Here is a 144,179-nt window from a genome sequence, read left to right on the forward strand (position 1 = left end):
TCAGAGGTTCTGAGCAGGGCTTTGAACTGGTTCATTCCAGTTTGAACCACTTTTGAGAATTTGCATTTCTACCTCAGATATACTGAATGAGAAGAGTCACCTGGGGATCTTGTTAAATGTAGATTCTGTTTCAGTGTTCCGTATATCTGGGGTGGAAATGCAAATTCTCAGCCGGGTTCAAACTGGAATGAACGAGTTCAAAGCCCTGGTTCTGAGTGAACCTACTAGTTAGGACTTTGCCCAGGTGTAGGTTGTTAAAGAGGAATGGAGGCAAAGGGCATTGGAATCCAGGTGTTTGAGAAGTTGTGAATCATGGACATTGAAGTTACCAGAGATAATGGCATGGGTTTGGCAGCATTTGAGAGCCAGGTGCTGAAACTCTCAGTGAATCTGAGGGCGTGACCTAGAAGCTGGGAAACGATGGTGATTATGCTTCATGCTATAGCATGAGACTCAAAGAGGTAGAGGGCGGGAAGTTGCATGTACGTAGGAATGGAATCACCTGGAACTGACAGCAGTGAGGAGACTGCCAATACGGCTTCCGTATCTCTCTCAGCATGTTGGGAAGTGGGGAGAACATGCAGCTTTTGCCTGTCAAGGCCCAAGGGAAATGATGTCCTTGGGGGAAGCCAGGTGAGGAGGTGGAGAATAGAGGTTTGAGTGCTTACAATGAAATTATGGTTTTTATAGTGGAAAGACTTTCAAAGGACGTCACCTGTGGAAGAAAAGTTTGGGGAAAAGAAGCATAGGACAATTTCAGTACGAGTAAAGACAGAAATTTTTACTCTGAGGGAAACTAATTAGGACAAGGACAAGTGGTGTCCACCACAACTACCAGTTGCCATTGAATTGATTCTGACTCCTGGTGGCCCCATTTGGGTCAGAGCAGAACTATGCTCCATAAGGTTTTCAATGGCTGATTTTTCAGCATTAGATCGCCAGGCCTTTCTTTTGAGGTGCCACTAGATGGACTCCATCTAATCTTTCAGTTAGCAACTGAGCCTGTTAACCATTTGCACCACCCAGGAACTGATCAGTGGGTAGATGAGATTTATTGGTTTTGAGATGATGAAGGTATACGGGTGTGAATTTGAAGTGAAAACTTACAGTAACTTCAAGGTGTTGGAGATGTGCTGATTTACAAAGCAGCTGTTTTCCTTTGCTTTGGAGAAGACAGGAAGTGCTTCTGACCTTCAGGAGTCCAATATGTGTCAATCTAATATGTTGCTCCTGGTAAAGAATAGGATTTACTTTCAATGATTTGTTTGAGGACATGGCTTAGAAAGCATTATGGAAAAAAGCCTAATGGTCTGTATTATGCTCCATAGGCAAACAGAATAATTTCTCAAGGAAATAACAGGGATGGGGAAGTAATCACAAGAAGAGATTTTTTCTTTTGTTATTCTCTCTATAACTAAAGATTTACACAGTTTCCACTTAAGAACAATAGGTCAGGACTTACCTTAAAAAAAAAAAAAATCCCTTAAAGTCCTTTATAAAGCTGGCACAGCCATCTGCCAATATTTGTTCAAAGAGAGCACTAAGTAAGGCAGGTTAATAATCAGAAACTGTAAATTTCTCTCTTTTCCCACACACGAGTACTCCTCCCTCCCCTTCCTTTGCCCAGGCATTTCACAGGCATTCCAACAGACGGAAGCCAATATACATCCAATGTTTAGTGCCAGGCAATAGTCACTTTAACCTTTAGTATTTCCTTTCTATTCCCTTGTTTTTCTTAAGGAGGGAGAAACGTGTTCATGCTCATTTTTCTTTTTGGCCATCACAAAAATCTGATATTCTTGAGACACTGGCTTGTGAAATAGCAATGTTATTCCTACATACTAAATATAAGCCAAGGAAGGTCTTTGTACTCATCTTCAGGAAATTTCTATTTAGGAAGTGGAAAAGGCAGCGCCTCTTATAGAGATGATACTTTATCAGATTAGGACAAACTCACCAACACACTTTTCACATCTTCATTATAAAATGGAAAGAAACACCATACAGTATCAGACATGCTGTCATAAAGGCTCAATTGCCCACCTCTACCAGAAATCCACCTAAAATGCCCTGTATCCTTGACATGAGGGTTGAACAACTCAAAAATTTATGGTTTGAGGTTACTTATGAAGCAGGGAATTATTAAAGGAAATGCAATTCATCTAGAATCCTGAATTTTAAAAAATCTGTTAGAATGCTTTTCTTATGTAAAAGTAATATATTTTCATGGTTAAAATGTAAAATATTCAGATAAATGAAAAGAATGAAAAACATTAAGCTGTAATTTGTCTGTCTAGAGATTGTGCTGCTAACATGTTTGGTATACATGCTTTCAGGCATTTTCTTACAAGTTCATAAGTAGGTTTAACAAACATGGAATCATACTAGACATACTTGTAATCTACTGAATATATGCATGTGTCAAAGTGCTGGGTAAGAGCACAGGCTTTAGTCAGATCGCTTGAGTTTGCGGCCCAGCTTTGTCACAAACTAATGGGGTGACATCAGCCAAGTCATTTAATCACTGCTGATGGGAATGGAAGTTTTGAGCAGAAGAATGACAGGATCTAGAGCTGGAAAGATTACATTGCCATCAGCCAAGATCAGAAGTCTTTAATAGGGAGAGATAAGTAGTTCAGTCTATTTGGACATCCGAGTGGAAATATCAAATAGGCAGTTGGATTTTGATTTTGGAAGAAATGTATGAAGGGAATTAGAAATATGGGAGTCATGGGCATATAAATATTTAAAACTACATGATTGGATGAGGTCACCAAGGAAGTAGATGTAGACAGAGAAGAAGACCAAGGATTAAGCCCGGGGGTACTCCAACACTAAGAGTTTAGAGAGAATATAGAAAGAAAATGGAAAATAAGTTTAGGAAAGAGGAATATAATCAAGAGACTCCAGTGACCTGGAAAACAAATGAAGAAGGCCCATCAAGGAGGGAGGGAGTGAAAAAATGTGCCAAATGCTGCTAATAGGTCAGATAAGACAAGAACTAATTATTGGCCATTGAAATTGGCACTGTGGAGGTCAGTTGTCACCCAGACGAGCAGTCTGGATGAAGTGGTGGGATGAAAGCTTGAAAGAAAAATGGGTTTAGGGGAAAATCAGAGGAGAGACTTTACTAGGGATATTTTTTCAAGGAGATTTGCTGCAAAGAGCAACAAATAAATGGGGCAGGCCCTGGTGGGGAAAGTTGGCTCAAAAGAAAGTTTCTTCTTTTTTTTTTTTTTTAAAGGTAGGAGGAATTATAGCACTTTTAAAGGTGAATAGTAATGATTCAGTACAGAGAATAAAATTGACAATGTAGGAGATAACGAGCAAATTTCCGGAGCTGTGTTCTTGAGTGGGTAGGAGGGAACGGATCTAATGTACAAGAAGAATTTAGCTTTGAGATGAGTATAGTTTATCTTTGGTAACAGGAAGGCCAAGTATATGGGTAGTCATTTTAGAGGGAGTCTGTGGAAGTTCTTTTCTGATTGTTTCAATTTTCTTATTATGCACTTTATCCTTGTTCATATCAGTTATACAGAAAGGCCCAGAGTCCCAGGTCACCCCTTATTTCCAGCTCTTTAATCCTGAGAAAGCTCTGTATGACGTCACATAGCTGGTCTTCACCCATCCTTACTCCTAAAACAATTCCACTGTATCATCTGGAATGTTTTTTTTTCCCTGCACCCTGACAAAACTGAATGCTGTTTTGTAAAGGAATCTTTGCCAATTTGATAGTAAAAAATGCTATTTCGTTGTTTTTAACTTGAACGTCTTTGATTTCTAGTAAGGCTGAACCTTTTTTAGAAATATTTGTTAACTGTACTTTCTCTTTTAATAGATTGTTTTCATATCATTGCTTATTTTTATACTGGGGTCTTCAAATTTTTCTAATTGTTCTATAAGAATTCTTCTTATATTAGGATTATTAAGCCTATGATGCTCATGCTGCAAATATTTTTACCCAAATTGCCATTGGTATTTCAATCTGGCTTATGACATTTATAGATAGAAAAAAATGATAAAAAATTATAGATAGATAAAAAAAAACTCTACTTCAATCAGTCACTTGTTTTATGGATTCCATTTTGGGCACTTAGTAAAAGTCTTATCTCTCCACCTCAAGACAAAGTAAATGTTCATGTACATTTAAAATGTCTGTAATAGTCATTTGGAGCCCTGGCTGCACAGTGGTTAAGAGCTACAGCTGCTAACCAAAAGGTTGGCAGTTCAAATCCACCAGCTTCTCCTTGGAAACCCTATGGAGCAGTTCTACTCTCTCCTATACGGTTACTATGAGTCAGAATCAACTCAACAGCAACAGGTTTTTTTTTATACTAGTTATTTGGTTTCACTTTTACATTTAAATACTTAATTTCATTTGGGGTACACACAGGGACAAATTAGTCAGTAAGCAAGTTATGCACAGTTTTACAACAAGCAACATATGCACAGGCTTGCTTACTAATCTGTAGTGCATGATTACTAGTCTGCAGTGAAATTGTGCACTACAGATTAGTAAGTAAGCACAAGTAAGCCTGTACCTACCTTGCCTATTGGGTAATCTGTCTCTGGGTGCATGGCGTGAAGAAGAGAGCTAATTCCCTACGCCGCAATGGTGGCCAGTTGTTGCATCTCCTTTTATGAGCCAATCCTTTATACTAGACAGGTCCATTGTCTCCTTCTAAGAATACCACCCAGGCAGGAGCCTCCTGCTAAGAGAAGATGCTCTGGGATGCTCTTGAGAAAGAATTTGATTGTCAGTAGAGTTAGGCCTCTTACCCAAGGGCAGCCTCTGGGGTCTATGACATCTTTCCAGGAACAACGCTGTCTAGAAAAATGATATTGCTTATGTGGTATATGAAGCAGCAAATAAAAAGATAATTATTCATTTGGGATCAGGAAGAGAAATGAGAGCCCAAAAAAAGAGAAGTTGAGCTTGAAAGGACAATACTAGCAGCTATGCCATCAGTGGTACCATTAAGAACATGGGGATTTACTCTTATTTACTAATTTGTACATTCTATCCATCCATTAATTCACACAATTAATGTTTTTCTATCACCTAATGTATGCCAGATACTAGATACTAGATTGGATGTTACAGTAAAGAAGGCCCTATCCCACCCATCAAGAACTTGTATCCTAATTGGCGTAAGACCAGCAACATCCCAGACAAAGACTGTTTCCTCAGCCTGAGTCGTGAGATGAAGTCTGAAAATCCATAGCCAACATGCAATTGACATGAATATGAGCAAGAAATAAACTGCATGCAGTAGAAAAAATAGAGCAGGGTAAAGAGGATGAGAGTGTTGGTGGATGAGAGTAAGGGGTGGGTTTTAAGAGTGGCCAGAGTAGACTTCACTGAGAAAGAAATGTTTACGCAAAGACTTGGAGAAAAACGTAATCTGCGTGACTTGTAGTGGAGAGAGTATTCCAAGAAGAAACAGCCAGTGCAAAGGCCTGAACGTGGGAGCCCACATAAGTGAGCTACAAGAAAGAGCAAAGAGTCCAGTGTGGCTGGAACAGAGTAATTAATGGAAATATTGGTAGCAACTGGTGACAGAATGTTGTGGATTAGTCAGGTGACATACGAAGTAGGGACTTACAGACCCTTACAGGTAACTAGCTTTTACTCTCAGTGGGATGCGGAATTATGAAGGATGTTGAACAGAGGAGTGACACGATCAGACTTAATTTTAAAAGAATCAGTCTAGCTGCTGTGTTGAATCTAGATATTAACAGGTAAGATTGGAAGGGGGCCCAGTTAGGAGGTTACTGGAATAATGTGAGGTTATTGTGGCTCAGCCAAGAGTGATAGCAGTAATATTATTAGATTTTGGATATGCTTTGAAGAATTTCCTGATGGATTGAACATAAAGCATGATCTCAATCTTTTTGGCCTAAGCAACTGGCAGAATAAAGTTCCCCTCAATTAAGATGGTAGCAGGTGTTGGAAGAACTCTCTCCAAAACAGCTCAATTTCAGGCATGTTTATGACATTTGTTAGACGTTTATATGGGGTGGTTGAGTAGGCAGTTGTATATTTGTCTGGGATTCAAGGAAGAGGTCTCTACTAGAGATTTAGATTTGTGAGTCATCAGAATATACATGGAGTTTAAAGCCATGGGCTGAATGAGATCACCACAGGAGTAAGTGTAGCCATAAAGAGAAGATAGCCAAGGATCAAAGCTCTCCGATGATAACAGGTTTGGAAGAAGCAAAGGAAGCAGCAAAGAAAACTGAGAAGGAATGGTCAATTGAGTAGAACGAAAACTAAGAAAGTGTACTGTTCTAGAAACCAAAAGAAGAAAAATTTGTCAAGGAGGAGAAAATGATCAACTGAGAAGATAAGGACTGAGAAGTGACCATCAGATTAGGAAACATGAAGGTCATTGTTGACTCTGACAAGAGCAGTTGGATGCAATAATGAGAGGAAAAGATTGATCGGAGGCAATGTAAGAAAGAATGGGAGGAGAAGGTTTGGGAAGAGTATGGACAACTATTTTGAGGAATTTTGTTACAAAGGGGAGCAGAGAAACTGATCAGTAAGTACAGGGGAAAGCAAGGACAACTGTAGGTATCTTTTAGATACGACATTCAAAGTTGGCTCTGAATAAATGTTTGCTGTTGATAACAGTAAAGTGATTTACAACCATATCCTTGTTTTCATGCAAGGTGATAAAATTCTGACCTATCATTCTACATGCAACACAATTGTGATTTTTTCAAATCGTGATTTTAACCAAAAAAATTCCTAAAGAAATGAGAGTGACTATTAATACAACATAATTTCATCTAAAACCGTTATTGAATTCATAATAGGATTTGTCACTACATATTTTCTTAATCAACAAGTACCAAGTATACAACTACTATAATGAGCTAGTTCAGGAGATTTACCGGTGCGTTCTGTGCTCTAAAAAGTCTGGTGGGTTCTAGAGTTAGACAAACACTTATCTGAATTCTGGCATTATCAATAATTAGTTGTGTGATACTGGGCAAGTCTTTCAGAGTTTGCTACTTTATCTCTATAGTGAAGATTATAAAGCCAACTTTGCGTGACTGTTTTGACAGAGAAATACATGGCACATTTTAGGTGCTCAGCGAATGCTAAGTATTATAAACTTTTTCATTTTATAATGAAGTTGAGATCAGATGATAGACTTCACCTGGAATCCCAAGCTAAGAAATCGGTATTTTTTCTTCGGGCATAGGGAGTTACTGAAGGGTTTTTTAAATGAGTGGTGGGAGAATCAAAAGAAGGGAAACTAACTAGAAGTTTATTGCACTAGTAGAGGTGAGGCATGATGCACTGATAGTGAATTTCTGGAATATTTCCGACTATAAACTACAGGGCTCGGCACTTGCGTAAGAGAAATTTGAGACAAGAAACGCCACTATTTTGATCTAGGTGATGCCACTAACACAAAAAAGTAAACAGAAAAGACGTTAATTGGCCATTTTGCTTAAGCACCTAACATTATTGTGCCAGAAAGCGTACACACAAAGCACCAAAAATGACCTATATTGAAAACAAGGTTCTATAAATTGTTCATTCCCTTCATTTTAGTAAGTTCTAAAATATTTCTGTTTTAAAACAAGAGTGTAATAAACCGGGGAAGGTTATATTACGGGCTACGGAATATTTTAAAATAAGAGATAGTTCAGAACACCCAACAGTTTCGATTAATCTGGGCGCCAGAGTTGCCGGTGACGTTATTAACACGCGCGGCGCGTTTCTGCGTCACGGTCGACGTCGAGCATTTTTATCAAGAAGGCGCAGGGCGGCGGGACGACTCCCACCACCGCTGCCGGCTTCTCCTTGCAGCGCCTTTGCGCGCCCCCTAGTGGCTGCTGGCTTCGAGTCCCATCACCACGTCGCCCACCCTCTCGCGTCAGCCTAGATCGGCGCATGCGTCCACCTGCTTGCCCAGCCCAGCTCCCCGCGAGGGGCGACGCCTCGAGGTGAAACCGGGGAAGGTGTGGGAGGTTGACCCTTCGCGGGGCGCAGTGGTCCTAGAGAAGCCGCGGCTCTCCGCCGCCGGGAGCGGGTGCGATGGCGGAGGAGCAGGAGTGCTACAGTACTGAGCCAGACTCCAACCGTGAGCCAGCAACGAGTGCAGAACCGACAGTGTCCCCAACGCAGACCTCTGAGGTCGCTGCGGGGTCACCGGAGCCTGAGGACTACGACAGCAAGTGCGTGTTCTGTCGGATTGCGCGGGGGCAGGAACCGAACACCGAACTTCTGCCTTGTGAGGTGGGCTGCGTTGCGCTGCTGGGGTGGGTTCGGGTTCCGACCGCCACTCGGAGCTCCTCTAGGGAGGCCTCGCCAGTGTGACCGGGGGCGGGGGTCCTGGCCGTCCCTCAGAGTTCCCTGAGGGAGGCCTCGCCCGTGTGGACGGGAGCGGGAGTCCTGACAGCCCCTCAGAGCTTCCCGAGGGAGAGCCTGGCCTGTATGGACCGCGGTGAGGAGGGTCCCGATTTGCCCCCAGCGCAGGCGGAGGGAGTCCTCGGCAGTGTAGGCGGGGTGCGGAAACCTGCTCGCCAGCTCGGGGGTGGGAGGGGGATGTGCAGGGGGGAAGGCTCCCCGGTGTGGCTGGGAGGGAGGAGAAGCTGGATGCTCCTTTCTGCTGGGGTCCTAGTGTTAATGACAGGCAGGCTTCTCTCAGGGGGCGGGAAGTGTCTCCAGCGATATTTGTGCTGTTTGGAGGGGATATAACGTAGCGATAGAGCCAAATAACTGGGCCACTCTCTGAAGGGCTTGTAGGAAAATAGCATTTTTCGACTTCTGCTTTTATTAAAGTTTTTTTTTTTTCCCTTCTGCACATTCTAGTATCAATGCCTAAGAGAAAACTAGTAGAAAATAAACAGTGGTAATTGTGAAAAACTTTATTAGATTGTCTGAAAATAGGCTGGGAGGAGTGGGTCTTAGGTCCAACTAGTAACAGCCTCTGATTTCCACTAAAGGTTGCAGTTCATGGAAGTGTTACCACTTGGGATGTGTAGAAATTTTAAGGGCACTAAAACTTTGCCCAGATATTTTAAACAGGTATCTGTATACACATTGCTCTACTGGCCTACTTGTCTTTAAAAAGAAACCACCTTTTGATTCCGCTCCAGAGGTTCCCTTGGATGTTTACCCGTTGCCATCGAGTCCATTCCGACTCATAGTGACCCTGTGCATGTCGTTGTTGTTACGTGCCCTCCAGTCAGTTCCGACTCATAGCAACCCTCTGCACAACCCAACGAAACACTGCCCAGTCCTGCGCCATCCTTACAATCGTTGTTATGCTGGAGCTCATTGTTGCAGCCACTGTGTCAGTCCACCTCCTTGAGGGTCTTTCTCTTTTCCGTTGACCCTGTACTCTGACAAGCGTGATGTCCTTCTCCAGGGACTGATCCCTCCTGACAACATGTCCAAAGTATGTAAGATGCAGTCTTGCCATCCTTGCCTCTAAGGAGCATTCTGGCCACACTTCTTCCAAGACAGATTTGTTCGTTCTTTTGGCAATCCATGGTATATTCAATATTCTTTGCCAACACCACAATTCAAAGGCGTCATCTCTTCTTCGGTCTTCCTTATTCATTATCTAGCTTTCACATGCATATGATGTGATTGAAAATACCATGGCTTGGGTCAGGCACACCTTAGTCTTAAGGGTGATATCTTTGCTCTTCGACACTTTGAAGAGGTCCTTTGCAGCAGATTTGCCTAGTGCAATGGGTCTTTTGATTTCTTGACTGCTGTTCCATGGCTGTTGATTGTGGATCCAAGTAAAATGAAATCGTTGACAACTTCAGTCTTTTCTCTGTTTATCATGATGTTGCTCATTGGTCCAGTTGTGAGGATTTTTGTTTTCTTTATATTGAGGTGCAATCCATAGTGAAGGCTGTGGTCTTTGATCTTCATTAGTAAGTGCTTCAAGTCCTCTTCACTTCCAGCAAGCAAGGTTGTGTCATCTGCATAACGCAGATTGTTAATGAGTCTTCCTCTAATCCTCATGCCCCGTTCTTCTTCATATAGTCCAGCTTCTCATATTATTTGTTCAGCACACAGATTAAATAGGTATGGTGAAAGAATACAACCCTGACGCACACCTTTCCTGACTTTAAACCAATCAGTATCCCCTTGTTCTGTCCGAACAACTGCCTCTTGATTTATGTAAAGGTTCCTCAGGAGCACAATTAAGTGTTCTGGAATTCCCATTGTTCGTAATGTTATCCATAACTTGTTATGATCCACACAGTCGAATGCCTTTGCATAGTCAATAAAACACAGGTAAACATCCTTTTGGTAATCTCTGCTTTCAGCCAGGATCCATCTGACATCAGTAATGATATCCCTGGTTCCACGTCCTCTTCTGAAACCGGCCTGAATTTCTGGCAGTTCCCTGTCGTTATACTGCTGCAGCCATTTTTGAATGATCTTCAGCAAAATTTTGCTTGCGTGTGATATTAATGATATTGTCCTATAATTTCCACATTCGGTTGGATCACCTTTCTGGGGAATAGGCATAAATATGGATCTCTTCCAGTCAGTTGGCCAGGAAGCTGTCTTCCATGTTTCTTGGCATAGACGAGTGAGCACCTCCAGCGCTGCATCTGTTTGTTGAAACATCTCAATTGATATTCTATCAATTCCTGGAGCCTTGTTTTTCGCCAATGCCTTCAGAGTACTTGGATGTCTTCCTTTAGTACCATCGCTTCCTGATCATATGCCACCTCTTGAAATGGTTGAATATTGACTAATTCTTTTTGGTATAATGACTCTGTGTATTCCTTCCATCTTCTTTTGATGCTTCCTGTGGCGTTTAATATTTTCCCCATGGAATCCTTCACTATTGCAACTCGAGGCTTGAATTTCTTCTTCAGTTCTTTCAGCTTGAGAAACGCCGAGTGTTTTCTTCCCTTTTGTTTTTCCATCTCCAGCTCTTTGCACATGTCATTATAATACTTTACTTTGTCTTCTTGAGAGGCCCTTTGAAATCTTCTGTTCAGTTCTTTTACTTCATGAATTCTTCATTTTCCTTTAGCTGCTCGATGTTCAAGAGCAAGTTTCAGAGTCTCCTCTGACATCCACCTTGGTCTTTTCTTTCTTTCCTGTCTTTTCAGTGACCTCTTCCTTTCTTCATGGATGATGTCCTTGATGTCATTCCACAACTTGTCTGGTCTTCGGTCGCTAGTGTTCAATGCATCAAATCTATTCTTGAGATGGTCTGTAAATTCAGGTGGGATATACTCAAGGTCATATTTTGGCTCTTGTGGACTTGCTCTGATTTTCTTCAGTTTCAGCTTGAACTTGCATATGAGCAATTGATGGTTTGTTCCACAGTCGGCCCCTGGCCTTGTTCTGACTGATGATATTGAGCTTTTCCATCGTCTCTTTCCACAGATGTAGTCAATTTGATTTCTGTGTGTTCCATCTGGCGAGGTCCATGTGTATAGCCGCTGTTTATGTTGGTGAAGGAAGGTATTTGTAATGAAGAAGTCGTTGGTCTTGCAAGATTCTATTACTCGATCTCCGGCATTGTTTCTGTCACCAAGGCCATATTTTCCAACTACTGATCCTTCTTCTTTGTTTCCAACTTTCACATTCCTATCGCCAGTAATTATCAGTGCATCTTGATTTCATGTTCGATCAATTTCAGACTGCAGCAGCTGATAAAAATCTTCTATTTCTTCATCTTTGGCCCTAGTGGTTGGTGTGTAAATTTGAATAATAGTCATATTAACTGGTCTTCCTTGTAGGCGTGTGGATATTATCCTATCACTGACAGTGTTGTACTTCAGGATAGATCTTGAAACGTTCTTTTTGACGATGAATGCAACACTATTCCTCTTCAAGTTATCATTCCCAGCATAGTAGACTTTATGATTGTCCGATTCATAATGGCCAATACCAGTCCATTTCAGCTCACTAATGCCTAGGATATTGATATTTATGTATTCTATTTCATTTTTGACGATTTTCAGTTTTCCTAGGTTCATACTTCGTACATTCCAGGTTCTGATTATTAATGGATGTTTGTAGCTGTTTCTTCTCATTTTGAGTTGTGCCACATCAGCAAATGAAGGTCCTGAAAGCTTTACTCCATCCACGTCATTAAGGTCGACTCTACTTTGAGGAGGCAGCTCTTCCCCACTCATCTTTTGAGTGCCTTCCAACCTGGGGGGCTCATCTGCCAGCACTACATCAGACAATGTTCTGCTGCTATTCATAAGGTTTTCACTGGCTAATGCTTTTCAGAAGTATACTGCCAGGTCCTTCTTCCTAGTCTGTCTTAGTCTGGAAGTTCAGCTGAAACCTGTCCTCCATGGGTGACCCTGCTGGTGTCTGAATACCAGTGGCATAGCTTCCAGCATCACAGCAACACACAAGCCCCCACAGTAAGACAAACTGACAGACACGTGGGTGACCCTGTGGATAGTAATCATTAATTAATTTGTTAAAAATAAATTGAATTCTTTCTAAGTACTTTGTTATGGAGGTTCACTCGTGAACAAGATAAAGGATAGTCCCAGTCCAGATTTTATAGTCTAAAGGGAGAATGAATACAGACAGAGGAGTCAGCCAATTACAATTCCTTGCAAGGTGGTTTTACAGGCTGGAGGAAGGGGCACCTGACCCAGATTTGAGGGATTAGGGTAGGCTTTTCAGAGGAAGTGAGACCTGAATAAGTAAGTAGGCGTTAACCAGGTGAGGAGAAGAATATTCCTGGTAGAGACAACCTGCAGAGGTTTAGAAGACAGAGAGAACTTTGTGCCATAGAACTAAAAGAAATTCATTCTGACTGGAACATAGAGTTTGAGGGGATGGGAGGGGCTTGAGGAGTGACATGAAGGGATTTGCTCTTTGAAAGACTGTTCTGACACTGTTGTGGAGAATGATTTGGAGGGGGGCCGGTCTGGAGGCACAGAGATCTTTTAGGGTACTGGAGCCCGATGATAGCCTGAAATAAGAATATGGCAGTGGAGCTGAAGAAAAGTTGATCAATGTAAGACATATTTAGGATGTAAAACCCACCACGTTTCTGTCAGTTTGTTATAATTTGGAGCTTGCGTTTTAATACGATGCTGGAAGCCGTGCCACTGGTACTTCAGATACTAGCAGGGTTATCAATGGTGGACAAGTTTCAGCAGAGCTTCCAGACTATGATAGACTAGGAAAAAGGCCTAGTGATCTGTTTCTGAAAATTAGCCAATGAAAACCCTAAGGATCACAACAGAATATTGTCTGGTATAGTGCTGAAGGTAGTAGGTATAGTGCTGAAGGTGAACTTCACTCAAAATTGTTTTTTGTGAAATGGACTTTATAAAAAGTTTTTATTCTTTGGAATAAATGAGGATCTCATGAAGGAAGCTAAAGCTTGTCTTTATAGACTTAATACATAATCACGAAATATTTGAGTTTCCCAATGGTGCTTAGTTGCAACATAAATTGTTGTTCTTTTGTGGTATCAAGTCAATTCCAACTCATAGCAACCATACAGGACAGCGTAGAACCGCTCCATGGTTTCCTAGGCTATAATCTTTATGGGAGCAGATCACCAGGTCTTTTCTCTGGCAGAGCAGGTGGTAGGTTCGAACCATCCACCTTTCAGTTAGCAGCCAAGCGCTTTAACCATTGTACCACGAGGGCTCCTTGTAATATAAGTACCATTCCCATATCACTCTGGGATTTATGATGCTTAAGTCATGCCAGAACAACATTAGGAAATTCTTCTAAAAAACTCATTGAATAACAAATGCTATGTTTTTTCCTTTAGAACGAAGACCTAGTTTGCTTCAAAGATATCAAACCCGCAGCACCTTATCATTACCTTGTGGTGCCAAAGAAGCATGTTGGAAACTGCAGAGATCTAAAGAAAGATCAAGTAGAACTGGGTAAGATGACGGCAGTATTCTTTGTGGGTATATCATCTTGAATTGGCATCAGTGATAACAGGGAAGATAAAGTCTGTCCAGGTTTTTAATTATGAAAAAGGAGTATTATGACTTTTTAGAACTTTTATTATGAAAAATTTCAAATATACAGTCGGCCCTCCATATCCACAGATTCTGCATCCATGGATTCAAACAACCAAGGATAAAAAATATTCAACAAAAAGAAAGTTCTGAGCACTACGCTGAATCCATGTGAATGAAGTGATGTGTTGGCATACCCTGCTATAGCTTCCCACCGTTTCACAGATTCTCAGTCTCTCTCTCTAGCACTCGTTGCTTGAGCATTGTTTGCCTCTCGTTTTATCGGTATTTCCTAAACAATATGATATTACAACTATTTATGTAGCATTTATAATATATTAGGTATTATAGGTAATCCAGGGATGATTTAAAGTATATAGGAGGATGTGAGTAGGTTATATGCAAATACTATACTATTTATAAAGGAACTTGAGCATCCGTGGATTTTGGCATCTGAGGGGGAATTCTGGAACCAATCCCATGTGGATAACTGAGGGATGACTGTACACAAAAATAAAGGAAATAGTATAATCCCTATGTATTAATCACCCAACTTTAACATTTATTAACTAATGGCTGATCTTATTTCATATATTAGCCCTCTACAGGATTACTCTGAAGCAAATCCAAGACACCGTGTTATTTAATTTTTAAATAATATGTAGCTGTAAAAGATAATGCTTCATTATTACTTTTTAAATGATGGCTTTTTGTGACTTTGAAAGGTGCTATGAATAATTATGAACAAGTAAGATGTGGCATTGTCTGGTACTAAGGCCATGTTGTAGGTTCTTAACTGTGTTGATGAAGTTAATTAGCACCAAAACCTATTTAGGGGATTTTAGTGATGAAGTTTTAGCCTCTAAAAAGGAGATTCTGAATCCTGTCTCTTACAGGATTATCTCATATTTTCCTTTTCTTGCCTTCTGTGACTTGTCAGCTATCATTTCCTAAGACATTTCTAAGTTTGCTTCAAATCTACTTTGGTAGCCTTTTCACCAGAGTTTGGGATTAGTTTGTTCAGTATTCCAAGGCAGCCTATAGAATAGATAAACTGGGCCAGATTTTTTGAAGGTGAATAAAAAACCTCTTTGGTGGAAAATGTTGATGTGTAGTTTATTAGTGTTTAGGCTACTGAATTACCAGTTTTTAAATTGTTGTTTCTGGGTACTATAAAGCTCCTTAGTCATCTAAAGTTCTATGAGCACATTTCAGAACATATCTGATTCATAACTTGAGGGTAGCTTTTGAGCTTGTAAAAACTGGATCCAATTTAAATTTAACTGGCAGTGATTGAAACACTCTAGTATTTCTTCTTTCTTAAAAAAAGTTCCTGTTTTCCTTTTTGTAGTTATTTCTTAGAGGTCATCTTTTGGCTTCTTAGGAATTCTTAAACATTTATCTTCAAGGTAGAGTTGGATTTGTGGAAAATGGAGGCTGTTGATGTAACTAGTTTTTTTTTTTAAATCGTTGCAAATCAAATGTTAATAATTTTGAAGCAAACATGGTGGTTATATGGGATTTCATTATATTATTCTCTGTTTTGTGTATATTTGAATACCTCTATAATAAAAGCTTAAAAATTGTTGTAATTTATTGCTCAAAACAGGGAATCATTGAAGTCAATAAGTAAAAGATCACAATAATCAAAAAGGGGGACTAAATACAGGAGGCATAGAACTGCCATATGGAGAGGGAAACAAGGCCGTATAGGACAATACAAGTTAGGTTTTTACTTAGAAAATTGGGGTAAATATTAAGGTAACCGCAAAGAGGTATAACAACTCCATAACTCAAAATAAAAACCAAGAAAAACATAACAACTCAGCAAACATAAATTCAACTACTAAGAAAATGAGGAACACACAATTTACAATGAAAAAGTCTCAGCACAAAAAAGTAAGTGGAAAAATGAAATTGTCAACAACACACAAAAAGGCATCAAAATGACAGCACTAAACTCATAAAAAAAAAAAAAAAACTCATACTTATCTATAATTACGCTGAATGTAAATGGACTAAATGTACCAATAAAGAGACAGAGAGTCTCACACTGGATAAAGAAACACGATCTGTCTATATGCTGCCTACAAGAGACACACCTTAGACTTAGAGACACAAACAAATTAAAACTCAAAAGATGGAAAAAAATATATCAAGCAAACAACAAACAAAAAAGAGCAGGAGTAGCAATATTAATTTCTGACGAAATAGACTTTAAAGTTAAATCCACCACAAAGGATAAAGAAGGACACTACATAATGATTAAAGGGACAATAGACCAGGAAGATATAACCATATTGAATATTTATGCACCCAATGACAGGGCTGCAAAATACATAAAACAAACTTTAACAGAACTGAAAAGTGAGATAGACACCTCCACAATTATAGTAGGAGACTTCAACACACCGCTTTCGGAGAAGGACAGGACTTCCGGTAAGAAGCTCAACAGAGACACGAAAGACCTAATTGCTACAATCAACCAACTTGACCTCATAGATTTATACAGAACACTCCACCCAACAGCTGCAAATATACTTTTTTTTCTAGCGCACATGGGACATTCTCTAGAATAGACCACATATTAGGTCATAAAACAAACCTTTGCAGAATCCAAAACATCGAAATATTACAAAGCATCTTCTCAGACCACAAGGCCATAAAAGTGGAAATCAATAACAGAAAAATTAGGGAAAAGAAATCAAATACTTGGAAACTGAACAATACCCTGCTCAAAAAAGACTGGATTATAGAATACATTAAGGAGGGAATAAAGAAATTTATAGAATGCAACGAGAATGAAAACACTTCCTGTCAAAACCTCTGGGACACAGCAAAAGCAGTGCTCAGAGGTCAATTTGTATCGATAAATGCACACATACATAAAGAAGAAAGAGCCAAAATCAGAGAACTGTCCCTACAACTTGAACAAATAGAAAGCGAGCAACAAAAGAATCCATCAGGCACTAGAAGAAAACAAATAATAGAAGTTAGAGCTGAACTAAATGAATTAGAGAACAGAAAAACAATTGAAAGAATTAACAAAGCCAAAAGCTAGTTCTTTGAAAAAATTAACAAAATTGATAAACCATTGGCCAGACTGACTAAAGAAATACAGGAAAGGAAACAAATAACCCAAATAAGAAACGAGATGGGCCACATCACAACAGGCCCAACTGAAATTAAAAGAATCATCTCAGATTATTACGAAAAATTGTACTCTAACAAATCTGCAAACCTAGAAGAAATGAATGAATTCCTAGAAAAACACTACCTACCTAAACTAACACAATCAGAAGTAGAACAACTAAATAGACCCATAACAAAAAAAGAGATTGAAAAGGTAATCAGAAAACTCCCAAAAAAAAAAGCCCTGGCCCAGACGGCTTCACTGCAGAGTTCTACCAAACTTTCAGAGAAGAGTTAACACCACTACTACTAAAGGTATTTCAAAGCATAGAAAATGATGGAATACTACCTAACTCATTCTATGAAGCCACCATATCCCTGATACCAAAACCAGGTAAAGACACCACAAAAAAAGAAAATTACAGACCTATATCCCTCATGAACATAGACGCAAAAGTCCTCAACAAAATTCTAGCCAATAGAATTCAACAACGTATCAAAAAAATAATCCACCACGACCAAGTGGGATTTATACCAGGTATGCAAGGCTGGTTTAATATTAGAAAAATCATTAATGTAATCTACCATATAAATAAAACGAAAGACAAAAACCACATGATCTTATCAATAGATGCAGAAAAGGCATTTGACAAAGTCCAACACCGATTCATGATAAAAACTGTCAGCAAAATAGGAATTGAAGGAAAATTCCTCAACATAATAAAGGGCATCTATACAAAGCCAACAGCCAACATCACCCTAAAGGGAGAGAGCCTGAAAGCATTTCCCTTGAGAATGGGAACCAGACAAGAATGCCCTTTATCACCGCTCTTATTCAACATTGTGCTAGAGGTCCTAGCCTGAGCAATTAGGCTAGACAAAGAAATAAAGGGCATCTGGATTGGCAAGGAGGACGTAAAAGTATCTCTATTTGCAGATGACATGATCTTATACACAGAAAACCCTAAGGAATCCTCCAGAAAACTACTGAAACTAATAGAAGAGTTTGGCACAGTCTCAGGTGAAAAGATAAACATACAAAAATCACTTGGATTCCTCTACATCAATAAAAAGAACATCGAAGAGGAAATCACCAAATCAATACCATTCACAGTAGCCCCCAAGAAGATAAAATACTTAGGAATAAATCTTACCAAAGATGTAAAAGACCTATACAAGGAAAACTACAAAGTACTAGTGCAAGAAACTAAAAAGGACCTACGTAAGTGGAAAAACATACCTTGCTCATGGATAGGAAGACTTAACATAATAAAAATGCCTATTCTACCAAAAGCCATCTATACATACAATGCAGTTCCGATCCAAATTCCAATGACATTTTTTAATGTGCTGGAGAAACAAATCACCAACTTCATATGGAAGGGAAAGAATCCCCGGATAAGTAAAGCATTATTGAAAAAGAAGAAGAAAGTGGGAGGCCTCACTCTACCTGATTTTAGAACCTATTATGTAGCCACAGTAGTCAAAACAGCCTGGTACTGGTACAACAACAGGCACATAGACCGATGGAACAGAATTGAGAACCTAGATATAAATCCATCCACGTATGAGCAGCTGATATTTGACAAAGGCCCAGTGTCAGTTAATTGGGGAAAAGATAGTCTTTTTAACAAATGGTGCTGGCATAACTGGATATCTGTTTGCAAAAAAATGAAACAGGACCCATACCTCACACCATGCACAAAAACTAACTCCAAGTGGATAAAGACCTAAACATAAAGACTAAAACGATTAAGAAAAAATAGGGACAACGTTAGGAGCCCTAATACAAGGCATAAACAGAATACAAAACATTACCAAAAATGATGAAGAAAAACCAGATAACTGGGAGCTCCTAAAAATCAAACACTTATGCTCATCTAAAGACTTCACCAAAAGAGTAAAAAGACCACCTATAGATTGGGAAAAAATTTTCGGCTATGACATGTCCGACCAGCGCCTGATCTCCAAAATCTATATGATTCTGTTAAAACTCAACCACAAAAAGACAAACAACCCAATCAAAAAGTGGGCAAAGGATATGAACACGCACTTCACTAAAGAAGATAATTCAGGCAGCTAACAGATACATGAGAAAATGCTCTTGATCATTAGCCATTAGAGAAATGCAAATTAAAAGTATGATGAGATTCCATCTCACTCCAGCAAGGCTGGCATTAATGCAAAAAACACAACATAATAAATGTTGGAGAGGCTGCGGGAAGATTGGAACTCTTATACACTGCTGGTGGGAATGTAAAATGGTACAACCACTTTGGAAATCTGTCTGGTGTTTTCTTAGAAAGTTAGAAATAGAACTACCATACAACCCAGAAATCCCACTCCTTGGAATATACCCTAGAGAAATAAGAGCCTTTACACAAACAGATATGTGCACACCCATGTTTATTGTAGCTGTGTTTACAATAGCAAAAAGCTGGAAGCAACCAAGGTGTCCATCAATGGATGAATGATTAAATAAATTATGGTATATTCACTCAATGGAATACTACGCATCGATAAAGAACAGTGACGAATCCTTGAAACATTTCATAACATGGAGGAACCTGGAAGGTATTATGCTGAGTGAAATTAGTCAGAGGCAAAAGGACAAATATTGTATAAGACCACTATTATAAGATCTTGAGAAATAGTATAAACTGAGAAGAACACATACTTTTGTGGTTACGAGGTGGGGAAGGAGGGTGGGAGAGGGTTATTTACTGATTAGTTAGTAGATAAGAACTACTTTAGGTGAAGGGAAGGACAATACTCAACACAGGGAAGGTCAGCTCAACTGGACTGGACCAAAAGCAAAGAAGTTTCCGGGATAAACTGAATGCACAAAGGTCAGTGGAGCAAGGGCGGGGGTTTGGGGACTATGGCTTAAAGGGACTTCTAAGTCAATTGGCAAAATAATTCTATTATGGAAACATTCTGCATCCCACTTTGAAATGTGGCGTCTGGGGTCTTAAATGCTAACAAGCAGCCATCTAAGATGCATCAATTGGTCTCAACCCACCTGGATCAAAGGAGAATGAAGAACACCACGGTCACACGATAACTATGAGCCCAAGAGACAGAAAGGGCCACATGAACCAGAGACTTACATCATCCTGAGACCAGAAGAACTAGATGGTGCCCGGCCACAACCGATGACTGCCCTGGCAGGGAGCACAACAGAGAACCCCTGAGGGAGCAGGAGAACAGTGGGATGCAGACCCCAAATTCTCATAAAAAGAGCAGACTTAATGGTCTGACTGAGACTAGAAGAATCCCGGTGGTCATGATCCCCAAACCTTCTCTTGGCCCAGTACAGGAACCATTCCTGAAGACAACTCATCAGATATGGAAGGGACTGGACAATGGGTTGGAGAGAGATGCTAATGAAGAGTGAGCTACTTGTATCAGGTGGACACTTGAGACTGTGTTGGCTTCTTCTGTCTGGAGGGGAGATAGGGTAGAGAGGGTTAGAAACTGGCAAAATTGTCACGAAAGGAGAGACTGGAAGGAGGGAGCGGGCTGACTCATTAGGGTGAGAGTAAGTGGGAGTATGGAGTAAGGTGTATATAAGCTTATATGTGACAGACTGACTTGGTTTGTAAACTTTCACTTAAAGCACAATAAAAAGTATTAAAAAAATTGTAATTTATAACTTTTATACAGTCTATAAATTTGGAAAAATAATAAGTATATGGAGAAGCTCAATAACACTATCAACTACTGTCACTTAGTTGACTTTTATAGAATTCCACCTAACTACAGAATATACACCTTTTTAAGAGAATGGAATGCTCACCAAGATAGACCATATTCTGGACAAGAAAATAAGGCTTAATAAATTTCAAATGATTGAAATTTTAATATATGTTCTCTGATGACAGTGGAATTGAATCAGAAAAATAGCAACATCTAGGTAAACCTGTTGTTGTCTAGTTGATTCCAACTCATAGTGACCCTATGGGACAGAGTAGAACTGCCCCATAGGGTTTCTGAAACTGTAAATCTTTAGGGAAGCAGACTGCCACATCTTTCTCCCGTGGAGTGCATGGTGGGTTTGAACCTCTGACTTTTCAGTTAGCAGCTGAGCACTTAACAACACCAGCATCAGGGTAGCCCTAAATACATTAAAGTCAAACATCACACAGAAATAAGTCCTAAATAAATCACTCAAAAAACCAATCACAAGGGGAGCTAGAAAATATGAGTTAATTAGTAATAAAAATATAGTATATCAAAATTTGTGAGATGCAGATGAAGCAGTGCTTAGAGGAAAACTTATAGCTTTAAATGCTATAAATCCTATAAAAAGGAAGGTTTAAAGCCAAAGACTTAAGTTTACATATGAAGAAACTAGGAAAAGGCAAGCAGATCAAACAAAAATAAAAACCAAACCAAACCCATTGCCAAGGAGTTGATGCTGACTTATAGCATCCCTATAGGACAGAGTAGAACTGCTGCATATGGTTCCCAAGCCTGTAATTTTTACAGAGGGATTTGTTCTCCCATGGAGCACCTGGTGGATTTAATGGTGGGTTTTGAACCGCTGACCTTTGAGTTAGCAGCTGAGTGCTTCTCCACTGCATTACCCAGGCCCCTGAATACAAAAAAAAAAAAGAAAACAATCAGAGATTTCAGTGAGATCTAGAACAATCAAAAGTTTTTGCTCCGTGTGTGTGTGTGTGTGTTTTTAATTGTACTTTAGATAAAGGTTTACAGAACAAATTAACGTCTCATTAAACCATCGATACACATATTGTTTTGTGATATTGGTTGCCATTCCCATGACATGTCAACACTCTCCCCTTCCCGACCTTGGGTACCCCATTACCAGTTTTCCTGTCCCCTCCTGCCTTCTCATACTTGCCCCTGGGCTAGTGTGCCCATTTAGTCTCATTTTGTTTTATGGGCCTGTCTAATCTTTGGCTGAAGGGTGAACCTAAGCAGTGACTTCAGTACTGAGTTAAAAGGGTGTCTGGGGCCATACTCTAGGGGTTTCTCCAGTCTCTGTCAGACCAGTAAGTCTGGTCTTTTATTGCGAGTTAGAATTTTGTACTACATTTTTCTCCAGCTCTGTCTGGGGTCCTCTATTGTGATTCCTGTCAGAGCAGTCGGTGATGGTAGCTGGGCACCATCTAGATGTGCTGGACTCAGTCCGGTGGAGGCTGTGGTAGTTGTGGTGCGTTAGTCCTTTGGACTAATCTTTCCCTTTTGTCTTTGGTTTTCTTCATTTTCCCTTGCTCCAGATGGGGTGAGACCAGTGGAGTATCTTAGATGGCCATTCACAAGCTCTTAAGACCCCAGACGTTACTCACCAAAGTATAGTATAGAACATTTTCTTTATAAAGTGTTATGCCAATTGAGCTAGATGTCCTGTAAGACCATGGTCCCTAGCCCTCAGCTCGGTAGTATTGTGTACTACCCTGCTCTTCACCAAAGTTACCACTTATCTATTGTCTATTTAGTGTTTTCCTCTCCCTCATAAAAATCAAAGATTGTTTCTTTATATTTGTAAACCTTTTCATGAGTTTTTACAGTAGTGGTCTCATACAGTACTGGTTCTTTTGTGATTGGCTTATTTCACTCAGCATAATGCCCTCCAGATTCATCCATGTTGTGAGATGTTTAGCAAATTCATCATTGTTCTTTATTGTTGCCTAGTGTTTCATTGTGTGTGTGTACCATAGTTTGTTTATCCATTCATCTGTTGATGGGCACTTAGATCATTACCATCTTTTTGCTATTGTGAATAATGCTGCAGTGAACTTGGGTGTGCATATGTCCATTCATGTGACGGCTCTTATTTCTCTGGGATACATTCCTGGGAGTGGGATTGCTGGATCGTGTGGTATTTCTATTTCTAGCTTTTTAAGGAAGGCACGATCTTGTTTTCCAAAATGGTTGTACCATTTTACATTCCCATCAGCAGTACATAAGAGTTCCCAGCTACCCACAGCCTCTTCAAGATTTGTTATTTTCTGGTTTTTTTAAATTTGATTTGTGCCAGAAATATTGGGGTAAGATAGTATCTCACTGTAGATTTGATTTGCATTTCTCTAATGGCTGATGATTTCGAGCATTGCCTCATGTGTCTGCTAGCTGCCTGAATGTCTTCTTTGGTGAAGTGTCTGTTCATGCCCTTTGACCATTTTTAATTGGATTATTTGTCTTTTTGTTGTAGAAGTGTTAGATTTTCCTATAGATTTTAGAGATTGGACCTTTATCAGATTTGTCATAGCCAAAATTTTTTTCCCAGTCCATAGGCTTTCTTTTTACTCTTTTGATGAAGTCTTTTAATAAGCATAAGTGTTTAATTTTTAGAAGAGCATGAATGTTTAATTTTAGAAGATCCCAGTTATCTAACTTATCTTCTGGTGTTTGTGTATTGTTGTTATGGTTTGTATCCTATTTATCCTGTGTATTAGGGCCTCTAGTGTTGACTCTCTTTTTTTCTATGATCTTTGTAGTTTTTGGTTTTATGTTTAGGTCTTTGATCCGTTTTGAATTAGTTTTTTTTTTATGGTGTGACGTATGGGTCCTGTTTCTTTTTTTCAAGGTAGACATCCAATTTTGTCAGCACCCATTGTTAAAGGGTGTCTTTTCCTCATTTAATGGACTTTGGGCCTTTGTTGAAGATCAGGTGACCTTAGGTGGATGGATTTATATCTGGGTTCTCGATTCTGTTCCATTGGTCAATGTGTATGTTGTTGTACCAGTACCAGGATATTTTGACTACCACAGCTGTATAGTATGTTCTGAGGTCAGGTAATGCAAGCCCTCCTACTTTTTTCTTCTTCTTCAGTAGTGCATTACTTATCTCGGGCCTCTTTCCTTTCACTATAAAGTTATTGTTGTTGTTAGGTGCCATCAAGTTGGTTACGACTCATAGGTTTCTGTACACAACAGAACGAAACACTGCCTGGTCCTGCGCCATCCTCACAATCATTGTTATGCCTGAGCCCGTTGCAGCCACAGTGTCAATCTACCTCGTTGAGGGTCTTCCTCTTTTCCGCTGACCCTGTACTTTGCCAAGCATGATGTCCTTCTCCAGGGACTGATCTCTCCTGACAACATGTCCAAAGTATGTAAGATGCAGTCTCACAATCCTTCCTTCTAAGGAGCATTCTGGTGGTACTTCTTCCAAGACAGATTTGTTTGTTCTTTTGGCAGTCCATGGTATATTCAGTGTTTTTCACCAACACCACAATTCAAAGGTGTCAGTTCTTCTCTTGTCTTCCTTATTCATTGTCCATCTTTCACATGCATATAATGCGATTGGAAATACCGTGGCTTGAGTCAGGCACACCTTAGTCTATAAGGTGAAATCTTTTGCTTTTCAACACTTTGAAGAGGTCCTTTGGTGCAGATTTGCCCAATGCAATGCATCTTTTCATTTCTTGACTGCTGCTTCCTTGGGTATTGATTGTGGATCCAAGTAAAATGAAATCGTTGACAACTTCAATCTTTTCTCTGTTTGTCATGCTGCAGCTTATTGGTCCAGTTGTGAGGATTTTTGTTTACTTTATGTTTAGGTGCAATCCATAGTGAAGGCTGTGGTCTTTGATCTTCATTAGTAAGTGCTTCAAGTCCTCTTCACTTTCAGCAAGCAAGGTTGTGTCATCTGCATAACGCAGGTTTTCAGTGAGTCTTCCTCCAATCCTGATGCCCCGTTCTTCTTCATATAGTCCAGCTTCTCGTATTATTTGTTCAGCATACAGATTGAATAGGTATGGTGAAAGGATACAACCCTGACGCACACCTTTCCTGACTTGAAACCACTCAGTATCCCCTTGTTCTGGCGAACAACTGCCTCTTGATATATGTACAGATTCCTCATGAGCACAATTAAGTGTTCTGGAATTCCCATTGTTTGTAATGTTATCCATAACTTGTTATGATCCACACAGTCGAATGCCTTTGCATAGTCAATAAAACAGAGGTTGACATCCTTTTGGTATTCCCTGCTTTCATCCAGGATACATCTGTCATCAGCAATGATACCCCTGGTTGCATGTCCTCTTCTGAATGCAGCCTGAATTCTGGCGGTTCCCTGTCGATATACTGCTGCAGCTGCTTTTGAATGATCTTCAGCAAAATTTTGCTTGCGTGTGATATTAATGTTATTCTATAATTTCCGCATTCAGTTGGATCACCTTTCTTGGGAATAGGAATAAATATGGATCTCTTCTAGTCACTTGGCTGTCTTCCATATTTCTTGGCATAGATGAGTGAGTACTCCCAGCACTGTATCCATTTGTTGAAACATCTCAATTGATACTCCGTCAATTCCTGGAGCGTTGTTTTTCATGCATGCCTTCAGTGTAGCTCGGACTTCTTCCTTCACTACCATCGATTCCTGATCATATGCTACGTCTTGAAATGGTTGAACGTTGACTAATTCTTTTTGGTATAATGACTCTGTGTATTCCTTCCATCTTCTTTTGATGCTTCCTGTGGCGTTTAATATTTTCCCCATGGAATCCGTCACTATTGCAACTTGAGGCTTGAATTTCTTCTTCCGTTCTTTCAGCTTGAGAATCGCCGAGTGTGTTCTTCCCTTTTGGTTTTCCATCTCCAGCTCTTTGCGCATGTCATTATAATACTTCACTTTGTCTTCTTGAGAGGCCCTTTGAAATCTTCTATTCAGTTCTTTTACTTCATCATTTCTTCCTTTTGCTTTAGCTGCTTGATGTTTGAGAGCAAGTTTCAGAGTCTCCTCTGACGTCCATCTTGGTCTTTTCTTTCTTTCCTGTCTTTTCAGTGACCTCTTGTTTTCTTCATGTATGATGTCCTTGATGTCATTCCACAACTCGTCTGGTCTTCGGTCCCTAGTGTTCGATGCGTCAAATCTATTCTTGAGACGGTCTGTAAATTCAGGTGGGATATACTCAAGGTCATAATTTGGCTCTTGTGGAGCCAAATTTCTCCACAAGAGCTCTGATTTTCTTCAGTTTCAGCTTGAACTTACATATGAGTAGTTGATGGTCTGTTCCACAGTTGGCCCCTGGCCTTGTTCTGACTGATGATACTGAGCTTTTCCATCTGCTCTTTCCACAGATACAGTTGATTTGATTCCTCTGTGTTCCATCTTGCAAGGTCCATGTGTATAGTCACCATTTTTGTTGGTGAAAGAAGGTATTTGCAATGAAGAAGTTGTTGGTCTTGTAAAATTCTACTATTTGACCTCTGGCACTGTTTCTATCACCAAGGCTATATTTTCCAACTGCAGATCCTTCTTCTTTGTTTCCAACTTTCACATTCCAATCACCAGTAATTATCAACGCGCCCTGATTGCATGTTCGATCAATTTCAGACTTCAGAAGCTGATAAAAATCTTCAATTTGTTCATCTTTGGCCTTATTGGTTGGTGCTTAAATTTGAATAATAGTCGTGTTATCTGATCTTCCTTGTAGGCACATGGATATTATAACTGACAGCGTTGTACTTCAGGATAGATCTTGAAGTTAATAATTAGTTTTTCTGTCTTGTTAAAGAATTCTGTTGGTATTTGGATTGGGATTGCATTACATTTGTAGGTTACTTTGGGTAAAATTGCCACTTTCACAATGTTGAGTCTACCTATCCATGAGCATGGTATGTTTTTCTATTCATGTAGGTCTCGTATGGCTTGTTTCAGTAGTGTTTTGTGGTTTTCTTTGTATGAGTCTTTTACATCCCAGGTTAAATTTATTTCTAAGTTTTTTTTTTTTTTTTTTTAGTGGCTATTATGAATGGTATTGCTTTCCTGATTTCCTTTTCATGGTTCCCTTTATTGGTTTATAGGAATCCAGCTGATTTTTGTATGTTTTTCTTGTATCTTGCTACTCTGCTGAATCTTTCTATTAGTTCTCAGACAGGGAGCAAAGTCCCCGAGATTGAAGGGTGCCTGTTAGAGGAATAGCAAAGAAACAGGTGTGGTTAGAGGAGAAGTAACTAAAAGGGAGATAGGCTATACCATAAGGGAGGTAATAGGGGATTGGTTATGGAACCTAGGGACCTTTTAAGACAAGGAACAGAAGGGCCCCCAAAGCTGCAAACAAAGTAGCAAGAAATGGGCCAGGGCGCAGAAACAAAGCCATTCCCCAGAACAGTGTCAGCGAATCTAAAAGTAGCCCACAAACTTCTTTAAAGGTGCCTTTCAGAAACATCTGGAGAAAACCAGCCCCAGGGACATGCGCAGAACTTCTACCTGTGACCACTGTGTAACTTCCAACAGGGGCAGTGAGGGGCTGCAGCCCCAGCCAGGGAATTGAACCCGGGGAGTGAGAGACTGCGCATGCGTGACACCCCATAATAAGTACTGCTACCAATCCCAGAGCCCTCCGGGACAGGAGCCAGCTTTGAAAGCTGCTGTGCACGCGCCTTAGCTAACAAATCCCAGCCTGTGTCTATGAATAAACATGAATCTTTTCCCACCCCAAAACTTTTAAAAACTCAGTCCTGTCTTTTGTTCTGGGAGATGAGGGTAAGCGTTGCTCTGGGCTTTCCTCGTCTCCGCTTGCAGGCCTCGTCAATAAAGCTTTGCTCATGTGGAAAACTCTACGTGCCTTACCTGCTCATTCTTGACCAGTGAGAGACAAGAACCTTATTCTGGTAACAGTTCCACTAGCTTTCTTGTGGAATCCTTTGGATTCTGTATGTATAGTATCATGTCATCTGCAAATAAGGATATTTTTACTTCTTCCTTGCTAGTTTGGATGCCCTTTATTTCTTTTACTTGCCTTATTGGTCTAGCTGAGACTTCCAGCAGAGTGTTAAATAGCAGTGGTGATAAAGGGCATCCTTGTCTTGTTCCTGTTCTCAGGAGGAATGTTTTCAGCCTCTCTCTGTTACGAATGATGTTGGCTGTTGGTTTTGTATAAATGCCCTTTATTATGTTGAGGAATTTCCTTTCTATACCCATTTTATTGAGAGTTTTTATCAGGATTGGGTGTTGGACTTCATCAAATGCTTTTTATGTGTCAACTGAAATGATTATGTGATTTTTATTTATGTGGTGGATTATGTTGATTGATTTTCTATTGTTGAACCATCCTTGCATACCTGGTGTGAATCCCACTTGGTTGTGTGTATATGTATATATATATTTTTAATATGATGTTGAATTCTATTGGCTAGAATTTTTTTGAGAATTTGCATTTGTATTCATGAGAGATATGGGTCTGTAACTTTCTTTTTTTGTGGTGTTTTTGCCTGACTTTGATATTGAGATTATACTTGCTTCATAGAATGAATTTGGAAATATCCCCTCCATTCTGAAATAGTTTGAGAAGTACTGGTGTAAGCACTTCTGTGAATGTTTGGTAGAATTTTCTAGTAAAGCCATCTGGGCCAGGGCTTTTCTCTTGCTGGAAGTTTTTTAAATTACCTTTTCAATCTTCTCTCTTATTATGGTTCTGTTCAGATTTTTGACTCTGGCTTGTGTTAGCTTAGGTAGGTAGTATATTTCTAGAATTAGTCCATTTCCACTAGGTTTTCAAATTGGTTGGAGTATAGTTTTTCGTAGTACTCTGTTAAGATCCATTTTATGTCAGTTGGGTCTGTTGAAACGCCGCACTTCTCATTTCTTATTTGGGTTATTTGCTTCCCCTCCTGTTTTTCTTTTGTCAGTTTTACCAGTGGTTTGTTGATTTTGTTCATCTTTTCAAAGACCCAATTTTTGGTCTTGTTGATACTTTCTGTTGTTTTTCTGTTCTCTTATTTCATTTCTTTCTGCTCTAATCTTTATTATTTCTTTTCTTCTGGTACCTGTGGGCCTCTTTTGCAGTTCTCCTTCTATTTGTTTGAGTTATAGGGCCAACATTTTGATTTTGGCCCATTGTTTTTGATCTGTATGTTTATTGCTATAAATTGACCTCTGAGCACTGCCTTTGTTGTGTCTCAGTGGTTTTGGTATGATGTGTTTTCATTCTCATTTGACTCTAGGAATTTTCTTATTCCCTCTTGGATTTCTTCTGTTACCCAGTTGTTGTTAAGCAAGGTGTTATTCAGTTTCCATGTATTTGATTTTTTTTCTTTGTTTTTCCTGTTATTGATTTCTACTTTTATGGTATTGTGATCAGAGAGAATGCTTTTTATTATTTCTATGTTTTGGATTTTATGAGAGTTGCTTTGTGATGTGATCTGTCCTGGAGAACATTCCATGTGCGTTGGAAAAGAATGTACGCTTTGCTGCTGTTGGGTGGAGTGTTCTGTATATGTCTGTGAAGTCAGGTTGGTTGATTGTGGGCTTTGGATATTGTCTTTTTACTGAGTTTGTTTCTAGATGTTCTGTGCTTTACCGAAAGTGGTGTGTTGAAGTCTCATAGTATTATTGTGGAGCTATCAGTTTCTCTTTTCAGTGCTGTTAGAATTTGTTTTATGTATTTTGGAGCCCTGTCATTGGGTACATGGATATGTATTATGTTTATGTCCTCATGGTGGATTGTCCTTTTAATCGTTACATAATGTCCTTTCTTTTCTTTTATGGTGAATTTAGTATTAAAGTCTATTTTATCTGAGATAAGTATTGCCACTTCTGATCTTTTTTGGTTGCTGTTTGCTTGATATATTTTTTTCCATCCTTTGATTTTTAATATATTTATGTCTTTTTTGTTTCTGTGTGTCTCTTGTAGATAGCATATTGATGGTCCTTTTTTTTTTTTTAAATCAATTCTGTCACTCTCTTGTTATGGGTGCATTTAAGCCATTTACATTCAGTGTGGTTATTGATAGGAGTGAGTTTATTGCTGTCATTTTGTAGTGCTTTTTTTGGTGATGCTGATGTTTACTTTGTTCCCCTTATCCTTCTGTGCTGAATTCCTTTTGTTTATGGATTCTTTTTTCTTTTGTTTTTGTAGATTTTGTGTTTACTGAGAGCTTATATTTTTCTTCTTTATTTTGATGAGTAGGTGTGCTAACTTTCTTTGTGGTTACCTTGAAGTTTACCCCTATCTTCTTATGTTTGAACCAGTCTTTTATTACTTGATATTGCCTTGACTTCCTTTCAACTTGAAAGTCTGTACCTACAGTGTTTATTTCTCTTTTATTGTTCTAATGTTGTTGTCATTTACAGATTGACCTCTCTGGTTCCCTGTTGTAAATCTTTTAGTTTTGTTTTATCCTTATCATTACCTAGTTTGGTATCTGGCTGATGCCATCTTGTGTCCTAGATTCAGGTTGTAGTCCAGTGTTGTTGGTTCTCTAATGGACCTGCCTTTAATAATTTTTTTAAGTTTGGTTTGGTTTTTACATATTCCCTTAATTTCAATTTATCTGGAAATGCCCTAATTTTGCTGGCATATTTGAGTGAGAGTTTTGCAGGATATATTATTCTTGGTTGGCAGGTTTTTTTTACTTCAAGGTTTTATATATGTCATTGTATTGCCTTCTTACCTGTATTGTTTCTGCTGATTAATCAGAGTTTAGTCTTAGTGTTTCCCCTTTGTATGTGACTTTTGCTTTTTATTGGGCTGCTCTCAGAATTCTTTGTCTTTGGTTTTAGCAAATGTGATTATCATATGTCTTGGTGATTCTCTTTTGGGGTCTATCCTGTGTGGGGTTTGTTGAGCTTCTTGGATGGTCAGCTTTTCATCTTTCATGATATTAGGGAGGCTTTTTGGCAGCAAATCTTCAGTGATCCTCTCTGTGTTTTCTGTTTTCTCCCTCTGTTCTGGAACTCTGATCATGTGCAAATTTTTGCTTTTGATTTTATCCCATATCATTCTCAGGGTTTCTTTATTTTTCTTAATTCCTTTCTCTGGTTTTTCCTCAAACAAAGTGGTATCCAAGGATTTGTCCTCAATTTCACTGATCCTGTCTTTCATTGTTTCAAATTTGCTCCTAAAACCTTCATTGCACTGTCCATTTCTGAAATCTTTTTATCTCTTGGATTTCTAATTGCTGCTTTTGTATGATTTCTAGTTGTTTATCTTTATATTTTGTTCCTGTATTATTTTCCTGAATTCTTCCATTGCTTTGTCTGTGTTTTACCTGATTTCTTGTACATTTTTCCTTATTTTTGTTTCCATTTCCCTTTATCTGTTGGAGAGCCCTGAATATTACAGTTTTGAATTCTATATCAGGTAGTTCCAGTGTCTTTTTTTCTACTGCAGTGTCATCTGGGTTTTATTTTGGTCACTTTCTGGGGCCATCCTACCCAATTTTCTAAATATGTTTTGATATTGTTTGCTGTCTCTGGGATATTCAGGGATTATTTTTTTCATTTATTGATTATAGATTTGTTTGTTTCATCCAGCTTTTTTTCTGTTTTGTATTATTTGGTTATGTTTGGGCAGGCAAGCTGGACGTGTTTTGTTACTTGCTTCTCTGTGTGCGTGATACTTCTCACCACCTTGTCCAGGTGGGCAGAACCAGTCTCTCAGCTATGGTACAGCAGGGCAGGTCCAGTGAGGGGGGAGATATGGGGATAGGTACTTTGTGGCATGAACTGGGGCTTACAGGATGGGGCTGGGGGGTAGTGCAGGGCAGGGTCCAGGAACTGCATCAGTGCTGCTCAGGGGCATGGTGCTGAAAAGAAAAAAAAAAAGCCAAAAGAAAAAAATGAAGGAAAATGCTGGCATGGTAGGATTCAGCATGTGGGGGTGGGGCAGACCCAGTGAAGCCGTGTGTCAGTGGCTCTGTAGTCAAGTGGTGTGGCTTAGCCTGTTGAGAAGCGGCGTGGATGGTGCCTGATGCTAGGTGGATAGGAGAAAGGAAAGGGAAGAGGGGAAAGAGAGAGAAGAAACAAACAAAAAATAAAAGCTACAACAAATAAATAAATATGTTGGTTTAGGAGCTGGCCATTGGGGGCAGGGCAGAATTGGGGTGGTGGTGAACTGACATATCGCTCAAGGGCAGCATGGCACAGACCATCAGGAAAGGATGGAGGTAGTGCAGGGCCTAGGTGGAAGGGAGAAAGAAAAGAGAGAAGGGGAAAGGTAAAGAAAGATAAAAATATGGTGCTGAGGGAGCCAGCCTGTGGGGGTGGTGCAGACCCAGGGAGGCTGTGTGCCAGAGATTCTCCAGCCAAGCAGTACAGCACAGTCCACAAAGAGGAGTGAGGCGCATGGGACTAGGTGGGTGGGTGAAAGGAAGGAAGGGAGAGACAAGAAACAACAACAAAAAAGAAAACAAGCAAACAAACGATAAATGGTGCTTGAGGGAGGTTATGGCAGTACAAACCCAGGGAGGCTGTGTGCCAGTTAACTGTCCAGCCAAGCCGTGTAGCATGGCCCTTTAAGAAGTGGCAGGGGTGGTGCACAGGGCTAAGTGAGTGGGAGGAAGGGAAGGAAAGAAAAGAAACATAAAAGAAGAAAAAAGAAAAAAGAACAGAGCAAACAAACAAAAAATCATGGTGCTGAGTGAGCCAGTTCATGGGGTAGCACAGACCTGGGGAGCCATGTGCCAGTGGGCCCCTAGCTAAGTAGTACAGCAAAGCCAGTCAAGAAGGGGTAGAAATGCCACCCAGGGCCAGGTGGATAGGAGAAAGGAAAGTAAGGAAGGGATAAAGAGAGAAGAAACAAAGAAAAAAATATGGCGCCAAAGGAGCCAGTCATCGGGGTGGCCTGGACCTGGGGAAGCCCTTCATCAGTGGCTCTCTAGCTCAGTGGTGCAGTACTGCCCTTTGAGAAGGGGCAGGGGCAGCTCTTGGGGCTAGGTGGGGTGGAGAAAAGAAAGGAAGGAAGGGAGAGAGAGAGAGAGAAGAACCTGGAAAAAAAAAATGTGGCACTGAGGGAGCCTGCCAGCAGGGGCGGTGCGAACCTGAGGTGATTGTGTGGTAGTGGCTCTTTAGCTGAGCGGTGTGGCACAGCCTGTCAGGAAGGGGAGGGGATGGCATATGGGGCTAGCTGGAAAGGAGAAAGGAAGAAAGGGAGATGGAGAGGAGCAACAGAAAACAATAATAAAACACAAGCAAACGAAAATGGCACTGAAGGGGCAGCTGGTGGGGGCGGGGCGGACCCAGGCAGCAGTGAGCTGGTGTCTCTCTGGCCATGTGACTGTGGCCCATTGGAAAGTGGTGGGGCTGTGTAGAGGGAAGAAGGGTGTGTACATGGGGGGGAGTTAAGTGGCATCCCTGGTTACTGGGTGTTGTCCCCTGTTGGGAGCTCTGTGAAGTTGCCACCCCGTACTGCCTGTCCATGGTCCTTGGTGGCTGGGGTCCAACCTGGCGAATCCAGGTGACCATGAGCTGGTGTCTTTCCAGCTGAGCAACTGTGGCCCATTGGAAAGCAGTGGAATCCATGTACAGAGAAAAAGGGTGGAGGCTGGGAAAGCATGTATTCCTGGTTACTGGGTATTCTGCCTCTCATTGGGAGCTCTGTGAAGTTGCCTTCCTGTACTCCCTGTCTGCGTTTCTTGGTGGCTGTAGTCCAAGATGGTGAATCCATGCCAAGTTAGCTGGTAGGAGACCTCCACTCCCTGGCTCTCCTTGCTCTCTGTTCTGTCAGTTTCTTCTTCGCTTCAGTGCTTGATTGAGTTCTTTATTCCTTCATTTGATGCTTAGGGTTTTAGGACTGATATTTGTATCTGTTTTATTTAGTTTTTTGTTTTTGGGTCTTTGCTGCAGAGGGATCGGCATGGTGCTTCTGTCTATCGCACCATGTTGGCGCCACCTCCTGGCTCCATGTGTTTTGAATCTTCTATTAAGTGAATAATTTTGTTTGTCATGTCTTCTCAGTGACTTGGCTCTTTTTACCAATATGAAATGACCGTCTTTATATTTGCAGGTACTCCTTGAGTCTGTGTGATATTAATTTAGCTATCCCAGCTTTCTCATTGCTTATTTACATTGTGTATCTTTTTCTATCCTTTTGCTTTCAATCGAACAGAATATTTATATTTAAAGACTTGAAGCAGCACATTGTTGGGTCTTGGCTTTTTTTTTTTTTTAGTTGGATTTAGGTTTATAATCTTATTATTTGCTTTCTATTTGTTCCAATTTTTTTTTGCTTCCTTGTTTCTTCTTTCCTGCCTTTTTGTGGTTGATCAAATATATTTCTTAGTGTTCTATTTTAAATTATCTGTTGCATTTTTGGAGCCCTGGTAAGGCAGTGGTTAAGAGCTTGGCTGCTAATTAAAAGGTTGGCAGTTTGAATCCACCAGCCACTCCTTGGAAACCATATGGGGCAGTTCTACTCTGTCCTGTAGGGTCGTTATGAGTCAGAATTGACTCGACGGCAACAGGTTTACAGGTTGCATTTTTAGCTATTCCTTTTTGCATTTTTTTTTTTTTCTAGTGGTTGCGCTAGAGAGGTTACAATGAGCATCTTTTAATTTTCATGGTCTACTTAGAGTTAATATTGTACCAACTCATGTAAAATGTAAGAAACTTTACAACAAGCTTTGTGCTGCTCTTGTCATATATATTATACCTACCTACTTTGTAGTTCCTTAATAGTGTTGTAATTTTTGCTTTAAATAATTATGTGCCTTTTTTTTTTTTTTTTTTCCTTTTTTGAGGGCACTGGGTATGTCTTTTAAGGAAATTAGAAGGAAAAATTTAGACCTTTATACTTACCTACATATTTGGGATCTTGTGGGTATTTTAAAAGAAAACAAAATACAGTCCGGCATGCAGTAACTTGAGAGCGTTTTATTGACCTTATGGTATTGGCCTAGTCATTGCACTCTCCTAGCTCAAGCCTGACTTGGTGAAATAAACATTAGCAATGATTTTATATGCCTCGGTATAAAAATGGTCCTCTGTAGGTTCTTTCACTTCGGTCTCTTTTTAAACACATGATTATCCAATTAAAAAATAAAGGAGTCCTAAGATCTGACATTGTATGCTGAAGACCCAAGGTTACCAAAATTTTTCTAATGGGGATGATTATTCATCTGAAGGCTATAGAGCACCGAGACAAGAAAGATGCTGAGGTAGGTATAGTTTGGAAGCTATAGTCATTTTTTTTTTTAAATGTTTGGCTGATCGAGGCTGCGCTGACTGAAGGAATATCATATCCCTGCTTTGAACTCAAAGACAAATTCAAAGCTTTCCTGTCTTTTCTTCTTAACTCATACAATATGTTTAATTACTTGGTCTTCTTATGATTAGAATTAGTCCTTAGTAGGCTCAGGTGTCCTAGATAGTCCTTAACAGCTGGCCAAAGTCAGCCTATATGAAATATTTTCTGAGAGTGATGTTACAGCTGCGGCTTCATGTGAACGTTTGTTTCAGCTGTTGATAAGCAATCTTCTGAGTCACTTAGGGCTATTGAATGTGTCTTTAAATGTTTAGCTTTTTTATATGACTTTTTACTAGAACCCTAAACATTAAGATTAGTAATGACATTAGTGGTACAGCGGTTAAGAGCTACGGCTGCTAATGAAAAGGTTGGCAGTTCAGATCTACCAGCCACTCCTTGGAAGCCCTATAGGGCAGTTCTGTTCTGTTCCATAGGGTTGCTATGAGTTGGAATTGACTTGATGGCAGTGGTTTTTTTTTTTTTGGTTTAATGTCTCCTAGAGTACAAAAATTTTATAGTATAATGATAATTGTTGTTTTCTGTTTTGTAGTTGAGAACATGGTAGCTGTTGGAAAAACCATCGTTGAAAGGAATAATTTCACTGACTTCAAAAATGTGAGGTATGTTTACTTTGAGATAGAAATCAGTATTATACATTTGCATTAATTTTTTAATGAAAAATGGAAGCAAAGATGGCAGAGTTCATGGTTTAAATGCAGTTTTCCTAAAAGTGAGAATATAGTTCATTTGGTCTTAACATCTTTTAATAATCTCCACTTACTGTTTGGGCAGACAAGCATATACAACGGGTTGTTGTTGTTGTTGTGTGCCATCAAGTAGATTCCAACTTGTAGCAATCCTATAGAACAGAATAGAACTGCCCCAAAGGGCTTCCTAGGCTGTAATCTTTACAGAAGCAGACTGCCACATCTTTTTCCTGTGGAGGTCTGGTGGGTTTGAACCTTGACCTTCCAGTTAGCAGCCAAGCACTTAACCACTGCACCACCAGGGCTCCTTACACAATGGGTAGTAGGTAAAAATAGTAGTTACATGTCTACCTTGCCTTGTTTAATACACGTATTCCTATAAAATTGTGTGTAAATTGAATTTACTTAGAAAAACTTTTATGTGATTTTAAAATACATTATTATACTTCTAGCATAAAATTAGGAGCCCTGGTGGCGAAGTGGAGCCCTGGTGGTGCAGTGGTTAAGAGCTTGGCTGCTAACCAAAAGGTCAGCATTTCGAATCCACCAGCCACTCACTGGAAGCACTATGGGGCAGTTCTACTCTGTCCTATAGGGTCACTCTGAGTCGGAATTGACTTGACAGCAACAGGTTTTGTTTCTTTTTGGTGGCGAAGTGGCTCAGGCTGCTAACCAAAAGGTTGGCAGTTGGAATCCACCAGCTGCTCCTTGGAAGCCTATAGGCCAGTTTTACTGTGTCTTGTAGGGTTGATGTGAGTCAGAGTCGACTTGTTGGCACACAACAACAGCATGAAATTAATTTGAAGTCATTGTCTGCTGAGCTGATGATTGCCAGAGTTTGTACAAAAGCACACAATGTTCAATTTATCAACTGTTAATTAATCTGAGCAATGTTCTTTTTAAAAGATAATCTGACTTTGCTTTGTCAGTACAGGGTAGTGGAGATTACTTCTAGCATACAGTCAGAGGATCTGAATTCTAATACTGCCTGTGCTACTTGTTGTACTGGCTGTGTGACTTTAGACAAGCCGTTAAACTCTCCAGAATAATACCTACCCTGTCTACTTGTAGGCTCAAATGAGATGATATGTGCAGAAATCCTCTGAAAACTGTTAAGCACAATCCAATTATTGATAATGACAAGGAACAGATGGTATTGGAGACACTTTGGCCAGAAGCAGCACAGGTGTTCTCGCTCCACTCAGCATATGTGGACTTGTAAAACTGTGTATTAATTGAATTTTAAGTTTTTAAATCATGTTTTAATTTTTTAAAAAACTGTTTAAAGGAATTCTCTTTTAAATGCTTTGTAAAGAAAATATAACTCATCTAATTTATTTTAAGTATTAAATAAGAAACTTATGTGATGATGAAGTTTTTTTATGATTATATAATTAATCTCACTACTGAACTATTATTGTTGGTTGGTAAGGAAATGCCTGGCCAACTTTATTAGAGATAGAAGAAAGAGCGCCATCTACTGGCTATGTCTTGGAGTAAATTACTTGAGAGTTCAGTAATTTTTTAAAAGATTCATTGTAGAATCATATCTTAGAAGAATCAAAGCTTTATATGTTAAGAACTGAAGTGATAAGACAGAGTAGCAATTCAGACTTCATAAATGCTGTACTGAGGCATACTATGCTGTTAAGGCCTTCTTCGATACTTGAAGAGTTTTATGTTAATGTGAACATAACATGAAATGAAGAGGGAATTGTGAATACTCTGGTATACAAAGAAAAATAGTACTATTTTGGATGTCTTTAATGTGTTTCAACCTGAAAAACAGATTTAAACTATTGTAGAACAGATACATCAATTGTCACCAACCTTTCTGTTTTAGGATGGGTTTCCATATGCCACCATTCTGTTCCATTTCCCACTTACACCTTCATGTTCTAGCACCGGTGAATCAGCTTGGCTTCATATCAAAATTGATTTATAGAGCCAATTCCTACTGGTTTATAACAGTAAGTGTTATTGTTGTATCAACAGCATACAAATATATTTAAAATACTTGTCCTTTTTGTTGTAGTTTTTACTTGGCAACAGGAGGTACTTAGAGCTTTCATAGAATTGGTCAACTGTTTTAGCATATTACTTGCATATGTCCAAAATGATATTTTTAGTTTAGGGATTTTCCAGGTCATCAGATAGGTGGGAAGAGGTGCTGTGGCTAAGTTTCACTATTGCAAACGGGATATGATATAGAAGCCCTAGACTTTGGAGTCATATCTAGATTTAAATTCTGGTTCCAGTATTTAACTGAGGGACCAGGTCCAAGTTACTTAACCTTTTTAAGGCTCAAGTTCTTTATTTCCTGCAGATAGATAATGGTACGCACCTCATAGGGTAAATGAAGGGAATGATGAGGTAATTCATATGTATAACACAATACAGAACCTGGCACACAGTAAGTGCTGAATAAATATTACCTTCTGCCTTCATCATAATAGCCATCAACATCATCAGTGCGGAAGCTGACTTTTTATGACTTGTGTTAAACACCATAAAAAAGGGCTATAGTAGCAGCACCAACTGCCAGATCTGATATTAAAGCTCTGTGCCTTAAAAGATTGCAGAGTTTTGCTTTGCTGAGGCAAAAGTGAAATGGAATTCAGCTGTTTAGAGACCTGTGGTTCTGACAGTCAAGCCTTAGTTATTAAATGACTCTGGTCCTCGTAGAGCTTCTTGGACAGTAATTTACCAGGCTCTTATTTTACATCTCCATGATGATGAGGTGACTTATAGTTGCTATATCTCTGTAACCATCAAATAATACTTAGTTACCGTTAGTTAATGCATGGTATTATTCTAGTATAGTATAGAAGTTAAAAAGCATCTGATTTTCTGATTTCTAGAAATGTTATATTTCATACATATTGTCCCTCTTTTTAACCTGGTTATCCAGATGATTTTAACCAAAAAATGTATATTTAAAATATATGTGTACACATACACACATATATTTGAAATAAAAAAGTGGGACATTCTGTAGAACAGCTGGTGTAGTCTCTTTAAAAAGTGCAATATTTTCTACAAGATCCATGCTTTTGTAATAAAAAAGTAATCAAAATACATTTCTGTAATGTTTTTAACTGTATTTTCTCATACAAAAGGCTAACTTATTTTTTAATTGGAAAAAAAATGAAAAAAATTGTAAGATTTGCCAATGGTTCATCCTAGGAATCTGAACTCTTCTTAAATCTGGAACTTTGTCAGTATATGTTATGAGACTTTGAAGAAATTGATGTTTATGAGACTTTGAAGAAATTAAGATATTGGCGTTTATTCTAAAATCTTCTATATAATCTTCCAGATTACATGATTGAGAAAAGCTTTCTGAATTGATACAATGAAGATTTTAGTTTACTTTTTAAAACTTTAGTATTATATGTATTTTCCTTTCGAAATTTTTTAGTGAATATGCAAAATGAATAGGTAAAAATCTGCCTGGTTATATACAATATAGACTTCGCTATAGTTTATAAACTGTTATAGTTGCTATTTTTTTGGCAGAATGTTTTTAGGAACAAAATGTGTAGTATCCAGCTCTTACTATGTGGCTTATTATAATGGGAATGCCAGTAGAATTATTTGATACAGGTTATCATATATAGCATTAATTTATTTTTCCCTTTTAAATTACAGGCTGATTATTTGATTGAAAAACTAAGGACATGAAAATGTCAACAGTGGAAGATTTTCCTAATCTTGGCTTAACATAAACTAATATTTTGGTCTCCTTGAGGTCAAATTGCAGTTTTTAGGTTTGTTGGGTTTTATGAGAGGCTCTTACTGAGTAGCCTTAAGTTCTTTCTGAATGAGTGTGTTTCTCGAGATCAGTGATATAATTTACACGAATACTTTGTCATTGACCTTTTTGTTTCAGTGATTACTTACCTAGGCTATAAGATATTAAAGGTAAAATACCACTAAAACAAATTCCGTTGATAAAGAAGGGCTCTGTATTAAAAGACTCAAATTTTTCATTTCTCAGTAGATAATCAAATTGTAATAGCAATATTTATTTATGTGTATTCACTATGAAGAATAAACTAGAAAGTACTTTATTGGAACCTTTATTACTATGAAGGAGAAAAAGAACTACTTACTGACAATTCTATGGATTACATGTAAATTTTCAAAATACAGAATACCATAATACACAGCCAATTTGTGATTTTGTTGGTGGAAAGAATTGTGTATGTGTCACTTCTCACCTAAATTTCAGATGTTAGTTTTCACTTCCTGAAGCCTTGTATCTTTGTCATATATTGGTCCTGAAAGCTGAGAACATAATTTCTAATGGTGAATTTTCAAAAAAAATTAATTTGGCTATCCAACAGAATTCACTGTAATGGAATCTTACCTTTAAGAACATAAATGAGGAAGAAACATAAAATGGTTATAATTTATTAAAACTGGCTGAAACTGTTGCTTTATGGCTTGTTTTTTATATCAAAGGGAAATTAGAATAAAAAGTGGTGAGACAGCTTTTATCATAAAAAAGGTCTGATTTGAAAGTGGAGATAAGCTTAGATGAGAAAATTTATTTTAGTAACTATAATAATATTGATATATCATTTCATAAAATTTTAAGGCATACTTCTTATGAATTGTCTTTTGGTGCTGAACCATTTTAATACTTCTGTGTAATCAATCTACAGTAACAAGGGTGAATGTGAAGAGTAGGTGCTCAAAGCTAATCCTGCGTTTGCTAGTGTACATGAACATAAACAAACATAAAAATTCATGTATTGATGTTGGAAATAGGCTGTGATTACTAGTTTCCCTTCTCACTTTTTTGGGAGGGGGGCATTATTTTAAAAACATTGTTTTAAGTAATGAAATACGTATTGCAATATTTCGTTAAAACATCTGGAGTCAATATTGTTCATTCAGCAAACATTTGTTGAATATTTAACATGTACCAGACCCTGTGCTCAGGGAATATAGAAATGAGAAAAACAGTCTGCCTTCAATTGCTAACTCTGGGGTCAGACAAAATTAGTGAATAGAATTTAGTGTGCTAAGTGCTATAATGGTTTTATGGCCACAGAAGAGGCTGTGGAGGGGGAAACAGTTCTGAGAGCAAGTGGCAGGGGAACTAAGTATTGAAGACTCAACGTTAGGCAGGCAGACAGTGGCAGTGTAGGCCAAGATCTCCACATGTACTTTTCTTAAATTCTTTTGACAATGGAACTGAATGTCAAAATTTCATTTTAATCACTAGAGGCAGGTGGGAAAGGGGATTTGGAAGTAGGTGTTATGGGCTCTCAGAATTGCATTGCGATTTTTCAGCACTGCTTTGTGAAGTAGCTTATGGAGGACCTATTTAGGTTGACAATTACACGTTTCCATATATCAGTTAAAATCTGACCAGCTCCAGGAATTTCAACGTGTACAACCTTGCTTTCCAATGTGAACTTGCAATGATATAATTGACAATAGTGTGTGAGGTATTCAAGGTATTTAAAGCCTCATGGTTCTCTTCAAAAATGTGATGATCCCATTGATTTAATTTATATCCCCACTCATATAAATTTTTCTTCTTTATTGTAAAACCCTTGGAAACTCACATTTTTAGTTGATTCTCTGTTTTTGCTTGTAAAGATTAATTATCAAATTACAATTAAAATTCATTTAGCCTTTTCAGTAGTATCTGGTAACTTCCTAGCTATGTAATGACTAGCTAGGGAGTGGCTAATAACCTTTCTTAAAAATGCACATAGTAGTATTGAGAGCATTATTTGTGCATGTTATGATACTATTTGTAATTGCAGAATTATAAAATTATCAATAATAAGCTATTTCAAACTGTGCTTACTTAGCTAGGAGAAAGCTAAATAAAAATGGAAAAATACTGCATCAAATTTGCCTCTTGGGTTTTTTTTTAATAGTACTACAAACAGAATTTCAAATGACAGTCTTTAATAAATTGGCTAATTGTAATATGTGATTCACTGTCAGAGATATTGAAATATCTTCTTTTTTAATGTAAAGATTCCAAGGTCAAGAGCACAATCTATATTGTTGTAACACTCATACACTTCTAGATTTTGATGTCAAAAGATCACCTGCAAAAGTTGATGCCCACAATTTCATTAAGTGTGAGGTCACTGAAATGAAGCTGATACCTGTTAATTCATCTGTTCATCAATTAGTTTCTATTCTAGTAATATAAATACAAAACATCAGATCTCAAATTCATTAAATCAAATCAGATCCTCATTGTATGATTATTTAAAACCACATAGGTAGAGATGGATCCACAGTCAACAATTATGCATAAATTAAACTTATCCCTAAGCCAAATAAGCTTCCAAGTAAGTGTATTATATTTTCTGATATAAAACAGGCACCTCAAGCTTAAAATGTCCCACCTCCCCTTCCCAGCCTGCCCCTCTCACAGTCTTTTCCCATCATTAATGGCAACTGCCATCTCTCAGTTGCTCAGATCAAAAATCTTGGAGTCTTCGACTTGTCTCATACTCCATATCTAATACATTAGTAAACGCTGTTGGCAATATCTTCAAAATATATTCAGAATTTGACCTCTTTTCAACACTCCTACTGCTGTCACCTTGGCCAAATCATCATCTTTTGTCTAGATTTTTGGAATAACCTCCTCACTGATCTCCCTGCCTTTGACCTTGCCCACTCTACAGTCTGTTCTCAACACATCACCTAGAGTGATCCTATTCAAAGATAAGGCAGATCATGTCACTCCTCTGCTCAAAACTTTCCATTGATTTCCCTTCTTGTTCATCAAAAGCAAAGCTCTCAAAGTTGTTTTCAAAGCCCTACATGATCAGCCCTGCCCACTTAACTCTCTCACCTCATTTCCTATTATCTCTCTTGCTTGTTGCTGCAGTCACACTGTTCTTGCCATTCCACAAACATACCAGGCTTGGGTCCTGCCGTTACACTTGTAGTTCCCGCTATGCTTATCAAAAAATCATGCATATCCTAATTTTTTATACAATTAAACATATAACTATCCTGTAACTCAGCAATTCTACTGCAAAGCAAGAGAACTGAAAATACATATCTACAAAAAAGATGTATACAAGAATGTCGTAGCAACTTCATTCATACTAGGCCACAACTGGAAATAGAACCATCAGCAGGAAAATGGATGAGTGAACTGCAGTATTTTCACATGGTGCAGTACTATTCAGCCACAAAAATGGAACATTTATTCATGCAACAACATGGATGAATCTCAGAAACATGTTGGAAAAGCAGCTTTCACAACAGTATACTATATGGTTCCATTTATATGCAGTTCTGGGACAGGCAAAAATAAGGTAAAAAAATCAGAGCAGTGGGTGCTTTTGGGGGTGGTGTGAATGCAGAGATTGACTTGGAAGGGACATGAGGAAACTCTGGGGTGATGATAATCTATATCTTGATAGGGATTTGGGTTACACAGATATATGCACGGACAATTTGGACATTACCTATGACCTCTGCTGCTGGGACCTGTTAACTATTCATTTCTTTGCTCACTTTGTGTCGTACCAGTCTCAACACTGTAGTGGCATGTTTTAATGAGAACTCAAAATTATAACTTCTGCTGCTTACTTCCCAGGGATGGCTCTGGTTTTTGTAATCAGCAGCCTATGTTAGAGGCTCTAATGCTTGCACTATAGCAGTCTACAGGAGCCAAGCCTCCATTAGATCTGCCCTGGTAGATAGAGTATGGATGGAGCATAGATAGGATCAGTTCCCTGGAGACAGACCTTGCCCATTCCAGTACATAAAAACAAGTCTCTCTATGCTGGTTTGAACAGTAACTTTTAAAGTCCCTACTTTTCTGCAGCTCCTTAGTAATTCTAGTAAGCTCAAAATCATAGAACAGGTATGGCTGGCAGTCCCCTGAAGGCAGTTTAATTGACCTCAGAGTAGTTCCACACTAACCCTCATGGCCAGTGCAAGGTTAATCTCTACTTCCCCACATCATGCGTCTTAGTTACCTAGTGCTTTTTATAACAAAAAATAGCACAAATGGGTAGCTTTAAAGAACAGAAATTAATTTTCTTGTAGTCCTGGAGGCTAAAAGTCTAAATCAGGGTTTTGGGTGAGTCAATTCCTTCTATGGGCCTCTCTCCCAGTTTCTGGTGACTGCTGGCAATCCTTGGCATTTCTTTGTTGTAGATGGTCCTCACATGGTGTCCATCTTCCTTCTGTATCTCTGTCTATTCTGTTTTTTATAACTCAGAAGTAATTAGGTTAAAAAAAAAAGTAATTAGGTTTAAGGCCCACCCTACTCTGGTATGTTCCACTTAACAAAAGGAAACGCTTATTTCCAAACAGGGTCATATTTACAGGTACAGGGGTAAGGACTTTGACGCATGTTTTTGGGAGACACAATTCAATCCATAACACCATGATTCCAACAGTTTCAGATTCATGATGCAGATGCCCTCCTGGTAATTTCTGGAGTGGGGATTTAGCATAAGGTACAACTTGTTGAACCTTAGCTCAAAGGATCCCAGGTAAAAAACCAGTGTAATCTGATTCCATCTGGGTTCTCCTAGGCTATGCATTTTCATTTGCTACCTCTGCACAGCAGCATATTCAGTCATGAAAATTAACTCTTTTATATCTCCTAAAAAAGTGCCCTGTAAAATTTTGTTTGGAAATTTTACTGAAGATTTCACAATTTCTGAGAATGGGTCATATGAAGTACTGCACATCCTTTCCCTAATATTTCATTGGTTTTCTCTTCCACCTTGGCCTCTCCTTAAAGAGGAAACAACTTCCCTGTCTCATACAGAGCACTTTTATCGCCTTCTCTGGAGCCTTGGAGCAAGAAACTTCTATGTTCCTCAGAGATATACTTATCTCAAGTGGCCTTTGTTGTTGTCAGCTGCCGACTTGTGATCCCATATATGCAGAGTAGAACTGCTCCATAGGGTTTTCATGACTGTGACCTTTCAGAAGCAGATTGCCAGGCCTGTCTTCTGAGGCACCTTTGGGTGGGTTTGAACCACCAACCTTTTGTAGTGTTTGCACCACTCAGGGACTCCCCAAGTGGACTTATGAAGGCATCTTCCTAACTAAGGCAGATCACTTCCTAAGAGAAATTCTCATATGGCTTTGAAAAGAGAAAAGTCTCCATAAATACCATTTATTAACCCCATACACTATGCCAAGTATTATGTTAAACACTCTACTTAATCTTTGTTACAGTTCCTTGAAGGAAGCAGTATTATCCCAGTTTAGGTAAGAAAACTGAGGTTAAGAAATTTGCTCAAGAACATATAGGTGATAAATGGTGGGATTGAGAGGTCTGAACCTAGGACTGGCACCCACAGCCTACGTTCTTAATCACTACTAAGTTACTGGCGCATGGTGGTGGGGACAGAAAAAATATTCCTTTAGATCATATTCCAGGCCGAAGAACCGCTAGGACCTACACTGCCTGGTTGAAACCTGCTCGGGAAAACAGTGTTGCCCCTCACACCAACTATGTCCGGACTCTGATGTCCGTAGGCGTCTGGGCTTCGGGAGCTCCAGGGGAGAAGCTGAGACGCGGCCCACCGAGCCTCTCCCACAGCGACCCGCATTCTCCGTGCGCCCGCGAGGAACCACGGGACAGCGCCCGCCTCGCCCTGCTTCCGCTTCTGGTCGCTCAGGCCCCGCCTCGGCGGAAACACGGGGGGATGCTGTCCGCGCTGGCCGCGCAGGCGCATGGTGGGCGGCTGCAATGGCGCTGTCGTGCCCCTTAAACAGGTATCTGCTCCTCATGGCGCAAGAGCACCTGGAGTTCCGCCTGCCGGTGAGCCCGCAGCGCCCTTCGCAACTTTCGACCCGGAGAGGGCAGCGGGGTGGGGGTTGGTAGTGTGCGGAGGCGGCAGATGCAGGCTGGGTAGTCAGGGATTTGGAGGTCTGTGCTTGTTTTGGGGGATCACGCGTCCACCAATCCCTCGGCTCCTGGGGTAGGTCCTAGCGCAGCGAAGGGTGTGTGAAAAAGAGGTACGAAACAGACCACCTCATTGTGGCTAAGCATTTTCATTCATTCCTCTGCTCGTGTGCCAGGTACTGGAGCTATGAAGGGTCTTCTCCCTCCTAGACCCCTTCGTCTGGTGGAGGATGGAGACATCCGAACAGAGACAGTCAATGTAGTGTTTTAAGTGTCAGATATGCGGGCCAAGATTGATGGGGGAGGAGGTGTGTTGGGGAAGTTGGGAAAAGTGCTTTATTTATTCAACAAGCATTTTCAGAATACCTGCTATTGCATGTGCCAGGCATGTATACAGTGATGACAGAGACAGCCTCTGCCTTCAAGGAGAAGGAGACCTGATGGTGGAGTGGTTAATGCTAACCAAAAGGTCGGTGGTTATATCCCACTAGCCCTTCATGGTAGAAAGATGTGGCAATCTGCTTCTGTAAAAATTTACCACCTTGGAAACCCTACAGGGCAGTTCTGCTCCATCCTATAGGGTCGCTATGAGTTGAAAGGACTCCACAGCAGTGGTTGCACCTTCGAGGAACTTACTACTGTCTGGACAAAGGGCTGAGCAAAACAAACATAATAAAGTGGCAAGTGCAGTGATAGATACACAGAGTAATGTGAGAGCATATAGAGGGGGAATCAATTTTTCAAGAGCATATGTCCTGTAAACCAGTTAGAATGAACTCTTGAGGACCAAGACCATCTTTATGGTTTAGGGGCAGGTTGGCCTTTGGAGAAGGATTCCATTAGAATATGACATTTGAACTGTTACCTAAAGGATGAATTGGAGTTAGGCAGGCCAAATAGATGGCAGAGAATGGTAAGAAGAATGCAGGAGAAGTAAACTACAGAGTAGCAAAGCCTTGTATACCCTGGGGTTTGGAAGGGGAATTTATTGAAGTGTTTTAATCAAAGGAATGACAATTTGATTTTTTTTTTTTTTTAAATCTCGTTGGCTACAATATGGAGGGTGGGTTTGGGATTTGAGGGGAATAAGACTGGAGCTTAGAGATCAGTTAGGAGCTGCTGGAATAGTCTTATTAATAGACTAAGAAGGCAAGGGGTAAGAGGATTGGACAGACTGGGAAAATATTTAGGTGATAAAATCATCAGGGCTTGATGATTGATGGAATAGTGTGCAGTGGGAGAGGTACCAGTCAAGATGACTCCTGGGATGCACAGAGGTGCCTCCATTTAAGCTAGAAAACACAAGCAGACATAATACTTTAATTTTGGTTATGCTGAATTTGATGTGCTTGTGTGACATCCAAGTGGAGATGACCAGGAGACAGTGGATACGTAAGTATGCAAAGAGCATGATAAGAGTGATCTGGACTGTTGATAAATATTTGAGAATCTTCTGCATAGGAAAAGTAAAAAGCAAAAAAATCAGTTGTTGTGGACCTGATTCTGACTCATAGCGACCTTATAGGACATGGCAGAAACTGCCCCATAGGGTTTCCAAGGAGCGACTGGTGGATTCAAACTGCGACCTTTTGGTTAGCAGGCAAATGCTTAATCACTGCACCACCAGGGCTCCATATAGGAAAACTAAGAGGATGAAATTACTTAGAAAGTGTAGGGTCAAAAAAGTGACGGGCCTAGTGCAGATGCTTGGAAACATTGATATTAAGGGAGTTCAGAGAAGAGGAGGCAGTGTGAAAGGTAAGTGTCAGAACAGGAAGGATGTGAAGCCACAGAAATCAGGAAGGTAAAATTTTAGGAAACGGAGAAATTGGTAACGTTGAATGCAGCTGCTCTTTGGTTAAACAAGAATGAAAAAGTGTTCATTGACACTCTAAATTAGAAGAAAGTTGATCAGTTTTCTTAGAGCTGTTGTGGAGAGTTAAGTGGAAAAGTGGTTTACTAGTCACTGGAAAATGAGGAGGAGGAGATACAGGGTAGAGTGCTCTTAAGAGCATAAGAAGGGGAAATACGAGATTGGTTAAAGTTTGAGGGGGATTACAGTTGTACTCTGACACACATGGGGTCGCCCTGAGTTGACTCCCACTCAACAGCAACTCATTACGGTCAAGGTAGGAACCCCTCTCTCCCCGCAAGTATAGCAGTTGAGTATGGTAGGCTGAGGAGTGAAGGGGAGGATAGATATAAGGTCAGAGTGTCAGTTGATGGCCTTTCAGTAGAAGGGGAGATTGAGCAAAGGAGGGTTAGGATGGGGTGGGATGGGATGGCTGCCTGAGGCACTAACCTTGAATGAGCCAAGGTTATTTCTTGAAAGATGGGGAACAGCAATTGAATGTGACGCTTGGGAAAAATAGTGGGATTTGAAGTAGTCACTGAGAACAACATATATTAGAACAATGCTAAAAACTCAGCTGAGGGCGGAGATCATTTGTTTGTAATTGTGCCAAGATTCTATGATTTTCTTAAGTAGTGCTCGACCTTTTGGCTTTTAGACGTTATGAAGGAAGATTATGGCATTGATTCAGTGTTAATGTTTTGCTGGGCAGATGCCTTGGGAAGATAGAGGTGCAGAGGGCATAGAGTTTCAAAGAGGAGGTAATATTTTAATTGGGTTTTAATTGATAAGGAGATGTTCTTTGGGTGAAGAGGACTGGAAAGCCTACTTCAATGATTAACAAAAGCACGATCAAAGGCACTCAGTTTAGACTATTTTAGATGGAATGGAGAGTTGATGACGATTTTTTTTTTTTAAAGGCAGGAAGTGCCAAGATCATTTTTGTTTTAGAACGATAATGTTAGGGGATCAGATAAAGGAAAGCACTTAAAGGATACTGGAGTGGAACTAGAGAGAGGCCAAGAAGGATGAGTGCCTATATAGTAAGGAAATGCAATGGGAATAGAGTGCTTAGGCTATAGTCTCAAGAATAGCATCCCTAGTACCTGGTAATTTTATCTGTCTCTTCCCTCTTCAATTTTTTGTTATGTTTATGAAGCTGTACTAGAGTAGGATAGATCCTAAACCTAATTCCTTCTGAGTGGTGTCACTTAACACACACACACACATGCACACACAAGGAAGATGCCGTGTGAAAACATACACACGGCAGATACATCTACAAATCCAAGCATGCTAATGTGTTTGCTGGCTACTAGAGCTGAAAGTAACATAGCTCCTCTAGAGCTATGCTCTGAATTAGAACTTTTAGCCTTGAGAATTGTGCGACAATACATTTCTGTTCTTTAAAGCCACCCACTTATGGTATTTTTGGTTATGGAACCACTTGGAAATGAAAACAGCTTACTGTGGCTGTAACTGAAATTTTTCAGAGCCCTAAGTTTTGTTTGGTGTTGAAATTTAAATACCTCAGGTTGGTCATCACCCTGCCACTCTTTGTCATATGACCCATACCTGTCCCTCTTAGTAGACATTGAGTTGCCTGTGACAAGGTCCAAGGCTTATTCATCTTTGTGTTCTTGGACTTAACTCTGAACATGGGACATGGGCATTCCTTAAAATCTCATATTCTAGGCTACAGTTTCTTAACTACGAATGTTTTATCTTTTCTGATTTGACTGTCTTTCTGCAGATAGATGGAAACGATAGAAATTTGTGGTTCTCTTTTCTCTCTGTCATCTGTTAACATTACAGTTTTCCCTTCTAAAAAGCCCTCTAGACTTTACGGCTTTATACCTGCATATTTTGCACTTTGAGAAATCGGCTTTCCTGATGTCTGTGATACATGTCTGTGTTTTTCATTTATCTCCTGTGTATTTTTGATTCTGGGATGTCACACCTGTGTTGTCCCAAGGATCTTGTTACTTTCACATCTTCAGGCAGATTTCTGTTGTTAATGAGATGAAATTCAGTGTATCAAACTTTTCTTTTTCTCTGCTTCCTCAGAGGTGAATTTCAGTCAAGTAAAGAATTTATCAAATTTAATATGGGTCATATTTAACATGGGTCATTGAAGTTCCCCATAACTATCATTATCTTGCCTGCATTCCAATTTTGTCCAGGTAGCCTGCAGAGTACCCCAGAATCTCTGTTATTCCTCTTTTCTCTCCTTTTAGGCTTTTGCATGTGTTCTTTACTTATTGCAAACTTGTAGGTTTGTGAATTTTAATCAAGAATATACTTTTTGACTTCTAGTGGTACTGTTTCTATTTGATATATCTTTAACTATTATGTTCTTTCATTATACCATTTTTGACTTCATCCCAATTATCTTGATACCATTATCATTTTTTTCTCCTTGTGTCAAAATTTAAGTTTAATTGATTTATTATCTCCACTCTACTTTGTTTATTAAAATATACCTGAGACCCTCAAACTTCTTCCTGATCTTTTTATTGCCTTTTCCCCCAGTAATCGTTTCATAGATGATAAAACGAAAACAGAATTTAAGATCAAACACCCTGCGTGCCAGAGTTGGAATTTGACTTAAGTTTGTCAGGCTCCCTATTTCTACTGGAAGAAAATATAGGAATACTATCTGTACTTTCCGTACTAGTTATCTATTGCTGCATAACAAATTACTCCCAAACTTAGTGACTTAAAACAACAAAAATTATGCCACGGATTTTATGAGTCAGGAATTCAGGAACAGCTTAGCTGGGTGGTTCTGGCACAGGGTCTCTCCTGATGTTACAGTCAAGGTGTCAGCCAGAATGATAGTCATCTGAAGACTTGACTGGGATTGGAGGACCCACTTGCCCACTTGTAGTGCTGTCCACTGACATGGCTATGGCAGAAGGCTTCAGGTCCTTGCCTGCTCCTGAGCTGTCCTCACAATCGTTGCTGTGTTTTAGCCCATTGTTGCAGCCACTGTGTCAGTCCATCTCATTGAGGGCCTTCCTCTTTTTTGCTGACTCTCAGCTTTACCAAGCATGATATTCTTTCTCCAGGGACTGGTACCTCCTGATAACATGTCCAAAGTACGTGAGACGAAGTTTCATCATCCTCACTTCTAAGGAGAATTCTGGCTGTATTTCTTCCAAGACAGATTTGTTTGTTCTTCTGGCGGTCCATGGTATAGTCAGTATTCTTTGCAAACACCATAATTCAGAGACATCAGTTCCTCCGTCTCCCTTATTCATTGCTAGCTTTCACAAGCATATGAGGTGTTTGAAAATACCATGGCTTGGGTCAGGCGCACCTTAGTCCCCTCAAATGTCCTGACAACATGGAGATTGTTGTCCCCTCAAGGGAATAACCCACACTGAAGTCATAATGTCTTTTATGACTCAGCCTTGGAAGTCACAAACTATCTCTTCCTTCACGTTCTGTGCATGAATAGCGAGTCAGTAAGTACAGCTCAAGGAACCCTGGTAGCACAGTGATTAAGAGCTACAGCTGCTAACCAAAAGGTTGGCAGTTTGAATTCACCAGCCGCTCCTTAGAGTCCTACACTGTCCTATAGGGTCGCTATGAGTTGGCATAGACTCAGTGGCAATGGGTTTGGTTTGGTTTTGGTTTAAGTACAGCTTACACTCAAGAGAAGGGCAGTTAGGTTAGACCATTTGAAGGGAGAACTATCTAAGAATTTATGGGCGTAATTTAAAGCCACCACACCCTCAAAATCTGTTTCTATCTCAATTCTATAGTCACTGTACATTTCTTCTCTAGGTTTTTTCTGGCAATATAATTTTCACAGTTCACATTTGAAGCTGGGTAAAAGAGGGATGGATGCGTGCTGTCACGTTGGCTCTCTCTGATGTGAGTACATCAGAGCACACCTCACAACCACGTCAGTTTATGTTCTCTCGATAACAGTGATTCTCAAAGTGTTGTTCCCGGACCAGCAGGATCAGCATCACCTGGGAATTGTCAGAAATGCATATTCTTGAGCCGCCTCTCAGACTTACTGAATCAGACACTAGGGGTGAGGCCCAGCAATCTGGGTTTTAGCAAACCCTTCAGATGATTCTAATGCAGATGATGTTTAAGTACCATTACACTGTAGTGTTTCTTCCAGTGTTTTCCTGCCACACTTAGATAGAAATCATTTTGGTTTTAATTATAATCTCTGAAAGTGGGGCCCTGGAAAATTGTCTTTTTAACTAGTTCCCCAGGAGATTGTTCTGTGCTTTAGCTTTTGGGTACCACTGTTCTAGCAAGTAATCTCAGACTCACTATTTTTCTTATTTTTCAGGATTTGTTAATGTTATTCTTTGTACCTCTTATTGTCTAGATTCCTTAATGTTCTAAGAACGAATGCTCTTTTTTTCAGAAAGTATCTTTTGTGGCATCAGTTCTCCAACTTTTTGGTCCAGGGAACCCTTAATATCCTTTAAGGTTATTGAGGACCCCAAAATCTATCAATATTTACAGTAAAATTAAAAGCAAAGAATTTTAAAAAATTAAAAAAAAAAAAAAACAAACTCATTGCATGTTATCATGAATAAATTTTTTTTAATGAGAACTATTATTCACGACAAAAAATTTGATGAGAGGAGTGGCATTATTTTACATTTTTATGACTCTTTCATGTCTGGCTTAAGGAAAGACAGCTAGATTCTCATTTCTGGTTCTGCATTCAATCTTTGGCAATATATTGTTTTGGTTAAAGTATGAAGAAGATCTGGCCTCACAGGTAGTTGGAAAGAGAAAGGTATTTTAATAGAATTTTCAGATAATTGTAAATATTCTTTAATACTACACCAAATTCAATGAGTGACGGTTTTTTAAAGGTTAGTTGGCAAAATGCGATCTGAACCTTTGTCAGTGAACTGTTACGTTAAAACCCATTGGTCTTACCTTGCACTTTGAATGGTTTTTTTTTAACCCATATATGATTTTGTAACATGCGTTATCATTTGGAAAATATTGGTTCACTGAGTTATGCAGATGTTCCAAATGCTGACACATTTCTTGATGCATTATCAAAAAATCACATTTGTGAATATCATTGATTGCATGAGAAAACTCTCTTAAGTATTGGGAAGTTGTTAAGCTCGTGGTGGTCAGTGCAAGTTTTCTAAAATTCTAACTTTTACTTGAGAGCTCAATTTTATCATTGGCACTTTATGTGTCAGGTGTTTTCCTTGAAGTAACAGGCTCCCTTTATTCATTTATAAGAAAATGTCTGCCAAATACCCTAGTGTGAATAGTTTGTCTTACAGTCACTCTTTCAAGTAAAAAATGGTATCCCATAAAAATTCTGTCTCATTATGCTCAAAACTTTAACAGTTGCCCAACTGCTTTTCCTTGAAGCAGCTTTTCTACTTGGATACGCAACAGAAGTGGTTTTTGTATGTTACCCATTTGTCACACAGAAGACTCAAGGGCTGATATTTTATAATTTCCAAAAGGTTGATATTTAATAAAATCAGTAAGTTTTACTTCTTTATCAAGAATATTCTTAAGTGAAACTTGCTTTATTTTTTATTTTTTTATGTGAGCTCAAGGTGATGAATACACTGACTATTACGAGAGTTTGGTGCCACTAACTTGATTTGTGCTAAGGTACCACCGTTGCTTTTGCACTGTAACTGCAGATATCAACAGGAAACCAACAAATAGCACACTAATGTTGTTACGAAAATAATTTTGACCTTGGAGATTTTTCAGGGGTTTGTGTCTGTGGGGAAACCCCGGTGGCGTAGTGATTAAGTGCCACTAACCAAAGGGTCAGCAGTTCAGATCCGCCAGGTACTCCTTGGAAACTCTATGGGGCCATTCTACTCTGTCCTATAGGGTCGCTATGAGTTGGAATTGACTCGATGGCACTGGGTGTGGTTTGGTTGGGTTTGTGTCTGTGGAGCACACTTTTACAGCTGCTACTTTATGGGAAGAGCCACACACTTCTTTAGTTAAGTATTGTGAAGAATTTACTGTTCTTTATGTTGTATCAGATTTTTCCATTAACAGTATCTTAACTCAGGGTTTGACTCTTTTCTGACTCATTAGAATTTTTTAGTTCTAGCTTTCTTTGAGCATCTTTCCATCATTATTAAAACCCATTGCCATCGAGTTGCTTCTGACTCTTAGCGACCCTGTAGGACAGAGAACTGCCCCATATCATTTCCAAGGAGTGGCTGGTGGATTCGTACAGCAGACCTTTTGGTTAACAGCCAAGCTCTTAACCATTGCCCCACCCGGGCTCCATCTGTACTAAGAATTCTTAATTTTCTCTATTAAACTGTAAGGTAGAGCGTTTTCCTACAAACACTTTGAAACTAGGAACACAGGAAACCTGGTGGTACAGTGGTTAAGAACTTGGCTGCTGACCAAAAGGTTGGCAGTTCAAATCCACCAGCTGCTGGGTGGAAACCATGTGGGGCAGTTCTACTCTTGCCCAGTAGGGTTGCTATGAGTCAGAATCGACTCAGTGACAACGGGTTTGATTTTTTTTGGTTTTAACTAGGAACATAGCCAGCTTTGATTTATAGACTAGAAATTGCTGAGTAAGTACATTAGGCAAAGAGGTCATTCATTTATTCGTTCCTTTGGTAAATATTTATTAAATGCCTATTTTGTGCTAGCCCTTGTATTAAGCCCTGCAAGTTATTGAAATAGTTTTCCAACTTTCTGCTTATGTAGGAATTTCTTTTGGGACCACTACAGAAATTCTTGAAAACTTGCTTAAAAGCTGCCCGTCCTTGTTCCTGATCTCTACCAATTTGTTAGCACAGGCACTTTGACTAAAAACATTAGCACGTACTTTCACATGGTTCTTAATAGTAATTTCCCAAAATAACTTGTTTCCTGTTTTTCTAGCCAGTTTCATTGCAGTAAACAGTTTGAGAAATTGATTTGACTTAAGAAACCTGGGTTTCAATCTCTTAGTGTTCCCTTGAGTCTTTGCGCACATTAATTACTCTTAATGTTCCGTCTTTTGTTAGGAGAAATATGTGCTTAATGCTGAAAACTAGGAGCAACTAATTAATGGATTAATGATGGTTTTTCCCTCTGTAAAGTTACTGGCCGAAAGTTCTCTTTGCCTAATGTGAGATTGCCAAAATGCTTTAATTTTCTTACAAGTATTTATTGAGTGATTATTACTCTTTATACTTGCAACACTTCTTGTGAATTCTGAGGGACAGAAGGAATCTGAAAGATTGATCAGTAGCCCTTAACCAATATTTGAATCTCTTCTCTACAATGTCCTATAGCAGTTCTTTTTTTTCTTTGTGCAGAATGTGATATGTGTAACTGATATAAATGATATAAAACTTGGAGAACAATTTTCAAGTATTATAAATGCTGTTACTAAAATCTGAAACTGAATGAGTATAATGTTGAAATGTATTCTCTATAATATTTTTATTATAGGAAATAAAATCTTTGCTTTCACTTTTTGGAGGTCAATTCACTACCAGTCAGGAAACCTATGGAAAGGTAAGTTAAATTATATATTTTCATTAAACCTTATAGTATACTTACAAAAGGAAGCTTGGGATTTGAAGAGAAGAACTGAAAATCTTAAATTTATGTTTGTGAGGTTGCTTATATCTCTTTCTAGGGGTAATTGAATAAAAAGGATATTTTGAGAAATTGTAGTTATGGAAACTAATTTAGGTTTACTTCCAGTGTTTATTGATTTTATTAGTTTATAATTTTTAAAAACAGTTGTACCATAATTTGTATCTGTGTCCTTTCATTGGAAAAAAGGGCCGTCTTCTGTTGATGGGATAAATTTAGAATTAGAGTTTTTAATGTTAGAGTTTTTGAGCTTACATTGGGAATCATTTTAAACTTTGGAATTATGTATTATGTAAGATTGTGAGTTTATAAGATTTGTATTTTGTATATGATAATATATCAGTGTGTATTAGAAAAAGTTTGGGAAATAGAAAAAGAAAAAAACATTCACAATTCTTCCTCCTTGACCTGGCTTATAATTTGGTAGTACTACCTTCCAGTCTTTTTACATATGCTTTTTCTGTCTTAGTTGTAATCCCACTGGTCATGGGCTTCTGAGTTCTTTGATTTTCACAGGCAGTATTACCATAGGCACATGGTGCTACACAGCCTTCAGCACTAACATGGCTGGGTAATATTGTTCATTGACCAGCTCTATCATAATTACCTAACCATTTCATTTTCAGTCACGTTGATTTTAAAATTTTCCTAGTAAAAAGAATAAGATGACAGCCTTTTTTCCTGTTTGGGTTATTTTCTCTAGTGTAAATATTGGAAGAAGAAAGAATGGATGGACAGGGAGAATTTTTTTGCACGAGCTGAGAGAACTTAAGTTGAAAGTGCCCTGGGCTGGACTTGTATTCCTGAGTGACTTTCACTTGAGGGGAGGCCGAGGAGAAAAGGAGGGAGAGGGTGGGTCAGATTGGGTGAGGGTACTGAACTGAGAGTGTGGTATTCTGCTGGGTTTGCTGTGTTCTGGCAAGAGGTTATCTGAGTTGTGTGGGGCTTAAAAGTGCTCTCAATCTTGGCTTTTGAGACATGGGACTAGGGAAACTCCACTGATGTACCTGGAGCTTTTTGCCTTTAGAAGAAATGATAAAGCTCTGAAAATTAGTGATAATTTAAAAATGTATTCCTTGATTTTCTATCATAATTATTCCAAAGGGCACCTCCTCTACTTCTTGGGTGGCCACAAGTACCTAGAAAAAGAGAGATCATTTAGCAACAAATACATTACTTAGAAGTTAAAAATAAAATACCTGTATTTATAAGGAATGGTTAACAACAATAGAAAAAAATTTAGAGATTATACTTAGCATAAAATGCATTAGTTCTTTTAGTCAATCAACTTTACTAAAAGGGCAAATACAAAATTAATCTTAAATTTAAATAACCTTACATTTAATTTGCTAACATTTTCATTTATAGGGTCATTTATAAAAGTGTTTTTGCATTTATTATGTATTATCTATCTTAACAGGTCACCTATTTATTTCCTTTTTTACTGTTGGAGTGATTTTTGTTTTGGTTAGAGTCAGATCACGTATTTGTACATGAGATAGGAATCTCTCCTTTTTGATTTCTTGAATGAAAGCATATGAGGCCACATAACCACTTAGAAATAAATTGTTCATTGTCTTTCCTTTCAGTCTCCATTTTGGATACTTAGCATTCCCTCTGAAGATATTGCCAGAAACTTAATGAAACGGACAGTGTGTGCCAAGTAAGAGAAACTTAACAATGTTCTCCTGTATGAGTGTACACCATACTTCTCTTAACTACTCTACCTCCATTTTGCTGTATTGTCAGAAAGTAGAAGGTGGTGTGCGTGTTGCCGGGGAGGGGTCGGAGCCTCAATTTAGGTTGCAGTTACACGGCTTTGCCACCAGATGGTGGTGGTGGAATGGAGGAGAGCCATTCTACCAAAACACCGTGAGAGAATGAGTGGCGAAGTGTAGAAACACTTGTTTTAGAAGACTTCTTTGAAACTTGCATATTAAGCAGAAGTATAACATGAAACATAAATGCTTTGTTATTAATAAGGTAGATGCCACATTTAGTTATGTCCAAAGTATTGGAAATCAAAAAATGTTTTCTTACGTGTGATTTTTGGTTGGATGAGTAGATTTGTGAAGTGCAAGATGATAGAGTGAGGACTGTCAAGAAGTGCTTTTCTATTTTATTTGTTAGAGAAATGAATTCTGATTTTCATATCTTAGTATGAATTAATGTATTGGTGTTATTGTTTATACTACCTGTGTGTTTTTAGATTTTATTACTGGAATCCACTCCTTTTTCTGTGTTTTTATTTTTTTATACTGTTAAAATATTTTTTCTATTTTCAGCTTTGTAAATTAAGCTGAATTCTCAATTACCATCCTAAAAATTGGGCAGCTTGTGTAATCCTTGAGTTGCCTTTTTTTTCTGAATATTTTGGCAGATTGCTGGAAATTATCTTTTCTGTAGAAATGATAATGTTTAATAATACAATTCAAATAAGTACTTATACATAGATCTAATTTTATTAACATGGTTAGCAATACTTTAACGTTTGATATATAATTGCTCTATTATTGAATAGGCTACAACCCTGTGTTTAGTTAAAATCAATCTGTTGAATTCCCCAGTCCAAGATTTTATCTTTTAACTAAGTGTATAACTGAAATTTGTTAATGGGTCTTATTTATTAAGTAAAAATTACTAGAAAACTGAAACATAACTAAAAAAAAACCCAACCTTTTAAAAACTATCACTTTAGATTCCAAAAGAAAAAACCAAACCCATTGCCATTGAGTCATTTCCAACTCATAGTGACCCTATAGGACAGAGTAGAACTGCCCCATAGAGTTTCCAAGGAGCTCCTGGTGGATTCAAACTGCCTATCTTTTGGTTAGCAGCTGTAGCACTTAACCACTATGCCACCAGGGTTTCCTACTTTAGATTAGCATATTATAATTTATGATTGTAAGAGGTTATATGAATTCTAAAGATATAGTTTGTTGAATTTACAATAGTGTCTTGAGTATCAAGAACTTTTGTACTTACATCAAAGCCCTTATCTTCTGATGTGTATATTTGATTAATGGTACAGAATGAAGTAACTAAAATAGACTTTCATAGACAAAGATTCAATATTAACTTAAATTTTTGTGTTGTAGAACAGGGATTGAAAGTTAATTTTGTTTTAGTTATTTTTAGCTTGAAATATTTTCAGCATACCAAAAAAAAAGAAAAGAGTGAATACTGTAACAAAAATCTAGGCACTTACCTGGTTAGATCTCAACATGTGAAGATATTTACCACTGAGGTTTTTTTTTTAAAGAAATAAACTATAATGTAAACCACTGAAGCTGTCTGTGCACCTTTCTCAATTCCATTTCCCTCTTCCTTCAGAGGACTGTTTCTTAAAGCATTTTTATTTGCTAATAAGGTTTGATATTGCTTTTTAATAATAAAATATTTTAGTTCATTGTTGACTTTGTATTGTTGTAAGGTGATATCCATTGTTATTCATATAGATGAGGTACTTGGGAAATGTGGTATTCGTATGAGTGTTAGCTGTATAATCTCTAAACTGTATTATAATAGTGCAATTATATAGGAAAATTGTTTTCTCTGAAAAATTATAAATCATAAAAGGAATTAAAAATTAATGTTTCAGTATTACCAAAGCTTATGATGTTAAATGCCAAATCTTTTTATTTTGACCATTTTAAATATAATAAACCCAAAAAACCAAACCCAGTACTGTCGAGTCGATTCCGACTTATAGTGACTCTAGAGTAAGCTGCCCCATAGAGTTTCCAAGGAGCGCCTGGTGGATTCGAACTTTCAACCTTTTGTTAGCAGCTGTAGCACTTAACCACTATGCCACAAGGTTTATTAATATGTTGTATAATTTCCTTCAGAAAAAGAGGGATATAAAGCTGTTATTTCGTATTTTATTGACTCTACATTATCATTATAAGCATTAGTTGTTGTACTATACTGTTTAATAGTTCATTAGAGATTCTTGTGAGCTGTGAAGAATTTTCTCTTTCCTGAATGGCCTGGGATTCCTATGTTTTTTGCATTTTTATTTCTGAGAAGCAATATACCATAGCAGTATAGAGCATGGATTCCTGAACCAGACTGACTGGCTTTGAATCATGGTTCCAAAACTTATTGTGTGACTTGAGAGGGTTATTTAACCTCTTTGTTCCTTAGTTTTCTCATTGGTTAAATGGGTGATGATACTGGCATCTACCTCATAAGGTTGCCAGAAGGAATAAACGAGTTAATATTAAATGTCCTCAACAGTGTCTTGTACTTAGATTTGTAGCTGCCATCGAGTTGACTCTGTCTCATGGTGACCTTATTTACGACAGAATGAAATGTTGCCTGGTCCTGTCATGATCGACAGCATGCGTGAGCCCATCATTGTGACTGTGGTGCCAATCCATTTCACTGAGGGTCTCCCTCACCCTCCTTGGCCCTCCAGTTGACTAAACATAATGTCTTCCTATATTGATTGATCCCTCTTGATGGCGTGTCCAAAGCAAGAGGATCGGACAGTGTTCTGTTGTGATCCGTAAGGTTTTCATTGGTTAATTTTTGGGAATACATCACCAGGCTTTTCTTCCTAGTCTTTCTTAGTCTGGAAGCCCCACTGTGATGGTCCTGCTGGTATTTGAAATACCACTCGCGTAGCTTCCAGCATCATAGCAACATGCAAGGCATCAGATGGCTTGTGGCCCTTGTACTTAGAATTATATTATTAATGTTAGGCTCTTACTATTTTTTATTTTCTTTGCTTTTCAAAGTATTCCCTACCAAGAGCCTTCCTCACCCAGAATCATTCTCAGATTAAGGTTATCTATTCTACCATCAGTTTGTGCTTCCAGGAACCTTTCTTCTCTCTTAGAATATAAGTTTCCTGAAGGCAGTGAGTTTTGTTCTCTGTTCTGCCTCAGTGCCTAGAACAATTCTTGGCATATAGTAGTCTTTAATAAATATTTGTTGAATGAATGAATGAATATAACAAGCTTGTAATTTTTTTAAACAATGAGAATAAGAAAAAAAGCTGAATGTATAGTTTTTTGTTAATTTTTTGGCTGCGTTTTATTCTCTGTATGTTTTGCATAGTCGAAGTTAATCTTTAAGTGATAGTTAAATAAGGAGGGGGGGAAACGGTGGTTCTGTGGTAGAATTCTTTCATACGGGGGACCTGGATTTGAGTCTCAGCCAGTGCACTTCTGGAGCAGCCACCACCTGTCTCTCTGGGGAGGCTCGTGCATTGCTATGATGTGCAACAGGATTCAGTGGAGCTTCCATACTAAAATGGACTAGAAAAAAGGCTTTGGGATCTACTTCCAAAAGTGAGCCAGTGAAAACCCTGTCAGTCACAATGATCTGATCTGCAACCAGTCATGGGGGTGGTGCAGGACCAGGCAGGGTTTTGTTCCTGATGTGTATGGGGTCCACCGCAGCTCACAGCAACAAAGTAAGAGTAGTAGTATTATAGAAGCCCTCTCTTTCTAATTTAGAAGAAAGAAAAGGTGGAATTAGTTTTCAAATGATAACATTTACATTCCAGTTACAGCATTGGTTACAGTTATGAAGTAGTTGTTTGAACTTAGATGAGTTAAACTGCTGATACAGAGATCAAATTCCATTACAACCGACTTTAAGAGCTGTTTAATCTGATTGCAGTGAAATTTTGCTTGTAATTGTTTAAATGTTCTTTGACTTGGATGAGAGCTTGACAATTTTTTTATAGTAAGAATTTCGTTCTTGTAATAGTTATCGTAGCAACTATTAGTAACTAAATGTTACTAACTCATAGCTAAATATTAATCCAGTTGTGAAAAATTGGGAAAAAACCCGAGTTTGCATTGAATTTTCCCTCCTTCTGTGTTAAGTCCAACTCTGTGTGGTTTGGCTCTAAGCTGTATTTGCATCCAGGATTTCTCTTTTATAGCTTAGAGAGCATTAGCAATACTTGTTTTTAGAGGATTGGGCATAAAGAATTAATGAAATAGCTGTTAAGTGTTAGCGTGTGAACTAATTTCTTTACTGAGGTTAGTACTCCTCATTTATCCCCTAGGTCTATATTTGAACTGTGGGGTCATGGAAGATCTCCAGAGGAGCTGTACAGATCTCTTAAAAACTACCCTGTGGAGAAGATGGTGCGTAATAAAATACGGTTTTATATAGGCAGGTCTGCAGATACTGTAGAATTACTAAGCTTAAAAAGTTACCTGCTTTTATTTCAGATTCCATATCTACATTCAGACTCCACGTACAAAATAAAGATTCATACGTTTAATAAAACATTGACACAAGAAGAAAAAGTTAAACGGATAGATGTAAGTAAATTTAACACAAGTTCTGTAAGATTAATCTAGTTTAGCCACTACTGACGTATAGTAATACCTAACGTCAATGAAGTGCTTGTTTTATACCACATTTTATGGTAAGTACTTTTATGTTTTATCTTGTTTAATGCTGACAACAGACTTGTTAAAAAATTATTTTTCAGGCGCTTGAATTTCTGCCGTTTGAAGGAAAAGTGAATTTAAAAAAGCCACAGCATGTATTTTCTATTTTGGAAGATTATGGTTTGAACCCAAACTGCATCCCTGAGAATCCACATAATATTTATTTTGGTAGATGGGTAAGCAGATGTTCTTCCTATCCATCTCAGTTTGTTGTTAGCTTTAAAAGCTAAACTCGACCCCGTAACTGTAGAGCTTTAAAGTAGCTAAATGGTCAGGACTACTTTATGAATTAAAATCAGTGATGAGTATGTAGCTATGGTTTTTTTTGGCAAAGATTTCTATGAAGTTCAAGAGGCTTGTTAAATATAGAGCCCTGGGAGGAGGTGATGTACCTGGAAACATTTAAACAAGACTTATTAGAAAATCTGGGCTGCTTTTTTTAGTAAAGCAGAGATGTGATGGTTGAAGAATCTCGTTTGTGTAGCTTTTCAGATGTGGTTTTCCATTCTGAAAAGAAGTAGAATTCCTGCATAGCAGTTCTGCCCACTCCCCAAAGGCTTTAGGTGGGTAAGTGGAAACTGTGGCTTATGTTGCAGAATAATGTTATTTAGGATATGCCAGATTTATTCACCACCGACACCTGGAATAATTGCATTCAAATCCAATTCAAATTGGGTTTGAAAAGACACAGTAATTTGAAAGACATCAAGAAATAGGTGTTTATTCATAACTATTAAAGGAACAAGTTTAGAGCAGTAGAAAGTGTTGAGGTTCTCATCATTAAGAAACTGTGGTTTTACTGTGAATGATTATCTTAAATCTTTTCTGAATGGTTATACTTATTTGAAAAATACCTCCGATCTAGATTGCAGATGGACAGAGGGAGCTTATTGAGTCCTATAGTGTTAAAAAGAGACACTTTATTGGAAATACAAGCATGGATGCTGGTTTATCATTCATCATGGCCAACCATGGAAAAGTGAAAGAAAATGATATTGTCTTTGATCCATTTGTTGGAACAGGTATTTTTATTTAACTGTTAAGCCAATGTTAGAGATGCTACTTGTTTGTATTAGTCAAGGTCATAGTAATACTTTTGTTAAAAGATTAAATAGACAGAATAATCTCTTAATAATCATTCAGTAGTGACTGAGAGACAACCACACACATGTGTAATAGAAAGTATTTAACAATTTTGCCACTTTAAAGAAAATGTCAATAAAATTTTATGAATTTTTTCCCCAAATAAAACTATAGTATTAGGGTGGGAGTTTATAGCAGATAAACTAGCAATGCTATTTATTAATTATACATTGTAGAAATGTTAGAAAGTTTTATACCTTATTTAAACAGGAAAACTCTTGCAGGGTAAAAAGACTTTAAGTCACAAGGTCAAAAAATGTATCTTTTAAAATTGATGACCATATATTTACCAAAAGAAAACCAAACTTGTTGCTGTCAAGTTGATTCCGACTCATAGCAACCCTGTAGGACAGAGTAGAATTGACTCATAGGGTTTCCAAGGAGCAGATGATGGATTCAAACTTCTGACATTTTGTTTAGCAGCCAGGCTCTTAACCAACCAGGGCTCTACACCATAGTGACATCATTTCTTTTGAACACTTTAAAGAGGTCTTTTGCAGCAGATTTGCCCAATGCAATAAATACATCGTATGATTTCTTGACTGCTGTTCCATGGGTGTTAATAGTGGATCCAAATAAAATGAAATCCTTGACAACTCCGATGTTTTCTCCATTTATCATAATGTTGCTCAGTGGTCCAGTTATGAGGATTTTTGTTTTCTTGATGTTGAGGTGCAATCCATACTAAAGTCTGGAGTCTTTGATCTTCATTAGTAAGTTCCAGTGAGTGTTTCAAGTGCTCTTCACTTCCAGCAAGCAAGGTTGTGTCATCTGCATATCGCAGGTTGTTAATGAGTCTTCCTCCAATCCTCTTGCCCTGTTCTTCATATAGTCTGCCTTCTCGGTATCTTTGCTTCTAGGTTTTTTCAGTGGACAATGCTAGGATATATATGTTTGTTTATACACAATATAGGAGCCCTGGTGGTACAGTGGTTTAGAGCTTGGCTGCTGATCAAAAGGTTGGCAGTTCGAATCCACCAGCCACTCCTTAGAAACCTTATGGGTTGGTTCTATTCTGTCCTGTAGGGTAGCTGTGAGTCGGGATCAACTCCGTGGCAATGGGTTTGGTTTTTAGTGGTGCAGTGGTTAAGCACTTGGTGGCTAACCAGTAGGTGAGCAGTTTGAACCCACAGCTGCTCCATGGGAGAAAGATGTGGGGCAGTTCTGCTCTGTCCTGTACAGTAGCTATGAGTCAGAATCAACTTGACGGCAATGGGTTTGGTTTTTGGTTTGGGTACACTATATGTACATGCATGTCCATATGCACATACTCCTACATAAGTATGTGCGAGTATGTGTATATTCACCTAGAAATGCTTGTGTGTGTACATATTTTAGGAATCTTGAATTTTCATCTATACTACAAATTCCAGTCCATTTTCCAGGGGTTCTTTTTGCCTACCACTGTTCATATTTATGGAAACCCTGGTTGCGTAGTGGTTAAGTGCTACAGCTGCTAACCAAAAGGTCAGCAGTTCGAATCCACCAGGTGCTCCTTGGAAACCATATGAGGCAGTTCTGCTCTGTCCTATAGGGTCACTATGAGTTGGAATTGACTCAACGGCAGCGAGTTTTTTTTTTTTTTGCTTTTTTATTCATGTTTATATGCACCTTCTTCCACAGTGAGAACTGAGAAAGCTTTAATTACGATTTCTAGTATTAAGTTAAATTTCTTTCCCTGGACATAGATGAAGTCAAGTGTATTCTGAAATGCTAACTTCCTCAGCAGTCAAGGTGCTGGCTGTCTTCGGTGTGGTGAGGAGCAAGGAGACTTTTCCTTAATTTACTTTAGAGTAGCTCCTTATAAATGGAAGCTTATTTGATTCTTCATATAGGATAATTAGTGGAAAATGTGATGAAGATCTTTGCAAAGATGCTGCTAAAATACATTTTTGTAATTTATATTTGTGCTTTAAGCATAGCTTTCAGATTTTAGCCAGTTTCTGGTGCTTTGGTTTTAGAACTGGTAATAGCCAATGACTGTGAGTAGCACAGTTCCTAAGCGCAAGTTGATCTCTTTCTTGGACCTTTTGCCTATTTGTTGGGTAGTACCTTCTGAAGGACTGGAGAAATAAGTAGTCACATGCTCTCCTCCATGGCCATAGTTTTTCACAAAGTATTAGATGGTATTTTCCTTCTTTTTTTAAAATTTTTTAGTGTGTATAATCCCTTTTACAATTTAAAGGTGAAATTGAAATCTGTGTAGTTTCCCGAATGCATTACCCACTGACTACCTATGACCTGTGATTTTCTCAAGGTTACAGAGTGGGTTAGAAAGCTAAGAAACTGAAAGGAGAGATACCATCTTTTTCGGCATAAATAACCTTTCCATGTTCTTTCAGACAGTCTGCTACTGCTGTCTAGAAAGACACTGAGTTGCAGAAGCACACTTTCCTTTCCATTTTAGCAAATTTACTGATTCTCACTTTAGTAAATTTTTTTTTTTTTAAGTTGTATATTTCCATTTTGCAAAGGGGAAGATTCATGCCACTGGGTCGGATCTCAGTTGTTAGGAAGTAGTAGCAGCCCCTGGGTGGTGCAAACTGTTAAGTGCTCAACTTCTAGCCAGCAGGTTGGCAGTTCAAACCCACCCAGAGGACCCTCAGAAGACAGGCCTGGTAATTTGCTTCCGAAAGGTCACAGCCTTGAAAACTATGTAGCAGTTCTACTCTGCACACGTGGAGTCTCCATTAGTCGGAATCTACTCAATGGCAACGGATAACAACAGCAGCAATAACTGTTCTAGTTATGAGCGTGTCTAAAGGAATGATCAGCATAAGTATATTGAATGCCTATAATGACACAGCCCTACCTGTATTGTAGCAAAAGACTCTGAATAGTATACAGCTCATATTAACTGAGTGTGCAGTATTACTTTATTTAATAACAAATTTTGCTTTTGTATATAAATGGGTAAACTGATACATATATATTTGCTTCAGCCGTTGCTGATCCTCAACGGTGGCAATATAGTGTAGAGAAAAGAGTACATAGAACGAGGCTTAAATCCTTTACCAATTATGGTGTGACTTTGGACAAGATTCTTAACTTGTCTGGGCCTCAGTTCTATTATTCGTAAAGTGGAAGTAGGAATATATCGTGAGGATTAAGTGAAGTAATATACTATATTAAGTGAGGTAATGTTTCTAGGAAGTTGCCTAACACGTGATAGACAATCAACTGCAGTAGTTATCATTACTTTTTAATTATTGTTAAGAATGTAGATGCTTTTTTTGGTGAAAACTATTAGATAGTTAATATTGAATGGTGATGAAGAATAGTTTGGCCATGCACTCATTTTCTACTTCCCTCTGTGGCTAATTTCCAGGATGGGGTGGGGGGGATATATAATTTGCAACTGTTGGCAAATTACGGCTGCAGACAAAGAAGTTGAGGCTTAAAATTGTAAACTTCTAATTCTTTGTTTGTATCTAAAATAGTTGGTTCAAGTGTTTGCTGAATGCTGTAGGTATCTGTGGTGTGGTTCTGTGACAGAGCTCTGTAACCATAGCTCAGATTTCTTCTCCCTTTCCCTTCTCTCAGGTGAGCCAGCTCCTCTGGTAATTCAGGATGCACTCTGGAAACTCATGTATACTCTTTGACCTCTTGTCCTTCAGATAGGTGTAAGGAAAGGAGCGTGGCATCTTTTGAAATTGTATCATGGCAGAGTACAGAGGCACAGGAGCCAGGTGTTGGGAAAGTGTCCTAGGTCTGGGAGGAAACGATGGGAGGGAAAAGAGAAAGTTAGGAGCATGAGATAATGGATATTTGTAGATCTGTGTAATTATTTTCTGTATGCATTTTGTCTCCAACTCTTCGTAGTCCCCCTTAGTCCCATGGTTTGTGTAGTAGCGTTTCTATTTTCTAGCAGTATTCTTTAGCATAGGCTGCTAGTTTACTTAATTAGAACTTTTTTTTTAAAGGATAAAATAGAAGTAGTAATATCACTATTCTTCTTTCTTTTTTCCGTTTCCTTCAGCCAAACCAAAGCCCAGACTCTCCACACATTTATGAACATTTTCACTTAAATCTCTAAAGATGGAAATCATGAATTTTTCTGTATAGAATATACATACCATAGAGAAAAATTCATTGACTGTTGTATTCTTTTGCCTGGAGGATATTACCCTTAAACATAAAACCCCAAAAAACCAAACCTACTGCCGTTGAGTCGATTCTGACTCACAGCGACCCCGCAGAGTTTCTGAGGCTGTGACTCTCTACCGAAGCAGACTGCCACATCTCTCTCCTGCAGAGCCACTGGTAGTTTCGAACCGGGGACCTATCAGTTAGCAGTTGATTGCTTTAACCACTGCACCTCCACGGCTCTTTACCCTTAAACATAAAGTGGGTACTATTTAAGTAAGGAGAAATTATAAACATTGATTTGCTTGTTTAGATCACATGTGTGGTATCTTACGTTTAGTAGCATAATAGAAATGAGTGAGTCAACACTTCACCCCTCCTGTTTTGTACCCTTCTTGCACTAAAACAGCTTCCAAGAAGACTCCAGCTGAGGTATGACTAAATGCAAAAAATGCTTCAATTTAACTGAAAAACAACTAGAGGATTAACAGTGATTGCCCAGCAGTCAGTTCAGAGTAGCTAATTTATCATGATTTTATTTTTAAAAATTAAAAGCTTAAAAAAAAGTTAACAGATACAGTCTAACAGAATATTCATCTCCTTTCAGCAGTGTACTGTAAATTGAGTCTTCTCAATACTCACTGTAACCAAATGGATAAGGTTCTGTTTAAGGAAGCACAGGAAAGCTTTTCTGTTCCCCTTGACAACTAGTTCTTCTAGGTGAGTATCTGCCTAAGTTGGCAGAATCGTAGTAATTCCTCATAATTTGGGTGAAGTGATTTTGTGAGTATTCCCAGTCCTCACATATAGTCCCTGCCCTAAATATGGACTGTCCCACTTACAAAGTAAGAATTGTGAGGTCTTATTTACTCTACCTTTCACACAAGTGATTTTTATAGTTGGTATGAGGGGACCTAGGTTTTGGTTTCTGCTGTACTTTCAGTCCTGCGTTTCCCTCTTCAGTAGGAAGCAGTCAGCTACAATATTTTTCATGAACAAAGTATTTTTAAGGACAAGTTACCAGATGATGTTTTAAATGGCTATGGAAGGGACACCACTACTTTATAGATCTTGACCCTTTGGAGGCACTACCCATCTTAGTTTTAGAACTTATGTTTGGGAAAGATATAAGAGAAAGAACCCTAGTTTCTTCCCTTGTCAGTGTCTGTTTTGTAGTCTAAGAATATATTTCTGATTTCAGTTTGACAGGTCTTTCTGCATTTTAAATATTAAGGCTTAGCCCAGCCACTAAGAACATTTTGATTTGGATGATAAAAAAAGAGCAAAATTTAGAAAAAGTACAATTTAATAAACATTTATCAATAAATAAATTAATAAAATTTATTTAATTTTATGACATTCTTTTCTTAAAAATTAAAAAAATACTACCACATTTTATTTTAAAGGATTTTATTATTTTTTTTAAATGTCTCTTAGGGCTTTTCTTCGTATGTGAGTGATCATGCCTACTGAATAACTTAATCTAGCCAAAGTGTATTGGGATATTTATTCTTACTTTGGTCACAGAATTACACAGACAAGTATTTGTATAAATTATTTTTACCTGTGTTTGATAATAGTTATTCTTAAATTTGTATTTACAGTTATTAAAGGAGGGACAATTACTTGGCTGATTGTAGGAATAACTATATCTCGTCCTAATCTTTTAATTTTTGTAAAAATTAATGCCTCATGTATTAATTATGCCCTTTTTAAATATTCGAAACCCTTCGGGTTAAGGTGGAGTTGAGCCTAGTTGTTGGTTTTGTTTGTTGCTAGTTGTTTGTATAGCAGCCTTATGTGCCACGTGTAAGAGAGGAGCAAGGTGCTTTTGTATTGACCCCTCAAAATGAAATGAAAACGTATAAATATACATTATTTTCATCAAAACAGATAACAATTTTTAAAGTATTCATGCTAGGGCATACATTAATTTCCTGTTTCGTGACCATTTCGGTGATCATAGTTTAGGTGTTTATCTCTTCAATTCTGAGGCCTACTACCTGTGGCCAAGACTAGTGTCATTCCAGGGTACTCTGTCTGCAGCTAGTTTTTAAGATTCTGGATCAGATTAAATAGGGACAAAATAAGAGTCTGAGATTTTCTGGTAATGGATCACACTTGTGTGATCTTTCAGGTGGCTTGCTGATAGCATCTGCCCATTTTGGTGCGTATGTATACGGGACAGACATAGACTACAACACAGTTCATGGCGTGGGTGAGTACATGTTCCAGACAATGTTACAGTCTTCACTGTTGTAACAAATGTGCCTTTAAAATAGTAAAAGCAGTTTTATGTGGTATTATACATCTAGTTTTAATGTTAGAATACAAAGTTATGATATAATTTTGCTTATTTTGGCAACATTAAAACTTCATTGGGTATCTATTTTTTATGAAGAGATCCAGTGTGTCCAAGTGATCTCCTGGGGGAACACAAAGATGAGTAAAATAAAGCCCTCCCCCTCAGAGGTATTTGCAGTCTTAGTAAGAGAGAGAGAAATGTGGAAAACTATATTTAAGATTGTGAAGTTCAGGGTTGGGAGAGAAGAGGTAGGTGATAGGGACTAGCCATTTTGTAATCAGGATGTACATGTTAGTAAAACATGCACAGTTTGTGTTTAAAGATTATCGCCATTCGTTTATTCAGTGACTATACATTGTGCATATACTATTTTGATTTTGAGTCCTTCAAGTACCATATACATTTTTAATTTCATAATTGACCAAAACATCTTAAAAATACTTACAGTAGTAGTAACTTTAAAGATTCTGCTTTACTTAGATTGAGGGTAGTCTGAGATAAGGATCTGCTTTGCTTTTGAGGCAATTTTGGAAAATATTCTCAATTTTTGAAGCTTCTGTAATGGTGTGTGACGAAATGGAGTTGAATCAAACTGAAAAAGTATTTCCTTATAGCTGAACATTATTAAAAATGGCTGTTTTTCTCAATAAATTTGGAACAGTATTTATGCTGGCATTTCATTATTGTAACTTGAATCATCCCTAAAACACTTCCCTTTTCCTGTCTCTCACCCAGTGTAAATTATTGCATAGTTGAGAGTTTATTATAGTTTATTTTCATTTGCCAAAGCAATTTGATGTATTGTACTTGATGACCTGTCTTTTCCCTGTCTTGGCTGTATGGAATTTAGTAATGTTTTTCATGAGGAAAAATGAGTTATATTTTATCAAGTTTATATAAATGAGCTAACTGGAAAAGAATATTCTTTGTCTGCAGTTTATGTGAGAGTAGACAAAGCGCTAAGAGTTACTCCAGTTGGCTTTTAGTACAGGCAATATGTTTGCTTTAAATAAATTGCTGTATATAATTTATTTAAATTTCTATTTACTAAAGCTGTGATTAAAAGTTATGTCCTAACCTTTCAGTCTACTTGGGTAGAATTCTGTTTGAGGCAGATTTTCCTCAGAGCTTAGGCAAGATGCTTTCATGTAGGTCCTCTGTTCCCTATGCTTCTAACCTCACCTGTGCTCTGAAATAGTCCTGAGTTTCTCCTAAAACTACAAACACCTTTTCTGTCAATCCTATAGGGCCACTTTGTGTTCTTCTTCTTGTTGTCCAAGTGCTACATGAAAAACTAGTATTTACTTGCAGTTCTCCTCTTCATCATCTCTCACTCACTCTTCTGCCCATTACCTTCCAGCTTGTGTGCCTGTCACTCTGCTCAAAACTCCTACTAAGGCTGCAGGTCTACAGCATTTGGCAGTGTTGACCTTCATAAAACCCCCTTTGGTTTCCTCGTCAGTGATCTCGTTGGGTACTTCTTTTATTTCTTTGTCTGTTCCACCTCAGTCTCCCTAAGGCCTCTGCAATTTTCTTTGACTCTTAGACGAATAATTTCTTTTGTAAGGATCAGCACAAAGGTGGTTCCTATGAGGTGCAGGTCAAAGATGTCCCAAATGTCCAACTTATCCAAGCTGCTATAGCACTCCATCCTCTATAACATAAGCTACTCCCTCTCCCCTCAGTACTCTTCCACCTCTCTTTTAGTTCCCTAATTTGCTGCAACGTCTCACAGAACTCCCTGTTTAAAGGAAATGGCTCACGTGGTTGTAGAGGCTGGCAATTCCCAAATGCATGGGGCAGGCATAGGCTTCTTTCTCCCTGGCCCTCAGGCTCTGCCCAAAGGCGCTTAGCTTTCTTGCTCTGTGGGCCGGGAAGCCCACTGCACTGTCTCCTGTGGGTCTCTCTTGCCAGTCCCTCTTGCTGGTTTCTCCCTTGGTGATGGTGGGTTCTCCTTTCTGCTCTGGAACTGGCTCTCTTTTAAAGCAAAAGTGACCAGGCCTCTTCGTGAGCTACAATTATCTTATTTGCACAGTCCCACCCAATCACCTGGATGGGAGTTACAAGACCAAGGTGAGGAAGGCCATATTAAGTAATTCATCACACCCTGCTTAAATGTTGATTTTCTCCAGGCATCTGTCTGTCTTTGGACTCCTCCTTCTATCATACTACATGTCATTCAGTTGTGTCATTCTTCCTTTGAATTTTAAGTCTGGTTTTTATTGTGAAGAGTAGAACTACCCCATAGAGTTTCCAAGGAGCATCTGGTGGACTTGAACTGCTGACCTTTTGGTTAGCAGCCATAGGACTTAACCACCATGCCACCAGGGTTTCCTTTTACTGTGAATTAGATCATAATACAGAAGAGCGTGTAAAAATAGAAGAATGATTTTACAGCAAACAGGAGTCCTGGGTGGCACAAATGTTTAAGCACTGGACTACTAACTGAAAGGTTGGTGGTTCTAACCCACCCAGAGGTGCTTTGGAAGTAAGGCCGGGTGATCTGCTCCCGAAAGGTCGGCCTTGAAAACCCTGTGGAGTGCAGCTCTACCCTGCACACGTGGGGCTGCCATGAGTCGGAATCGATTTGAGAGCAACTTTTTTTAACAACAACAACATAGAGTAAACACTATATAACTGGCACCTAAGTTGAAGTACAAAATGCAGCTGCTGCATTTCCCAAGTTAGCTCCCTTAATTTATGTTTGGTTTATCTGTTTCATCAATAATTTCTACATAGGACTGTTTGCTATTAGAGTAATGGATCCATGTTCTGTTCAACTTTGTATCTTACTAGAATATAATTGGTACTCAATAAGTATTGAATAAGTGTTTTAAGGCAGTTTTACTTGAAAGGTGACAGAACGACATGGGCTCAGATCAGTTAGATATCAACACATTTTATTGTGCAAAATACATTTTTCTAATAACTTGAAATCAAAATAATTATTTATATAAATAAAATTAAAACTTTAAATAAAAGCAAATTTTGTTTGAGTAAATGTAGGTTTAGATAAGTTAAATTATTACTTTTAGCTCATTGACAGAAAATAAGAATGTTTAGTGTAGTACTTTCTACCTTCCTTTTTCTTCTTCTCCAGGAAAGGCTAGTAGGAAAAACCAGAAATGGAGAGGACCAGATGAAAACATTAGGGCAAATCTTCGTCAATATGGTTTAGAGAAGTACTACCTTGATGTCTTGGTTTCAGATGCATCTAAACCTTGTTGGAGGAAGGGCACATATTTTGATGCAGTCATCACTGATCGTAAGTCTGGTTTTATACGGAAGTAAGAGTAGTGTTAGTTTCCTAAAGCGTTTACATTTAAAGAACAAAATTAATCAGCACACACACACAAATACTAACTTGTACTAGTATTCCTCCCATCCCCAACTTCTTCACATAGTGAGAAAGAAAAAATTATGACTGTAGGACAGGAAAGTAATTTAATTGAGTAGTTAAGTAAGATGTATCTATTGTGGCCCTTCACCCATAAACTTCAGTGTGTGTTTCCAAAGAAAAGGGTAGTCAAAGTATAGTTACCAGTTTCAGTCTATCGGTACAATATTTTAATCTATAGTCTGTCATCCAGTTTTGTCAGGTGACCCAGTAATATCCTTTATAGCATATTTTCCTTTTTTTTATTACAGGGTCCAGTCTAGGGTCAGATATTGCATTTAATAATCATATCTTTTAGACCTCCTTTGTCTGTTATGATGTTGACAATTTTAAAGAACATAGTTACCCCTTAAAAAAAAAAAATCGAATGTTCCTTGTGTTATTCATTCTTAGCTCTCTCATTGCCTAGATGGTGTTGTGTCCTCAGGTGTCATATCTGGAGGCACAAGGTGTGCTTCTGCCCTTCTTGTGACTTGTGACTCTCCATGTTACCTCCATGTCCTGTCTAGCCCCGTATGGTATCAGAGAAGCTACCAGGAGAACAGGTTCGCAGAAGGAAATACCAAAGGGAATAGACAAATGGTAAGTCTGAAATTTAAATATGAAGACTTTCTACTTTGAGAAGCGTTTTGCTACTTTTTAGTTAATTTAACAGTCTTAACATTTTTTTTACTGATTTTTAATTTCTGTTTTCTTTGTTTAGTCCAGAAAGCCATGTTCCTGTTTCCTTGAGCTACCATCTGAGTGATATGTTTTTCGACCTATTAAACTTTGCTGCTGAGACCCTTGTATTAGGTGGAAGACTAGTCTACTGGTTACCAGTGTACACACCAGAGTATGTAGTCTTACATAATTTTATATATAACACCATTTTTCTTGTGTTATTTGTAAATTGGACATAATTTTTTTCCTTATCTCTGATTGTATTCAGAGGAGCCCTGGTGGTACAGTGATTAAAGTACTTGGCTGCTAACCAGAAGGTCAGCAGTTTGAAGCTACCACCCGCTCCACGGGAGAAAGATGTGGCAGTCTGCTTCCGGAAAGATTTACAGCCTTGGAAACCCTATGGGGCAGTTCTACTCTATCCTGTAGAGTTGCTATGAGTCAGAATCAGATCCATGGCAGTAGGTTTGGTTTGTTTTTTTAATTATATTCAGAGTAAGTATCTTTGAATTTAATGTGTATTGATAACCTTTGTTTACATACTTTTACATATAAAACAATCCCCTTCTTTATTGGTTGAATTATTTTGATCTTTTTATTTTACATCAGTGGTTGCAAAGCACAACCTGTGGGCTAAGTCTGGTCTTTAGCCTGTTTTCGTAAGGACCTTCAGATGAGATTGGCTTTTACATTTTTAAAAAACAAAGAAGAGTATGTGTCAGAGACATGTGGCCTACAAAGCCTAAAATACGTACCATCTGGCCCTTTACAGAAAAAATGTGCAAACTCCTGTTTTATACCACACTTAGCTCAGTGCCTGATATGTCATAGCTGTTTTGCCAGGCCACCAACATAGGTATTTCCTTAATCATTTTACTTATTTGGTCAATGTAACCAGTCTCCCAACCATGCCTGCTGCCTTCTCTACCCACTTACCTTTGTACCTCCTCACCCTACAAGCACCTGGATCCTTGGATGTTAGTAGGCTAGATTCTTCTGTCCTTCCCTGCACTGGGAAGCAAAAGGAATGGAACATGGCAAGGGCAGGCCTGCAGGGCTGAGTTTTAACTGAAGATATCTGATCCTCCACTGTTGTGTCATTCATTATTTATAGTTGAAATTATATATGGTTAAGAATTTCTTTTGGTGTTCTCTGATTTATTCTTCATCTTTACACAAGTAAAGTTGGAGGTGCTTTTAACCACTTTCAGTATTTCTGAAGATGTTAAAAAGTAGCCACTGGATATTTCTTCAGTGACTTTTCTGTTTTTAGGGGAATTTCCAAATGCATATAACCCAAGGGACATTTTTAAAAGTAGAAAAGTGCGATGAGATGGATTGTTTTTGGGTGGCCTTTTCAGCAATGGTCTTGTAACTCCCACCCAAGTGATTGGGTGGGACTGTACAGATAGGGCAATTGTAGCCTACCAGGGAATTTGTCGGTTTAGCCTTAAAAAAGAGCCAATTTTAGAGCAGACAGAGGATCCCACCACCACCAAGGAAGAAGAGTTGGTGTGTCTTTTGGACCTGGGATCCCTGGGCCGCCGAGAACCTCCCGGAACCAGGAGACTGAGAGAAAGCGCTGTAGCATAACAGATGGTGAGAAGCTGTGGCAGAGAAACTATGGCAGGAGAGACTGGCAGGAGATGGTTATCCTGCCCACATTGCGTGACATAGCCTTTCCTCAGCTAGTGAAATTCTAGTTGTCTTTTAAGGCCTGACTTAAATGTTGTGACAATTTTCCAGACCCTTTTCAGCAAAATAAATCAGTTCCTCATCCGTGTTCTTACAGTTGTTTGTTCTTACCACACATAGAAAACTTACCACATAGAGTTACTCTAGACTGTTGATATTTGTGAGCTTATCATTCACAGTTTCAGTTTGGAAATGATCTGAAGACCTGTGATATATTCATTTGGACAGTGCATAAATTCAACTCATATGTGTTTGATACTTTGTCACTAAGGTACTGAGTGAATGTAGCTGTTTGCCTAGGTTCCACATATCCTCATAACCTTTGTTATCTAATTGTCATCACACACAGATAACTCTGTGATGTGATGAAAAACTTTGTTTCTTTGTGAGGGATGACCTTTAATAGAAGTCCACCTACTGGTGCTAGTGATAAAAATGATGACAAAGTGAAGAATCCTAGTAAAGTCCCCCAAAATAGGATTTGGGGATAAATTTTAATTGTAAGGTGAATTTTGTGGTGACTCAGACCAGTGAAGAGAACACGTTTTTCATCTCTCTCTAGGAAACAGGGAAAGGTGATTCCACAAACTTCAGTAAGTGCTTCAGTCAGCGGAAAGTCTTCTTCGCAAATGGGAAATAAAACTGTAGTGACATTTGGAAAGTAGTTAACTTGAAGCATGAGGATATTCACGGGAAAACGAGTGACTGTCACATAAAATTGATGCATGAGAAAGCCAGGAGCCTAGATACTTTTTTTTTTTTTAAAGAAAAACTGCCGTATGATTTATATGCCTTTTAAAACATATAATTAGTGGTTTTTAATATATTCACAAAATTGTGCATCCCCAATATTTAATTCCAGAATATTTTCACCACCCGGACAAGAAACCCCATACCTCTTAGCAGTTGTCACTCCCTGCCTGTACCCCTGGCAGCCATCAGACTGCTTTTTCTCTCTGTGGATTTGCCTGTTTGGCTGATTTAGGTTTTAAATAGACCACTTGGATTGTAGGAGGATAGGGATAAAAACAGGGAATTGAGATAGGATACTATACTGTCATAATAGTCCATTTGTTGTACGAATTTGTATCTTCTAATTAACAATCTGCATGCAGTCCATTGGTATGAAATATACTAATAGATATGCAGTGAATAATTTTTGTTAAATATTTTTTATACTTTAGTATGCTATTTTGGGACTATACTGTTAGTTTGATTGACTCATTAAAATAATAGATTACTAACCCAAATGATATTCCTTCATGCTTAAAACCAAAAGAATAAAGTTGAAAAAAAATAAAACGTGTACATATGTTTTTCTGCTGTCAGGCCAAACACTGACAATTTTGTGTCAGAAGTTTATCATTCAGTCAAATATTAATTCAAATTGTATTGGCATTGTACTTTTGAATTTGATTTATAAATTTGTTTTACTTTTATGGTTGTGTAAGAGATACAGATATAAGGAGTTTATGTCTAATTTATGTTTGTACATACTGAAGTAACATTTTAATAAAAGTACTTTGTTAGTCCAGCCAGGAAATTAAAGGAGTGTTTTTTTTTTTTTTTTACCTTTAAGTGGGTGCGTTACTATTTTGAAAAACACTGTTGCAGGCAACCACAAACCTTGCTGTTAGCAAGCTTAAGGCCAAGGCTGTTCTTTCTCTCTGTTATACTTTTTTTTTTTTTTAAATCTCTCAACCAGGGCGTAGAATGTATTCATTCTTATAACTGCTTTGTATGAAGATTCCAATTTGATGTCAGCTGATGTTACAAAAGTACAACATTTCCTAGTGCGAAGTGAATATTAAGGAATTATTAGATGAGGCGAAACCTGAAATGGGCATTACTTCTTGGATAGCCTTAGGGAAGGAGGCAGAATTCCTTCCACTGATAATAAAGTGAAATGCACTATGAATGTTGCTTGGTAAGTGGGTGATGATGGTTTTGAGCATGTGGTAAAGGTAATGAAGGATTGCTTGTTGAAGGTCAGAGAGACCTGGAAAAGTTGGTAACTTTTGTGGTGGTGAAGTGGTGGTGAAGACAACGCTGATGCCTTAGAATGGTCTAGCTGAGATGGCAGTGGCTCTTTGCATGAGATAGTAATAAGCACCTTTCCCATTTTGGATCAGAGCTTTAAGATTACTGATGTAATAATGCTTGCACAGACTATCCAAAAATGTATAAAGATGTGCAAAAGACAAATAGAAACTGGCAATCGCAGTGTACACAAAGTTACGCACAAAGGGATTCATAGCTAGTGGGCTCTTTCCCCTGCTGTTCTTCCATATTCTGCTCTATAGATGAATGCTGTGTTTTCCCACATCTGTCATCTGTTTCTGCTGCCAGGATTGATGCCAATAACCTGTCGGGAGGCAGGTCCTGATCTGCTGCAGCCTGACTCTGGCCTGCGGTACCGGTGTCATCATCTCCGTCCATGTAGGACATGTACTCTGCAGCAGCAGTCGCCACCACTCAGCAGCCTGGCTTCTGTTGTGTTTCGTGGTTAATGTGACCACAGTACTGATGTAATCTGTAGTGTTTTTTTCAGTGGCAGTTTATTTGAATCACTTTATAAATAACCTCAGTGCTGTATTTAAAAAATCATTTGAGGTTTTAAGATGTCATTAAAATTTTGCAGGGGCTCTTGGCTTTATTTTCTAGGGAAGAGATATGCTGAAGCGGATTGTATACTTTGGGAATTTATAAAAATCTCCAGATAAATCAGTCCCTTGTGAATGTGAAGGGGATGTTGTAGAGTGTATTTCTCTCTGTCATATCTGCGCTTGTGGGATCCTTGAAGTGGAATCATCTTGTATTTTTTATAGTTTAAATCTTTGGCATTCTTCAATAAAAGATACAGGTAAAAAAAATTAAACTGCTTTTGCTGGGATGTGGGCAGTTTTAAACTATTGTACTTTTTGAAAGTACAGGTAGGTTGTTTAGGCAGTATGTGGACAGTTAGCATTTACAAAATATGTACAATGTGTACGAGAAAGATGTTCCATTCCACACTGGGTAACCCCATGATAATTCTGTGTGGGGCGCACATTCAAGTGTTCATAACAATCAACTGTTCTTTCATCAGATACACCGAAGAAATGGTACCCTGGCACCCTTGCCTGCAGCTTATTAGCAACTGTGAGCAGAAGCTTTCCAGTCACACATCAAGGCGCTTGATAACAATGGAAAAGGTGAAGACATTTGAGGTAAATTATCCTGGCGTTTTTAGGATAAATTCTGGAAAATTCAGAAATCCTTTTTTTTCTAAATAGGTTTCCCATAATGGATTTGGAAATTGTCTTAGTCATCTAGTGCTGCTGTAACAGAAAAACAACAAGTGGATGGCTTTAACAAGAGTTTATTCTCTCACAATCCAGTAGGTGAGAAGTCCGAATTCAGGGTGCCAGCTCTAGGGGAAGGCTTTCTCTGTCAGCCCTGGAGCAAGGTCCTTGTCATCAGTCTTCTCTTGGTCTGGGAGCATCTCAGTGCAGGAACCTCAGGTCCAAAGGATGCATTCTGCTCCCAGCGCTGCTTCTTGATGGTATGAGGTTCCCAACTCTCTCCTTGCTTCCTTTTCCTTCTGTCTCTTGAGAGATAAGAGGTGGTACAGGCCACAACCCAGGGAAAATCCCTTTACATCGGATCAGGGATGTGGCCTGAGTAAGGGTGTTACATCCTACCCTGTGTTAACCACAGGCAGAAATTATAATTTATAACACATGAAAATCACAAAATGGAGGACAACCACACATGACCTAACCAAGTTGACATTGTTGGGGGACACAATTCAGTCCATTACAGAAATATTAGCCTTATATTTTTTAATGACAATGACGGGTGAATTCAGGAATAGACAGAATTCGAAGAGGTTTATGGTGTGTGGTTTGGGGTGGAGGGTAGGATTAGGATATGGAAGTTGAATAGAAGACTAGAACTAGAAGCTAATCTTAACTTCTCAGACTTTACTTGACATCCTTATTACTAACTCAGAAAACAGAGCACTCTTAGTTAAACAACTATTGTTTAATTAGCAATCTCTAGTTATGATTTTTCTCCAAAAGCAGAACTTAACTTGGTTACAGACTGTAATGAAGAGAAAATGTTGGTTTGTAAGGGAGAAAGTAATTTCTTCCGCATCTGTTGGGGTAGAACACATGTGTTCTCCTCTCTCTCTCTCTCTCACACACACACACACATATCCTCATTTAAGTTTGAGAAGGAAGAGTAAAACATCTTTCATTTCATGTCCAGATCAGAATTGATCAGCGTAGTGTCTAATAATGGAGCTTAATTAAATCTACAGAGTGCTCTTTGGGCTGAACGTAACCTGAATTGACAACCACAGCTTTTCCAAATTCACTGGGAACTTGGACAAGCCCCATCTTTGCTTTGGATCTATAGGGCAAGGCAGAAGAATATGGTGTTCTTGCCTGAAGATTTTGTGATGCCCATGACTACACAGCATTTGGATTGTTGTCATCTAATTTACATCTTATAAATTCTTTCACAGTAATGAAAACTAACATTTGTATAGCACTTTCTGCTTGTATTATTTCATATAATTTAATTTTTATTGCCATTTGCTGTCTCTAATTCAAAACCTTATTATCATATACCTGGTTTGTATTGGTAGTCTCCTAAAGGATCTCTCTTCTTTCATTTTTCACACCTCTAGTTCTTACCTATTAAACAAATCTCAGCAATACATTATGTCACTTCCTTATGCAAAAACTTTTAGTGACTCATTTTTATTTCTGAATAAAGTTGAAATTTCTCAGCATGACAAACTTTTCTCAGTAATCAGGCTCAAGTATTAGAGCATTTCAGAAAGCTAAGCTGTACATGTAGATAAGTAATTGATTGGTATCTATTATATATATGTGTATGTGTGTGTATAATATATACACACATATAGACATATATATGTATTCATTCTATTTATTTCATAGTTTTTCAGCATGTTTTTGAAACTTTATCTTTTAGGTTTACCTTTAAAGAAGTCTGTTATTCATGTTAAACAGTCCTTTTGCTTTATAGTAACACCTTGTTTTCAATTCAAATGGCATTGCTGGACTTTGCTGCTCACATTTCACACCAGACATATCACTTATTAAATTAAAGTTAATTTTGGAAATTAAGTCCTGTCCCAAGGAGGATGACATAGTGTTGAACACTTAAAATGCTGTGTAGATGCAGATTTTGAAAGGAATTTTCAGGTTGTTTGACACAGGGAAAACCTTTCAGAGTGGCATTTTGAATGACCAACATTTATTTGAATGTACATCTCCATTTCAGACTCAGTTGATTAACCAATAGTGTCCGTTCCTGCTCTGAAACACATTGCCTGCTGCCTATAACTTGTTGAAAGCTTTCAGCCATTTAGCTGCTTGCCCGCTGCTGTATCTGTGATTCTGCATCTACCAGCTGAACTGTATACCAAGAGTCAGTTGTGTTTGTTGCCAAAGCTATTTATCCTCATTACATTTGCTATAGTAATTGTGTAATCTGATTAAATGGTTGCTAAACCAGTAAAATGTGAGTATGAAAATAAAGTTGTCATTTCTATGAAAACTAAGTTGAATGCTTTAGAAAGACAGGATAAACTGAGTTGTGAAAAAAGATTCTAATTGGGAATGGGTGAGATAACTATAAAAGATTGGGAAAAGTTATCAGAATCTAGGTTTCTGTACCCAGATTGCATTGTGTCTTAGTTACCTTATGCTGCTACAACAGAAATACTATAAATGGGTGGTTTTAATGAACAGAAATTTATTTTCTCACAGTGTAGGAGGCTAGAAGTCCAAATTTAGGGTGCTATCTCTAGGGAAGTCTCTCTCCACTTTAGGGGAAGGTCCTTGTCTCTTTTCAATATCTATTCCTTGGCTCTTGGTTATCTTTATGTGGCATTGCCTCTGTCTTCCCCCATCTCTGCTTCACCCTTTGAAACCCAGGAAGCTGTGACTCCAGCCTTTGAAACCTAGGAGGCTGTGGCCCCAGCCTTTGAAACACAGGAGACGTTGGCTCCACCCCTTGAAACAGAGTCAGCCCTACTTCCCATGTTCCTTCCAACAGCTCTGCTGGTCTTTGAGCTACTCCAGGGATGGTCCTTCTCTTTTCTTGGAGGTCAACAGATGTAGCGCCTTTGGCCTGTTTCCTGCCTATAGAATTCCAAGAGGCAGACAGCTTTTCTCTCTTTCCTCCTGTCCCTGTCCCCTCAGTCTAAGCTGATAGGTTTTCTGATGTGGTATTTGGTTAGATCCATCAGTCACAGGCTTAATCTCTTTAACAAAGGATTGTGTAGCCACATCCTTGGTGAACATTCTAGACTGTGTGTCCTGAGTTTGTACAACAGAATTTTCCAAGTCTTTTAAGTTTTGTTTTCATTTTGTGCAGTTCATTTTTAAGTCCTTCTCTTTCCTCTCTCATTTTGCTGTAAGTGGCAAGGAGAACCATGTAGCTTTCCCCCGAGTTTAATTTGTTTAAGAAAGTATAGTATTTTTTTCTCAGATTTATAATTTTTCTCTAAGGAAATTTATTTGAGACTCAGAAGAAGAGCTGATGGAGTGATCTAAGGATGCTTCTGAGAAATTTTCTCCTTCATAAAAATGATAAATGAGGGCACTTGGGTATTTTTAAACTAATAAAGACAGTTAATTTTTGTTTGGTTGCCTTTTATCATTTTATTTTTGTCATTTTCAAATTGATTAAAAGAAACAAAGAAAAGCCTAATAATGTTTAACTAATTTTTTAAAAAAACTTTTTTATAAGATCACATTTAATCAGTGAGTTGCAACTAGTATGGAGTTAAATAGGTTGTCATGTTAAATTAATCATGTTTGGTTTTTAATTAATTACTTCATTTCTACCTTCTGTTTGTATGGAGAGGAGTGTATATAATTGCAGCAAGATCCCAGTGCTTTATAATGCAAGTGATGACATAAAATTGTCAAACAGTTCTCATGTGTATCTAACAGATTAGTCTCAGGCTTGTAAAGCATTGTTGATTTTGGCAATAGAAGACTATTAATTTTAGATTTTTACGCTTTTGTATGCTGTCTGTGTTCATTTCTGATCGGTCACTTACTAGGTTTAACTTCAGCATAACTTTTGGCCCACTCATTAGTTGGTTATAAAATGTCCTTCCTCACCTCCTTTTTTAGAATATAAGCTATAAATGCAAAAACTGTCTAAAACTATAGGTATTTTATAAAATTTTCTCTCTTTACATTATTGGCTATAGTTTTTAGACCTGCTTATTGAGTATCACTAGTAAAGAATTTGATAACCATGTTAGAATTATGAAGATGATGGATAAAAAGGGCCATTTTGGGGGTCATTTTTCCTGTTTATATATTTTGAAAAACCACGTAAATGATAAGTAACACTTTTTTAATGCTTCATTGTTTATAAAACTTTTAAATCCTTATTATTTTTCCCATTTTAGAGATGAAGAAGTGGCTTAGGCCTACTACAAACCAAACTAAAAACCAAACCCATTGCTATCGAGTTGATTTTGACTCATAGTGACCCTATGGGGCAGAGTAGAACTGCCCCATAGGGTTTCCAAGGAACAGCCGATGGATTCGAACTGCCGGCCTTTTGGTTAGCAGCCTGAGCTCTTAGCCACTTCACCACCAAAAAGAAACAAAACCCATTGAAACCCATTGCCATCAAGTTGATTCCAACTCATAGTGACTCTATAGGATGCAGTAGAGCTGCCCCATAGCTTTCCAAGGAGTAGCTGAAGGATTTGACCTCTTGGTTAGCAGCCAGGCTCTTAAGCCCTGCGATACCAGGGCTCCCAGGCCTATTACAGGTCACTTAAATAATTTAGTAAGTGGCAGAGTTGAGACCAGAACTTTGTACTTGAAATTCTGTGTCTTTTTTCTGTAACGTATTACCTCTCTACCAAAGCATATTTTTTAACCATTAGAATATTCTGGGATTAAAAGGGAAATATTCTTGAGTGGTATATAAAGCTAGTTTCTTTTAAAAATAGCCTTTTGTTCCCCTATTGTGTTTAGCTGGTGTTGCTCAATGGGCCGTGATAGACTGTGATTTGTTTTATTAGAACTCATCTCCCCTGTTGAAACAGGAAGTAATTGATGCTGGTATATATAGTTGAAATCACATTGGTTACTCCTGAAAAAGCATTTTTCTCATATAAAATTCGAAAGATTAAGATGCTGATCTCCAGGGTTGTCCAGAAAATATCAGAATATAATAGTTAGGTCTGAAATGAGAGTCACCTGAGCAGCATTCCTCTCAGCCTTTTCTACCAGAGTGTACTTGTACAGACAAAAGGGTATTCAAAGTAGCCCTCTTCAAGCTCCAAGGTTTCCTTGAAATTGTTTTCAAAAACTCACGTAACTTTTATATTCTACTCTATATTAGAGATGTGCTTTAATATAAAAAAAATTATTTAAGTTACCATTGCATTGAGTCAACATGTGTCCTATTTGCTCTGTGGTTTGTTTACCTAAAGTATAGATAAGATGTTATATGTAGATTAATATTATACCAAAGTTAAAAGTATTGTGTAAATATGTTATATTATTTATAGCTACCAGGTATAGCTCAGATGATTTAAAATAGGGAATATTGGGAGATCATAGAGGTAGGTGACGAAAGTTAATCTAATTTTTTATTTTGGATTGAATGTAAGAGACCAGTAACATGAAGCTGATGAATGCAGTAATCAGAATGGAAGGTAGCCAGAATTTAGGGATATGACTAAAGGGACTGAAAGATTGTGAGCGTGCGGAGAGATAACCATTAACATTGTAACAATATTGTTTAAATGAGAAAAGGGGAAAAGGCACAGAGGTTACTTTGTTGAGAAAATGACTTACGAATGGCTTGAAGTAGAAGAAATTAGTCTTTATGACAAGTAATTTACATATTAGGATGATAGTAAAGTAGGATTGCTAATCATATAATACGGTGTTTTGCTGACTTCATGCTTCTATAAGCCTATTTCCATTACACGTTGTCATTTCTAAGGATTAATGTTATGTATTTCTTTGGGAAACAAACCAAACCCACTGCCATCGAGTCGATTCCGACTCATAGCGACCCTATAGGATAGAGTAGAACTGTCCCATAGTTTCCAAGGAGCGCCTGGCAGATTTGAACTGCATCCTCTTGGTTAGCAGCCGTAGCACTTAACCACTACGCCACCAGTTTGGAACCTATTTGAGTTAAAGGTAGTTCCTTCTGGTTGACTTTTCCTTTTGAACTACTTTGTGTTTTACCCATCTTTTGTCAAGACTGTTGATATTTTCCTTTTAATTAGAGCTATGAAAGATTAGAAATCAGGCATGAGATATTTAAATCATATAAAGCCTCTGGTGGCATAGTGGTTAAGAGCTCGGCTGCTAACCAAAAGGTCAGCAGTTCAAATCCACTGGCAACTCCTTGGCAACCCTGTAGGGCAGTTGTACTCTGTCCTGTAGGGTTGCTGTGAGCTGGAATTGACTGGTTGGATATAGATACTTCACTTACAGGTGAGAAAACTAAGTGACACAAAGTAAGAATGTGGCCAAAAAAAAAAAAAAAATCCTGTTGCCATCAAGTCTGTTCTGACTCATAGCGACCCTGTAGGACAGAGTAGAACTGCCCTGTAGTGTTGCCAAGGAGTGCCTGGTGGATTTGAACTTCCGACCTTTTAGTTAGCAGCCATAGCACTTAAGCACTACACCACCAGGGTTTCCAAGAATGTGCACTAGGACATGAATTCAGTCTAGGTCTTATGTAGTACAGTAGTCATTACTGTCAAAATGTTGTATCTGTGTGTGCATAAGACAGCCTTTTTTTTTTTTATTAACTTTTATTGAGCTTCAAGTGAACGTTTACAAATCAAGTCAGACTGTCACATATAAGTTTATATACACCTTACTCCGTACTCCCACTTGCTCTCCCCCTGAGTCAGCCCTTCCAGTGTCTCCTTTCGTGACAATTTTGCCAGCTTCCAACTCTCTCTATCCTCCCATCTCCCCTCCAGACAGGAGATGCCAACACAGTCTCAGGTGTCCACCTGATATAATTAGCTCACTCTTCATCAGCATCTCTCTCCTACCCACTGTCCAGTCCCTTCCATGTCTGATGAGTTGTCTTCGGGAATGGTTCCTGTCCTGTGCCAACAGAAGGTTTGGGGGCCGTGACCACCGGGATTCCTCTAGTCTCAGTCAGACCGTTAAGTATGGTCTTTTTATGAGAATCTGGGGTCTGCATCCCACTGATCTCCTGGTCCCTCAGGGGTTCTCTGTTGTGCTCCCTGTCAGGGCAGTCATCGATTGTGGCCAGGCACCAGCTAGTTCTTCTGGTCTCAGGATGATGTAGGTCTCTGGTTCATGTGGCCCTTTCTGTCTCTTGGGCTCTTAGTTATCGTGTGACCTTTGTGTTCTTCATTCTCCTTTGCTCCAGGTGTGTTGAGACCAATTGATGCATCTTAGATGGCCGCTTGTTAGCATTTAAGACCCCAGACGCCACATTTCACAGTGGGATGCAGAATGTTTTCATAATAGAATTATTTTGCCAATTGACTTAGAAGTCCCCTTAAACCATGGTCCCCAAACCCCCGCCATTGCTCCGCTGACCTTTGAAGCATTCATTTTATCCCGGAAACTGCTTTTGGTCCAGTCCAGTTGAGCTGACCTTCCATGTATTGAGTATTGTCCTTCCCTTCACCTAAAGCAGTTCTTAGCTACTAATTAATCAGTAAAAAACCCTCTCCCACCCGCCCTCCCTCCCCACCTCGTAACCACAAAAGTATGTGTTCTTCTCAGTTTATACTATTTCTCAAGATCTTATAATAGTGGTAAGACAGCCTTTTTCAAAATTATTTTGCATAGCAATTCAGAAGGAAGCAAATTTGCATTATCTTTACATTCTGTTTTAACTTAAAATATTTGAAGAAGACTTATAAAAGCTGCCAGTACCGCCTATCATGTTGCATGAATTCAGTTTTAAGGGTCGTGTGACCTATTTAGTTCTGAATGAATTGCTTTTGCTGTTAATGTTACTTTTCCTGGAATTTCAGTTTTTGAGAGTCATCATTTGACTTTTATACTTCTACAACTAAATGATTTTGCTAAACAAATTGGATTTCTGTTAATGCTACCTGTAACTAGTTTTAAATTATTGTTTCCGTTAAACCTAGAGCAAGCAAAAATCAACTTCTCCCCAGGCACGGAAGGCAGTGGTTTAAGATGTCTGGATCCTGCTACAGATAGTGCTATGTGGATGTAACTTTTTGCAGAAGACAAGCAGTTCTTTGAAGGCAGAGAGATTATCTTTCTTTGTGCTCCAGCTCTAAAGCTCATGTTTTCCAGCTATGATAGTAAAACCGCCTTTACTGTATTAGTGTTACAGAATCTCAGGCATGGGTCAATTGCATATATGTCACGTATGATCCAGGGAATCCAAGGTAAGAATGGTTTAGGCAAATAGGTTAATGTGTGCAGTCAGCATAATCTTGTAGAGCTTCTTTTATAATTCTTGTGTGACTGACACATTTCTTCATTTTTTGTATTTTTCTTTATTCTTTATGTGAATATTTAACATATAAACATTAGTATATAGTTATATAATGTGTAATATTATATATGGTTATATATAATATATAATATTAACATAGAATTCTCTTCCTTGTGTTTTTCAAAATCAGATGTGAACTTGTGTCCTTCTCCCACTCCATGACCCACCAGGAGTCTAACACTGAAATTTTAACATGTATTTTTTTTTTTTAATTTAATTTTTATTGTGCTTTAAGCAGAAGTTTACAAAATCAAGTAAGTCTCTCACACAAAAACTTATATACACCTTGCTACATATCCCCAATTGCTCTCCCCCTAATGAGGTAGCCCGTCCCCTCCCTCCACTCTCTCTTTTCATGTCCATTTCACCAACTTCTAACCACCTCAACCCTCTCATCTCCCCTTCAGGGAGGAGATGCCAACATAGTCACAAGTGCCCACCTGATCCAGGAAGCTCACTTCTCACCAGCATCCCTCTCCATCCCACTGTCTAGTCCAACCCCTGTCCGAAGAGTTGGCTTTGGGAATGGTTTCTGTCCTGGGCCAACAGAAGGTCTAGGGGCCATGACCACTGGGGTCCTTCTAGTCTCAGACCATTGAGTGTTTTTATGAGAATTTGGGGTCAGCATCCCACTGCTCTCTTGCTCCCTCAGGGGTTCTCTGCTGAGTTCCCTGTCAGAGCAGTCATCGGTTGTAGCTGGATACCATCTAGCTCTTCTGGTCTCAGGCTGAGGTAGTCTCTGGTTTACGTGGCCCTTTCTGTCTCTTGGGCTCATAATCTTGTCCTTGGTATTCTTCATTCTCATTTGATCCAGGTGGGTTGAGACCAATTGATGCATCTTAGATGGCTGCATGCTAGCATTTAAGACCCCAGATGCCACTCTTCAAAGTGGTATGCAGAATGTTTTCTTAATAGATTTCGTAATGCCAATTGACTTAGAAGTCCCCTGAAACCATGGTCCCCAAACCCCGCCCCTGCTACACTGGCCTTCGAAGCATTCAGTTTATTCTGGAAACTTCTTTGCTTTTGGTTTAGTCCAGTTGTGCTCACCTCACCTGCATTGTGTGTTATCTTTTCCTTCACCTAAAGTAGTTCTTATCTACTGTCTAATTAGTGAATGCCCCATCCCACTCCCCCTTCCCCCTCTCGTAACCATCAAAGAATATTTTCTTCTCTGTTTGAACTATTTCTTGAGTTCTTATAATAGTGGTCTTATACAATATTTGTCCTTTTGCAACTGACTAATTTCACTCACCATAATGCCTTCCAGGTTCCTCCATATTATGAAATGTTTCACAGATTCATCACTGTTCTTTATCAAAGCGTAGTATTCCATTGTGTGACTATACTATAACTTATTTATCCATTCATCCGTTGATGGGCACATTGGTTGCTTCCGTTTTTTTGCTATTATAAACAGTGCTGCAGTGAACATGGGTATGCATATATCTGTTTGCGTAAAGGCTTTTATTTCTCTAGGATATATTCCAAGGAGTGGGATTGCTGGATTGTATGGTAGTTCTATTTCTAGCTTTTTAAGGAAGCGCCAAATCGATTTCCAAAGTGGTTGTACCATTTTATATTCCCACAAGCAGTGTATTAAGTGTTCCTGTCTCTCCACAGCCTCTCCAACATTTCTTATTTTGTGTTCTTTGGATTAATGCCAGCCTTGTTGGCGTGAGATGGAATCTCATTGTAGTTTTGATTTGCATTTCTCTAATGGCTAATGATCCTGAGCCTTTCCTCATGTAGCTGTTACCTGAATGTCTTCTTTAGTGAAGTGTCTGTTCATATTTTTGCCCATTTTTTAATTGGGTTATTTGTCTTTTTGCAGTTGAGTTTTTGCAGTATCATGTAGATCAGGCACTGATCAGAAATGTCATAGCTAAAAACTTTTTCCCAGTCTGTAGGTAATCTTTTTACGCTTTTGGTTAAGTCTTTGGATGAGCTTAGGTGTTTGATTTTTAGGAGCTCCCAGGTATCTACTTTTTCTCCTGCATTTTTAGTAATATTTTGTATACTGTTCATGCCATGTATTAGGGCTCCTAACATTGTCCCTATTTTTTCTTCCACGACCTTTATTGTTTTAGATTTTATATTTAGGTCCTTGATCCATTTTGAGCTCGTTTGTGTGCATGGAGTGAGGTATGGGTCTCGTTTCATTTTCTTGCAGATGGATATCCAGTTATGCCAAAATCATTTGTTAAAAAGACTGTCTTTTCCCCATTTAACTGTTTTGGGGCCTTTGTCAAATATCAGCTGCTCATATGTGGATGGATTTATGTCTGGATTCTCAATTCTGTTCCATTGGTCTATGTATCTGTTGTTGTACCAGTACCAGGCTGTTTTGGCTACTGTGGCGGTATAATAGGTTCTAAAATCAGGTAGAGTAAGGCCTCCCACTTTGTTCTTCTTTTTCAGTAATGCTTTACTTATCCAGGGCCACTTTCCCTTCCATATGAAGTTGGTGATCTGTTTCTCCATCTCATTAAAGAATGTTGTTGGAATTTGGATCGGAATTGCATTAAATGTATAGATTGTTTTTGGTAGAATAGACATTTTTATAATGTTAAGTCTTCCTGTCCATCAGCAAGGTATGTTTTTCCACCTGTGTAGGTCTCTTTTGGGTTTCTTACAGAAATGTATTGTAGTTTTCTTTGTATAAGTCTTTTACATCTCTGGTAAGATTTATTCCTAAGTATTTTATCTTCTTGGGGGCTACTGTAAATTGTATTGATTTGGTGATTTCGTTTTTGATGGAATAGAGGAATCCAACTGATTTTTGTATGTTTATCTTGTATCCCGATACTCTGCTAAGCTCTTAGTTTCAGTAGTTTTCTTGAGGATTCCTTAGGGTTTTCTGTGTATAAGATCGTGTCATCTGCAAATAGAGATAATTTTACTTCTTCCTTGCCAATCTGGATGCCCTTTATTTATCTAGCCTAATTGCTCTGGCTAGGCCCTCCAGCAAAACGTTGAATAAAAGTGGTGATAAAGGGCATCCTTGTCTGGTTCCCGATCTCAAGGGGAATGCTTTCAGACTCTCTCCATTTAGGCTGATGTTGGCTGTTGGCTTTGTATAAATGCCCTTTATTATGTTGAGGAATTTTCCTTCTATTTCTATTTTGCTGAGAGTTTTTATCATGAATGGGTGTTGAACTTTGTCAAATGCCTTTTCTACATCAATTGATAAAATCATGTGATTCTTGTCTTTTGTTTTATTTATGTGATGGATTACATTAATTGTTTTTCTAATGTTGAACCATCCCTTCATACCTGGTATGAATCCCACTTGGTCATGGTGAATTTTTTTTTTGATATGTTGTTGAATTCTATTGGCTAGAATTTTGTTGAGGATTTTTGCATCTAAGTTCATGAGGGATATAGGTTTGTAATTTTCTTTTGTGGTATCTTTACCTGGTTTTGGTATCAGGGATATGGTGGCTTCATAGAATGAGTATGGTAGTATTCCATCCTTTTCTATGCTCTGAAATACCTTAGTAGTGGTGTTAACCCTTCTCTGAAAGCTTAGTAGAACTCTGCAGTAAAGCCATCCAGGCCAGGGCTTTTTTTTTGTTGGGAGTTTTTTGATTACCTTTTCAGTCTCTTCTTTTGTTACGGGTTTATTTAGTTGTTCTACCTCTGATTGTGTTAGTTTAGGTAGGTAGTGTGTTTCTAGGAATTCATCCATTTCTTCTAGGTTTTTGAATTTATTAGAGCACAATTTTTCGTAGTAATCTGATAAGATTCTTTTCATTTCACTTGGGTCTGTTGTAATATCGCTCATCTCATTTCTTATTCAGGTTATTTGCTTCCTCTCCTGTTTTCTTTTGTCAGTTTGGCCAGTGGTTTATCAATTTTGTTGAATTTTTCAAAGAATCAGCTTTTAGTCTTGTTAATTCTTTTCATTTTTTTTTCAGTTTTCTATTTCGTTTAGTTCTGCTTTAATTTTTATTATTTGTTTTCTTCTGGTGCCTGATGGTTTCTTTTGTTGCTCTCTTTCTATTTGTTCAAGTTGTAGGGATAATTCTTTGATTTGGGCCCTTTCTTCTTTTTGTATGTGTGCATTTATTGATATAAATTTACCTCTGAGCACTGCTTTTGCTGTGTCCCAAGGGTTCTGATAGGAAGTGTTTTCATTCTCATTGGATTCTATGCATATCTTTATTCCATCCTTAATGTCTTCTATAATCCAGTCTTTTTTGAGCAGGGTATTGTTCAGTTTCCAAGTGTTTGATTTCTTTTCCCTGCTTTTTCTGTTTTTGATTTCCACCTTTATAGCCTTCTGGTTAGAGAAGATGCTTTGTAATATTTCAGTGTTTTGGATTCTGCTAAGGCTTGCTTTATGACTTAATACGTGGTCTAAAAAAAAAAAAAATGTGGTCTACTCTAGAGAATATTCCATGTGCACTAGAAAAGAAAGTATACTTGGTTGTTGTTGGGTTGAGTGTTCTGTATATGTTTAAGAGGACAAGTTGATTGTGACATTTAGATCTTTGTGTCTTTATTGAGCTTCTTTCTGGATGTCCTGTCCTTCTCCGAAAGTGGTGTGCTGAAGCCTCCTACTATTATTGTGGAGCTGTGTATCTCACTTTTCAATGTAGATATAGAGTTTGTTTTATGTATCTTGCAACCCTGTCATTGGGTGCATAAATATTTAATATGGTTATATCTTTTTGGCATATTGTCCCTTTAATCATATAATGTCCTTCCTTATCCTTTCTGATGGATTTAACTTTAAAGTCTTATTTCGTCAGAAATTAATATTGCCACTCCTGCTCTTTTTTTGATTGTCGTTTGCTTGATATATTTTTTTCCATCCTTTGAGTTTTTGTTTGTTTGTGTCTCTAAGTCTAAGATGTGTCTCTTGTAGGCAGCATGTAGACAGATCATGTTTTTTAATCCATTCTGCCACTCTCTCTTTGTTGGTGCATTTAGTCTATTTACATTCACCGTAATTACAGATAGGTATAAATATTTAGTGCAATCATTTTGATGTCCTTTTTTGTGTGTTGTTGACAGTTTCTTTCCCACTTAATTTTATGTGCTGAGTAGATTATATATTGTCCTTTCCTCATATTCATTGTTGTTGATTTTGTTTCTGCTGAATCTCTATTTTTTTCTTATATTTTATTTTGATGAGTAGCATAGTTTGTCTCCTTTGTGGTTATGTTATTATTTACCCCTATTTTTGTAAATTTAAACCTAACTTTTTTTTCTTTGTATAGCCGTATCTTGCTCTCCATATGGAAGGCCTATGATTACATTTTTTAGTCCCTCTTTATTGTTTTAATGTTATCTTCTTTTTTTTCTTTCTTTTATATAATAACATCGCTGTTTCCCTGTTTTGAGCTTTTTTTTGTTTTTTTAATCTTGCTTTGTTTTTTTTGATTTCCCTGTCTGGGTTGCCTTCTGATTGCTCTGCCCAGTGTTCTAGTCTTGGGTTGATACCTCATATTATTGATTTTCTAACCAATTTCTAACTATTTCTTGTAGTTTTGGTTTGGTTTTTCCAAATTCCCTAAACTTCTGTTTATCTGGAATTGCCCTAATTTCACTTTCATATTTTAGAGACAGTTTTGCTGGATATATGATTCTTGGTTGGCAGTTTTTTTTCTTCAATTTTTTAAATAAGTCATCCCATTGCCTTCTTGCCTGCGTGGTTTCTACCGAGTAGTCTGAGCTTATTCTTATTGGCTCTCCTTTGTAGGTGACTTTTCATTTATCCCTAGCTGCTCTTAAAATTCTCTTTTTATCTTTGGTTTTAGCAAGTTTGATTATAATATGTGTTGGTGACTCAACTTCTACCTTATGTGGAGTTTGATTAGCATCTTGGATAGACACCTTCTCATCTTTCATGGTATCAGGGAAGCTTTCTGCCAAGAAATCTTCAACAATTCTCTCTTTGTTTTCTGTTATCCCTCCCTGTTCTGGTACTCCAATCACTTGAGCTTATTTCTCTTGATACAGTCCCACATGATTCTTAAGGTTTCTTCGTTTTTTTATATTCTTTTATGATTTTTCTTCAAATACGTTAGTGCCAAGTGATTTATCTTCAAGTTCAGAAATTCTGGCTTATACTTGCCCAGTTCTGCTCCTGTGACTTTCTGTTGAGTTGTCTACTTCTGTAATTTTATTGTTGATCTTCTGAATTTCTGATTGCTGACTCTCTCTGGATTATTCAGGCTTATTGAATTTTTCATTATGTTCCTGAATAATCTTTCTAATTTCTTCCGTTGCTTTGTCTGTGTGTTCCTTGGCTTATTCTGCGTATTGCCTCATTTCCTTCCTGATGTCTTGAAGGGTTTTGTATATTAATCTTTTGTATTCTGCCCTTGGTAATTCCAGGAATGCACTTGCACCTAGAAGATCCCTGGATTCTTTATTTTGAGAGCTTGTTGAGGTGATCATGGCCTGTTTCATTATGTGACTTGATACAGACTATTGTCTCCAGGCCATCTATAAGTTATTGTATTAGTTTATCCTTGCTTACTGTGTCGTTCCTTCTTGCTTTGTTTTGTTTTGATATGCCCAAATGGGTTGCTTGAGTGAGCTAGCTTGATTATTTTCACCTTTGGATCTCTGACGTCCTGTCCTCAGATGGCTAGAGCTGTTATCCAGTTTATCAGTCTAGGAGTCCATTTACTTTTCTTGTATGAATTCAGCTCAGGTGTCCAGGTAGCTGATCATCAAGTGTGTGGTACAGGGTCTGTCGTACAGTCTTAGAGGTGCAGATGTGATTGGTGTAGTTACCAGTATCTGAATGCAGCAGAGGGTCACGCTCTGAACAAGGCAGGGGGCTGAGAATCGACCCCCAAGTGTCTCTGAGGAAAGCACGTCCCTGTTCCCTAGAGCATGCAGGAGGGTGGGTTCTGCAGACAGACCATGGGCACCCAATGATTTCGGTTGTAAGGACTGGGAGGTACAAGTTATCCTTGGACCCCTGTCATGGGTGGCTGGGTGACCTGAGTGGAGCTACCAGTCCTTAGGCGCCTGATGTGGGTAGGTGAGAACCCTGTTTAATAGGCAAAGCAATGTCAAAATCAAACACCCACCTCTCTATTGCACAGCTGAAATGGTTAGAGTGTGCCAACAGGGGCCTGTTCTCCTGAAAGAGGCCTGTTCTCCTGAAAGAGGCCTACACAGGTCCATGCAGAGGGGAATGGTGCTCAAAGTCCACGGACCATTTATTCCTGGACAGGAGCCGATTCTGTCCTGAGCTCCCCAGTTAGTGGAGCTGGCAAATTATCTTTTCCCCAATTGCAAATTTTTTCCTTCTCCAAGGTGCTCAACAGTGCCTATCTCAGGCCCAGGGAATTCAGCCACGAAAGCTGGCTTGGTGGTGGCGGGGTGTTGTAAAATATACGCAAGTACTTAGTTTTGCCGAGAGCACCATTCTTCTTGGTTCCGGAGGTGTGAGTAGGCTGCATGGCTGGCTGCTTCTCCCTGAAGAAACTGTAGCCGAACACTAGTACCAGCCCACTGCTGCTGCTGCTACAGGAATGGTGCCTGAGGGCTCCCTGCGATTCAGGTCCGGTAACTCCTCTCTGCTTCTGAACTGTCTCTTCCTCCCCCTGCCCCTCTGTTTGTTTTCTAAGCTTACCTTTGGTGCTGAGGCCTCCTAGCTTGTCATACATACACTTGTTTCACTTGTTTTTTTGGGTCTTTGTTGTAAAGAGGGCTCGCCAGATGCATCTGTCTTTTCTGGCATCTTGGCTCTGCTTCATGTGCTTATTTTTTGCCCGAAACATAAATGTACAATTAACGAATAAAGTGAGCATATGTGTTGTCACCACCAAGGTCAAGATACAGAGTAATGCAGCATCCCAGAGCCACTGGCTTTTGTGTCTTTTTCTAATCATAACATCCCACCTCCCCCAGCCCCTGGTGGATGTAGCCAGTGTCCTGGCTTTCATGGTTGCCATTTTCTTGCTTTTTTTATTTGGTAATATTATCACTATTGACTTCATCTCTAAGGAGAATAGTTTTACCTTTGTATTAGTGTATATGAATTTTTATTTTTCTTTTAATGGATTGTGAATATTAAAAAAGTCACTCAGGTGATGAATAGTCTCCATATTACAGCGAGAGAGTATGTATGTGAGTGCTTGTGCAAGTTTTTGTTGCTCATCCTTTGCTGTCTGAGAGAGGAAGCAACATTCTTCTCAGTTTTAGTTAAATATTGGAAACAAAAACTTACACACATATTCCTCACTTATCCACATGGTTAGGTTCCAAAGATCAGGTCATTTTGTGAAAACTTGCATTACTAGAGAGTCGGCAGCATCCAGTCTTTGTTGCCGGTATCTCCCCCTCCCCCCGCTGATTTTTTCACTGTCTGTTGGGCACCTAGGGGTGTCTTAGGATGTGCTTGGTGCAGCAGGCCACCTTCCCCACCACACCTTCCCCACCACCGTGGAGCCTGCAGGGGTTGGTGGGGTTGGTGGGGGTGATCAAGGGTTGCCTGCCTTGTCTGGAGCAGCTGGGGCCTCCCATCACCTGGCCACACTCCAGGCCTCTGCAAGGACCCCCACTCCTCACATCTTCACCTTCTTGCTCTGAAGGCCCCAGAGACGGACCTCAGTGATGACCGGCTCCCAGACCTGTGGGCAGGTGTGGCCTGGCTGCCGGGCCTGGTGGAGGCTGAGGAGGTGGCAGAGAGGCCCCTCTGCAAGAAGAGATTTCTGACCCCCCTGCCTGGCTCCTGCAGCCCTAGCTCCTAGCTGTCTGCCCACTGGGCACATTCTATGGGCCCACCTGGCTCTTCTTCGTGACCCGGCCTGACTCGGCCCCCTCCCTCTCACAACCCTCAACTTCCTCCTCTTCCTTCACCCCCTTAATGCCTTCCTCCTTAATAGGCAAAATAGTTGGAGAGTATATTTTTTACTATTGTAAATGTGAAATGTTGGATAATGAGATAGTCCATAAGTGAGGAGTAGGTGTGTATTGTCATTAAATTGTTGTCTGATGTTGTTGACTCTGTGTTCTTTTAGTATTTGAGGTTAAGTTTTGAATTTTATGAAAAGTTAGAGAATTTAGTAGACAGCTTGTAGAAAGTGCTAATAATTTTTTATCATCATGACAGCATGAAGATCTACAATGCTCTTTTTATAGTTAGGAAGAAATTATGTGCTAAGGGTTAGATGTCAAAGTTCAGTCATTAAATTTCATTCATGTTTCAGAACTTTAGACAGGAAGATTAACATATGTGATTTTCATAGAGCTTAGGTAATTTAATATCTTGCAGAGTAATGATATTTTTTAAAAGTACTGATTATATGTAAACCCCTCAGTTAAGGATGAAGATTTCCAACCTTACCTTGTTCCCATTAAGAATAATGCTAGGGTTCCTCTTAGTAGTATTAGATGCTGGACTTTTGACCTGCTTGACCTTGGTTTAGAAATGGCCTAGTGCTGTTTATAGTTGTATAACTTTAGCACAAGTGGTTTCTATAGCTACTGTCCAGCACCGAATGTAGAACAGTGGGAAGCTTTGATAAGGGGAGCAAGATTTTTAAACAAAAGCCGGACATGGGTAATTACCCTGAAGCTGAACTGAGGCCCATTCTATTCAGCTCTGTCATTTACGTTTCATTTCATTCTGTGCTAATTAAAAAAAGAAAATCTACCCACTGCCTTCCTCTCTCACCTTACTTAAGAATGTATAGCGTAACTTTAGCTTGTTCCATGGTCCAAAAGTCCTTCCTGACCAAATTCGATGAGCAGTGCCAGATTGGTGGCTTACCTATGGTGATAGCATCATTGGTTTTCATTTATCACAGAATAAGTCTCAGAAGCCATTTGTATTCAAACGTTTGCAGTGAAACTGCTGTTTTGTATAAACTGCTGTTGCTTTGAGAATACAAATGACTTAAGGTTAATATGAGTGAGATTGTTATGTCATTATCAGGAACTGTTAGTGAGTAAAAGGACAACTTAAACCTGACCTATAATTAAAATAGAAGCCATTCGATTTTCTGTTGAACAGTTATAAAAAAAAAACCCACTGCCATTGAGTTGATTCCGACTAACAGCGACCCTATAGGACAGAGTAGAACTGCCCCATAGAGTTTTCATGGAGCGCCTGGTGGATTTGAACTGCTGACCTTTTGGTTAGCAGCCATAGCACTTAACCACTACACCACCACGGTTTCCTGAATGATTATAGAGTCCTGCAATTTCATCTCCCAAATGACACCTTTCTAGGGAAGATCTCTTGGTTTTATAAAGATCAGTAATTTTATAATTTGATAGTTTTCCTTAAATATTGTCACTGAAGTTTTTGGTCAGTAAAGGGACACTGCAAGAGAGAATTTTGGCCTCACACAGAGTGCGGGTGGGGGAGCCGTGTGAGAGACAAGGCTATTAGGAGGATCCTACGTGATGGCAAAGGAGGAGTTTGTGCTGAGAGTAAATAAACAGATAATTAATGTAAGGACTTGAGGATAGGTGGAATTTAAAAAAAACTGCTATGTGAAACAAGAAAGAAAGCTATGTTTTTATTTTTTATCTTTATGTACTTTTTATATTTTTGTACATTTTGTTTCCCCAACCTGATTACATGTTCCTTGAAGGGAAAGCCATGGCTTTCTTCACTTAACATATAGTCCTTATCCTTGGAGAACTTGTTCAGTGGGAGAAGCTGTCCCACAAATATTCCAGCATAATGAGTTGTTGCTGTAGTGATCTGTAAAATATAGCAGTGACCTGAGGAGATGATGCTTGAGGTGACCAAAAAAAAACACTCCAGAAAAACAAAAAAACCAAACTTGTTGCCACTGAGTCGATTCCAACTCATAGTGACCCTATAGGACAGAACAGAACTGCCCCGTAGGGTTTCCAGGGTGTGGCTGTTTGATGTGAACTGCTGACCTTTTGGTTAGCAGCCAAACACTTAAGCACTGCACCAGGTGGGTAAATTGGTAAGGTCCAGAGACATAGGAAGGGTTGTGGTACATTCAAGGAACTATAGATGTTTCAGCATGACTGAAATACTGAGTATTTGTGGGGCAATGGCTGGAGATAAACTAAAGGTGTTAAAACAATGCTCAATATTGATGGATCTTATATACCAAAGAGTTTCAAGTGATGGTGTTCCCATGAGGGTCATTAGTTTGGAGAGTGACAGAAGTTAATGTTTTATGCAGGTCACTCTGACTTCAATGTGCAGGTGAGTTTGAGGTATGGAAAGAGACCAGTGATACCAGTGAGGAGGATGCTGGTATGGTCAGGCACAGATGTTGAGGCCATAAACTAAGAAAGGTAGAGTTGGAGGTTGTAGGGGAGATGGTGGAATCGAGTTTTTTTGGAAAGGTAGATAGAGGAGAGCTTAGTGAATGATTACGTAACTGGCATAAGGGAGACAGGAGTTAAGTATGACTTTCAGAAATCTGGCTTGGCGTAACTGAGTGGGTAGGAATTTTCTTGGATATATTTTTATCGCCCCACAGAAAGTACCACTGTGCAAAACTGCTTTTCTTGGGCTACTACGGTAGTCTCAACTGGTTTCCCTGCTTCTACAATTGCTGCCTCCATTTCTTACCCAGTAGCCAGTCCTCATCTGTCAAAATGTAAATAGATAATGAAACTCTGCTTAAAACTCATCAGTGACTTTCTGTGGAATTGAGAATAAGGTCTAAAATTCTTCACATAATCTTCACGGACCAGCCTGATCTGGTCCTGGCCCTTCTATCCAGTTTCATTTTGTGCCACCTTCCTTTTCGCAAGCCTTAGCCCACTTTCTTTCAGTTCCCAAAATGTACTTAACTCTTTCCAATCTCAGGTCTTCTTACATTGTATTCCCTCGGCCTAGAATGTTTTCTTTACCACTCTTTGTATGAGTACGTTTAAGTCATTCTTTAGATCTCAGATAAAGTCATTCCCTTAGCCCATCCTCTTCACTCCACCTGAATACCCACCCACCCACTGCCGTCAAGTCGATTCCGACTCATAGCGACCCTATGTATATAAGGAGACCACCTAAATAGGTGTCTCCTTGTATTCTTACGGTACTCTTTTCCCAGTCTTTAATCACAGTTTGGAAGTGTATGTTGAGTGTATATTGTTTAATTTGTCTCTCTCACTCGCATATAAGCTCTGTGAATTCATAAATCTTGGCTGTTTTGTTTACCACTCAGTACATATTTATGGGATGAATAGTAACTGCTCAGTGATTATTTTGGTCCCCTGTAAAATAAAAACAATTGAATTTAATAGTTCTTCAATCATCCTTTTGAAGAAAGAGTAGAACCACATAATCATGAGTAGTCAAATGTTTTCTCTTTGAAAGTATGCTGAATTTTACTGTGACGATACTCTTCAAAAATCAGAGGTACGGAAACATTGTAATGCCATGGTACTTCTTGTTATTAGGTGCCGTTGAGTTGGTTCTGACTCATAGCAACCCTGTGTACCACAGAACAAAACACTGCCCAGTCCTGCACCATCCTTACAATCGTTATGCTTGCGCCCATTGTTGCAGCCACTATGTCAATCCATCATGTTGAGAGTCTTCCTCTTTTCCTCTGACCCTGTACTTTATCAGGCATGATGTTCTTCTCCAGGGACTGATCCCTCCTGACAATATGTTCGAAGTATGTAACATGCAGTCTCGCCATCCTTGCTTCTAAGGAGCACTCTGGTTGTACTTCTTCCAAGACAGAGTTGTTCATTCTTTTGGATGCCCATGGTATTTTCAGTATTCTTCCAACACCCATGGTGCTTAGACCTCACTTTTTGCCGAGAAGCAAATAAAAAAAAGCAGCTGGATCACCATACTGTAGAAAATCCTAACACCTTCCCTTTAGTTGTTTAAGGAGGAGATGGTAAAAGAGAATGGCAAATGTCTGGGAAAAGGCAGTAATTAGAAAAGAATAGCTTTATGTAAGTGGAGTTCTCAATCCAGAATCTTTAGTTCCTTGAATGTCTGAGTGGTTTATGATTCTCAGCTTGAGAAACACTTGTATATGTATATTCTCACAGTGATAACCCAAAATATCAAATAGATCCATTTCAATTGTCAGTTTCAAATGTTACTTACAGAACACAGTTTTATTTCTTGTGAATTTGTTCTCTTTGAGATTAAAATTAATTATTAAATTTTGAAGTGTCATTTTTTGTTATTTTTGGCACTCTATTTTTGATGTGCAGTTAGTTGTGAAAATAGTTAAGAATTAACTTGAGTAAGGTCTGGTCCATATACTACTTCTTTCTTGTTCTAAAGAATATTTTGCAATTGTAGGTTGGACATAGATGACAGTTACGCATCTTGGATTCACCAAAGTGAATATGTATTTGTGTATTTCCACATCATTCTTTAAAAAATAACATGGTGTGAATAAATAATTCTTCCTGAAGGAAAAAAAGCTGTCCTGGTCATGTTGGGGCTGTGTGACAACATGGATGTTTACAGCTATCAGGACTCGCAAACAACTAGGGAAACAGCACTCCTGAATGCCAGAGGCATGGTTGGCATTGCTTTAAACTATTTTAATCCACATTGGGAAATACTGTGAAGGATTTGTCTGCTCCAGCCAGCAGAGGGCAGTGTACTCATAGAAGTATACTACCAATTGTAAGGCTTTGGTTTCTTTGGCAAGTGTCTTAAAATTCCTTGAGTGGTTTATGTTTAGAATTAACAGTACTGATAGGACAGGAAATTAGTTGGGTGGGATAGTGGTTAACAGGGTTCTGTCTAAAAGTTTAGATCTGAAACCTGTGCTACCATAATGTTGCTGTTCAGTGAGGAGTGTTTTCTAAATGTCAAACTCCATTTTGAAAGACCCACTAATCTACCATATGGAAATTAACTCTTCAGCTGTTGTTTTGATATAATTTCTACTAAAAAAAAGTGTAGTGGAAAAAGCATGAACTTTGAAGTCTGATATATGCTACAATCCTTACAGTGCTGCTTACTGGATGTGTTACCTTTGGCAGAATATTTAAACTCTTTCAGCCTCAGTTTCCTTACCTTCAAAATAGATAATAATCTACCATGAAAAGATGCAGAAAATTAAATAATTGACTTATATAAAGAATTCAGCATAGTTGGTACTAACTATATATTAGTTCCTTCTGGACTCAGAGCTTGTATGTTTCTTATAGTTTTTTTTAGGCGTATATATTGAGTCCTATTGTACTGGCTCTTAAGTGGTGCAAACAGTTAAGCACTCAGCTACTAACTGAAAGGTTGGCAGTTTTAGCCTGCCTGACATCCTGCTTCTGAAAGGTCATAGCCATGAAAACCGTAGGGAGTGCAGTTCTACTCTGCAACACATGGGGTTGCCATGAGTTGGACTCAACTCCACAGTAACTGGTTTTTATTGTATTGACTCCATAGGATTTTCAGTGGCTGTGAACTTTTGGAAGTATATCACCAGGCTTCTCTTTGAAGGCACTACTGGGTAGACCCAAAGCACCAGCCTTTTGGTTAGTAGCCAAGCACTATTTGTGCCACCCAGGCACTCCTATTTCTTGTAATATTTTTAATAACTGATCATCTTATAAGGTTAAGTGATAGGTCTGAAAGCTATATATTTCCATTGTATAGCTATTTGTGATAGCAGAAATTTTTCTACAGAAAGTCTTAGTTCTTGGTTATAACAAAATGATAAAAACAGTGTAACCAGTGGTCTCAATATAATATTTTATTCATATCTTGTTAGTATAACCATATTCCAAATTTAAACAGTAGTTATGAAATTTGGGAAAGGTAGTCTAATCTTTCATCACCAGTTTTATCTCTTGGCATTTCATAATTCTTTGTGTGTTTTTATTTTCCATCAAGTATTTCTTGCTCAACAAAAATGGGCAGACCTCAGGTTTTATGATATGTAGATGTTATCATGGATGATGTAGATTTGGAAATAGAGAAATAAAAATTCAAACAGCAGGACAAGCTGGAGTTTAATGAGGGAGATAGAAGGTTGGTGGTGTGAGGATGCTCTTTTCCTTTTAAGTAAACACTGTGGCCTTTGAGATACTGAGTTGAAAAAAAGTCTGAAGGTATTCTTAGTTGAGCTGGGTAGGGAATGTGCATAAAGAAGAGACATGAAAAGGTGGTGAAAAATATGTCAAGTTGAACATCATCGTCTCAAGTGGTAGCTCTGGTAAACTGAACTATAGATAGGATGAGAGAGAGCTACAGAGAAAAAAGAAAACAAAAATTGAGTTTGTTGTTTTCTTAACATTGAGGCAACATAAATTCTGAATGGTATGAATAGTATATTTCACATGGACCAAGATGTCTTCAGTCACCTCATATGCATGTGAAAGCTGAACAGTGAATAAGGAAGACCGAAGAAGAATTGAGGCCTTTGAATTGTGATGTTGGCAAAGAATATTGAATATACCCTGGGCTGCCAGAAGAATAAACAAATTTGTCTTGGAAGAAGTACAACCAGAATGCTCCTTGGAAGCAAGAAGAGCAAGACTACATCTCACATACTCTGGACGTGTTATCAGGAGGGATCAGTCCCTGGGGAAGGGCATCATGCTTGGTAAAGTAGAGGGTCAACGAAAATGAGGAAGACCTTCAATGAGATGGATTGACACAGTGGCTGCAAAAATGGGCTAAAGCATAACAACAATTTTGAGGATGGCTCAGGACTGGGCAGTGTTTCGTTCTGTTTTACATGGGGTAGCTATGAGTTGGAGCTGACTCAGTGGCACCTAACAACAACAACAAAGGTTATTTTTTAAGTGTATATTGTTCATAGGTATACGGGCTTTTTACCTGAGACTATGTACGTAATGATGTGTGTTAGACCATAGACATATGTCACACAGATTGAATCTTGTGGCACAGTTTGTGAGCCATATCTTTTCCACATAGGTGAAAATGTAGCCAAATCCTTGAATACCTTGAAGCAGGATTTATGCTGTTAGGTAATAGAATGGCTGCACAAAGAATTTGGAGCTTTTGGGTTCTACAGGAATTTTTGTTATGAAAGTTCTGTTTCACAGGGTGCAAGTGCAAGCAGTCCTATAGCACTAGGCATTTCAGCATAAGACCCAAACCCACACTTCACATGGATTCTTCTTTACTGCTGGGGCGATAAAGAAAATAGGAATTTTTTTTTTTCCTCCAGAGGTTGCTTTTCTAAGGTTGATGGTCTTTCCCAACTTTTCCGGTAGTATGTATGTCATTTCCACTAAACACCCAGTCTGTTAAGGACTTATTTGATTTTTACTTTGTTCTGAGGAAATCTTGGAATCTAAACTATTCAGAAGAATGCTGAAGTACACGTTTTCTTGAAAATATTGGTTAGCACAGATTTTAATCATTACTTTTAGGTTTTCCAGGCTTCTTCTATTCATTCCTTGATTCTGACTCTGATCTTTATATTCTCTGTTCTTTATCATCAGTTTGCCTCCTTTATATCCTTCAGTCAAAAAGAAGCTGTTTCATTAAGTTCTCTCTCAGGTCAGTGAAGGAAACCCATCTTCCATTGTGCTTCTGCATTTGTCCTCTGTTTCCCCTGATAGCTACATAAGGGCAGCTGAGGTCTCTTAGGCACACTAGCAACTGAGCCTTGAGTCAGCCCTCCAGCCCGTCCTCAGCTGTCCTACCATGATTCTCCCTCCAATATTGCACACTATAATCACCCATGTCCATCCGACCTTACCCTCCTCACTATTCCTGCTCCAGGATATTCCAAGAAGTAGTCCACAGTGTGTGGGGGTAGAGGTGATCTTGCGTGATCTAGAGGAGCCACAGGGAGAATAAAGGACAGGAGGGCAGAGCCGCGAAGGACTTTATTGCCCATCTGTGTTCTGATTCTTCCTGTACAGGCAAAGAATGTGAGGAGACGTCATCCAGCAAACTGATGTGTCATTGAATCTTAACTCCCAAACGTCAAGGAATAAACCTCAGAACTGGGGAAAATTTGCTCATTTGTATTTTAGCCAGGAGACTGGCGTATTAGATTTATGTTTTAATAAGTTGAGTTTGGTCTCAGTATGGAGAATATGACCAGAAAGGGAGCCACTGAAGGCAGGACAACTGGCCACTTAGGGAAAAAAGTAGAGATGAGGAAGGCCTAAAGTAAATGACCGGAATTATAGGTGAAGAGCAGCAGATGATTTAAGATGTTTAGGATGTAGAATCTTTAAGATTTGTTGACTGATCAAATGTGAGAAGAGAGAGAGGTTAGCACCAGGTTTCTCATTTTGATGACTGGTGGAGAATGATGCAAAGAACTGTAAGGGGACGCATAGGAGCAGGAAAGAGAACATTATCTAGAATAGCCTTAAAATACTATAACCAAGTGAAAACATTTCTGCCAGGATTAAGCTAATGTAGTTCAGGAAGTCGGCAGGCTTCCTAGTAACCTTTCTTGGCATAAGGACAGAGTGAAAATACCTGGAGGAGTAGACGGGTGATAGCATGTCCCTTTCTTTCTTACGACCCTTCAGGCAAACTTTTGATAAAAGTTTAAATGAAAAAGTCAAGGTTAAATCTGAAACGTTTTTGTTCTGTCTTGCTGCTGTCCCAGGTTCACCCTCCTGTGAAGTCGACTGTACTGCTAGGGTTATGGTATCCCTCAAACATGGCTCCTTATTTCTCCCCTGTGTATGAAAACTTTGTGTCATTGAAATGTACCCTCTTAGGGAGTAGAAGTATGGTTGTACTTCTCACCCAGTTCTGTTCTATTCGTGGTATGCAGCCCTGCTATCCAAGCCTTGAGTCCATCACCTGTTTATTCCCAGAGCTCCTTCTACTTTGTTGAGTCTCTGGGGTCAAATAGACCTGAGTTCAAATCCTGGTTCTGCTGCTTACCAACTGTGTTATCTTGAGCCTGTACTTTTAAATAATTCCCCATCTGTAAAATGGTGCTAATAGTATACTAACTTCTTAAAGCTGATGTGAATTTTTATTAGATGATACATGTAAAGCATTTAGCATAGTTCTGGGTATTTTTTAATTGTATACTTACAGGCTGACTAGATAAAATTTATCTTTTGGGTATTGTATATAGCTAGAAGTTAGTAACCATTGGCTGGTTTTCCTGTGCGTGTAAGAATTTGGAACTGTAATAAACTTAGTACCATAAAATTTAAGTAGCCACCTATTTTTGATGAAGTAGGAAATAATTTTTAGTATATATTGTGTGTGTGTGTTTTTAAGGTATGTAGCAAAATAATTTGTGAATAATCAAATGAGCCAATATAATTTTATTTTAGCTGAACTCAGGTTTTTATTAATGTTAGAGATGAGGGAAAGGATGAAGATAATTCATTTCACACAGGAATAAGCAAAAATACAAAAATATTTTGAGGATTGATATAATCCAGATATATTAGTACCTGACAATGAATGAGGAAGACCAAAGAATTGATGCCTTCGAATTATGATGTTGGTAAAGAATATTGAATATATTGTGAACTGCCAGAAGAATGAGCAAATCTATCTTGGAAGAAGTACAGCCAGAAAGCTCCTTAGAAGCAAGGATTGTGAGACTTCATCTCACATACTTTGGACATGTTATCAGGAAGGACCAGTCCCAGGAGAAGGACACCTTGCTTGGTAAAGTAGAGGGCCAGTGAAAAAGAGGAGGACCCTCATGGAGATGGATTGACACAGTGGCTGCAACAAAGGGCTCAAGCGTAACAATTGTGAGGATGGTGCAGGACTGGGCACTGTTCCCTTCTGTTGTACTTAGGGTCGCTATGAGTCTGAACCGACTCGATGGCACCTAACAACAACAACAAGTTCGTGTTACTGAAATCAGGATAAAAAATTAGGCTTCATGTTGTCTGGTTGATTTTCCTTACCTGTTTTCAAATCACATTGATCAATGTGTAATTGAGTATGAATTTACAGAAGTGCATGAAAAACAAAATTTTTATTTCTAATGTCTTCTCACCATTTGGATGGTTAGTGAAATCAGATGAGAAACTGGTGTTTCAGTGTTTCCTGCCAGTCTTACTGTTACTCAGTTTTGTAAGCCTAAATGTGTTTTGCAGTCTAACCTGGATGAATATTTTAAGTGTCCAGATGTCAGCTTGTCTCTGAAGTCTACCAGTGTGGAATCACTTGTTTGACCTGTATACTCATCTACTGTGTTTACTTAAAGTTGCTAGGAATTGTTTATTTCATATGTGAATTTGGGTATATCCCCAAACAGTTTTACTCATCTGTGTGATGTCATTCACACGCAGTGATTTGTTGTTACATACCTTCATCTGGAGTAGAAGCTTCCTTCTTTGATGATGCTTAGTCATAGTCACAGGTGATTTGAGTTTGTGCTGAACTAGGGATCAGAAGATGCAGGTGTAGTTCTGTGCTACCTGAGATGATCTCTTTAGCGGAACTCTCTGGGCCTGTTTTCTCAGTCAGAGTTTTTGTCCTCTCTGTTGCAGAGGATTATTGTATCACGAGGTGGAGTGAAAACTTTGGATACTCAAGCATGATACAAAAGTAAAGTGTGGTATTTTTCTGATTTAGGCAATAAAAAAAACACAAATGTACAACAGAAAATGAAATTTTGTTTCTAGTAATGACTGCTTTGGTTGCAAGCTAACTAAGGAAATAAACATCTTTATTTTATTTTCCAACCAACCAGGACCGGGACCAGTATTCACACCTGTTGAGTGACCAGATTCTGCCGTACCAAGGTCATAATTCCTTTCGTGAGAAATATTTCAGTGGGGTAACAAAAAGAATTGCCAAGGAAGAAAAGTCCAGCCAGGAGTGAAAATTAAGATTTTTGACAATGAAGAAAGAATAAAGATTTCATAGAAAAGACATCTGGATGTGAACTTTAATGTATGATCCAGAAAACATAGTTTTAAAAATGAGTTTGCTAAAAAAAAAAACTACAAAGTAAATTGAGCAATCCTTTTACAATTAGCTTTGTTTTAGAGAATATTTTATTGTGTTTTTTTGAACTTTAATTTATATTTGTACTTTCAAGTATTAATGGACATTGACTCAACACAGTTATATTTTTGACCCTTAATTTACAAAGGGAATAATTATTGTTGGTTTTTAAACAGGTATTGATAGATGTGTTATAGGCAGTTACTAGTAGTTGAGAATTACTCATTAGGTAGACTTGTTTAATTTGGTTTTTAATTGTAATTGATTTACCTTGCCACTAATAAAGGATACTGAGAATTCTTAAAATCATATGGTATTCAAGTGCTTTCTGGGGGGGTGCAATGAAGTAAAATGAATTCTTATTATAAATTCCAGACAAGTTAGTAATAACACTGATAATGGTGGTGATGAGAAAAAGTTAGGACCTGACAACGTAAAAAGTTTCCAGACTCCTCGAGGCCTGTCTACGTCTGAAGCTAGTCTGCACCTTGGATTTGCTCTTGCATTCCTAAACCTTGACTGTCGGTCACGTTAACTACCCACAATTTTTGGTTTAGAAAGTAACTGATAGTTAAAACAGTAACAACAACACAAATCCTTGATGGTTCCCTAATGGTATGAAGCCTAATCAGTGCTCTTTGAAATAGAAGCTATATTTTTCTTGAAGGAGAAACTTTGCTGAGTCTACATTGTATCCATCATGAAAGTATCTCATTTGAAAACCATCTACCCATTAATTCAGGATGCTAATAGCTTTCCTGTCTTCAGTGGTCAAATGTACCTCAGCAGAGCAGCGGTAAATGGATCCTGTGCCTCTAACCAGAGCCTATTTTTATTTATTATTATTTTAGTTTCTGCTGGCTTTTATGGACTCACGATATTAACGTGCATGGGTTAAAAAAAAAACCTCCAAAAGACCAGTGTTGCCTGAGCAGAGGGCAGGCCCTCTGCTTCGTTCTCTCCTTTTGTTGTCCTGCAGCCCTGGGTTTCACAGCAGATCTCAAACATGTCAGGGATTTTGTTTGGGTTTCTGGATGTGATTTGTGGTGCACTGGGGAAAATCAAAGTATTCAAGGATGATTTATTTTCAGTATTTCTGTTATAAACCATCTTATTTAAAATTTGAGATTTATGAGGGGGTGAGTTTGAAACTTCGTAGCCGACTAAATTTGTAATGCGAGATTTTAGCTTAGTCCTTTTTTTGTTGTCACAAAAATTAGCCTGAGTAGTTCTGGAAAAAAAGGCAACATTGGTTTTAGTCACTTTGTTTTTAAAAATTATCTTGACATTTAAAAAAAAAATTAGACTATTTTGTGTTACTTCTAGTTGAATCTTCTGGTCTTTAGTTTGTCTAGTAATTATGAGGCTTATTTTCATATAGATAAGTTCAGTTTCCCATTCCTAGAATGTCACTAGGTTCAGAGAGTGAATTTGTGTAGTCATTTTAAAGTTGGTATTCAGAAGTGAAAATGAAACCTGATCACTTTCAGCCAGTTTTGATTATAGGTCTCAAGGTCTCAAACCCTCTTTTTCTAAAAAGAGAGACATTATTATCTGGCATCAGGGTTCTATTACTTTTTACATAAGTTATTAGGAGATCATTTCCAGGATTAATTTTGCATGTGACCACTGTATTCCTCATGTACTCAGCAGCAAGAATATCACCTAGCAAAATGCTAGCATTTCAAATAGCCCTGTAGTTTGAATTTACAGAATAATCTGCGAGGGAACCCTAGGTGGTCTGTGGGCTAGTCTCTTCAGTGTTTATAATACGACAAAGTCTGAAATTTGGTTTCTGGCATACATTAAATATCCATAAACTTCGGATGGTTACCTTGGTGGTGTTTCATCAGAAGTAACCTACTTCCTATTCATTCTGGTAAGTATTTTTTTTGCTATAATAGCTGGGAGGGAATAGTGGAGTAGGTGGTCTTTGGTGTGTTTAGTCAAAGTGACCAGCAGATGAAAAAAGTTTAAAATCTACTGCTACAGATTTCTCGGCCACTTCCTGCCCAGGGTGACCCAGCTTTCAGCTCACTCACCATTAACTTCCTTATGTCTAATTCTTTAAATGCAAGAATTAAGCAATAAAACATTTTCAAACTGTCTAAGCTTTGGGAGATAAGCCCATATGACCACTATTTCCATGTTTAAAAACACTCAAATTTTGACATTTCCTATATATATAAAGATGGTGATTAAAAAGACTCTTATTTCTAGTTTGGTGGAGGAAAATAGGGTATGAGTTAACATCAGCAGATGCACTATAGTGAATAAAGCCAAAAACCAACCCATTGAGTGGATTCTGACTCATAGGGACCCTATAGAACTGCTCCATATGGTTTCCAAGATGTGCCTGCTGGGTTTGAACTGCTGGCTTTTTGGTTAGCACCCTTAGCTCTTAACTACAACGCCACCAGAGTTTCCCTATAGTATGTTTATATTATTGGATGAAAAATGTGCTTTAAAAGCAGGGCTTCAAAAGTTTCACTCAGGTTTTCACCCCTGCTGAGAATTTGCGTTTCTAACAAGTTCCCAGGTAATACTAATGATGCTGGTTAGGGAAATCAAAAAACCAAACCAGTTGCTGTCGAGTTGATTCTGACTCAGAGCCACCCTATGTGAAAGAGACACCTGGGGATCAGACTGACTCAGAATCTTCAGTTTAACAAGATGCCCAGGTGATTCTTCCGTATAATAAATTTTGAGAATCGCTGCTGCACTGGAGCCCTGGTGGCGCAGTGGCTAAGAGCTCAGCTGCTAACCAAAAGGTCAGCAGTTCAAATCCATCACTGCTCCTTGGAAACCCTATAGGGCAGTTCTGCTCTGTCTTATAGGGTCACTATGAGTTGGAATCCACTCGATGGCAACGGGTTTGGGTTTTTTTGGAAACCCTTTGGGGCTGTTCTACTAGTGGTTCTCACAACTGGTCCCTAACTAGCAGTATTAGCATTGCCTGGGAGCTTGTTAGAAATGCAAATTCTCAGCAGGGGTTTGAACCCGAATGAACTGGTTTTGAAGCCCTACTTAAAAGTTTGAGATGTGGAAATGGATTTTTAGGTAATATGCTTTATACAATGTAAATTTTAAAAGCAGGGATTTGACTTTGTTTTTAACATCAGGAAATTAATTTGATATTAAGATCGTGCTATTTAAATGCCAGTGTGAGCAAATCTGGCTCTTGAATCAAAGGCCTTAGTCGTTCTGGGTTGGAAGGACTACTGACATCCTATTCTGGAAGAATTATCAAATATTGCTAATCAGAGGGAGATGGAATAAAATGTAAAATTTGCGTGTTGAAAATTGACTTCTTTTAAAAAAAAATTTTCTTTACTGTTTTAATAAATCTCCCTTAAAAAGCACAATGGAACTAAGCTGATGTTAGTAGTTCTAATAGAAAAGAAATCCTTTGAGGTAAAACAGGGTATAAGTAAATAAATTCATTAATGGCGCCTAGGTGTGGAAATGGAATTGGGTGTTGCTGAGGGAACTGGTGACCTTGTTGTTGATCTTCCTGTTTTACGAAAAGGGAATAAATTATACCAGAGTATGGGCCTTGGATCTTTTTTGCAAGAGTGTGATTTTGCTCCATTTATAACGTTATTTAGAAAACTAAACTCTTGTGAGAATCCTTTTTTCTTAGAAAGTTGTATTCATAGAATAAGTGGAGTCTACTTTTCCTTCCAACTCACGCAGTCCCATTTTTCTCAGATATTTATCAAGTAATGTGGCTTGTAATCCAAACAAACAAAAAAAGTGCCTCATTCCAGAACATATACATGGACACAGTAACACTAGACTGATGATGTTTGCACTTTACTAAAATATTGAGATATTCTGTAAAACAGAGTGGTTTGAGAACATAAGGTCTAGAGTGTAAAGAATTATAATGGAATGATAAAACATATCTGTGATTCTATCTAGCCATGGAATCATAGAGGCAGCACATTCCTGTCTATCCTTTGAGGTGAAAAAGCTTACTGGAGAACCTGACCCTATTCCCTTAACAGAGCCCTGCCTCAGGATGTTCGTATGTTTCACTGTGTGGGATAAGCAACTTGACATTTAGACATAACTGAGGCCAACCTGGAATTTGGCTCTTATTCCTTCCTTCATAAGCCGTTGTAGATGGGATCTTTGCGGGGTAGAGGTTAAATTGTCATGGCAGTTTCTTAAGACGCGTGGGTCATGGACCAAAATGGTGCTTAAGAGATGAATGTTAGGATAAGCCAACTGCCCTTATGTAACTGCTAGCCCTATTTCTTGGAATATCAGGATGTGCTCAGTAAATTTTTGTTCTAGAATTTGTATGTTCTTACTAAAGATAATCATGTTGTAGTAGGAATCGGCTTTAACCTCCTTGACTTTAAAACCTCTCCTTTAATCAAGCTTCTCTGACTCTCCTGAGGGCTTAGTTGAAGTACTCTATTTCGGCTGACATCCAGCAGTGAAGATTAGCTGGGCTTATGTGCGACATCAGTCAAATTTACCAGGAAAAAAAAAAAAAAAAGACTGAGGAGAAAATTAAAATAGAAACGGAAATGTTGCTTATGATACTGGGAGTTGTGCTTTGCTGGACTTGCAGGGTAATTTATCTAACGTGTTGTAAGTTTGTGAAGTGGGTCAAGATGGTCAAAGCTGGTATTGGTGAGCTTTAAAAATCTGAGTCCCTTCATATTTGTTTATAAATTGTAAAGTGGAGTATCTCACCACAAGTCTGAGCACTTCCAGAACAAACAGTAAAATGTGTTTTTGCTTTTGCATTATTTTCCTGCAGTTTATACGTATTGGAGACAATTCTCCATGGATCTTTTGCATTTCTGTATGTCTTGGTAAATGAGGCACCGATTCCCTGTGTCCTGGACTCTTGTCGAGGATGTTTGCAAACAGCCTTGGAAGCTAGAGATAGTGTCTCTCCTTCTCCTGCCCTCCCCACAGCTGGACAAAGAAAAAGTTTGTATACAGCCTTGGAAGATAATGTCTTCTCTCCAGAGTTAAGGGTGGGCGTGCTTACTGCCCATTATAAAAGGTTTGTATTCCTTAAGCTCAGGGTTCCTCGCCTATAATGGAACCCACTGCAGGTGCAGGCACCCATCTGACCCTATCCAGATCACCCCTGTAGGACTTGAGGATGAAGAAGAATCGATTCAAATATGAAGATTGCCGTGCTACTTACTATGCCATGGGTAATAAAGTTCAAGAGATCTGTGAAACAGAAGGTCCTTGGGGGCAAAGGCATAGAAAGAGTGTGCTGTGTAGAGGAACTACATGCACTTCAGGATTGCTGAACGTGAAGTGTGAGCTAGCTATCAACAAAGTAAGGCTAGGCAGTATGGCAGGGAGGGCTCTGAATGCTTACTTGAGTACCATGGGCTTTCTCCTCTTTGAGAGATGGGAGCTATCTCAGGGATTCTCAGTGAGAAGTTATGGTCAGAGTTGGTTTTGGTTATCACTCTGGCAGTGGTGGTTTGGAGCGGAGGGAGGTAAGACTAAGACTAGAAGCTGGAATGCTAGTCAGAAGATGCATCATTCAGGTGACAGATGTAAGAGTTACGACTGGGGCAGTGATAGTAGAACAAGGAACAGACTGGAGAAATATGAAGGAGGTAAAATAAGCAGGTCCTGGTGCTTGGTTGGGTATGGGATGAGGAGTCACGGGCGTCTGGGTGGGTGGTGTGACACAAACTGAAATTAAAGATGGTGGGAAAAGGAGGAGTTTAGATTTGGACCTCCTGAACATGAGGAACATATGGAACAGGCACCAAGAACTGCCCAGCAGGCGATTGACCATGCAAAACCAAAGCCAGACAATGATTACATATGTGGGAGTGGAAGAGCCCAGTATGGGACAAGTAACCACCGAGTTAAGATGCACTGTACAGCTCTAAGATTTATTTTGTATATTTTTTCCTTTTCTTGGATGATATGTGTCTTTGGCAAAGAGAATTGGCATAGCACAATACTTATGAAACTGGATCAAGCAATTCCAAGTTTATTACAAGCAATTTATACTCAAAATGCTAATAAGATGAAGCTGCCAAGAACAACACTAGCTTTGGGTTGACTTGCTCCTACCTGAGCTGCATGGGTGGATGTGCTGTGCTCCATTTGTTCTGTAAGTTCTATAGCTGCTATGTCACACAGTCAGGAGCTGGAGGAACTGATAAGCTGTTGTTAGTTGCCTCTAAGAAAAACCAGCCAAAGATATGCAGAGGCCACCACTGTTGGGATGTGGAAAAGAAAAACTAAGCATTTTTCCTCTCCTCTTCTTATCCTTTAAAATTAAAAATACTTCCTCTTCCTTTCTCCTGTTTAAGTAACTACATAATAGCTTTTGGACAGCGACGTAAAAATCGCAGAGTAGGCCAGAGTGTGGGGAACATTTTAATTAAATCTGGGGTTTCAGTTGTTTTTTCATTTATTAAAAAATGTGCCAAAAATCTGAATTTCCCCCAACCCTCTTTTTATATATCCTTATGCATTTGGCAGAGTTCATGACAAAATCTCCTTCCAGCTGTGGACCAGCCAAAAGCCTTTTCTAAAAAAAAAAAAAAAGCTCCTACTAATTTGGATTAAACTGACTGGTTAAAAGCTTCACACACAAATTCTGCCAGGAAATGTTATGAGGTCCCTTGACATTTTAATTCTACAAACAATCTTATCTTTTGGAGCAAAATAAACGAATAAAAATTTATTTTTTTGATCTTGGATTTGTTAGCATGTTTTCTTTCTTAGTTTTGGAGAAAGAGATCAAGAGCCTGAAAACAGTAGAACCTTGTTTTTGCTTCTAGTTTGACTTTCTGAACCCAATAGAGACCCCTTTATGATTCTAAGTGAGTTTCTAAGTAAAGAAGAGTAAGACTGGTGTGTAATGATCAGTCTTCTCAGGGAAGTTGTGTTACACATTTTCACTTGAGTGTAAGTTTGGACAGATTGGTCCAGGAGACTCCATTCTATGGCAAGGGAATGTCAGCCATTATATTGGAAGCTGCAGCTAGACCCTGAAGCCAGTCAAGCTGATCTGCATACACTGTGCTGCCATTCTCAACAATGAGTAAGACAGAGCCCCTGTCCTCAATGAATTTACAGTCTGAGGCTGCTGGAGGAGGAACGGGGGAAACAAAGAGATAAGTTGTTGTTAGTTGCCATTGAGTTGGCTCCAACTCATGGCAACCTTATGTTTAACAGAACAAAACATTGCCTAGTCTTGCACTGTCTTCATGATCATTGGTATATTTGAGTCCATTGTCGTGGCTATCATGTCAATCCATCTCATTGAGGGTTTCCCTCTTTTTCGCTGACCCTATACCAAACATGATGTCCTTTTCTAGAGATTGGTCTTTCCTGATGACGTGTCCAAAGTAAGCGGGCCAAGTAGTCATCCTTGCTTCTAAGAGATGTGTAAAACCCATTGCTGTCTAGTTGTGACTCATAGTGACCATATACGACAGAGTAGAACTGACCATAGGGTTTTCAAGGCTATAACCTTTACGGAAGCAGACTGCCATATCTTCCTCCCGTGGAGTAGCTTTTTTGTTTGAACTGCCAACTTTTCAGTTAGCAGCTGAGCGCTTAACCACTGTGCCACCAGGGCAATTAAAATACAGTGTGGTCAGTCACAAGATGAAGTTGAGTGGTAAGAGCAGGGAGGATTCCAGGTAGAGGGAACAGCGTGTGAAAAGCACATTTGGATAATAATTCAAGTAGTTGGTACACTGGAGCGAAATGTGTTAGATGAAGAGGAGAAATGAAGCTGGAGAGGTCATGAGGGTCAGCTCATAAAGGAGTTTTATGCCTTGCTAAGAATTTGATCCTGGGAGAAGTCACTCCCTATTAGTTGGTCCCCCTGTGGTGATGTCAAGGCTTGACAAAGTTTTAACTTCTTACAAAATGGTGCCCTGGGGCCGAGGCACTTCACTTGCTTGACAAATGGGGTCTGTGGAAAGGGGGTTTTTGCCTTTACTCTAGAGTCTGTTTCTCCCTTGGTTCTGAGTTTCAGTTAATGACTTCTGAATTGGGCCTATGGTGGGACAGAAGTAAAACTACCTTATGTATTTTTTAACTGTGTTCAAGAGCCCAGCTTGAGGCAAACCATATCCTTCAGGCTGCCTGAAGCAATGCATCACCACCTGAGGACCGAAGTTTTCTGTCTATAGCACCCCCTTAGGTTCCTGGTTAAAAAAAAAAAAAAAAACTTGTAAAAGATTTCCCAGATAAATGCAGCAGAAACCTCCCTGACCCTGACTGACAGACACTTGCTCCAAAGCCAAGAAACAGTCTCAAGTTGGCCTCTTGCAACGAGAGAGATTATTTTTATTGATTTCACTCTTCACAGTGCTGACGGTGTAGGCCTGCAGAAGAGCAAGCTGATGAAAATAATGATTGCGGATTGCCAGCCTGTGTTTGTCCTTATCTGCAAGGACAAACACAAACACTGTTTCAGGGAGCTTCTTCCCTACTCCAAGACAAATGAGCAGTTGAAGTGTCATGATTTTGAAATCCTAGCAATATACATAAAGGATATTTAACTGATCAACCTCAAGGAACCTGACATAAGTAAAAAATGCTTCATGACTCAAATGCTGTTGCTTATTTCAGAACTTTGCCTTGAGGTCTGTTGTGCTGTCTTCTGAGACAGAGTGCTCCCTGAAAGAAAATGGCTCAGAAATTCCAGCACTTCTCTTTTCCATCTCATTGAAAGAGCCTACTGAGAGCATCCAGCCTTTTTTAGAGTCAGCATATTCTGATGATCTTTTAACAAGCAGGGAATAATGAGGACTAGAGGGAGGACAGGGTGGAACCCTTTAGCCCTTGTTTGACATCCTTCTTTCCTCTCTGCCTTCCTCCATCTCTCCCTGCCTACTTCTCCTTCAACATTTACATCATGCCTGATACGTGCCAACCACCAACCACTGGGCTAAGATCTATGAACACAAAGATGAATAGAATGTGTTTCTTAGGCCAAAAGTTATACATAGTTTTTGATTTAATTAATTTTTGTTCAAAATATTAGTAATTATTCTGAGTCCCAAACTCTGGTACTTGAAAAAACAAACAAAAAAATAAGACTATGTTACTTTCAATACTCTGTTCTCTGGAAGGGGTATTAAGTGTGGTCGGGAATGGTAGGAGAGGAAGGGTGGGGCAGTGTGGTCAATTTTAGAGGGACTGAAAATTTTCCTACTTTACAGTATGTTCTTTCTTTTAATGTCTAAGCCATTTTCTTTGTATGTTCATGCCCCATAGAATTTCCAAGAAGTGCCTGGTGGATTTGAAGTGCCAACCTTTTGGTTAGCAGCCGTAGCGCTTAACCACTAGGCTGCCAGGGTTTCCCTATTAAAGTCTACAGCCGTCTTTCTCATGCTTCCTCAGTGTTCTATAAAGTTCTACAATCTTTTCTAAAAAATTTAAATTTTTTGAAGAGACAATGAATTTACATGGTTTCAAATTTGAAACAGTTTAAAAGGGTATACCCAGTGAAAAGTATCTCTCTCTTCCTCTTTTCTTCCCAGTGGCTCTCTCAGTCACCCAGTTACCTGCCCTGGAAACAACCACGGTCACAGATGGTTTAGTTCAGTGCTTTTCACACAGAATTGACCTATATAAAAGAAAAAAAATTGCAACACCAATGTGAACAATGGCAAGAACAAAGGACCAGGAGTTAGAGGGTCCTCCCCTGCCCTACCATGTCAACTCTTAATTCATCTGTGTCTTATTTCTCACCCTTAATCTAAGACTAGTAATATTTCCTTAGCTCTCTCTCTCCGTATGAGAATCCATTGAGATGATATACATGAACATATTTTATATAATTTTAATTACAAAAGCGTTATAAAGACTAGGGAAGAAAAAAAGCCAGAGCCTCAAGCTAAATTCAATCAGGCATTTTTATCGTGGGAAGGAGATGAATTTTCCAGCGTGTTACCCAAGAAACCCTTTCATTTGATTTCAAAGCTTCCAATGCTGAGATGTGGAGAGGCTATTGGGCCCAATAGGGAAGGATAAAAGGTGGATTTATTTCCTGTCAGTTTTCAAATCCTCTCTTCAGTTTTCCCATCACCTAGCTAGAAACCATTGACTCTTCTAGGTGCATACCTAAGCAAACAATGTGACTCCTTTTGTAGCTGCCTGATCCACCACCTTTGGGGTCAGCTGAGGCTTATTTCCTGGGCTGCTTGATTCCTTTCTGGTTTGTAGTTTCCAATCACATGTAACTATGGTCAAGGCTACTTTTAAAAATGTGTAAGTTGGGAGAAAATGCATACTGCTATAGGACTGTTACAATGGAGCCCTGGTGGCACAGTGGTTAAGAGCTCGGCTGTTAACCAAAAGTTCGAATCTACCGGCTGCTCCTTGGAAACCCTATGGGGCAGTTCTGTGCTGTCCTATAGGGTCACTATGAGTTGGAATTAATTTGATGGCAAAGGGTTTATAGGGCTATTAAGGTCCTTGGATGGTGCAGATGGTTTGCACTCATCCACTAACATAAATGTTTGGGGTTCTGAATCCACCCAGTGGCACCAGGGAAAAAGGCCTGGCAATCTGTTTCTGTAAAGATTACAGCCAAGAAACCCTATAGAGCAGTTCTACATGGGGTCACCATGAATCGAAAATGAGTTGATAGTGATGGGTTTTTTTTTTTTTTTTTTTTTTTTGGTGTAGGGCTGATACTTCAGGACTGATGTCACTGCCCTCCCTGAGGCAAACCTTGCCATTTACTTCAGAGGAAATTATGCTTCAGGAAGGAATGCAGACTCCAATGTATAGTTTAACTTGCATGTGTGAGGGGAATTGGCCTGATATCCAGGGGCCGGAGCCCTTGTTTATCCACAGAAGATAGGAAGCAAAAAGCAGAGATAATGCGAGCTTTCACTTGTGTGCCTGCACGTGGCCCTGGAGAAGCCCTGTCCAGTGCAGATAGGAGCTCTGGTCCAGACCATTGAGTCTTGTGGGGTGCCAAATAGAGTCCTGCAGTAATTGTGGAAGGGACCAGTGTCCTTCCTGTCAGTTACTCTGGTGCAATTTTATCAAAGTGATCCTAGGCTTATGCCCTTTGAAGGCTCTTTTTTCAAGAGACAGTTATTTATTTGCAGAGACTTGATAAATCATAAACTTGAACATTGTTTTCCTTCACAGAGCAGCCTAAGCAAAGCCCTGGATGCCTGGGAGAGTATCCAAGTTTGGCTCTCTTCTCTCCCTCACTCCTTTCCCCTAATCCTCTGTGCAAGAAGTAAAGGTTACTCTGCAGGTAATATCTGATGGTGTCTGGTTGTCTTGACTTTCTGATGCTGGGAGTGGATTATCTTTAAATTTACTTCTGTGTATCAGGGAAAAGTCAGATACTTTTCTAAGAGTCTCTGTTGGTAAATTATGTCTGGATGGAGACACTGATTCTGTTCACTGCTCTAGTAGGGGATCTCTGGAGAAGTGTGTAGTGCCTGCTTCTGACTGGAAGGGGTTAGCGGCTTATTGGCCAGAGTTGAATACAAAGCAGAGCTATGAATACAGTAATTCTAGAAGAAATCGTATTGATCAATGAACCAGAACTGGCTCAGTTAAACAAATTGCTTAAAATTGGTTGACACCAAGAGCTTTATAATGGGTTTGGTAACAGTTAAAATAGCTAAAATGCTTCTGCCCAGAGAGCAATTAGTTTCATGGAAACACAGAAAATGTGTCATCTACACCATTGCCTTCACTCAGTCAAACCCACCACCTGGATGTGAAGTAGTTTAAGCATTTTGACATTGGTGGAACTAGGCAACCTAGGTCAAGACCTGGGGGCCTAAGAGATTACCTCCTTATTGCCTTGGTTGTCTTCAAAGTCTTTCTACCAGAGCATCTTTGCTAGAGGGCAAGCAAGGATTGAGGGATTTAGCAAGGCACTCCACCTCCTCAGTGGTATTTCAAAAGGCCAGGGCCAATGTCTACGGCTAAGTTGGCTGGCTTTTGTTACTGTTTTGTTACCTCAGACCAGCCTAGGAGCCTGCCTCAAGTCTTCTAGTTATTCTCTTAGACTTCTCTGGAGAATGAGGTGAAGAATGAGTCAGCTCCTTGCAGCTCTGCTCCCTTTATCAACACCAGTGTCTCTCTATTCATGGCTGTCATGGATTGAATTGTGTCCCCAAAAAATATGTGTATCAATTTGGTGAGGCCATGATTCCCAGTATTGTGTGATTGTCCATCATTTTGTCATCTGATGTGATTTTTCTATGTGTTGTAAATCCTACTTCTATGCTGTTAATGAGGTGGGATAGGCAGCAGTTATGTTAATGAGGCAGGACTCAACCTACAAGACTGGATTGTGTCTTGAGCCAATCTCTTTTGAGATATAAAAGAGAGAATTGAGCAGAGACAGGAGAACCTTATACCACCAAGAAAGCAGTGCTGGGAGCAGAACGTGTCTTTTGGACCCAGGCTTCCTGTGTGGAGAAGCTTCTAGCCCAGGGGAACATGGGTGACAAGGACCTTCCCCCAGAGCTGACAGAGAAAGCCTTCCCCTGGAACTGATGCCCTGAATTTGGACTTCTAGCCTACTAGACTGTGAAAGCATAAACTTCTGTTTGTTAAGGACATCCAGTTGTGGTATTTCTGTTATAACAGCACTAGATGACTAAGACAATGGCCAAAGGTGGAGCAGATAATAGCTCTACTATAAAATGGGTTAGTTATTAGATTTCTACATTTCTATTCACTTCTAAGATTCTGGTTCCAGAAAGATACCAGAGATGGAGCAAGTCAAGAGCAAATCCCAGTATTTAGGGTGCTCCTCTTCACTCTCAATATATTTTAGATGAGGAAGCCCGCGGCTAATGTGAGTATTCATGACAACCTTCATCAACAGAGCCAGAACATGAATACTGGGAAATGCAGTTAGGGGGTAGAAGGCAGGGACTGGAGTGGGGGATTCAGTGAGCAACAATACTGATGGTAAGTGTCTAAACCCAAAACCTGTTGGTGTCAAGTTGATTTCAACTTATAGTGACCCTGTAGGGCAGAGTAGAACTGCCTCATAGGGTTTCCAAGGCTGTAATCTTTATGGAAGCAGACTGCCACATCTTTCTCCTGCAGAGCGGCTGGTGGGTTCGAACCGCTGACCTTTTGGTTAGCAGCTGAGCGCTTAACCACTGTGCAACCAGTGGTTATATAGTGTCTACTATATACTAAATATTTAATGGGCTGACATTGCATTAAGTGCATTTTCATGCAACATTTAATCTTCATTACCATTCTATGACCTAAAAAAATTATTATATCCATTTTACAAATGAGGAAACTAAAATTCACAGAGGTTAAGCAATTTGAGTTGTTTAATAGTGGGTAATTTTGGAGGTGGGATTTGAACCTACATCTTCCTGACAAGATCTGTACTTCTAACCATTATACTCTACTACCAGTAGCTACTAGCTACTGTCTCCCATAAGCTATAAGTTTCTCCAGGATAAAGCCTCTGACCATTCATCTTAGTGTTCTCAATACCTAACCATAGGGCGTTTTATGGAATTAAATCCTCCTCTCACAAAACTATTAGGCCTCCATTGACATGGAACTGTATGTTACCATGTCCGAAGACAGCTCTGAGAAATATTTAGAACATTTATCTGGAGGAAAGGGAGGAAAGCAAATTATGGTCAATGGAAATATGGGTAAGAACTGTTTCTGTTGACCTTGATGTTTTCCCAAGTCCTCCACTCCCCAGCATTCTAGTGAAAATGAACTGACAGGGACCACCAAGAACCAGAGAAAGAATATATACACCCTATGGATTTTTTTTTTTTTATGGATTATTTCAAGTGTATTGAAACAGACTCTTCCTGAACAGGTTCTGTTTTCTTCTTTCTTCTTGCTATAGTCCCAACCTAGCCTCCATTGAAGAATTTTTATTAACCCAACCCCCCCAATTTTTAGTATACTTCTTAAATTCAGAACTGTAAATTGAGAACTTAAATTTAAAAATGGAGAAATAGTTTTTTTTTTTTTTTTTCTGAAGGGTACCTACAAACCCAAACCCAACAGGCTCTAAAAATAATGCTTCACCTCAGAATCTGACATTGCCGTTTCTTTTTTGCTTTTATCTTATCATTAGCTCTCCAGCTCAAGCTGCCCACCAAGAGAAGTGAAATGCCAGAGCGGGTGTGCGGGCCTCCCTCCTCTCTTCCGGGCAAGTTAGGCCAAGTGCAGTACAAGAAGGCTGTTGACTCTGCATCTCTGCCTAGAGAATAGGCCATTCACCAGCTGCTCCGTCACTCAGTGCATCTGTGACAAGGTGCAGATAAAAGAACATCACAGCGCCCAGAAAGTCTGGGTTGGCCCTGCTCACAGGATGTGGCTAGTCACTGCTGGAGGTGAGGACAAGGCCTGGGTTCTGTCCAGCCCGCACACAATAGATTAGTTTCAAAGCTTCTCCCTTTTTCTTTTGGTTGAGAAATGAATCCCCCAACTCTGATGACCGACAATGTCTCATTTTAAGAGCTAGATCTAAGTCAGTGTATCAGATTTCTGTGTTTAACAGTATTTTGTGAAGGCAACATAGACTGCTTGTTGGCTACCTTCGAATCAGAGGACAAATTTGTCATTTATGCATTTTCTGTGCTCAGGGAAGTGGGATCATTTCTCACAAAACACATTTTAGGTCCCCACCAGCGTTTTCTAAGAGCTGCCAAAAAGTAAGTGGCCTCTGGTTTTTGGAAGTGCTAGTGAGAAGTCATGCGGCTGAATGGGGGACTGCACAATGTAAAAGGAGAATCACGGGCCACAGGTGATCCATAAAGGAGGGGGAGGCCCAGTCCTCCAGTGCTTTACTGTCCAAAGTGTCCCCAGTGGACCAGCATCAGCAGCATCACCTGGGAGCCTATTAGAAATGCAGCGTCCCAGGCTCCAACCCAGACTTACCGAATCAGACTCTGCATTTTAACAAGATCCCCAGGTGATTTGTATGCACATTAGAACTTGAGAAGCACTGGTCTAAACTCAAAACAAGACACTAAGAACACCACATATGTTGCTACCAGGGTTTCAAACTGGTTCTTTCCGATTTAACCCCCTGCTGAGAATTTGCTTTTCTAACAAGTTCCCAGGCCATGCTAATGCTACTGGTTAGGGACCAGTTCTGAGAGCCACTAGTAAAGCAATGGGTCTCAAAATTTATGATACATAAGAATCACCTGGGAATATCGTTAAAACGTACATCCTGATTCAGTATATCTGAGGTAGAAATGCAAATTCTCAGGAGGGGTTTGAACTGGAATGAACGAGTTCGAGCCCTGGCTACCAGAAAAGAAAGATGAAGAAAATCATTAACATAATTCTTAAACTTTTGGTGTCAAGGCTCATCATTTGCTTATTTAAACTAAAATCACCTGCTCTCCTTGAAACCATTTATTGTGCCTATCAGTAAATAACCTGTGATATGCAGATGACACAACCTTGCCTGCTGAAAGCTAAGAGGACTTAAAGCACTTACTGATGAAGGTCAAAGACTACAGCTTTCATTATGAATTATACCTCAAGATAAAGAAAACAAAAATCTTCACAACTTGACCAATAAGGATTATCATGCTAAATGGAGAAAAGATTTATGTCATTAAGGATTTAATTTTACTTGGATCCACAATCAACACACATGGAAGCAGCAGTCAGGAAATAAACGACATTGCATTTGGGCACATCTGTTGCAAAAGATCTCTTTTAAGTGTTAAAAAGCAAAGATGTCACTTTGAGGACTAAGGTGCACCTGACCCAAGCCATAATATTTTCAGTCGCCCCATATGCATACAAAAGCTGGACAATGAATAAGGAAGAAGAATTGATGGCTTTGAATTATGGTGTTGGTCAAGAATATTGAATACCCCATGGACTGCTAGAAGAAAGAACAAATGTTTCTTGGAAGAAATACAGCTAGGGTGCTCCTTGGAAGCAAGGATGACAAGACTTCGTCTTGTGTACTTTGGATATGTTATCAGGAGGGACCGTTCCCCGGAGAAGGGCATCATGCTTGATAAAGCAGAGGTCAACAAAAAAGAGGAAGACCATCAATGAGATGGATAGTCACAGTGGCCGCAACACGGGCTCAAACACAGCAACAATTGTGAGGATGGTGTAGGACAGGGCAGTGTTTCGTTCTGTGGTACATAGGGTCACTGTAAGCCAAAACTGATTGAATGGCATCTAACAACAACAGCAACAATTGGTAATCATTATATTTTAAATTCATGGGCTTGCTTATTTCCTTCATGCTTCACAATTCTCAGAATAAACTAAGGATCAGTCAGAGTTTTTAGTTTATGATACCTGTAATCAGTTCAATCTGACATTTGAGTATATTGGCTTCCTTCTTGCTGCCATTAGCCAGTATTAAGTCACAAGACTGTTAGAAAATAATGGCTGTTGAGTGCCTGCCCAGACACTTGTTTCTCCTTCATTTGGTAACAGCACCTTCCTTTTTTGAGGCCTGCAGGTTGGTGGGGCTGTCAATCAAGGTCCTCTCCCCTTCTTTGGCCAGGTTTGTCATGTTATTATGAGCCTGAAACTTGTTATATTCTATCATAATAGCTGAAAAGACTGCTCCCTAGAGCCCCAAACTTCCCAGATTACTGTGGGGTCTGAGGCCTAGCTGTCCAGCTTTTCCTTCTGTGGCTATTCCATAGTCCATATCCTTGAAATACGGTCCGTTTTTATTTACCTAAGATAGCCAGAGTCCCTTTCTGTTGATTTAAACCGAAGTACCCCAACTGAGCAAAGGAATCTGAATGCCATTTATGTTTTGGAAAAATAGCCATCTGGCTCTTAATGAGGACAACAGGCATGCTTACCAATCACTACAACTTCACACCCGTTTCCTTGATTGGATGGTATTCCACAGCCAGCTACAAAAGATTTTAGGGTTGTTCAAACTTTCTCCCTTAACTTGCTGTAGTTTATTATATTTGTCTGCATCTGTGAATGGAACCCTGGTGGTATACTGGTTAAGAGCTGCGCTGCTAACCAGAAGGTCGGCAGTGCAAATCCACCAGTTCAAAGCCTTGAAAACCCTGTGAAGCAGTTCTACTTTGTCCTACAGGGTTGCTATGTGTCAGAATCAACTCGAGGGCAACTGGTTTGATTTTGGTTTATATATGTGAACAGGTAATATTGATTAATAATCACCAGGATATAGGTCATTTTGTCACCTTAACCTCAGTGTGTTTTTGTTTTAAAACTTATGACTTTGGTCTTCAGATATTTTTAGAATTTTTGAGTTAAAAATTAGCCCTAGGACAAAAAAAAAAAAAAAACAAGAATTCATGTAATGTATAACTTATCAATCTACCATACGGAAAACATTAATGTTAGCACAGGCCAAACCATTTAATGACCATCAATCAAAAGATATTACTTAGTTGACAGATTTTAGTTGCTTTATCTATCCAAATAGCTACATAAAAATTCACACACTTTTCCAACAAATGTAGTTTTTATCAGTGAACACGAGAGATTGAAGGTCATAGAGATTAATCAAATGAATAAATAATTGTTGTTAGTTGCTGTTGATTTGGTTTCTACTCATGGTGATCTCATGCCTGCAAAGTAGAACTGCTCCATAGGGTTTTCAGGGCTGTGGCAATTTGGAAGCAGTTTACCAAGCCTGTCTTCTGAGGCACCTCTGGGTAAGTTCAAACCACCAACCTTTTGGCTAGGAGTGGAGCACTTAACTGTTTGTGTCACCCAGGGACACACGAATAAATAACACTGTCTTATAAAAAATAAATTGACTGAAGCCTGTTGTTGTTAGCTACTGTGGAGTTTGCTCTGACTCATGGCAACCCCGTGTACAACATTGCCTGGTCCCGAACCATCTTCCTGATCCTTGGTAGGTTTGAGTCCATTGTTGCAGCTGTTGTAATGCCTTTCAACACAGGAGGCTTATCCTCCAGCACTATATTGGGCCATATTCTCTTGTGGCCCGTAGGGTTTTCATTGGCTAATTTTTGGAAGTAGATTTCCAATTCTTTTTCCTAGTCTGGAAGCTCCACTGAAACCTGTCCACCATGGTGACCCTACTGGCATTTGAAATGCTAGAGGCATAGCTTCCAGCATCATAGCAACGTGCAAGCCACCACAGTGTGAAAAACTGACAGACAAGTGGTGGGAATCAAGCCTAGGGGATGGCTTACAGCAGACGATTCTTATTTTAAAAATGTCTTTGGAAAAAATGGAAGTTGATCCTGGTGAAACATTGGTTGATTTGATGTTCTAAATATAATCAATACTCTTCAGCCATTAAACAATATTGTAGATAAATATTGATTGGACATGTGTTCATAATAGATTAAGTGAAAAAAAAAAGTATGTGCCATGTGATCCCATTTTAAAACCTGTTTTTATCATAATATTGCATATACATGGAGGTATTCCAATGTCTTATAGTGGTTATCTTTGGGCAGTTTTATTTTATTTCATTGATTTGTTTTATTTTCATTCTAACTGTATATTTCCTGATTTTTCTCTAAAAACATGCTTTTATAACATGAAACAAGCAAAAAGCAATTTTTAGTTAAAAATAAATTAGCTTAATTTGGGCATAAATTAATATGGGGGATATGTTAAGGATTAGTCTAGCTATCTGGATGTAGTAAATGTCAGTTATATTTAAAAAAAACAAACCATTGCCATCGAGGTAATTCCGAATTATAGCAACCCTATAGAACAGAGAAGAACTGCCCCATAGGGTTTCCAAGGAGTGGGTGGTGGATTTGAACTGTTGACCTTTGTAGCTCTTAACCACTATGCCACCAGGGTTATGTAGAAATACTAATTTTCCTTGAGAATGTTGGAAAAGTCTTAATAGTTTTTTTTTAAATTAACCAAATTCAATGGAAGTTAAATTAATAAAATATTTCTGAAACAGTTGTGTTTGATTTCGTAAAGAAGTCCTAGAGTTGAGGATTAAGAAAACAATAAATTAAACTTTCTGTTACAACAGACGTTTCTGTCTTCTAGCTTCTCAAATTTTATTGTGCAGATGAATTTTCTGGGCATCTTGTGAAAACGCAGATGGGTCTGGGATGGGGCCTGAGATTCTGCCTTTCCATCCTGCCTCCAGGTGGTGCCGGGCCACACTTTGAATGGTGAGGGTCTCTAGACAAATGTTGTTGATTTTAATGACGTTGGAAATCACAAGCCAAAGGCTAATAAACCATTTGGTGAGCCAAATCTTTTTGAAGCCCAGGACAGAGAGTTGGAAGAATTTGGGCCTTCTGGTTCTAGGATTTGAATGTTTCATAATAGTGGAACTGAGGTCAGGATCTAGGAGTAAGAATGAAGATGGGATGTTGGATCAAAATTTTTGAATGTGGGCCAAGGGGAGCCCATGGGAGGAGTGAAACCATCCACCAGTGTGGCTATTTCTTACAATGCTGTTTAATATAATCCTCCTGATGATACCATAGCTAGTCTCCTTCACTCAGTGGATTAGAAAGAACTAGAGATTGGCAACTTTTGGAGAGGATAAATGGGAGAGGGGTGGTGGCTTGTGAGCATGGGGGGGGTTCTTGTAGTTGTTGTGTGCCATCAGGTAAATTTTCAATGCATAACAACTGCATATGACAGAGTAGAACTGTGGAGGGGAGGGAAAATTTAAATGGTGAGGTCTACACATTGATGCTGACTCCTGAGCGTAGCTAGGGATGGGATGGAGGGAGGAACAGACGATGCAACAATTTAGGGCCCTCGACCTCTGGTGTATCTGAGGACAGCCCCAGCAGCCAGCTGCTACTGGCACCCTGGGTTAAGCCAGAGCTCTTGACCCTTTTAAGAATGCAATGGGAATCAGAGTAAATTTACTACATAGTTGCCAGGGCAGCCCAGAGCCGTGGGTCTCTGGATAGAGGTTATATGGGAGAAAATGAGGTAGGCAGCTTTGAAATCAAACTTTGCTGCCTGTTTTTTTTTTTTTAGCTCAGTACCAGGCAGGCCTGTGATGGTGGCTGCTGAGGTCCCCCTGAACAGCCAGGTGTGGGGAGGCGGGGAGGGGAAGGGGTCAGGGGGTGGATGATCTGCTTGAGGCTCACAAGTCATTCAGTTCAAACTGCAGGCTTGTCCCATACACCTCACTGGGGGAAATAAGAGTGATTGTTACTATCTCAGGAGAAGTGTTTTCTCTAAAGCTGTTATGTACGAATGATGATCCTGTGATGCACCGTTCCTGCACTTTCTAATTCAGCTACATGTATAGAGCAGTCAGAGCCAGTGATTGTGTTGGGCATGTCCTCATGTTACCCCTTTAAATCATGACAGCAGCTTCGTCTGTGGAGTAAGATGTGCAATCATGTCTCATGGATGAGGAGACTGGGGCTCAGAGAGGCTAAGTAACTTGGCCAAGGCACACACAGCAGGGCAGTAGAGGAGCAGAATTTAAACTTTTTATCTCGCTACCCGTCCTGCACTGATTGCTGTCTTTTCCTTCTTGACTGGTTTCACTGCTTCATCATGAACTTGACAGTGAGGGGAAAATGGGCCAGCAGTGTGTTAAGGGAAGAGCTTCTTTCAGGCACTCACAATGTTTTTTGAAAACAGGAGATGAATTAGGAAATTGCAAGTCCCTTTCCATAATCCCTCTGTATTAGTTTCCTAGAACTGCTGTGACAAGTTATCACAAACTGGGCAGCTTAACACAACAGAAGTTTATTCTCTCATAGTTCTGGAGGCTAGAATTCTGAATTTAGAATTTTGACAGGGCTGGGCCCTCTCTGAAGATTCTGAGGAAGACCCTGCCTTGCCTATTGCAGCTTCTGGTCTTCCTCTGTCATCACATGTACGTCTTTCCTCTGTGTCTCATCTCCTCTTATAAGGACACCAGTCTCGTTGGATTAGGGCCCAGGATTCTCCAGTATGACCTTATGCTAACTTAACTAATATCATTTGCCAAGATGCTGTTTCCAAATAAGGTCACATTTACAGGTACAGGATAGGGGAAGTAGAACTTGAACATATCTTTTTTGGGGACACAGATCAACTCATAAAATCTTCATAGAGGACTCATTACTATTTCTTACAAATTAGAAAAGCCTAGAAAGCAGCAGGGGACATGGTTGCTTCCCACAGGTTTTTCCTCCTGCAGAAACCTGAGGTGGGCATTTGATATACGGACAATTTAACAGAACTAAAGATGAAATAAAGGCAATCTTTTTGTCCAAAATCTTGTATTTATAAACAAGAAGACTGCAGTGCTTCTTAGTTCAATTTTGCAAATGCATTTAAGGGCTTTTGGGGAGGTGGATAGCACAGGGGGTGGTTTCCTGGCTTAGGAATCAGGACACCAGCTCAGCTGGTGACTCTGGGCAGGTTCCATAACTTCTTTTGGCCTCAGTTTCCTCATATATGAAATTGAGATGTATAATATGTCACAGGGGCATTGCCACGATTAAGTAAGCCAGTAATGGTTAAAACAACCACCACCACCCAGCCCATATCTATATGGGCAGAAGACACAGAGAAGTGTTAGGCATAGCTGTGTGTTAGGGGAGGAGCTTCTTTTAGGCAATCAAAATTTTTTGAAAATAGGAGATGAATTAGGAAATTGCAAGTTCCTTCTTTCAATAAGCCCTCTGTATATTTTATTAGTTTCCTAGTACTGCTGTGACAAGTTATCACAAACTGGGTGGCTTAACACAACAGAAGTTTATTCTCTCAAAAGTTGGACTGGAACCTGGGGGCCTCCTGACTCCTGGTCCAATGCTCATTCAAAGAGCGTATGCTGTCTTTTGACTGGTAAAGTCGTTTGCTACCTGTTCTGATCAAACTGCTTTATCCCATCTGCTACTGCTCAGCCTCCAACTAGTAACCTGATGAAGTGCAGCTGGCAAAGCAAAATGAGGATGCTATGTTAGAGGAAAGCTTGATGTTTAAGCACATGGTATGTTCCAGGCAGCTATGCCACTGATATTTCAAATACCAGCAGGCTCACCCCTGGTGAACAGGTTTCAGTAGAACTTTCAGACTAAAATAGGCTAGGAAGAAAGGCCAGTGATCTACTTCTGAAAATCAGCCAATGAAAACCCTATGGAGCACAGAATATTGTCTGAGACCAACTTGCTCACTTTGAGCATATCATCAGGAAGAACTGATTTGTGGAGAACGACATCATGTTTGGTAAAGTGGACGACTGACGAAGGTGAGAGAAACCCTCAATAAGATGGATTGACACAATGACTGCAACAATGGCCTCAAACATACAAATGATCATGAAGATAGTACAGGACTGGGCAATGTTTTGCTCTGTTATACATAAGGTCAGTATGAGTTGGAGCTGACTTAATGGCAACTAACAACAACAATGTTGGGCACAATGCAGAGACCTGAGAATGCAATGGTGAGTAAAACATGCTTCTTGCACAGTTCATTGTTTACATATAACCTGTGATTCTTACTTTGGGTGTGAGGGAGTGGGCACAGCAAATTGGAATCATTGGAGCAACTTTTTTAACACATACATGCCTGGAACCTGTTTCCCTTTGTCCTCCATCATCCTTAGTGTTCCATAACTAAACACAAAAACAAACCGGTTGTTCATTTGATTCTTCATAGTGACCTCATGTGTGGAGAGTAGAACTGAACTCCATAGGGCTTTTTAGGTTGTGACCTTTCAGAAGAAGATAGCTGGACCTTTCTTCTGAGGTGCTGTTACCAACCTTTTGTTAGTAGTCAAGTTTTAAGCATTTGATCTACCCAGGGACTCCCTTCCAGAACTACTCAGTAAGAATTTCAGGATGCAGAGCAGGGTTGCATGACTATTTTGAAAAATCTTCTTATGTGATCCTATACCTACTTTCCAAATCTTTAAGGATCACTAATAAAGACCCTGTCGTTCCGCAACCACGAGGAAAATATTAAGAAGGCCCAACCATGCTTCTTGTTGGGTGGTCATCTCCTTCTCATCCCTCACCACTTAACCTTACTGGTAGCATGTTCACATGCATAGAGACAGGAATTGCTCATATGCATTACTTACCAATACAGGAACCACTGAGTGGAAAGCATTATGAGCATCAATCACTTCAATGCACAGAGGATTGCACTGTCCAGAACACATATGAACTTAATTTATAGAATTTCTATTAGATTGCATTTCCTGATCACCTTGCATTTGGCAACTGGAAAGGCAGACTCAAAAAAATTAATTTGCCTCCAAGCTGCAATTAAAGTCACAATTAAAGATTAACCAAAACCAAACCCGTTGTCATCAAGTAGATTCTGACTCATAGTGACCCGTAGGACAGAGTAGAACTGCCCCATGCAGTTTCCAAGGAGTGCTTGGTGGGTTTGAACTGCCAACCTTCTGGTTAGGAGGCGTCACTTTTAACCACTACACCACCAGGGTTTCCAGTTAAAGATTAGAGACACTCTTTTGAAACTGTGTATTTAATGAACCATGACAATTTCTGACAAGATGATAATACTCAATAAACCATAAAAGGCAAATTTTGCTTTGAACTAAAACACGAGGTCAGAACATGGTTTCTGTACAACAGAAACCACATGGGGCCCAGATCTGGAGGAAAGGAACCTGGGCTTGCAGGTTGCTGATCCTTCAGATTGGTTGGTAATTTTATCTTTTTCCTAAGATAAATATTTCCTTTAAAAATCTGTGATGGCAAGAAGTGGTTTTTACTCACTTAATGAAATTACTTAAATGCAGAGTCAAGATGCTCTTTTCTTTTAAAAACATTTTTATTCAAGAGCATCTTGAGTCTTTGCATTTAAGTAATTGCATTAAGTGAGTAAAATTTAAAATCCTTGTTCTCATAGAGTTTACTGTCCAGTGGGGGAGATTAATATAAGAAATAGTTGGCATGTTGTTGCTTATACCCTATGTAGTCTTAAGTAATTTAATTAATTAAATAAATAAATTCAATACTAATTACTCAATTAATAAATAAATTCGATCCCCTTAGCCCCTATTCACTCATTTATAAAATGAGCTACTGGAAGCATGTAAGAAAGTAAGCTATGGAAGTAGCTGGCACGCAGCTAATGCTCAGTAAATTGTTTATATGAACACTGAGATGGTCCTGGACACGGTTTTTTGCCTTTATGGTGTTTGACCTGAATGCTGTTAGCTCTATTGACTGTGCTTTGCTTTACTGTTTCTGGGAGAATTCTGACAACATCCCCAAAACAATAATTATTTGGATTTTTCTGGTTTCTGCCTAGTTTTTTTTCCCCCCTTAAATGAAGCAAATTTCTCAAATAAAATGGAACCCCAACATTAAATTATACCTAGGTGTTCTTGCTGGTTTTAGTTATTTTGGATCCTTGTCAGAGCCCTGCAATTGGAGATAACCATCTAGCTGCAAAGTTGGATGGTGTCTTAACTCCCATTTGTTAACAGCTTCATGCTGGCAACTCTCCATGTGCTGCTGCCAGAAGGGTGGCTCTGTTTCAGGAACCTGTCATCCAAGACCAGTGTACCTGCCAGCATTCAGAGGCGGTGGCTTCTCTGGTTATTGGAGATCTTTAAGAGCAATTTTTCTTCTGTTTTTGAAGGCAGAGACTGTGGGCATGAGGTGAAAGATTGACAATAGTGATACCTTTGCATAAAAGATGTTTTTTTCAGATGAAGAAGGAGTTTATTATTTTCACTGAAAACAAAAAAAGATCTATTAGAAATGACCTGTAAAATTACCTTCATTTATGAAGAGTCAAATAGAGGAGGTAAGATGTAGCTACTCTGCAATTGGTCCCTCTGGGTGGATTTGGAGCAGTTAGAGGGTCCTATAAAAGCAGAACCACATGAATCAAAATAAAAACAAACCCACAGATGACACATTAAGTACTAGCCATGGGCTGCCTCTTCTAAGCTCTCTGGATAGAAGCTAAATGCAGGAGAGACTAATGTTTGGAGAAAGTGATCAAGATGTTCTCCTCATCTGAGAATCAAAAAATTTTCACTTCTTTTGCTTTCTTGCTAGGATTTCCATATCAGAATCAAGAGACATGTTGGTCTCTATAGTGGTTTCCAGTTTGCTGCTGATGGTCAGAAGCCAGCTGTCTTGGTTATCTAGTGCTGCTATAACAAAAATACCACAAGTGGATGGCTTTAACCAATAGAAGAGTATTCTCTCACAGTCTAGTAGGCTAGAAGTCCAAATTCAGGGCATCGGCTCCAGGCGAAGTCTTTCTCTCCTCTGTCAGGTCTGGTGGAAGGTCCTTTTCATTAATCTTTCCCTGGTCTAGGAGCTTTTCAGTGCAGGGACTCCAGGTCCAAAGAATGTGCCCTCCTGCTCTTCTTTCTTGTTGGTATGAGGTCCCCATGTTTCTCTGCTCGCTTCTCTCTTTTATATCTCAAAAGAGATTGGCTTAAGACACAATCTAATCTTGTAGATGTTGTCAATATAACTGCCACTAATCCTTCTCATTAACATCATAGTGATAGAATTTATAACACATAGGAAAATCATGTCAGATGACAAAATGGTGGGCAATCACACAATACTGAGAAGCGGGGCCCAGACAAATTGATACACATATTTTGGGGGGTCACAATTCAATCCATGACATTCTACCCTTTGGCCCACCAAAACTCATGTCCATGCCACATAGAAAACATATTCACCCCACCATATCATAACAAAAGTCTTAAGTCAACTCCAAACCCAGAATCCAAAAATTCCTATTCATCTATGAAATCTAGAATACAAGTTATCTGCTTCCAAAGTGCAATGGTGGGACAGGTACAAGCTAGACATTTCCACTGCAAAGGGAGAAATTAGAGGAAAAGAAGGGATAACAGGTACCAAGCAAGTCAGCAGAACACATCATATTAACCCTCAAGGCTTGAAAATAATCCTCTGTTCTCTGAGACCATTTACACAATGGCCCTGCCCTCCAGACTCTAGGTATTGGCCATGCTTTCTGGATTCTGAGTGGAGGCCCCTTGGCCCTGGGCTTCAGCTCCACCTTCCAGGCTCACTGGAATGGCAACTCTGTTCCCTTGGCTTTGGGTGGCCTCATTCTCCTAGTTAGACCTGTATGGTGACTCTATACTTTGAGACTGAGCAGCTCTGCTTCCTCTGTTCCTTATCTCTTCAGCTTCTGCTTCCTGGTTCCGTGGCCTCTTGGCCCCTCAGGCCTCTTTGCCCATGCCTGCTCTACCGGGGGAAGTGTTCCAAAGATCTTCATCTCCACCAATAAATGGCTGGAGGCACCCTACTCCACCAGTAAACTTCAGCTGGAAGACACTCAGCTCTCTTGCTCCTTGGGTTGGCAAGCCTAGCTCCACTGGTAAGTGCCTGGAGGCACCTGACTTTGCCAGGAAGTCTCCTGTGCAAAGGCACTCAGCTCTCTTGCTCCATGGGTCATCTCCAGCACTGTCTCATGCCGGTCTCCTGGTTCAGCTGCTGCTGATTCTCTGCTGCTGCCATTTGTTTGCTGCTTCTTGCTGTCTGTGCCGTCTCCAGTATAACAGCTGTCTTCACTTCCTTTTGAATCCTCACCGGAATTATCTTTGATGTTCATAATTCTACCAACAGTCTTTTCAAGGCATTTTACTATTGGGTGCTTTAAGACTCTTCCAGCCTCTACTCATTCACAGTTTCAAAACCTTTTCCACACATTAGGTGTCTGTTAGAGAAGTACCCTACTCCTGGTACCAAATTCTGTCTTAGTCATCTAGTGTTGCTATAACAGAAGTACCACAAATGAATGCCTTTAACAAACAGAAGTTTATTCTCTCACAGTCTAGTAGGCTAGAAGTCCAAATTCAGGACGTCAGCCCCAGGGGAAGGTTTTCTCTTCTCTGTCAGCTCTAGTGGAAGGTCCTTGTCATCAATCTTCCCATGGTTTAGGATCTTTTCATTGGAGGGACCCTGGGTCCAAAGGATGCACACCCCTACTCTTCTTTCTTGGTGGTATGAGGTCCCCATATCTATCTGCTTGCTTCTCTCTTTTATATCTCAAAAGAGATTGGCTTAAGACACAATCTAATCTTGTAGATCTCATCAGTATAATTGTGCAAATCCTTCCCATTAGCATCATAGTGATAGAATTTACAACACACAGGAAAACCACATCAGATGACAAAATGGTGGACAATCACACCATACTGGGAATCATGGCCCAGCCAAACTGATACACATATTTTTGGGGGACATAATTCAATCCATGACACCAGGAAATTTTGGAACTATGCAAGTCTTATCTTTGGTGCCACAGACACCTTCTTCTCTTGATTTTTTTTCTTTTTGTCCCTCCCATGTAAATGGTTCCCTCACATGTTCTCTTTATTCAAATTTGAATAAAAAATAATTTCACATCTTGCATTCATCCTAAGGGAGAAATATTTGCAAAAACAGGTTAAACTCGTGTGAAAAGAAACTGAAAACAAAGGAATGAAGCTCTGAAGACGGAGTTCCAGGTATCAGCAAATTGGTGGGAGATTTTGAATGATTTTCTTTCCTTCCCTCCTTCTTTCCCTCCCTCTCTTCTATAAAAACTCATAGACATATTGCTTGTCCTCCAAAAAAAAAAAAAAAAAAAAACCTTCTAGGTGGTGACACCATCACACATAAACCAAATTTGAACAATAATAGCACCATAACAGCACTACTTGTCCAGTATTTACTTAAACAATGTGCTAAACATCATTTGATCCTTAAAACAATTTGTGATGTTGATAATATTATTTACTACGTTTTTACAGATGAGGAAACTGATGCTTAGAGAGATTAAGAACTTGCCCAGCATTGCATGCTTCCTAAATGGAAGAGTCAGGCTGGTCTGATTCCAGAGCATATAATTCTAACTAAGTGCTATACTGTGCCTTGCAGGCTGCGATAATTTACATTGTAGGAAAAGGAAATAAGAGGCCAGTGAGAGAAGCTTTGTAGAGGTGATGGGACTTGAGTTGATCATGAAGGATGCATGGAAGAAGCCTGCAAGTCAGTGTCATTTATGACCTTATTATGTCCCCAACTCTAATCATTTCTTTGCCTTCACAAGTAATAGGCCCTACATGAGCCTTTGGAGTGTAGTAGTTTTCCACTCTAAGTGGAAACTGGTCATCATTAATCACTGCATGTAGCCCGGTTTCCTCTGGGGGGCTTCCTTGGGATGCCAATGAATCTTTCTAATTAGCTGTAAAATCATGAAAAGTGTACGTCATGTTTTAATCATAAGCCACTTGGGCACTGGCATTCGTATGTATCATAGCTTAAATTCTTAGTTTCATTTACCAAATTGTTATGAGTTTATGACACTTTTAGTAGATCTCCCATTAGCCCACAGAGCCCAGGATTGCAAAAACTATGAATTGTTTTCAGTAACTGAATCACAGAAAAGCAAAGCAAAAAAAAAAAAAGGCATCAACACATTGTCAGTGGTTTATTTTCCCATGTGTTGGTGGAATATTAAAGATCTTTGAGATCTTTGCAGATAATTCAGTACAGGCCTGGTTCTAAGAATAAAAGCTGCCATACTGATCAGTAAGAGAGAAAATAATTTTTTTTTCCTCAGAAGCTAAAGTGAGCTCTCCCAAGAATATGGGATTAGAAGTCACACTATAATTGGGCTCTAGTGTTGAGATGGAGCATCAGAACAGGTTCAGAACATTATGGCCACAGCTGGAAACATTAAATTTCAGCTAGTGGCCTGAGCCCTTCTTTGTGCCTTCTGGTTCTTCAAATCAGTATCGTGTCTAGTGCAAGCCTATGGGCCATTTTGAGAATCACTGTGGGATACCTAATGGCATCTGCTAGGACCCCAGCTGAGAAAAACATTTGCTTAATTGTTTCTTCCACTTTGAGTGGGAACTGCTTTGCTTAAAACATTGGTGGGGATTTTCTATTTCTGGAGAGTTCTGAAGATGAACTAATATTCTTCAGCATGAGATCATGGAACACATCCCTCTGAGTCTGATCCTCATATGAATGTAGAAGCTGTACCATTGAACATAGGCAGTGAAGTGGGGCCCAATAATTACTTTCAGCACTTATATTTTGGAAAGAAAACTTTGTTATTTCTGGAAGTCAGATGCTGGTGTTCTTGTCCTTGCAGATTCCATAACACCTAATAGAATACCTTGAATATATTAGATGTTCAATAAATACTCATTGAATGGAGCCACTGGATTTTAAATGTAAACAGTGCCTCATGTGCTCATCTTTAAAATAGTATCTTCCCAGTAGATAGTAAGAATCAGAATGATTATACTTTATATGTGATTTAATATTTATACAGAGATGGGAGAACAAATTTTCTGTCTTCCTTAATCTTCACAAAAGTTGAACATCAAAATAGAGCATTTGGGGCTCAGATGATGGTGGATTCTCCATAAAAGGTTTTAGTGTTTCTCTACTGAGGATTTCTAGAAGCATCCTTCTGGTTCTGTGCCCTTGTGGAGGGCTTTCTCCTGTAGCCCTTGATAGCTGGGGCCTGAACATAGTTGAAAATGCAGCTTTGTGTCATAGCGCACATGTTGGAAGCCCCAGTTGAGAACTAACTCAGAGGGAGCTTTGCCCACAAAAAGTCCAGGAGAATGAGCACTCGCCTGAAGCCTTCACTGTCTTCATGAGCCTACAGGAGAGGCTACTGAACAATACTGTATTGTAAAATACCGTCTGAATCATTGGACTCGGTACACCAAATAATACATATTGATAATTCCATTTTTTATTTTTAAATGCTGGGGCTATTTCCTTGGTTAGTAAACAAAGTCTGCTAATGAGAAATTACGACCCACTCTTGTTATTCATTCTCAAATACACACATGAATCATGAAGTCACAAAATAAAATCAATCACTTTGGAAATAGTTATTTGCCTACTCGTTGAGAACCGAAAGAATTTATGTAACATCAATACAAAATAGCACCTATTTCATTCTTCTGTTATAGTTAGGGAGCATCAAAAGGTTGACTGGTCAATTTACAGCATTTGATGCTCACATCAAAAAAGAAGAAAGGGGCAAAATCAAAACATTAGCTACACAACTTGAACAAATAGAAAGAGAACAGCAAAAGAAGCCCACAGCCACCAGAAGAAAGGAAATAATAAAGATCAGAGCAGAAATAAATGAAATAGAGAATAGAAAAACAACAGAATCAACAAAACCAAAAGTGGGTTCTTTGAAAGGATCAACAAAATCAACAAACCACTGGCCAAATTAACAAAAGAAAAAGACAAGAGGTCACAAATAGCCCAAATAAGAAATGAAATGGGGGACATTACAACAGACCCAACTGAAATTAAAAGGATCATAACAAAGTATTATGAAAAACCATACTCCAACAATTTTGAAAACCTAGAGGAAATGGACAAATTTCTAGAAACACACTGCCTATGCAAACTAACACAAAATGATGTTGAAAATCTGAACTGACCCATAACAAGAGAAGAGATTGAAAAGGTAATAATAATAATAATAAAAAAACTCCCAAGAAAAAAAAGCCCTGGCCCAGATGGCTTCACTGGAGAATTCTACCAAACATTCAGAGAAGATCTTACATCATCAATACTTCTCAAAGTATTTCAGAATGTAGAAAAGGAAGTGATACTTCTGAACTCATTCTATGAAGCCAGCATAACCCTAATAACAAAACCAGGCAAAGACACTACAAAAAAAGAAAATTACAGACCAATATCTCTCATGAATATAGATGCAAAAATTCTCAACAGAATTCTAGCCCATAGAATTCAGCATCATATCAAAAATATAATACACCACAACCAAGTAGGATTCATACCAGCTATACAAGGATGGTTCAACATTGGAAAATCAATCAACGTAATTCACCACATAACTAAAAAGAAAGAAAAGATTCACATGATCATCTCACTTGGCACAGAAAAGGCATTTGACAAAGTCCAACACCCATTCCTAATAAAGACTGTCAATAAAATGGGTATAGAGGGGAAATTTCCCAACATAATAAAGGGCATCTATGCAAAACCAATGGCCAACATCATTCTTAATGGAGAGAGGCTGAAAACATTTCCATTGGGAACAGGAACAAGACAAGAACGCCCTTTATCACCACTTCTATTTAAAATTGTGTTGGAAGTCCTAGCTACAGCAATATGGCAAGAGACAGAAATAAAGGGCATCCAAACTGGTAATGAAGAAGTCAAACTGTCCCTATTTGTGGATGGCATGATACTATACATAGAAAACCCAAAAGACTCCACGAGAATCAGAGAAAGGTCTAACCTCTTAAGATCTAAAAGAAAATCCAACACCTCTACAACAAAAGACAAATAATCCAATTAATTAAAAAATGGGCAAAGGAAATGAACAGACACTTCACCAAAGAAGACATTCACGTGTCCAACAAATACATGAGGAAATGCTTGCGAACACTAGCTATTGGAGAAATACAAATCGAAACCACAATGAGATACCATCTTACCCTGGCATTACTGGCTCGAATCCAAAAAACAGGAAATAACAAATGTTGGAGAGGTTGCAGGGAGATAGGAACTCTTATGCACTGCTGGTGGGAATGCAAAATGATACAACCATTTTGGAAAACGATATGGTGCTTCCTTAGAAAGCTAGAAATAGAAATACCATATGATCCAGCAATCCCACTCCTAAGAATATATCCTAGAGGAAGAAGAGTCACCACACAAATAGACATATGTACACCCATGTTCATTGCAGCATTGTTCACAATAGCCAAAAGATGGAAACAACCTAGATGCCCATCAGCAGATAAATGATTAAACAAACTGTGGTACATACAATGGAGTATTATGCAACGGTGAATCTGTGAAGCATCTTGTAACATGGATGAATCTGGAGGGCATAATGCCAAGTGAAGTAAGTCAATCACAAAAGGACAAATATTGTATGAGACCACTATTGTAAAAACTCACAAAAAGGTTTACATACAAAAAGAAACAATCTTTGATGGTTACGAGGGAGGGGAGGGGTAAGGATGGAAAAACAATAAATAGACAATAGATAAGTGAAAATCTTGGTGAAGGGTAAGACAGTACACAATACTGGGGATGCCAGTACAAGGCAAGGTCATGGAAGCTCCACAGACACCCCCAAACTCCCTGAGGGACCGAATTGCTGGGCTGAGGGCTGTGGAGACCATAGTCTTGGGGAACATTTAACTCAATTGGCACAACATAGTTTATAAAGAAAATGTTCTACATTCTACTTTGGTGAGTAGTGTCTGGGGTCTTAAAAGCCAGTGAGCGGCCACCTAGGATACTCCAGTGGTCTCACCCCTTTGGGTGCAAGGAAGAATGAAGAAAACTAAAGATACGAGGGAAAGATTAGTCCAAAGGACTAATGGATCACATCTACCATGGTCTCCACCAGACGGAGTCCAGTACAGCTAGATGGTGCCTGGCTACCAACACTGACTGCTCTGACAGGGATCATAATAGAGGGGCCCAGACAGAGCTGGAGAAAAATGCAGAACAAAATTCTAACTCAAAAAGACCAGGCTTGCTGGCCTGACAGAGACTGGAGAAACCCTGAGAGTATGGCCCCCTGACACCCTTTCAGCCCAGTAATGATGTCATTCCTGAGGTTCACCCTTCAGCCAAAGATTAGACAGGCCCATAAAACAAAATGAGACTAAAGGGGCACACCAGACCAGGGGCAAGGACTAGAAAGCTGGAGGGGACAGGAAAGCTGGTAATAGAGAACCCAAGGTTGAGAAGGGAGAATGTCGACATGACGTGGGGTTGTTAACCAATGTCATAAAACAGTAATGTGTACTGACTGTTTAATGAGAAACTAGTTTGTTCTGTAAAACTTCATCAAAAGTACAATACAAAATTCAATTAAAAAATGAAAAAAAAGTTGATTGGTTAGATAGTGAGTCAAGATGCTTTTGTATTTCTTATGAGTGTAATATTATTTTTTTTTAGTGTCTTAGGGAAGACTTTGGGAGAAATTTTTTCTCAATATTAGTAACAGAAATATCAGTATTAGAAATAGTTTCTTTTAATTTTACAAACAATATGAAATGTGTAAATAATCAAGTTTCCCTTTTCATAGTAGCTGTTAGCTTGAGTTCACCTTGTCAAAAGTGTATTTAACTTTATGGTTTGTGCTTTTGTCTTTTTTTTGGTTTATTTCTTGTCTATTTTTTTCATATACTTAAAAATACCCTGACGGCACAGTGGTTAAGAACTCGGCTGCTAAGCAAAATGTCGGTGATTCAAATCCACCAGCTGCTCCTTGTAAACCTTATGGGGCAGTTCTATTCTGTCCTCTAGGGTCGCTGTAAGTTGGAATCGACTTAATGGCAAAAGGCTAAAAATAATTTATAATTATAAATAATTATGCTTATCTTAGAATATTTGGAAAATATCAAAAGGCAGAACAAAAACAAAAAACCAAAATATCTTTGGAATCTTTTTCTATGCATATATGCATATCTCCATTATATCATACATCTCTATATTACACTTTGGCATTATTATGTATTTATGTAACTGTGTTGTGAACCACTTTTTTCTTTAAACAGCATGTATCTGTTATACCAATTTTTAATTTATGCTGTCTTTCTGTGTTTTACATATCCTTATAAACTACCTAGAAACCCTGGTGTCATAGTGGTTAACTGCTATGGCTACTAACTGGAAGGTCAGCTGTTCAAATCCACCAGGCACTCCTTGGAAACTCTATGGGGCAGTTCTGACCTATAGGGTTGCTATGAGCTGGAATCAACTTGACAGCAGTGGGTTTGGTTTTTGGCTTGGTATAAACTACCTAAAATCATTTGGATAGAGGCAGGATATATGTGAATAACCAAACTAAAAAACCCATGGTTGGTAAAGTAGAGGGCCAGTGAAAAAGAGATGGATTGACAGACACAGTGGCTGCATCAGTGGGCTCAAGCATAACAAGGATTGTGAGGATGGCACAGGACCAGGAGGTATTCCGTTCTGTTGTACGTAGGGTCGCTATGAGTTGGAACCAACTAGATGGCACCTAACAACAACAGAAAACACACAAACCTGTTATGTGATAACTTGATACAGATTGAATGGTGAAAATATAGGCAAATCTCCTGTAGTCTCCTGAAGCAATGATCTTTATGATGGGGAAATGAATAAAGTATATATCTTTTATATAAAAATATGCCGCCCTTTATATTGAAATATATTACTGACCTGCCCTCAAGAAAAGAGTCTTTGGGTGGCACACACACACAAAAAAAACACTCAACTAGTAACCAAAAGATTGGTGGTTCTAACCCACCCATAGGTGCCTTAGAAGACAGGCCTGGTGATCAAAATGTCACAGCCTTGAAAACCTTATGGAGCAGTTCTACTCTGCATACTTGGGGTCATGAGTTGGAATCAAATTGATGGCAACTAACAACAAAAAGCAGGAAATATGGTCTCTAAGTGGTGTTTTCATTAGAGTGGCAGATCTGTACCAGCTTAGCCACAGTTAGGTCTTGAAACATCTGGGCTAAGGGTCCATCCCACAGTCAGGAGTCAGAAGGAAGCTCACTGAACCTCACGGTATTTGGGTCCACCTTTTCTATTAGTCAAATACTCAAAAAGCCAATTAGCTCAGCCTGTGGGTTCTGCCTCCTGGAACCACCTCACAGGGTTTACGTGGCGCTAAATCTTTACGGAAGCAAACTTGCACATCTTTCTCCCTCAGAGAGACTGGTGAGTTCGAACCACCGACCTTTTAGTTAGCAGTGCAGTGCTTAGCTGGCTGTAAAATTATGTCTTTTGAAAAAAGGATGAGTTTGATAAGCTGTCCATGGTTTCACATGGAGTCCTGAATATCCTGATTACATAAGATATTAAACTAGCCAGTCCTCCTTGCTCTTGTCGTCTCTGTGCCTGTGCTGTCTGCCTGGAATACCCTTTACTTGGCGTTTTTACCAGGCTGTTAGTCCCTGACGACTAAGCTGAGGTATCTCCTCCTCAGGGAAGTCTTCTACCTGCCTTTGCTCTTGTCTCTCATGGCACTGAGTACTTATCACACCATGATTGCTGGTTATGGTTTGCTGCACTGTGGTGCAGGTTTCTTGAATGCAGGGCATGGGTTTGATTATTTATAGTAGAAGTACACCGGTTGTTGAATGAATAAATAATATCTAGATTTTTTCTCATCAAAGAAGACTTCATGGGATGGGTTTGGGGACATATAAGCTAAAATATGTAGACTAGGACCTATAGCTAAAATAGTAATGCATTAGTTAGGCTAATTAACCCTAGCTGCTCACCACGCTGCAACAAGGAAATCCCAAAATCTCAGTAGCTTAACACAGTGAAGTTCATTTTTACCTCACATGGAGTCCTGTTTGGATTGGAGAATCACCCTGTATCTGGTAGTCATACTATCTGGACCACAGAGCCTCCAAGATCACTGTTACAAAGGAAGAGGAAGATGGAGAAGATACACTGGCCCTTAACTGCCTCAGCCCAGAAGTGACATGAGTCACATGTCTAGTCACAGGGCCCTAGCAGAGGCTGAGAAATGTAGATGACCATGTGGATGGTTGGTGAGCACTAAGTGCTTCTGCCCCCAAAACCTTGGCAATTAGAATTTTACTCCGTTTCCCTTTTCTGCCTGCTTAATATGATATTGAGGTTAGTGGGCCAGGGTGAAATTGAGGATAAGAGGCCATATGAAGTAGATATCTACTATCCATTAAAGGTTCTGGTAGCAGAACATTATTGCCTTGTGAAAACCATCTCTCTCCCAATTTCAGTTCATAAAGTTCTGTCTTGACCTCCCCTTTCCTCCGGGGGTGGGCATGTGACCTAAGCCTGACCAATCAGAGATAGGCTTGGGACAAGGAGAACCCTTCATTCAGGTATCCCTAGCTTTAAGGACTATGTATGGCTATAGTAAGGAGACTCCAAGGTGCAGTAGTTAAATGCTCAGCTGCTAACCAAAAGGTTAGTGGTTTGAATCTACCACCAGCTCTGCAGGAGAAAAGACCTGATGGTCTGCTCCCATAAAGATTACCACCTAGGAAACCTTATGGTGCAGTTCTACTCTGTCCTACAAGGTCGCTTTGAGTCGGAATACATTTGACGATACACAACAACAACAACGTGCTTATAGTGCCCAAGAGCCATGCCAATATAGTACCACCAGTGGGTGTGTCTGTTTGAAAATGAAGTCAAACTAAGAGACTGTAGAGCCAAGAGAAAAGAGACAGAATTTGGACGACATTGATTGAACCCTGGGTCAAGCAGTGCCTAAGATTCACATCTTTAGTTCCCCAGTTACGTAAGCCAAGCCATGCATTCCCTTCTTTTGAGCTGGGTTGAGTAGGGTTTCTGTAACTTCCAACTGAAAGAGAAGAGCTAGAAATTATCCCTCTACAAAACTTCTAAACTTATCCTCCATTGTCCCTAAGCCCAAATAGTTAGAAGTTGCTTACGAAGGTACCCATCATTATGAGCTATACATTTATGCTATAGAATTATTGCTTTTATGATATAGATTCTATATAAATGAGAAATGAATAGTTACCATATATGTTTCTTCTAATCATAGTTCATTAGGCAATAGAGTATTTTGACATAGGCATAGACTATTAGGCAAGACAGTATTTTGCAAATATCTAAAGCAAATTTGATTTATGTGTTTCCTTACCGTGGCACCATAAGGGCATAGATCTCACCACCAGATCCAAGCTCTGCAGAATATTTGGGGGGATTTCATCCACTTGTCGTGAGAAAAGTCTGCAGGAAGATACACAATAACTTTCTAGTGACCCAAACTATTATAACCTCAGCCTCTAAATCATACGACGTTTGCTTACTTTCTTTCCAATAAGCTGATTAATTATTTGTCTTTATTTAGTGTTCTAAATCAGGAGCCAAAAGGAGTTAGAACAGCTGGGGCCAATTTTTAAAATTTAAAACTAACAGAGCAATTTGGCTGTCTGACATCGAACTGAAGAGTGACTTCTCTTTAACATTGTCATCACCACGGCGTCCAACCTGCTCTGTTCCAGATGTGCAACATCTGGGCTTTGAAGAGTGTGACTAGAAAATCCAACAAGACACGTGGACATCCAAATGAGATAAGGGGCTCCAAGTGATCATGTTCCTTTCTTATGTAGTTCCTGTCATCTGATTCTGTCAAAGTTTACTGGAAACATTTTCTGGTAAGTAAAATTCTTCCTCTTTTACAAGCACGGCAGCAAGCGTAGAGAAAGTTTTTTTGTTGAAGATAACTAAATGAACTGCATTAGGATTCACAGGAAATTTCCTGTAGAATGTCATCAGGTAATACAGTGAATGAAACCATAACCCTCTTACCGGCTAGGTAGAAAGTGTTACTGGGCCTAGAAGAGGTGGGAGGAATCAGGTTTTCTCTCAGAACACATTTCCTTTCTTAGGTAGAGCTGTTTTCCTTCAACACATGTAAAGTAAATGTTACTTTCTTCCCTCTGGTTGAGTAAAAATTTAGCAACTCAGTTGACAATTTCAAAGTAAAAGTAAATTTGTCTGGGAAATGTTAGGCCTTAAGTAGGACTATCCAGAGGTAAAAAGAGGTTGATCATTTGACTATTAGTTTGTTCTTCTTTATTAAAACTCTCCTTACGTGGTTAGGAAACCCTGGTGATGTAGTGGTTAAGAGTTCGGTGGGTAACCAAAAGATGGGCAGTTTGAATCCACCAGGCGCTCCTTGGAAACCCTATGGAGCAGTTCTACTCTGTCCTTTAGGGTTGCTATGAATTGGAATCAACACAACGGCAGTGGGTTTGGTGGTTTGTTTTTATGTGATTAACATGATCACCTCATGTCTAAAAAATCCGGAAGTTATATAAACCAAGTGCAGGTTGAAGCTAGTTGTCTCAGCTGAATATTAGCATAATTCTAATGATTGAGAGAACTTTTCTTGTTAGCCAATCAGGAAGTATTTATTGAGGATACTTGATGCGCTCACATGGTGTTAAGTCAATGGGGGCAGCAGGTCAGGTCTCTACCTTGTCTACAATCTAGTTGTTCAGGTAATACTAGCATAGGTTGAACAATGGCTACTAGTAAAAGACAGCATGTTATTAATACTCAGTTATGTGGCATAGGCTCTAAACTCTTTAGGAGCTTGAGAAAA

The 144,179-nt window shown here is 39.0% G+C and overlaps 1 protein-coding gene across 5 annotated transcripts; it reads left to right on the forward strand.

Annotated features, from left to right (window-relative positions):
• The first annotated feature begins 7,797 nt into the window (after positions 1–7,797).
• LOC100660821 (tRNA (guanine(10)-N2)-methyltransferase homolog) lies at positions 7,798–106,487 on the forward strand. Of its 5 annotated transcripts, XM_023559065.2 has the most exons (16): positions 7,800–8,257; positions 13,767–13,884; positions 35,593–35,662; positions 37,593–37,719; positions 54,916–54,981; positions 56,655–56,728; positions 61,091–61,172; positions 61,260–61,352; positions 61,526–61,660; positions 62,350–62,506; positions 68,851–68,931; positions 72,119–72,283; positions 72,925–72,997; positions 73,119–73,250; positions 77,862–77,982; positions 105,880–106,481. In XM_023559065.2, exons 1-16 carry the CDS (start codon positions 8,057–8,059, stop codon positions 106,009–106,011), a joined length of 1,827 nt encoding a protein of 608 aa, XP_023414833.1. In that variant the 5' UTR covers positions 7,800–8,056; the 3' UTR covers positions 106,012–106,481. The 5 variants fall into 5 exon arrangements, 4 of the variants coding, with proteins under 4 accessions (XP_023414833.1, XP_023414858.1, XP_003404284.1 ...); XR_010322866.1 differs by lacking the exon at positions 105,880–106,481 and having other exon boundaries at positions 7,798–8,257; positions 72,825–72,997; positions 77,862–77,976; XM_023559090.2 differs by lacking the exon at positions 68,851–68,931 and having other exon boundaries at positions 105,880–106,486.
• Positions 106,488–144,179: the final 37,692 nt, after the last annotated feature.

Source organism: Loxodonta africana, chromosome 1, assembly GCF_030014295.1.
Source record: "Loxodonta africana isolate mLoxAfr1 chromosome 1, mLoxAfr1.hap2, whole genome shotgun sequence".
NCBI classification, from domain to species: Eukaryota; Metazoa; Chordata; class Mammalia; order Proboscidea; family Elephantidae; genus Loxodonta; species Loxodonta africana.

Coding starts and splice junctions, on each gene's coding strand:
- LOC100660821 (XM_023559065.2), top strand. CDS start 8,057: ATGGCGGAGGAGCAGGAGTGCTACAGTACTGAGCCAGACTCCAACCGT. Junction 37,720..54,915: donor ATTCCTACTGGTTTATAACA/GTAAGTGTTATT, acceptor TTTTTATTATAG/GAAATAAAATCTTTGCTTTC. Junction 61,353..61,525: donor AAAAAGTTAAACGGATAGAT/GTAAGTAAATTT, acceptor ATTATTTTTCAG/GCGCTTGAATTTCTGCCGTT.